The sequence below is a fragment of the Rhyacophila brunnea genome, unplaced genomic scaffold (genome assembly GCF_057557595.1).
Source record: "Rhyacophila brunnea isolate RB1 unplaced genomic scaffold, BYU_Rbru_1.0 scaffold_17, whole genome shotgun sequence".
Classification (NCBI taxonomy): domain Eukaryota; kingdom Metazoa; phylum Arthropoda; class Insecta; order Trichoptera; family Rhyacophilidae; genus Rhyacophila; species Rhyacophila brunnea.
Genome location: NW_028232827.1, coordinates 25264327 through 25406257, shown reverse-complemented (window position 1 = coordinate 25406257; position 141931 = coordinate 25264327). Strand labels below are relative to the sequence as shown.

The window sequence follows — 141931 nt, the reverse complement described above, 5'->3', positions numbered from 1 at the left end:
GTTTTAATTAAAATGTGAACGCGCCTTCTGTCACCAACGCGACATACCTACCTACAAGGTGTTCATAGATGAATCTAATAATTAATAATATTATCTTCAATTAAATTTAGAACTAGACTATTCGGAAATTCTGTGGAAATAATGAGGTTCATCAGAACATAATAATTAAGTATAACAATATAATATTTTCTTACAAGAAGCTAATAAGAATCTTATTGTCAATATACTCGACAAAATATTATAATATTTCCTATTGATTGCTTTAAACTTGTTATGTTCTTAACAATTAGTACATATTATTACTTTATTGGTATTATTACGACATTTTTTGTTATTGTGCCTACGTATTTGACTGAGTTTCAGACAAAGTGCAATAGTAAAACCTTTTTCTAATAAAATTTCTATTTCGTCTCATTTTGAATTTGCGCGGGATTTTTCTTAGTAGATTTGTCGGTGTAGGGCAGTTTTTATTGTTTATTGAAGTTTGATTGTAGATAATGTTGTTGAGAAGAAAATAATACTATTCGTAACATTAATAAGCAATAATAATAAAAATAAACATTATATTTTAGTTTTAATGCCAAGTAATCAAACAAGACAAAGCAGATTAAAATATTATTCATCATTGAAAATATCGATCTCACTGACAAAATCTATATTTTTGAACAAAGAACATTATAAAATATAAAACATTAAAATCCCCCGTGGGCAGGCAGGTCGTGTGTTGCTTAGCGGCGGCAAAATATAAAGAGCGACAATGAAGGGACTATGATCATTACAACTTTTGGAACCAATGGCGGTTTCCACGAAGCAGGCGATGTGTTCACTTCGTTAGAAAGTACTGACATCTTAGTTTTACGAAGTCAAAAGGGGGCCTCCATAGTTGTCAACACCTCAGATCTCTACGTACCTAAAACCACAGCTGTTTGGGAGTCGGTTTCGTGGAAATGCTCTAATCCTCAGTAGATTAGGTAGTATATTATTGTGTACGTCATTTTTTCCAGATTTTGTTGCATTATTTATTTTTAGTTTTAGAAGATAACATAAGTAGGTATACACCTGACAATTTTGCAAACATTTTGAAATTAAAAATAAAAAGTCGACGTCGCTGTTCCCATAATAACAATTTATGTATAACTAACAGATTTTTTGTGTTAGGTTTCTGTTGAGCTATTTATTGCTCTGAGATGGAAGGAACTTATATTTTGACGCTTTTGTTAAAAAATGAATTTAATCATTATTGATGTTCTTTTAGTTTTGAAACTTAAGTAATATAACACCAATACCTACACGTTTCTCCCACGTTCACACGTAATGAGGCTTAATAATTCCACTTTCATTAATACAGTAGTGAGTAGATTTTCGTTTTCCATTTTAACTTTCACTCAGCATCCATTTTTTAGATACTTACCTAGCTGGTAATCCAACACTAGATTTATGGCGTCAATTTTGTTAGACTATATTTATTATCAGCAATTCTGACAATCGACTTAAGACAGGATTCTAGGACAATACTTATTACCCCCAGTTTCAAAAATACCCTCTATAAAAATTAAATTTCATTGACACAACAAAAGAAATAGAGATACAAAAATTTATTTGACAAAATTAATGTTTTAATGATTTTAACACAGAAACAGTACATTTTAAAGATAAAGAAGAAAATTAATTACTTACTAAAATATTAAAATTTTCAACAGAAAATATTCTTTTAAAAACAAACATCTTGTCCAAAATTTTCTCATTTAATTTAATAATTCTAAAAGAAGGGTTATTGTCCGGGTAGGAGGGGGATTGTCTGTCACCGAAGTATTGATACCAAAATATCTCAGAAATAGGTTTTTAGTAAAACTGGCTCTTCAATCCATTGTTGGTGCTAGAAGAGATTAGGAAACGGATTTTTTGGTCTGGGCCAGTGGTCGGCAAACTCATTAGTCAACAGAGCCAAATATCAACAGTACAACGATTGAGATTTCTTTTGAGAGCAAAATTTCTTAAACTTAAACTATATATATATATGTAGATACACTGTTTATTAACTTAATAAACTTTAATCAAAGTTTTAAATCTTACTTAAACTATACTGAATAAAACTTGATATTATACTTAATAATGATCTTATTTATTGACAAAAATTAAATTGTAAGTAAGGTATCCATACAATAAAATCCATCTAAATAATATCCATCTCCTTGAAAAGTTTTGGGAAGTCAGGTTTGTATGTTGTTGTTTTTAATTTTAGGCATGATTCTAGGTTCTCAATATAAGAGCACTTCTCAATTTACTCTTGATAAGGATCATGCTTGAAAAAGATTGTTCGCATGAATATGTAGAACCAGAAAGAGAAAGTACAGCAAACGCTAGTTTTTTCAACTGATCATATGAGTTAGGAATACTATTCCAGATGTTAAAAATCATCTTGTCTTCCTTCTCCAGGTCTTTCAAAGCAGCCTACATGTGCTCTGAATCATGTTCATATTTGTTTTTCTCCAATATCTCCATATCAGCACAGAGACGTTCAAATTTAGAGCTCCATAATTCTTTATTTTTAAATCCAGCAATTGCATTTCAAAGTTGCCTATGTCAACATTAAGGGGAGAAAAAATTAATTCTGTTACAGCAGCATTAAGAGGTTTTTTTTAACAAAGACTAACGTCGCTTTGCTGTTGCTGAATTCCTGAAACCTGTTGAGAAAAGCTTCCCTCCTATTTAAAATTGTTGTTTTGAAATAGCAGATGTCAATATCAGAATGATTTTCTTGGCGATGTTTCAGCAGGCATAGTTAGCAATTTCGAAATCTTGAGCAAAAAGGGATAAATTGTTTTCGAATGATATAACGTCTTTTAAAAGGGTCTGGATCAACTGATCTGATCTTCTGGATCAACTGATCATTCCGTTATTTCTAAATAGTGAACACCCTTCTCAAGAAGAAATGCTTTAATTTCTCTTAATAAGGAAGCGACACATTTTAAAACATTTCCTCTTGATAACCAACGTACCTTGTTAAACAGCAGAAGATCTGTGTACTCACTCTCCATTTCAACTAAGAAATCTTTAAATTGGCGATGATTAAGTGCTTTAGCTATAATGAAGCTGATAATCTTAATCACTAATTTCATAACTTTACAAATTTCTTCTGGAAATGTCTGCGCACAAAGCGCTTCTTGGCGAATGATGCAATGGTAAGCAAGTATATTGCGATTCATTTTTGCTTTCAAAACAGTAACAAACCTTTTACTTATGCCGGTCATACTTTTCGCCCTGTCTGAAATTGACGTTCTATCTCTCACTATTTTAGTCTGTACGTGGTCATTTGTGATAGAGCCACACTCAAGGGGCCAAAGAGCCACATGCGGCTCACGAGCCGCAGTTTTCCGACCACTGGTCTGGGCAAAACAATCATTGAAAGAACATGTGAATTTGCTGTAAGTCGGGATTCGAACCCAAAGATCCACAATTTCATAAGTTGGCACATTCTTCCACTGGTCTTTCATCCGGGCGCTCCGGATTCGTCTCAGTGAGGTCACAATATATTTATCAGATTTTCTTAAAGCCTGGGTGTTTTCTGCCTAAATCTTGTATCCCTTCTAAATTACCTACGTCACATATTTTGAACCAATTTGTTAAAAATTAAATTCGTTTTAACAATTATTATTAATTTCAGTGTAATGTAAGTTGTCACTGAATGTTTTATTCTTAGTAGAAAATGAGCTTATGTTTTTTTAATTTTCTGATGTCATATTTTCGATAACTCCTCCAAAATTGTCACATTATAATAAGACTCCTTCCACCCTATTATAGTGGAACAATATAACCTTGAAATTGGGCAGACATCGTTTTCTGCTAGTGCGCCTGATTTACACAGGTCGAAATTTACTATTGTTACCGATACTATTAATTCCGATTGCTCTAATATGAAGCATATCGCTTCGTTTTCTCTCGCTATATCGAACTTCACGCGTATGTGTTTATAGGACGTGACGTTATTTATCTTCTTCTTCTTTCACCATATTCATTCCTCAGTTAGAGCGTATGAATACCACACGGCGCCTCTAAGAATTACTGTCTTTATATCTTTCTAGGTTATGCCAGCATCCCGTATACACTTTGTGGATGGTATTTAACAGCCTTCCAGGATGAAAAAATCCCAGTCAGCTTGAAATACCGAAGCTAACCGTACGGTTACTCTGAGTCTTCGTAAAGTGCCATTTCTCGCTACTGCAAAGTAGCATCGCAAAGCATTTGTAGTATGAAGTTAAAGAGGATGATGAAAAGAAATGGAGCAAGGATAGTCCTGTCTGACTCCGGTCCTGATACCAAACCATTCCGCGACAGGACCACCAATTCTGACACAGCATTTGCTATTTTCATGCAGGGTTTGATTATGGTGACTATCTTAGGACAGATCCTGTATGCTCCCAGTATCCTTCAAAGGTAGGGGCGGTGTCGCATTGTAGTAGTATGTAGCATTGTCGAAAGCCTTCGCGTATGGATATACCAATGATCCTTAGTTAGACAATAATTCTGGCTATGACGCTGAAAGATAAAAGATAAAAGATTTTGGGGGATATTTTAGTTTGACATGAGTTGTAATTCTGAAGGAATGAAAGACATTTGGTTTAAGAATCGTATGTTTTATTTTAACATTTCATAGACAAAGCTATTTTTTACCCTCAATTTTTGTGATACAATGCATTCTTAAAAACATATTTTATATTATTTTATCATATTCGTTTATTTGGAATCGGTTTCAATATTAATAAAGTATCTGTTTGCGTCGATAATACAATTGCTATTACTAATCGACATTTCGTATAAGGTACATACACGCACAGTCAATGTTGGCAATTTCAATTCAATAGGCATCAAAATATTAATAATTATAACAAAAAAAGACAGCACATATACTTTCACCCTTAAACCAAAGACAAATAAATAACAAGTTTTGTAATGATTAAATCTTACAGCTAACATAATGTTAAATATAGGTAGAAAAAAGTAGCAAAATCAAACTTTGTCTTCAAAAACACAGAGGCGTTCCTTCTGATATTAATTATGAATACACTGACAAATTTCTACAATATCAGAAATAAACAAATAGTCCATACCCGAGAAGATTCACATTATTTATTTTATTAGATTCAATACTATTTTTTATCAACCGACACAAAAAGCACGGAGATAGTAAAATTATACAGGTAACCCCTACATCGTTCATTGCGGTGAATGATAATTCATAAATATTACAATCGATTTTTCATAATAGTTTTGTTTTGACATGTGCCACGCATAACTCGGAATATACCACGGAATATTCATAACGAGTAGAATCACTTATCCTTGCATATAATAAAGTTATGAGCGTAAGTGATAATAAGCAATAAAGTTTTTCCATATTTATGTTTTTTAATCGGGAGATAAGTTTGAACATGATCACGATGATCAACGGGGTAGGGGGCTATATTGTGAAATTCTGAAAATACTCTTTATTCTTTTATCGACAGAAGGTATTCACGAACTGCTTTCTTTTGTCAATCAATTATTATATTAATACTCGAGACAATATGGTGAAATGGTGGATCCCAGGTGACTAAGCCTACATGTGCAGTGAAATGCAAATCATGAAGCTTCAGGAGACCTTACTTGAAAACTAGACTTTCAAAAATGAACGATCCGTGCGGGAAAACGATTTATGCGAGAACAGTAGATGGGGTTCCACTGGATAAACAAAAAAAGGTAGTTCTTCTTAAGGTAGTAAATATGTCATGTCTTAAAAATTATATTCAGATGTCTCTCATAATAGCTGTCACTTTTGATTCTGCTACTTTTTGCTATTTTATAGAGATGATTTTGCAGTGTCAATAATATACAGATTACAATAATTGGAAATCAGCACATTTTTTTTGTGTTCAATTTAAAACTACCAATAACACAACTATTAATTGGAATTATAAATAAATAAGATTTTTTTTTTATGTAAAGCATATTGAGACTTGAATATTGGACGGAAACCTATGCACAACTCTCAGAAATAAAAATATTGGTGGCAAAGTGTGTAATGTAGGCAGGTTAGTTAATTATTTTTGAGAAATTTTTGTACTGCTTTTTAAAAACCAGCTTAAAATTAATAACATGTACCACAAATACAGCATGACAAAATTTAGATTGATATTTTAATAGTTAGAATCTTCCATATTATTTTAAAATTTAAATAACATTCTTATTAACAAAAATTCTCATTTTTGATTACCTACTATTATGTTTACTAAAACTATTGCATGTCATTTGCATGCATAAATAAATTCATAATCGTTTTTCGGACGAGTGTCATTTTGATTTACATCGTCTCAATTATTCACGCCTTTTAAACAAAAAACAACTTACAATAGATAAGAAAAAAGAAATACCTTATTACTGGGGCGTGAGTAAAATACAAGTTCTCACAATTTGTCAGTGTGTCTACCTAAACTAAACAATATTATTAGGTTCACTCTCTTCCATTGATCAAGTTTATTTTGAAAACTCCATAATATAACATGGTGTGAAATGATAATCTTCTACTTTTCCAAGAATATTTATCAGACGACTGATTACAGAACAACATTATAGCGTATTTGTTTAAATGTTAATATTAACTGTGATGCTCTCGATACGTACATATTTATTAGAATTTATTATTAATTGCATTGCTAACCTACAATTGTCTTCAAAAATAACTATCTATATTTACAAAATTTGTTTGTATGAAATATCATTATACGGTTATATTGTTAATAACCACTATGATTGTACTAAACTTAAATAGGTTTTTTTTATTATTTATATTCATAGGTTTAGAATGTTTAGATTCTCATTACGAATTCTAGTTAAGATAGGAAAATGCACATATTACTGGTCTCTTTAGTTACGACATTATTAATTTATCGATCCGTCTAACAAGTTTTACTTCAATTTGAGTATGTATTGATCTGAAGTTTATTTTAAATAAAAATATACATGAATGAACAGACTTAAAATCACTGTAAAAAAATTTACATATAAATAAATTACCACTGTAAAAATATGTATGAACCAAACAAAATTCTTAAAATGATTTAATTGACAATAAAAATTATGTTTATCAAACAGTATTGGATATAATAGACTTGATAATATACATTCTACAGCCTTTTAATTATAAAAAAAAAAGTTAATAGACAAAAAAATGAGCAATGCAATATAAAACGTTCCATTTTTGAATAAATATTTTCTGTTAAAAGACATTACTCTATGTGTGAACAGGGAAAATGCACTCAATAGAAGATTATTGTTTAAAAAGACATTGTAAACCAAATAGAATAAATACATAACTACATACCTGACTTATTAAAAATTTTGTAGGTACACTAAAATAATTACACACTACGTACAAAATACAATGAAATCTCAGCGGAATACTAAAAAAATCGTCAATCGATTTTTCATAAATACTACGAATTCGTATACGAAATATTAATTAACACGGCTTGCATATCACCCCGAAAATTGCATAAAAACTTAATGTAGCTATAAAATATTTACTCGTTAGGTTACAATTAACTAGTACACATATCCCACCCCCGTCCCACGAGTTTATTAATTGAACCGGTATTAATTTAGTAGATGATGATTCTGAAGTAAGTTTTCCTTAATTCTATAATATTTTCAAAATGTAAAATTATTGTATGATTAACAAAAACTTTATTGCACTACCATTACAAGTTTATGAATATTTGAGACAATAATTTGAATTGGCAGTTTGGTTTTTTCTCTTCATAAGCTCACGACGATTGATCCGATTGTCATCAATAAATTTGGGTCTGCGAATCTGGTGGTGTAATTTGGCCACGAGACAGACAGGCACCCAAGCCGCAGTGGTTTTCAAACTTCTTTGTTTCGTGGTGCCCGTATTGTATAAAGATTCTTTCACAGTACCTTAAAGATGTATTAATCTGGAGCAGCCAATTTAATATTTTCCTTTTAGAAGCACATTTGACAGCATTTTTAAGTCTTTACGTCAATTACATTTTACGATTCATGCTGACTAATTTTTGTGATGATCGCTTGACGAAAATAGTCACTGAAGCATACAAATCTACTATTCGTATCATTGTGATCGAGCATCACCGCTAAGACTGTCTGGAATATGTATTTTTTTTTTTTGAAAAGCCTCTAGGAATTTCCCACAGCACCGTGCCACACACTTGGAATACCACTGACTTAAGCGGTTCCTTGATAATAGTGGCAGAGTGTGAAGAAAGTGTGGTTAGACAGTGGAAGGAGCTCACAACACACAAAATTGATATAATATAACACCGGGTTCCGATCATAGAAACACAAAAGTAGAGAATGGCTACATTGTATATTTTCTTTATGAGACATGTGAAGTCAGATATTAATACAGTGAGACATGCAGTGGTAACATTATATCTTATAGTAACATGCAAAGTGAACAGATGTTTGATGCCAATACAATATATTGAGAAAAGTAGTGACTTATTAACCACAATCACTACTGCCGAATAGCTTCACAGCTAAATGCGACAATTACTATTCTGTTGTTTTAACGATGATGACTTGACACAAGTGTCACCTCTACCACACCCGTATGGTTCGGCCCTAAGCTGTGTGAATACAGGCTTTAAAGTAGCATATATGAGAAGTTGATGTCCGCACTGATTCTATTGATGAAAAGGCTAAATCAGAAAATTGAAAAATATTCTTTTTTCCAGTATAGAATGGTATTTGTTAAATTATACATACATATGAATAACCGCCTCTAGAATGATTATGAATATCTAGCAACTCATTCCATTTGAATTCTGTCTATATTATCGTAAAATAACTTTTTCCAGTGCATATCTTGCGCACTCATTTGACATTGTTTGACATGTCAAATTTACAAATGGTAGAACACTAATAAAATTCTTTAAATGTCAATGAATTTACCATCATCAACTGGTTCAATTTTACAATGAATGTGATCAATTAGTTTACTTGTAGATACTGGACAATGGATGTATTTATAAAAATAAAAAGGTTAAATTTATAACAATGTATTACAGTAAAGTTATGAAACAAATATGTATCAAGGAACACTGGTAATTGAACAGGTTTATGCATGTATAGGTTCAAGTAACGTATCTAGAGAACTGCTTGTATAGCATTTATAAATAATATAGAAGATCTACATTTCTTTTTTGAAGAGTTCTGAATTAAGTGACATCACACCGATATTTAAAAAAAAAAGACAAAACATGAAGTCAATAAAATTATCTTAGTTTAATTATTCCAGTTTTGGAATTAGTTTGAGGTACTGTCTACGTGGTCAACAACAAAGCAATTCCAGGAAATAATGAAGTTTAGCAAAATGGTCACTTGGTCTACACATACATGCATAAAAATGTTGCAGGCAAACGAACATTTCAATAAATTAATACAAAAATTATTGAATTTTCGCAAACATTTTCGATAGTACCTACAAGAATTCAACGGAACTAGTTGTATTCTAGAATCGTTAGTAATAATACAATGAGACTTAAATAATAAGCTTAAAAAAGATTTGCTAATAAAAATTAAAATTCATATTTATAAAAAAGCTAAAAATTAAAGTGTATTAACAATATGAAAGTTTATGTATCATTAGGTGACTTTTCCAACAAGCTCTGAAGAACTTTGGCTTTAATACATAGGTACAGTAAATGTTAAACATATCATTTATTAGCATAGTCATCTGCTCGTCCCTATTGTAGCATATCTGTCATATTAGACCACAACAATTTTCAACAAAGCCACTTGTCACCGAGGCCTGAGTTCATGGCCCCCACAAGGGGGAGGCTGACAGGGCTCTGGTCTGGGGGCCCGGCATGATGGGTCGACCAGATAAGTGAGATAAACGCACATTAAAAATTTGCTCTAATCGTGAAAAAGTCGCCTGCGGCGCTATTTTACTATTTTTAAAATACAAATGTGGTTATGCGATACAATTGTTGATTATTGTGTGTCAATACTCGACAACTCCATAATTCAAGTACTACTTTTAGACTTAGAAAAAACAAAAATCGCTTTAAAAATTTGGAAAATGCTTGTATAGTGTCACATTGCCTTTAACCTCAGCGATAGGTAGGGGGGCCCACCAAAGATTATAGCTAGGGGCCCGTTTCAGTTGTGGGGGCCATGGCTGAGTTCACTTTCATATTGATAAAATCACTGTCCTGACAGCGCCATTATTAATTATCACATGTATCAAAAATGCATCGAGCTAAATATATAATAGGTGCAAATCATAAAAATTCTACAGCCCTTCATTTGAAATTAAAAAAAATACACATAGACATACTGTTGTGCGAAGTGTGCATTGAACATTTGTCAGTGTTCCATTTATGAACATTCTTCTTCTTTTACAAGACAGTGTTTGTGTGAACATTCACTCAATACAATATTCACTTTCAGCTGAAACACAGTTTTGAGACATCGAGATGTGTAACAAATTAAGTTGCCGACATGCTTGCTCTCTGATTGGGCTAATTCAGTATTTTATACCATTTAGTGAGATTGAACTGTGCAAGAAATATATTTTTCTGAATCAATCAGCATATTTAACCCTGAAACTGCTTTTCTGCTGACAGTGACATTTTGAAAAAATACAATTTTAATTCAAAATATCGTCGCTGCACATTTAATTTGCCACGTGTGAGGTTTTTGGCGAAATTGAGTTATAAAATAATGTTTGATGCGTAAATTTTGTTGTTGACCATCTACGGTAATAAGTCTTATTTAAAAATGATGAACAAATATAAATTTATGGCAAAATTCAATGTGAACTAATGAAGTACAGGTATGACAATGAAATGGAGCGAAGAATATGGGGTATTTCAAAAAAATAGTACCTCAATCTTAGGTCCATAATTATTACGGAGCAATCATAATTAGTGGGATATTTTATCAAATTTGAAAACCGTAGAATCAGGGTTTCACTGCAGTTAAAAATTAATAAATCGAAAAAATGATAAAACCACGGCACATGGATGTACTGAAATATGACTGTATATTCTAAACCATTAGATCGAGAGGTTTAAAAGAATACTATTTTATGTAATAAAAATACTTTATGCAGTAACATAAATATAAAAAAAAAATAAGGCGTCAAAATTATATAAAAATAGATTTTCTACAAAGTTTATGGAATGTCCAGAGGCTTATGCTCTGAAAATACCATAAAATCTCTATTTTTCTTCTAAGTGGCACATGGGCCCCTCAATATAATTGATTGTTGTGGTTTGGTGAGGTTAGAATGCTAAATCACTGCAGGTTATTGTTTTACTCTAGATTGGATACATTATTTATTTGAATATACTTATGACTTAATAATCATATTTTTTCTATATTTTCAGAATGGACAGTCGTGGAAGAGAAATATTAAAGCTTTTAAATCTAAATAATGCAATCACTGCAGACCACCAACCGTCAACGTCCAAAAATTCACCAAGAGAAATTTGTAGTGGAATATTTAAAAACACTCAAACGTCTGCTTCCCATAACTCACCTGAACATGTTTATTTTGTGCAAGATATAACACGAGTCTGAGGAGTAATTACCGGATGGTGATAATAGTACATTTCTTTGAGAAATTAGTGGTGAACCCAATCATAGTAATGACGCAATCAGTGGTGACTACATACTCTCTGAAAGTACTGGAGAGTTGGACCATATGGATAGTGTGAATACACATTTGAGGATGATATTTCTGTTACCCAACAAATAAAAACAAAGGGATCTTTGGGAAAACATACACAGGTTAAAGCAATGGCAAATACGTACAAATGAACCAAAACCGGCAAAAGGTTTGAGAATTCGGTGTGATCACGGTTCTTGTCAGTTTAAGCAAATAAATTTTGAAAATAGCCAATATACTGGATTATTCGTTAGGTTAGGATCTAATAAAATTGGAACATTATTTTCGGCAATGCTCCAGGAACAATGCGTATGTTTTTCATCTTGGTGCCATAGAGATGACCGTATTATACAGTCATCTCTTTCCGATAAGAAAGCTCACAGCGAACTGTGCTACGGTGAAATGTAATACGTACAATTTACATGTAACCAGAAAAGGTATTATTGCTTTAAAATGGTATGATTCTAATAAAATTATGACTAAGAAACTAACTCAATATTGAATATGTCCCTTGTACAATTTCAATGCATAGAATATATTATCTTACGTCCACAAAATAAGGAAAAATATTTTATACTACTTAGAATCATAAGTATTAATAAAAGTTATATTATTAGTAAAATCATAAATAAATTCACCAAATAAAATAAATACTTCGAAAATTTCTACCTATTTCGTTACTTTTTGATTATCTCGGAAAGTACTTTTAACCACATAGGACATATTAATTGTGCAGCGATGATAGGTCACCTGAGAGTCACCAGCTCAATGCAAAATATTTATAATTATTTTCTAATAGCCATAAATTAAAATTAATTATAAATATCGGGTGCAAGTCACGAAAATCTTTCATGCGGTGCCACAAATTTCACACGGGTTTTATCACGTACAATATAAGAGCTGCATAGATGAGGGGCATAAATAACCTACTATTGTTTTGAGAAAAACAATTTTTAAACATTTTAATTAATACAAACAAATCATATTTGTGGGCTTGCTATACATCCAGATTGGCCAGACTTCAGCAAAACACCCTAATTTAACTTAGGCCCTTCCTCTATCCATCTCCTCAATTATTCTGTATTTTTGTTCACTTCTCTCGGCAGTAATACAAATAATTATCATTTATTAAGTCCCCAGCCTGTCACTTTATTTCTTCACTATATCCGTAGCACGCCAACAGAAAAGATCCCATTGACAATTTCACATTCTATATTTAATTAGATCCATACTTTCTTCTGTAAGATGTCACATTAAAAACCATAAATAATAACATAAAGTCGCACATCACCAGTGCCACCATCGAATCGCCACGTAATAGTAGCAAACAAACGTTACAACACTCGTTAATATTAGAAATGAGTCGGATGGGTAAAAAAAATGTGTGGCTAACTAATATCACTGTTTAATGTTGTGGGCAATATCACTGCTCCGTTTGACCTCCTTCGTAATTTGTCAACGATGAAAAAATATTTAGGAATTACAATATATATTGGTTATCAGTTTGTTTTGGTTCAGTAATTCATTATTGTTGTAATTTAACACTATTTCGATGATATACCAAACGCTGAATTCAGTAGGCGGACTACGTTCTTCATTTCGTGCGGTTCGTTTTCTGAAAAAGAAAACAAGTAGATTAATTAAACACTACAAATGACCGTTTTCACTCTAAGACTGACCATTTTGGAATAGCTGCATCTAGAAGGCCAACAGTTTGGTGAATTAAAATGTTCAGCGCATCTATTCTATCCACAAGGCAGCTATCGGTTGCTATCGAGGGTAGTTTATCATATTTATGTATTGAGGTGGTTAATTGTTACAATAAGTTAACCGTCTGAACTGTCAAAAAGTGCTATGTTTTAACAGCACCTCTCTTGGCTGTGTTAACTTTTGGAGTGAGATAGACAGTTTTCAACTCAGCTCAACTCATCGTACCGCATAAATGCTTTGGATTGGAAAAGGTAAAACAAAAACACCATGTCGCTGCAGGACTTGAACCTATGACCGTCAGATAAAACTATTTTAAAGTCAGATCACAATTTTGATTGAGTTTTGTTAAAACAGGCATAAAGCATTATCTGCCCTCATGAGTAGATAATACGTAATAAATCTTAAAAACCCTGTTATTCAGATTTTAGAATCCGAAGATCTAATATGTCGTAATACACTGGTAATATTTCGACACTGGCATGCCTCAATTTATAATAATTGTTAGTACATAATATGTAGTTTAAAATGGGACGTCCTTACCATCGGTATTTGTTATCTCTCTTTCAAGACTAAGTTTCTCCTGTGCAACTTGGTAAATTCCCTCCTCTATTGTCCCGCCGCTTATAAAACGATATATGGTCACCGGGCGCGTTTGTCCCATACGATGACATCTGAAATACAAAAAGATATAAATGTTGCTGTTCAATTAACTTAATACGTGCTGTGTAAAGGTATCTTTAAGAGGTAAGTCTGAACAATCTGACAACTTCAAAGTCGGTATTCTCCATTTTTACTTTTTTAATATTTTTCTTGATTCTGATTCTGCCAAGTTGTTTGCCATCGTAGAGATTCATAAAATATCAAATCCAGCTACATTTGTTAGTTAAATAGAATTGAACTGGGGGATTTCAACGTTGTTTATATTCATAGGTCGTCATTTTTTATATATTTACGACTAATATTAAACATGATTTTTATTAATTGTAATGAGATTAAGAACATTTTATTTCACTAATCGCTTTTTCTAATTATTGTTCACCAAAATGTGCTTAATGATTTTTTGCGATTATCTAAAAATGGCGGAATATAGAGGTTACTTTAAAACTAACAACCTCAAAATTAATGTAAGAACAACAAGTGATTTTGGTTGAGAACAAAACAACCGCTGCCAATTTCTGAAGAGTTGGAAGTCGATAATAAAATAAGTCTCACCTATCCTCGGCCTGCTTATCATTGTAAGGATTGAAGTCCATATCGTGGATAATAACCGTGTCGGCAGCCGTCAAATTGATTCCTAGACCGCCGGCTTTTGTGGACAGCAGAAATATAAATATATTCGATTCCGTATTAAACTTATCTATGAGATCTTGCCTGAAAAATAAAAGAATATACACTCATAAATACACTCTTTTACGCTATTATTTGATTACAAGATACCAATAAAATTTAATATAATATGGTTATCAATTTATTATTTCAGTACAATGGATAAAAAATAGTTTCTTGGTGAAATTCAGACATTCAAGAAAACATTTTCCAGAAGACGGAGCCTAAATAATATTATATGAAAGTGAACCTGACAAAAGGACTAATATAGTGGTACAATCTAACCATGAACATGCGCAGATACGATTTTTTCTAGTGTGCACTAATTAGGGAAGAAAAAATGTGTTTATTAGCACAGTTGCTATTGGGGACTGTACTCGCATCAACAATAATGTATCATTTTCTGTCGTTCAGCGCCTTACCGACTACATAATATTAAGTCTAGTTTTCTGTCAAAACTAACTCACACTAATGTAATAGCGTATGTAATGTAATAGTTTGTTTATAGAAGTAATGGTTAAATTAGCTGCCATTTCACAATGCAGAATCATTTGTTGTAAACTTCACATTAACCCGGCCGGCGCCGATGTCACACACCTTGTACAAATCGGCCAAATTCGCAATGCGCATGTGTATAAATCGATGCCACCGCGTCCATATTTATCATACGGGACTGATTTTTTCACGTAAATTCGGCCTGATTTGTCCTTCTCCTGCCACCTATGACATATTTTAAAAGCATTGGTTCTAAATATAAAATAATCACCAAAGTTTCGAACCAATTCGTACGGCCAAGTTTTGCCGGTCGACAGAAATCAGTTTGAACTGCGCGCCGCGTCTGCGCAGTATACGACAGACTTTCAACCGAGCGGGCCATTGCGCGGGATTGTATTTATCGCATACAAGTTGAATATTTACCGCAATCGTTGATAAATACTTTTTTTGCTGTCTGGTGTACTTATCACATTAAAACTGGCATGATTAACTATTGAACGTATGATTTTATTTTATCGCGATTTTTAAAATACTTTTTGTACTGTCTACCGTGTCCCATTTTAGTGAATGTGAAAATTAATACTGATATCAATAACTATGGTGTGTGAGTTTAATGGTTTCTGTGATTTGGCGTTTCTTAATACTGTAGTTAAACATTTTAAAAACATTTCATAGTTTTATAGTGCGTAAATATGGAGGAAGAAAATGTGCGTACTAATGAGGAATTGGACTCAGATTATGACATGTCGGAAGAGGAATTGGAACAACATGAGACTGATCATGATGTTGACGATACGGACTCTGACGAGCCAATTGAATTTTTGCGGTCATGGAGAACTGGTCCGTATATTCCAATAGTTCACGAATTCAATGATTGTCGATCTGGCGTGACATCGAACGACTTGGACGAATCCTCTCCCGAATGTCTTTTCTTTGAACATTTTTTGAATAAAAATATAATGTCGGAAATAGTGAACCAAACGAATACATTTTTTAACCATTCGTACAGTGCGGGAGACCTCGGACCGAAATCGCGGTCACACAATTGGACAGACACGTCAGTGCCGGAGTTGTATACATTTTTTGCCGTATCAATGCTGATGACTCGAAATAAGCACACGTCGATAGAGGAACATTGGAGTACCGATCCTTACCTGCATGCAGACATTTTTGGGAAAATAATGGCTAGAAATCGATACCAGCTTATTTTACAAATGCTTCATTTTTCTGATCCTAGTGTGACCGCCTCAAATGATAGACTAGCTAAAATTAGATTACTGTTAGAACACACAAGAACAATTTTTAGGGAAACGATGATACCGTATCAGAATCTTTGCATAGATGAGAGCATAATCGTGTTTAAGGGTAGATTAATTTTTAAACAATTCATTCCTTCCAAAAGACATCGATTTGGAATAAAAATGTTTGTGATGTGTGACGTAATGACAGGATATATTATTGACTTTATAATTTATTGTGGGGAAGGGACTGACATACAAGACAATGAAAATCTCGGTATTTCCGGTGCGGTAGTGACAACGCTAATGAAAGACTATATCGGGAAAGGTCACACCTTATGGTGTGATAACTGGTATTCGAGTCCGGCGCTCTTTAAATACCTTCACTCTCACAAAACGAATGCTTGCGGTACAGTGAGAAAAAATCGTAAAGATATGCCAGAGTTCAGCAAACTGAAAAAGGGAGATACCGAGGCTAAGTACAATAGTCCACTTTTGGCTCTGAAATGGCACGATAGGAGGGATGTTCACATGCTATCCACCCTCCACGATGCATCATTTGGACCAACGGGAAAAGTGAACTATAGAACTGGCGAAAACATTGAAAAACCAAAATGTGTTATAGATTATAACAAAAATATGGGTACGGTAGATAAGTCCGACATGATGCTTAGCAACTTGTCGTGTATGAGAAAATCGATCAAGTGGTATAAAAAGGTCGCATTCCACATGATCGACTTATATTTATTAAATGCTTTTTATTTATATAAATTTATTAAATCTGACAAAAAAACATTGGGCGATTTTCAACTCTGTGTAATAAAACAACTAGTGGACAAATATTGTGTGAGAATTTCAAATGCACCCCTGCCTAAGCCGACAGCGTCAACTAGCGATAATCCCGTACGATTATTGCCCAAAAGTGCAACGGGACATTTGCCAGAATACATTTTACCGACACAAAATACCGATAAGCCTAGAAGAAGATGTTTCGTATGCGGGAATTCTAAAAAAAATCCGAAAAAAACAAAACTCTCTCGCTATATGTGCCCAACGTGTGATGTTGCGTTATGTCTGTCACCTTGCTTTAAAATATATCACACATCTAAAGAATTTTAAAATAGGTTTATTATTGTATTTGTTTTTTTTTTTAAATATGTGAGTTCGTGTTAATTTATCAATAATATTCAATAAGTGAAGTGTTTGTGTAGTTTAAATATATTAAAAGGGTCCCCTTTATATTTGTTTACGACTCAACCCGAAGACATTAATATGTGATTTATCGATATGCACTTGAAAATTAGTAACGCTCGATTCGTGGGAACGTATGCACAAGTGTCGAAATATTACACACCGCGCAGAGCTCTAACTAGTTGCTACAAAATGGCGACTTGCGGTAAGTTCTTTCAAATTTGGATAGCATTCGTTTGTTCGAGTGTTTCTGATATTATAACTGATTTATTACGGTTTTTTAGTGTGTCGAAATTATCTTAATGGCTTTGGGTTCTCGACTGGAGCTGTGACATATTTTTTATTGCTTTTTTTAGTATAGAACAAAGACGATAATGAAATTCATGCGTAGTTATGGTGCGTCATACGATTTTTGAGGCAGGTGCCGGGTTAATACTGTCAGCATTTGCAAAAACTGTACGCACTTACAACACAATTTTAGATTCACTCATTAATTCTATAAATTATTTCATGTGCAAGATACTGCTAAGATGAACCCTGAGACTTGCATTTGTTACGAATGGATGTCATTGTTTTATTAATCACTGCATGCGTGCCAATTTCAAAATGACAATAATAGGTCCATTCCATCACATCTGCAAACGTGTGAACACCTGAATCTGATAATAAAATTACCTTGTTGTAACCAAAGTACTCCCGTCCAATCGTAAATATTCATGTCCACGCAGTTTGAGGTAGGGTTCTATGATGTCCAGCATCATGGTGAACTGACTGAAGATGAGTACGCGGTGCTTCTCCGCCTTCATCTTCGGCAGCATCTCGTCCAACTTGGCAAACTTGCCCGACAGCAGGATAAGATCGTTAGGAACTTTCATACCGACGATACTCTGAAATTAAATAAATTATCTTCAGAGCAATAGTACTAAAGAGAAAGGATATTGTCCACCTATATGAAACCGATTTCTTTGCGTATGATGCACAGCAGGACCTCAATTTAATTATTACATATTAACTTATCTATGAAACATTATACTATCGTCTTGCTTCTCAGTACGGCTACCAAATTTAAACACAAGACAGTTAACCGTCTTTTCTTAAAAATATTGACCAGAAACTTTATATTTCGCATAAAAAAACTATATGTTTCAGTAAGACGTACTAACCAGATTTGGAGGTTTCACAAATGGTTCACCAAAAGAAATGTGTAGCAAAACTTATTTACAATTGGATACCTATTCCTAAGAAAAAGGGGAATCAAACCAAAAGAAGCCAAAACTGGCTGTCAAAACTGAAATGTCCCATTGCCAACATACAGTAGTAGGAATGGGAGAAGTGGGTATCAAACAATTATACAATACACACACTTTGCAATATGTACGTTTACTTTTGCACCAAAATAACAAATTGTATTTGAAATAAATATCAAATTTTTGCATTAAACAACAAAAGTTTACTCAATTGTTTGTTTTTTAAATAAGCGAATGTGTAAAGACACTTTTAGTCTGTTTGGCCTGCATGTATATCTTCTACATTTGGATGTATTTATTACAACATTCAGTAAGCATGTCATCTGTGAACGATTCTTGTACAACATTATTGACAAATAAATGTTTCGCACTTTTTCATCTTTAAGATAACATTTTAGGCTGGTAGAACCTCGGCTTAGTTCTCAATCACACAGTGAATGTGTTAAACGGTGCGCTTAATCCCGCGTACGTCGCGCAACGTATATTATACTTGTTTACCTTGTAGAGAAAGGTCATCTGGTGTATTTGAAAGTCGGACATGCAGAGCATGTCCTCGTAGATATACTGCGGATTCTTCTCTTTGTAGAAGGTGTCGGCGGCTAGCCATTTGGCCATTTTGCGCAGCTTAGGCTCATCATAATAGAACCTCATCAACAGCGGGTGGTTGGCCAGCTTTCGCATGTCCATCATCATTGACATTCCGGTTTGTTCGTTGTTTGCATGGATCTACACAAGAAAGTATACATATTGGTCATCGTAAATGATAGTGCATTGTTCAAATTATATATATCATGGTTTTAGGCAGATACCCCACCAAAGACGGTGTGGAATTTGCTTGACTCCGCTGGGGAAGAAAAAGAAAATATCCACTGCACTACCCAGTTTAACAACGATGTCGTCATGCATGTTTTGAAGAAATATTTTCCTTTAATTACCTCATAAATCTGATCGACGGCATAAATTAAAAATAAATGGGTATATTTTATCTGTTGAAGAAACTCGCTATGTATTCGTGAAAATTAAAAACAATTTACCAAAGTCGATTGAAGTCAAGTATACATATGTTCAATACCATACCATAAGGAAAGTAAATTTAAGTTAACTTTGTTTTTATAAAAGGTTCTATAATATTAAAATTGCAAAAAATACAGTTGAGCTCGGTTATTACGATCACGATATAGCGAGATCTCGGATGTAACGAGGAAACATTCGTTAACATTTTAGTTTATGATTTTCTCCATATATTTATTCACTTCTATAACGAGCTAAATAGGGTCAAAAATTTTCTTAAAACTATCAACAGTTACAACTATCAATTGTTTAACGACCCTAAGCAATAAAATCCGACCCGACAGGATGCCCCCGGAATCGGATTACGTTTATGACACTAGTTAAGTATCTAAGTACCTACCTAATTGGTGTTTTCGCCGACAATATTGAAAAAGTATACCCGCATAAGGTTGAAATTGCATGTAAAAAATCCAAGGTTTGTGAAGTCACTAGGTACCGACCAGTGTTCATTACAATAAACAACTTCTTTTTTTAGTTTATGAATGCCATGGTTGTTTCGGGGGAAAATTCTAATTGTGTATTTTTTTTTGAATTGCGACTTTTTGTGTTATGTGACCGCTCATTTAAAAATACCTATTTTCTGATATAACGAGTAAAGCTTACAACGAGGAAATTCAGTCGGTTCCATGTTCCTCGTAATAACCAAGTTCGACTGTATTTTTAGGATATATCGCAATTACTTCATTGGCCAGCCGCCCATATTCAAATAGTTATATGGACAGATTGTAAATGAAATCTAAGGACAAGCAGACAACTCACAATGCCATCGGAAGAAAGCGAATAAATCAAGTCCTTGTACTGCTGGTTCTGCGTGGAAGACATTGGGCAATTAATTTTGTGGTCAGTCTTGGTGGGCAAGTCTTTGAGTACATCCCGCTTCAATCTGCGCAGGAGGAACGGCTTCATGATGCGCTTTGCCTGCGAGATCTGTGTCTGCTCAAACGGAGGGACATCATCCACCTCCGATTTAGTGTCGGCTTTTTGGCGTGACGTTGTAGTTTTCTGGAAATTAATGCAATTGTGTAACTGGCAATACAACAAAATGTAAATAAAAGTGGAGGGTGTTTCAAGAGACTTTTTCAGAGGAAATGGAACCCGTCGGGTCCTTGATCAGGATCAAACACGCATTGAAAAAACCAGAATGTGAATTATGCCAGAGCAGAGGCGGGATTCTACCCAACGACCAACGTAGCGTCAAATATGGAGACTCTACCATTGCATAATCATGAGTGTTAAGAAACAGTAGAACTCATTACAATTTTATGCAAAAAAAAATGTTTATTCTGCAGTTACAACAGGTTTTAACCTTTTGGGCTGCGACTCAAGAAAAAATTAATAAAAAATTAATATGTATACTTATTACAGATAACAATTAAATAAATTTAATTTTAATAATACTAAATTCAGTATGTACTGTCCGACAACAAGAAATCGACGATAACAGGAAGTAACTGTAGTCGCATATAGAAGACTTCTCAGTGACGTACCTGTCATGGCAGCAGCGCGTGTTAGAAGCGTACTAAAATAATGTATCGGCACTACTTTTAGATATGACTCCTTTTCTTCTTTGTAATAAACAAAAAGGTTACTAATAATAATTTTAACATCACTCCTGAGCATTTTAGACATATTTTTTATTATAAAAAGCTTCAAAATACGTAAATTGATAGTTCTGTACACCACGGGAGCGTAAAATGGAATAATAAATTTGGGGGCGTTCCTCATTTGAAAACGAAAGTGCGATTAGCTACACTGGAGGGGATTGTTAGTTCACAGTTTTAACACATGGACAAGAAGTTCTTGTTTGACTATACATACTTGAGTCTAGAATACTAACCTTTTGTGATCATAGATAATTTTCTATTTAATAGTGCCAAGTGATTTTAAATGCATTAATCTATATAAAAATAATTTCCAAAGATCACTATGTATTGGCCGAATTCTGTTCTGGTACAAAGGCCTTTCTGAGCGATCAGGAATGAGACATGTCATTATTTAGTTAATTACTCTTTCGTACCCAGACTTTCACAGAATATCAGTTATGACTCCAGTCTATATTGGGCCACAACATTAGTACTCACGATATTACTGTCAATCTTGTTTTTCGAGCAGTTTTAAAAGCTCTAAGTGTTATTTAATGATAAGCTGCACCTTAGGTCATCTTCAGGCTACAATCTAATTCAAAATTTGGTTTTTGTTATAGTTTAAGTTTAGAACCCTGAACCCTAAAAAATGTAAGTGTCTTGTCACTTTGTTTTGCTCTTGTAAGTTATTAATATAGACAAAATCATGACGCACGCCAATTACTTCACAATTACACATTTAATGCTTATTATTCCTTTAAAAAATATTTAGATTAACGAATATTTTTACCTACCGCTCAAGTATTACTATGAAAACTCATAAATATCGTGGCTGAAGCTAACATTGTCAGGTGAGATTAAAATACTTACAGAATTTTTTTGAAATAAACTTTTAAGATCGTCGGTGTTATCAGCGAAAAGATGAGGCATTACGAAACACAGGAGAGACATCAACTCTAAAAGATTATTCTGCAATGGGGTGCCCGTTAATAAGATACGATGAGATGCCTGAAATCAAAAACAATATTTAATTGCTTTATAACGTCTAACAACACATTAATATATTATTATATTATAATCAATTTGTTTCTACTGGTATTTTTTAAATCTAGCTTACAAGATAAGCATGTACATCATAGAGTGGGAAATAAGACTAGAGACAATGGCTATATGTGAACGTTTTCTATGCATATTATGTAATATGATTAAAAATAATAAGAATTTGTTTAAAGGTGCATTTAGACTAAACGAACAAGAACGTAGAGCGAGAGCCAGAGCATTCTGTTCGTGTTCAGCTTGTGTAAACGCCCATCGAACGATATCCACAAAACAAGTTTAAACTAAAAGAGCTTGAATATAGAACATAATTTATTTAGTAATTATATAGGTATATTCGGCAGCGAGCGAAGAACACTTTGATAAAACCGCTCCACCAGCGGGCGCGACCGAACACGAAAGAATGCTTTAAGCGACTGTGCTTTCGCTTTAGCATGTATTTAGATCAAACGAGCGAGCATTCTTAAAGCATCCTAGCTAAATGAAGCGAATCTCCGTAGAATCCAAAAGAATGCTCGCTTGACAAAAAGCTGTTTCGTCAAGAGAATTTCGCTGGAGTGGGGGAAGGACGAACATTCGCATAATCAATAATCTGACTAATTCTGGTCTGCATACTACAGGATCTAATGCATTGAAGCATTTTCTCAGGGTGGTTACTAATTTTCCATACGGCACAGCTAATCATGTTTATATAATACATCACAATTATTTTAAATTTGGGCAAAAGATTATCGATCACCCAAACACCGATAATGTGGTTATATATGCAGTTAAACTTAGGCTTACGCTCACAGTTTATTTCATCTCACTCTAACTAATATCTTCATGACTGAGCGCTTCTGAAAACTTTCTCTGTCGCACTCACATGCCGGTTTTGTTCAGGCTATGATTGTTATTTTCGTCTACTACGACATGAATGTAAAATACACCAAGCAATCAGAATATTAAATAATTAAAATTCTCCATTAGTGTATATATATTTTAGGATACCTACTAGTAAGATTACATACCTTTATCCTAATGAGATTCTCGTATCTCTGTGTCGCCATATTTTTAAGCATATGTGCCTCATCGAACACAACATAGTGCATTTGGGTAACTCTAAACATCTTTCGCTCCTCTGGACTGCTGCTTACTAAATTATACCTTAAAACAAAAATCAATAAGAAGGTTAATCGTCTGACGGATGACGTAACCCATCTGCATAATTTGACATTACATAATATCTGTCTTTAACAAAGATGGATAGAAGGAATCTTATACGTATTCCGTATTAGGAATTTTGAAGGCAGTTCGATTTTCGGATCTAGCAATTGAGGCTACTATTTGCAAACACGGCTCATTCCCAAAGACATAATTTGCAGCAAAATGCCATAAACTGTTTTACAGACTAATAAAAGACTAATTTGTTTGATTTCTTAGTTCATTTGTAGTGTAGTACATTTAAAATAGAAAACAAAGGGAAACTTATTCAATTCAATATCAATAAAGAATCTATTTACATTTTAATGTTTATACGAGGGTGGGTCAATAATTCCTTAGAAAAAAGCATTAAAACAGTTTTTATTTTTGTATTTTTTTTTTATTTCTCAACATAATTTCCTTGGAGCTCAATACACTTGATTAGACGTTTCTCAATTTTTTTTTAACCGTCAGAAAAATAAGTTTTCGGAAGGTCCTCAAAATAAGCATTTGTCCGATCGATGACTTCTTCATTTGAAAAAAAACGTTGTCCACTTAGCCATTTTTTTAAGTTTGGGAAAAGGAAAAAGTCACTGGGGGCTAAATCTGGCGAATACGGTGGGTGGTCGACCAATTCGAACTTTAATTCTTCAATTTTAGCCATTGATCGTAAACATGTGTGAACACGGGCATTGTCCTGATGAAAGAGGATTTTTTTCCTGTTTAAATGAGGCCGTTTTTCTTCAATTTTGTTTTTTAGCTGGTCCAATAAAGATGCATAATAATCCCCTGTTATTGTTGTTCCTTTTTCCAAATAGTCAACGAAAATAATTTCACGTGCATCCCAAAATACAGTAGCCATAACCTTACCAGCTGATTTTACGGTTTTCGCCTTCTTTGGACATGGTTTGCCTTCGCAATCCACTGCTTTGACTGTTCTTTCGTCTCGGGAGTATAGTGGTGTATCCATGTTTCATCTACAGTCACAAAGCGACGAAAAAATTCATCCGGATTGCGTTGCATGAGCGACAACAGGGCTTTAGAGGCCACCACCCTATTGCGTTTATTGTCGACTGTGAGCAAACGCGGCACCCATCTTGCAGAAATATTTTTCATGCCCAATTTGTCATGTAAAATAGAAATGACGCTACCTTTTGAGATCCCTGTAACCTCAATTATCTCACTCAACTTTAATCTTCGGTCACTTAACACCATATCGTGGATTTTATTGATCATTTCTGGTGTAGTCACCTCTACAGGACGTCCTGAGCGTGGTTCATCCTTTGTTGATGTACGAACACGTTTAAATTCATTTAACCAGTTATAAATAGTTGCAAGTGAAGGAGCAGATATGCCGTGAACTAAATCCAACTCATTTTTTATTTCCTTTGATGTTAACCCTTTTATATTAAAATGTTTAATAATAACTCTAAACTCAATTTTCTCCATTTTCCATTTTTCCATTTTCCACAAGCAAATTTTTTTTTTAAATGTACGAGAAACACACAACAACCCGACCAATCTGATTGAAACTTCGCAGCATACTGAATCGGTAGTGCCGCTGCATGAAAACAAACCGCTTGCAGTACTAGTCGCGCCACCTGTCGGCTTTTCTAAGGACTTATTGACCCACCCTCGTATCATACCGGGTTTCAAAGCGAAAGTTGTATTGAGCAGTTTCTGCAACTTAACAATTTGAATTAACTCCTATTGGCCAACTAAAATTTCGTGTTATTTTGATTTGATATTTTGTACCTATGTAATAAAGCCAGGTTTGAGGCTAATATCTAAAAATTCATCTAAAGTGTCTTTTTCTTTACAAAATGTCATTCAAGGTAAACTTTTCAACAATATTGGAATATGCCGAGAATGCAAATAGTAACCCGCCCCAATGGTACAAATGGTTATTATAGTTCAATATCTTCTTCTATTAACAGAGCCGAAAACAAAATGGCGGCAAGCATTCTAACTTGAAATCTGTTGCTTTGTTTATGTAACCTATGTATGTATGCATTTATGTGATAATCCATTTAAAATACAATAATCAAATTTGACCGCCTACATAACATTGATGTGGGAGTATCTTTCCACAGGTATGTGGAATTAAATTTTATATTATTTAAATGTCTGTTTTAATACGGCAATATAGTGCAGTTTAGGCAGGGTTTTATTGAATTTTAAAAACTAACCCACACCATCTGTAATTTGTATTCTTAGTTTAATAAAAATGACTGACATAGTTAAGTGTGCACTATTTATGTCAGATTTCCAGTCTACCTCCACCATTCGCCACTGCTCAATATACTAGACTATCCGCCTGGCACTGACCTCAATGACTGAAATTCCATAGTAAAAAAAAAATATGAACATAAAAATCTACAGTATAGAAGAGCAAAACATTAGCGTAAAAGTAAGTAAGTCTACAATGTGTGTTTTTTGTGTACACCAAGTAACGAAACTAACCAAATTTATAAACCGATAAAAAGTAACAAGAATATTAGGTAAAAATGTGTTATTTGCTCACGTTGTAAGGACAACATCGATTTTACTAAGTCCTCCCCTAGCCCAATCAATCCTGAGCGATCTTCTTTCTTCCTGATTTCCATAATACACTCCAACTCTAATGGAAGGACACCATCTCTTGAATTCTTGGTTCCAATTCTCTGTGAAAAGAAAATGTAAAATTTACCTTTAAAAGCTAGATGAATTATAAAATTTCTCATTTAATAGATGAGATAATATGTTCGCATACCTAATGTAGAGGCTGGCACGACAATCAAATGCGTTCCAGCGGCTTGCTTGGTTTCCTTGAGGTAGGCCAAAAAGGCGATGACCTGCACCGTCTTTCCCAGGCCCATCTCGTCGGCCAGGATACCGTTCACCTTCTGATGGTGCATCACCGTCAGCCAATTTAATCCAACTAATTGGTATGGCGCCAGTCTTAAACTGTGGAAAAAATAACAAATTACCTTGCTGCAGTTGTAAGAAGCAAGCAGATATTGAAGGGGAGCATATATATCAGGACTTCGAACAGTTTTTTTTTCTTTTCAGTTTTCGTTTCAGTAATATATTGGTCTGGTTTTGGTTTTCGTTCCGAAATGAGGAGTGAAGTGAGGATGTCTTAGTGATTAATTTTTAAATGTTTTTATTTATATTAAAAATTTATTTTCTACCATAATTTAGAACATTTTATGGTACTTGTATGACAGCCCGGCGCCATGCTCCAAAACCAATGGTTATGCTGCACCACACGGCCGTAGCCATAATTTTTTAAAATAATATATTATAAATTATGAGAATAATTATGTCGAGATGCATCACATGATCTTGAATGATTTCTTTGCGCCTAGGATAATTGAAGTGGGGAGTAAGATCATGTTAACACGCGTGTGTGAACATGTACAGAACCGAAAAAACCTATATTTTTTTTCGATTCGTTTCCTGTTTTCATTCTGATAAAAATAATGGTTTTTCCGGTTTTGGGTTCAGCTCCGGTTCGAAGCCCTGGTATACATAGCAAGAAAGATATTATATAGACGGAATTATAAAACATTCAATGAAACACGATTTACTAAAATATTAACTTTGACACAACATAACTTCACTATATAAAACAAAGATTCAAATACAAAATAAGAAAAATTTCAGTATAGCATCAGATGGTGTACCGTTGATAATAAAATTTAGATGAGTTAGAATTATTGCTATATATAGGGGTGTTAAGCCACATAAGTCATAATTAATTATTTGCCTGCAGAATAATTCTGCCGGGCTTTCCACATAGTTATCCCACTCTTCAAAATGCATATTCCAAAAAGTTTACACAAATCCTCATTCAAAAAAATAATGCCTTCACGGAAGACATCATCACTTCATGCACCATTAATACTCAAGAAAAAGGAAATCTAATAGAGTTGATGCCACTCTGGTATCCAGATATAAAAATTAATACAAACAGGTATTATTTTTAAAGGTAATTTTTCAGTTAATTATATTTAATCAGACGTCTCGCAATTCCATCAATAGACTTGTTTAATATCTATCACACTCCTGACTAGGGAATCCAATCCCGAGCCAAAATTCTGATCCCGGGATTTCGGGATTACAATTTGACAATCCCGGGATCCCGGGACTGGTCCCGGGATTGGCCTTTTTTTCCATTGTTAATATAATTTTTTTATATTTACAAATAACATTGATAAAATCGGTCAAAAATAAATCTAGTATAATTTATTCTATTTAAGACATTTATATTGTATACGTTCAATCTTGGAAATACACAAGTTTAATGGAGTAAATAATATTGTAATATAAATAATAATGTGAATTTAATATGAGATTGCTGTTTCTGATAGTAAAGACATAATGAATGGATTAGCGAGATTTAAAATAGTAAAACAAATAATCATGGCGTACTTATGGCCTTTCCGCTTCATAAATCTAATTTGTCAGCCAAATATGAAAATGCCGTAAAACGTATGATATCATGGTGGAATTACTTTGTTAAAAGTGCGAAGCATTGTTTTTTTGAAACCTTTCTCATTTTTAATAATCTATGTGAAAAAATAAAATGAATCGGCTACCTACACATGGGTATAAATCAAACTTCATTCAAACTCAGTTTATTTCTAATGTAGTTATTTTTTATTAAAAGTATTTTTTCTGTTATATTTTCGCTTTTATTTTATTTTCCATAAAAATTGATAAAAAAATCAATCCCGAAATCCCGGGATTACGTTTATCAATCCCGGGATTCATAGGTATCGAAAATAGCTCGGGATCCCTACTCCTGACAGGCTATAATTCTATTGTTTAATTATCTATGACATACACAGGATCCAGAATGGACGGTTGAGATTTAACACCAGTGGCGGCAGCCACAGCTGATTCCATCTGCATGGCCAAGTTGGTGCACTTCTTCATCAGCTTCTCCACATTGTTTCTCGTGTGCAACAACTCTTGAGTAGAATTCAACAGGTCCGTGTTCACGTGCTTATTACTTTGGAACTTCTCGACCTAAAATTACAAATTCAATATTTATTATGGAATCATAAAAGTTTATACAAAGTCAAAGTTTTAAATCCAGTTTTTTCGAAACGAACATTTTGTGGCATACCAGTTGGGATAAATTTTAGATTGTCCAAATTTTGACGCTTCAAATGTGCACGAGTCTTCTGCGCACTATGAATTTTAAAAACGTTATTTTGAAATCACAGATGAACAAAACTACCATTGCTGCCATTTGAATTATGCACTAAAATTAAATTATATGTGAAATTGTATTCTGTGGTAGTTGCTTAAAATAATGGGGAAAATTTAACAAAGTATGAAAAAAAATTATTGGAAGGTTTTGGAAGACATTCTGATGACTTCATTAAAATTCTTTGATAATTATCTTAGGAATCAAAAGCATTTACTGTTTGTTTTCCCAAGGTGCAAAACTAACCTGCCATTAGTAATGCCAATTGGGAGGGCAATAACCATGTTTAATGAAATCGCTTCGGATATTGATATATTCCACTTACGTGAGGGTGAATTTAGGTGGAAGTTGTTTTATAAGTTTTTAAGATAGGGTCTATCAATAGTTCACTCTGTGTGCTTCCATCTACTTTTATTTTTGTTATTTTATTTCTTTTTTTATTAAGTACTAATTGTATTATTAACCTGATAGCTGCCCGTAACGTAACGTTTACATCATGCACGGCGGCGACTCAGGCGCCCGTACCGTACGATATACGCCGAGCCGTTCTACGCGCTTGTATGAGTCAAATATTTATTTATTTAATTTTAAAACGTGTAACTACATTTCTACATCAGACCTTGCAAGCAAAAAACATTTGTACGGCGCATACATCGCGAGAATAAGGGAATTTCCAGAGAGGCCAAATCAGGGTTAGCTCAAAATTCCCCTGCACACTGGGATATCTTGTACAATAGGCAGTTGGTATGATTCGATAGTGATGAGTCAGTTGTCGCCGGAATATCATTTAGTCGGGATGCTAATTCGGAATGCTTTCTTATTCAGATTTGCGTTATAATTGGAATGTTTTCAATGTTTTTACATTGAAATTTAATTTCTATTGAGTGACCAAGTGTTTTTATTTATATTTCATATACAATTTGCGTATAAAAAAGTGTTATATTTACGAGTTTTGTTTTAGATTTTACCTACTAAACTTGAATGAAAAGAAAGATTTTTGATGTTTTTAGATAGAAATTGACAAAGGACTAAGTGTTGTGACTATTTTTTATTTGTATTTCGGATTCGATTTGCGTATACAAAGTGTTTTATTTACGAGTTTAGTTTTACAAATTTTATTATTCAAAATGGATGAGATCGACGAAGTTGGTGAAATCGATAACCTTATCGAAACAGTTGAATCTGAAGACGATGGAAGTGATGATTCGGATGTCGAACTTGAGGAAACTTTGGAAGTCGATGAAAGTGAAATTATCACACCGGAATCCACTGAAAGACCGACATTTGAGTGGAAATCGGATATGTTTGAGCCACGCGCATTTTCCTTCGATGCTAACGTTTCGGGATGCAAAGCTGATAATTTGACTTCGGATGCACTCGAAATGGACTATTTCAAATGTTTCATCGATATTTCTTTTGTTGAAATGTTAGTCCGAGAGACCAACAGACAATTTGTATTTGCCACAAAAAATATCACAGTTTTGAGTGATCGTCTACGGCGATGGGTAGACTGCACAATTGATGATATGTACACATTTTTGGGGCTGTGTATGCTAATGTCAAGGAATTCACGGAATAAAATATCTGAACACTGGTCTATCCACAGATTGTTATTTTCACCATGTTATTCCGAAACCATGTCCAGGAATCGTTTCGAACTGATGCATCGAATGTTGCATTTTTGTGACAATGAAACGCAGGTTCCCGGAGATCGACTATATAAAATTAGACAGGTCCTGAAGGAACTGAAAATTTCTTTCAAGCAATACATGTGTCCATATCAGAACATATGTATTGATGAGAGTCTTCTCCTTTTCAAAGGCAGACTTTTATTCCGCCAATTCATCAGGACGAAGGCTAGTCGTTTCGGAATAAAAAATTTTGTAATGGCTGATTGCAAAACTGGTTTTGTCTTAGATGTAATCATTTATACCGGAAAACAAACTGAAATTGAGAAAAATAATTACATCGGTATATCGGGCAACGTGGTGGTAACGATGCTTGGACCATACTTGGAACTAGGGCATACATTGTACATTGACAACTGGTACAGCAGCCCAACGTTATTCAAGTATCTTTATGATCACCGGACGAATGCCTGTGGAACCGTAAGGAGAAACAGAATTGGGATGCCCAAATTTACTAAGAAATTGAAAAAAGGGGAAACCGATACATTCCATACTGACGAAATTATGGCTTTGGCGTGGAAGGATAAAAAGGATGTTACAATGTTGTCCACAATTCACAACAATACTTTCAAACCTACTGGAAAAGTAGACTATAAGACTAAAATTCCGATTTCCAAGCCGGAATGCATTGTTGATTACAATAAAAACATGGGTGCTGTGGATCGTAGTGATATGATAATTTCTTCTGTAAATTCGACAAGAAAAACTGTCAAATGGTACAAAAAACTTTTTTTCCATTTGATAGATTTATCTCTGCTGAATGCCCATGTATTGTTCCAACAAAAAACTGGAAAAAAACAACCGCTGGGTGAATTTCAATTGAAAGTCATCGGACAACTGATCGAAAAACATAAGTTAGAACCAAAAACTCTTTTGAAGCGAAAAGCACCCTTACCCTCTAGGCTAACAGAAAGACATTTTTTGGGTAAAATACCACCTACTAACAATAAAATTAATGCGGCAAGAAGATGTTATGTATGTGCCAATACAAAAAATCAGAAAAGACGGAAAGAAACTAGGTATTTGTGCAAGCAGTGCGACATTGCTCTGTTTTGAACCATGCTTCGAAATTTTCCATACACAAGAAAGTTTTTAGTGATTTTAATGTGTTTAGTATACTTCTTAGTGCTATAAGTATTTATGGTGACATTTTACAAAAATACTATAAAATTTATTTTTCAAAATACTTATATTAAAAAAAAAAAAAAAAATTCAACTAATTCTTGTAAGTGCAGTGTTGTGACAACCCTACCATACCTGAAAATTTTCAGACATTTTCACGAAATTGTGTATGAAAAACTTTTTCGCCGAACTTCAATTGAGGTCTCATATATGTAAGTGCATTATATTGGACTTTTCACTATTCTTTTAATTTTTTTATAATATAATTAATTCCTGGGCCCTGGGGAGTATACCTAGTACTTTCAGCTGGGCTGTTAAAAGGTTAACCCACATCGCTCTGTATTTTTATTTGAAAAATTGTTAACACTTATTTTATGTCATGTCGTGAACGCTTTAAATTTATAATTTGTTATGTTGTATTGAAGTATAGAACGACTATCTAAATGACACTATGCCCATGCGCATGTACCCTTGAGACCGAAATGAATATAATCATAATAATAAATTATGTATTACATCGGCGCGCGCAACTTCGTCACACGCTAAAACTACACTCTGATCTGTTTTCTCAAACACGCCAAAAGAAGTATAACTTCAAAAACTAGTTTTTCATATTTATTATACAAATATTTGGAAAGTGGAAATTTGGAAATAATGTGTATTATCTTTGCTCCGCCACATTGTATATCCCTCTCATTCCCAATGGGAGAATTTCTCCCACACTAGACTGCCTCGTATAATACAGACTTTAAACAGTACCCCATGAAAGTTTAACCTCTTTCATAATAGCCCTGCTTCACTTGGTATAGCCTAATTCACGTTATCCCTGTAGGCACACTGGCCATCCTTGATTTTGGTAATGCGTGTATTTTTGACCGCCACTAACGTATTAGGGTTAATAATTTAGCGTACCTACCTATTAGGCTGCCTTTAATTTTATAGAGTAAGCCGTTTAAATTTTTGATCCTGAGGTAAATTTTTATTTTCCTACAAATTCTGCAGAAAAAAATGTATTAAAAATACGATAAGCTACGGACTCTTTTTATAATATAGCATTGAATTTTAATGGAACTCTCACTCATGCAAATAGACATTCTTGTTAAATGTATTAAATTCATTGAACATACATAATTTTGGAAAAACTTCTGAGAAAATATATTATAACCTATGTGCATGGGCGCGATATGCAATAACCGAGAGATGCAGGTTCGATTCCTGCAGGGTGGGGTTGTCTTACTTTATTATATTAATTAATTATATGTAAAATAAATAAATTTGAAAAAAATTAAATAAATAAATTTGAATTGTAATTTGTGGAAATATTAAATTAACTCATTAACTGCTGACCATTAAGTGGTTTATTTTACCACATTTAATTATAATGTTAATTGCTACGCGCCAGGTGCGGTTAACAGAGGCGAATGGAATTCTGTAAAATGCTCAATTAATACATCACATCCTTACCATGTCGATCCAACCTTTGAATGGCCTGAGAGACATGATGACTTCGGCTTTCTTCAACGAGCATCCCTGTAGTTGCTGCAACTCGCTGATTTTACCGTTATTGAGGAATTCAAACACCTTTTTCTTGTATCCGTACAGATCGTTGTTGATTTCTACATCTGAATCGTCATCACTACAACAAAACAATTGAAAAAGTTAATAAAAGCCATGTATGGGAGGATGCGCAGGGGAGCAAGGGAGGCGGTACAGACGTCGCAAGAGAGTCTCAACCTTACCTACCGTTTCCGCAAGTCAAATAGATTCCGGAGATACAGAATGCTGGTGTGACCTGAGAAAACGCAAGAAGACTGGCGAGTAATAGGGATTCTTGGAGGTAGTGTTCACACACTAAGCAGTGGACGTTGACAAAGAGAAAGAATGAAGGTTAATGTTGAACACTTCTTGTGAAGTATTCGTTCGCTTTGACTATAGCACATGAAATTTTCAGCGTCAAAATACAATTTGATTAATTGTCCTATTTATAAGATTTTAGAGATGCCTTAGCGACGTAGTGTTGAAAGAAGAAAAACAATGATTTGGAAAGCCTCATTGTCAGCAGAAATATTGATGGTCGAAATCGAAGAGGGAGGTCTAAATGATGGTCCGAACAAGTGAAGGGCACTACGGGCCTCTTAATACATTCAGTTACGTTGACGGTGGAATGCAGAGGTCACTGGAGAAACATAACTAGGACAGAGTGAAGAACACAATAACAAATAGTTACAATAAAAAATAAAAATTTTAAATTTTACCTATCGAAAACTTTTTCATTTTTGGCTCTCCTAGAATCGAAGTCGCTGTCTTCATCCGAGCCATTATCATTTCTCCTGCGGCCAGTTTTCTTCTTAGCCGTGTTGGAGTATATGGCCTGCTGAAACGTCCTCCCGTTTCCATTGGCAATACCCAACGCCCGCTCGTTGGCATTACCAAACACCCGCTCACCGTTCTGCACCTTCTGCACGCTGTTGTTGATCTCCTCCTGCTCGGGATCGAACTTCAAGAGTTCGTCGCGAGATCTCTCCTCGTTCCACTCATGTTTCATCAGAACTGTTTTCACAATCTAAAAACAAATAACAAATCTGATATCCTAGCACAAAAATTAATGGATTATCTGCTTAACCTGACACGGACGAGTTAACTCGCCAAAGCATGTATGTTGCATATAATGTTTGAGGCTTTCACGGTTGTTTTTTATCGTAGTAGATTTTTGGGTTTCCACTTCTGTCCTGTTCTGTTCTCGACAGACTTGCAACCTTTGGACTCGGCAGGTGTATACCAGTTAAGCTGTCGCGGATGCCCAAAAAAGTATATAGGCCAAACTTCTAGAACAGTAAAGAAGCGTGTGAGTGAACACGAGAGGGCATACCGACTTAAACATTACACGATGTCGGCAATTGCCGAGCACTCGATGAATACAGGACACAAATTTGACTTTGAAACCAAGATATTGGGTCGGAGTAAAGGATATTTCGCACGATTGGTAAAGGAGACCATTGACATCCATAGAAACCTTGAAAATATTAATAGGGATGATGGATTACGGTTAAAAACGTCATGGCTTCCGGCACTATCAGCAAAATCCAATATTCGAGCCGGTATCCCTGGTCGTAATGATTGACAGATTACTCTGAGCAACGTTTGCTCTTAGCTAATCGGATCCCTTTTGACATTCTTAGGGCAACGTTTACATTCACATACCTACACTACATTTTCATCATAAAACATATCATCTCTTGATAGTGGCCTCTGCAACGAGTCCGAAACGTCGAGTAAAGAAGGACACACTGTGGAAACCCAAAAATCTACTACTATGTATGTTGCGTCAGGCCACGGACGAGGTAACTCGCGGGTTCTTGTAAACGTCATAACTTCTGAATAAACATTCTGTGTATATTTTCTAAACAATATTTATCATTTTAGTGTGAAAATATTCACGATAAACATGTTGTGTTGGTAAGTTTTCACAAATATTTATCATTCTGTTCCTTTTCGATGTTTTTTAAGGGATTAATTAATTAATTTAATAGGGATATTCCGAAAATAGCTGGCCTACATATTGTGTCCACCTAGTAAAAATTGGCTGGCAGTGATAAGTGATAATGGCTTAACTACGCGAGCCATCTTACGAGTCCATATTATTGAATGTTATCTATGAGGCTTTCGAAGTCAATGCAGCACATTGTTTCTCCGAAACAATACTGAAACCACAAGATCGGTATCAGATTATTTCAATTAGCAACAAAATTTCCATGTTATATTTTTTTGTATTTGCAAAAAGACTGTTTACCTGTTATAATACATGATTTAAAAACTCTAATAAACAAAAAAAATTATATTAATTTGTTAGAGGTCTGCAATATATTTCTTCTATTTTCACTGTTCCACAGGTATAAAAATGTTGGGAAACACTGGTGCAGTTCATGCACAATACAGTACGTAACTAATGCAGCAAGAGGTTCCACAGCAGACCATTTATATTTTATTTATTAACAATATATTTAGCGCTGCCATCACAGAATGTATAAACTTTTCTATAGTTGAGACTCACGCCCCTTTAGTGGCCTAGTTGATAGAGTGGCTGTCTCTGAGGCGGATGAGTATCCACTACGAAGGAACAATAAGTTGGGACTATTTAATAGCAAATAGTAATACAATGACATCAATATACTATCATCTTATAAGTGCAAACTCTTTGGTGGGTGTGTGACAATACTTACGAGTGTGCTAATTTCTGGAAACATTTCAACCATGTTATTGAGACGCCGCTCTTTCATGCTAGCGTCCACAACGATGGGAATTTTCTTGGGTGGCGGCGATAATTCATTCTCCGACTCCGAGTCCATGAGACGTATCCGCTTGTACACTTGCTGTGGCTGCTGGACGGCTGACGAAGATGCTGAAGGGAATTCAAATACAAACTATTCATTAATGATTATTTCTACCAAATGATGTACTGTATTTCCTCAATAATTATAAGATGCATGTTTTATTCCGAGTCTTTTTGGTGTCTCTGAATTCGGGGTATGTCTAACAATCGCAGTAAAATTCTGCAGTTGTGATGAATCATCACTGATTAGTAGTAGTGGGGGGGTCAGATGGTCCGGCACGGTGGAGTTGGCAGTCGAGTTACAGTAGCCACTCTAAACACATTTGAGTTTGAACAAGAAATTGAAATGTTCAGACTCTGATATAAATAATATGCCTATTTTTAAATCCTTTTCATTGTGATTGTATGACTTTGTCTGTTATATTAAGGTTTACATGATGTTTTTATTATTGGAATATAAAAATAAAGATGCGTTTTATAATCGACGATATAGTTTCAAATCTGTCCATCAAAAACCCTACACAAAAGAGGGCAAACTATATTTCAATTTAGTCTCAGGTATAGCGGATGAGAAGTGAAATTCACAAGTCCGCATGAGAAACTACATTTTAAAAATAACACTTTTTCATGTGAACATCTTATTTGTCACCAATGTTCCCTCTAAGGCGTGCGCGTGTGCGAGCGCACACCTACCAAAATATGTCCGCACACATGTTTTCATCCCCGGCACAGTTCTCACACAAAAATATTTTAAAAGAAAGTTTCAAGAAGGGATCACCATATCCGTCCCGTTCTATAGCATGCCAAAGTATACGAAAAAAGATACGTATTTTAGTGTTTAGCAATGACCACTTATGTGCCGGATCCTGTACATTTCTTAGTCTTTGACATGTTTCAAGTTGCAAGAAACATTGTCAGTACAGTCTCATAGTAGTCCTTATTGTGAAAACACCACAGTTCTTACAATATTTTTTAAGTGGTAAAAGTGTTTGTGCTACAAAGCAGTGTTTTTTACTTAAAATATTTATAAATACAAAACTAATAATCAATTTTTGTAATAAATAACTACAGTGGGTCTATTCTATACTTATCGAACACTAAAGTGATAAATAGTATCAAACTTAGGGTAGGTTTGTATCAAAATATTAGCACTTATTGTAACAATTACACGAAGTTGGTTTTTATTGTTGCAATAAGTGCGATATTTAAACAGCAGCAAGATACGTGCTGTTAAAATATAGCACTTATTGCAACAATAAAAACTAACTTCGTGTAATTGTTAAAATAAGTGCTAATATTTTGATACAAACCTACCCTAAGTTTGATAATATTTATCACTGTATCACTTTAGCGGTCGATAAGTATAGAATAGAACCACAGGTGTGTTTAGTGTACGTAACAAAGAATTCAAGTGAATAATCAAATTTAAAATCAAATCAAATTTATTTATTTTACATATAATGAACATAACAAATTATAAATTCAAAGCGTTCACGACATGACATAAAATAAGTGTTAATAATAAAAAAAAAATAAAAATACAGAGAAAAAGTAATAAAATAAGAAAATAAATTAAATAAGTAACAAAATAAAAGTAGATGGAAGCACACAGAGTGAACTTTGATAAACCCTATCTTAAAAACTTATAAAACAACGTCCACCTAAATTCACCCTCACGTAAGTGGAATATATCAATATCCGAAGCGATTTCATTAAGCATGGTTACTGCCCTCCCAATTGGCATTACTAATGGCAGGTTAGTTCTGCACCGTGGGAGAACAAACAACGCATGCCCTCGATTCCTAAGGTAATTATCAGAGACACACAAGCCAATACCACCAAGAATGGCAGAGTTCACATTTACGCCGCGTATAAGTCTGAAAAAATATGTAGCTAAATAAAGATCCCTTCTAAATTTTAAGCTACAGTATGTAAGCATCCCTAAGAGAAAATCAGTCGGATAGAGCCACGGATAATATCCATACAACCGAAAGTAAAGGAGTCGTAAAAATTTCTTTTGGACTCTCCACCATAAGGCCGTACTTCAACTGATGCGGGGCCCAAACGATAGACCCACTCTCAAGTCTGCTTCTAACTAAGGAGTTATAGAGAATTTTTAATACCGTAACATCCGAAAAGACCCGGGAAGTACGCAAGACAAAGCCCAACATCTTTAGCGCCTTTTTACAAATGGTATCTATATGACCACTAAACGTCAGTTTACCGTCAAATGTAATTCCAAGATCTCTTACAGATGCTATTCGCGAGAGAACTCTGCCATGCATCGAGTACTGGAAAAACAATACTCGTGAGGCTTTAGTAAACGATAAAACATTGCATTTATCAATATTGAAGTCCAGTTTGTTACGCCTGCCCCAATCTAATATATTATCTATATCAAGTTGAAGTTGACGACAATCGTCCAAGGTGACAACTTCCATGAAGAGTTTCAAGTCGTCAGCAAACAACAAAAACATAGCACTTTTAATTACCAATGCTATGTCATTTATAAAAATCGTGAACAGCAATGGCCCTAAGTTTGAGCCCTGGGGGACACCAGAAAATGTGTAAAAGGTCTGTGACTGATAAAGGCCGTACGAAACGTATTGTTGACGGTTCCTAAAATAACTCCCGAATAGCTTTAGAAATCGATCCGACAATCCAATAAGTTGGAGTTTTTCCATTAGAATATCGTGATCGACTCTGTCAAATGCCTTCGAGAAATCATTGTAAGAACAGTCAACCTGGCTGCCTCTATCTAGTACTGACGACACATAATCAGTGAATACCATCAGGTTGGTTTCCGTTGATCGGCCTGCTCTAAATCCATGCTGTTCATTCATTATAAATGACTCAATTTTTGGAGAAATCATGCTGTGCATGATCATCTCCAGAACTTTTGCTGGTGTAGAGAGAACAGCTACCGGCCTGTAGTTTTCTACTGACGACTCTGTACCACTCTTATGAATTGGAGTCACCTTCGACATCTTCCATAATTCCGGAAAGATACCTGTCTCCATTGTAAGATTATATATATATGCAAGTGGGCCTTTGACAAAATCAACACACCCTTTTAAAAAAAATGTAGGGACGTTATCCGGTCCCAAAGAGCGCGTATTCTTAAGTTTTTTAATAAATCGAAACACGTCACCTTCATCAATTGGGAAGATGTCAACGGATTGGGCACCGCACGATCGTTTTCTTGACGTTGAGGCGACATCCAGATTCGGAATACTACTTGCGTAGACGGACCTGAAATGACCAGCAAATGCTTCTGCCATTCCATGTCCAGTCACCTCTTCGCCCTTCCAAGTCATCGAATTGGCAAATCCACCATCCTTTCTTAATGATTTTATATAATCCCAAAACGATTTAGGATTTTCGCGAATGCAATCCCTTACCGATTCCATATATGTTCGATAGGCCAGCCGAACAGCTTGTCTCACTCTCATACGATAAAGGCCAAACATTTCATAGTCATGCTGACCATGCTTAGCCTTCCAAGCTGTATGATAGTAGTGTTTGACTCTAATGTCTCTAATAATTTCCCGTGAAAACCACTTCGGATATCGTCTTCCACCTCGACATAGTGACTTCCTTGAAAAACATTTATTAAACACATTATATACAACATTATAAAAGTATTGTACCGCCTCATTCACATCAAAAATCTCACGCAACTCACTCCAATCTACTTCACTCATTAAAGAGTAAAGCAGCTTGAAATTTCCACCATCAAACTTCCATCCCCCACACCAGTTAGCTCCGTGTGAGGGAATTTCCGTTCGCAGCGGGCGAATCGTATGAAATACGTGTAAAAAAACCAATGTAGGGTGGTACACATCCTCTCGTATCAAAGGTAATGTACATCTCGAAATTGATAAAATAGCGTTACTGAAAATCCTATCCAGAAGTCCACCTTTAGAGTTAAGAATATCATTGTACTGGGAAAATCCAAAAACAGCACAAAGAAATTCCAGTTCACTCTTGACCCTTTCACCGCTGCGCGCTGAGTTTAGGTTAAAATCTCCCATCACAATAACCCTCTTATCCCCAAATACGACGTTACTAGATAACATTTTTTCAACAAAAAGTTTATACGCCTCCACTTCACTTGCTGGAGGAAAATACACGACACAAACGTAGACAGTTTCTCCGTTACAGGTTAGTTTAACCCAAAGGTCCTCGTTAGAAGTCTCCAAAATACGAAAACGTTCGGCCTGCAACCCTTCCATATTTCTAACTCCCAGGAGGCAGCCTCCTCCCTGCCTGAGGCCTGTTCCGGAGTCTCGATCCCTTCTAAAGACAGCATAATCACTACCAAAATATTCACGACTGAAAACACTGCCATTAAACCACGTTTCAGTTAACGCTATGACGTCATAGTCGTCAGCTAACACGCCGTTCAAAAAATCCACAGATTTTGTCTTCAAGCCGCGAACATTCTGATAGTAAAAAAACAGTTTATCTGAACGGTGACTGTTCCGAAGTCAGCTAACCGGCAACCGTGGAGTTTCCACTCTCGACACCCATTCTTTTATGAATGAATGACGTGGCCAGTTATCCGCCTTCAAAACAGTGTCCGTGACATCAGAAGGGATACCTACCTTGAAGGATGCATAGTCCCCCCTTGATTTGATTTTCACGACTGTGAAATCAGCGGTACATAACTTATTTAAATAGGTTAAAACATCAGCCGTTGTTGTATCTCTGTGAAGCGGGCAGATGTGATACTGCTTCACAACAGTTTTTGTTCGTCCAGCGAGGTTTCCCCGAACCGCAACACGCCGCTTCCGTGCGACGGTGGCCCATCCATCAACAATCCTAGGCGTAGGTAAATCTTCAGCTGGTTTCGGTTGTGAGGCCTCAGGTGACGATGAGGAGTCCTCTTCTGGGGCGACTGCTGGGATAACCCCGAGTGCAGGATAATTTTCTTTTCCAGGACGCAATTGTTCTAACGCGGCATTTTTTGAATTTGCATCGATTTGTTGTTTCGTCGATGCTCGGCGCTTACTTTGCGCTCGCGTTTCAACAGTCGTTTTCGAACTTGCTGTACTAATTGGTTTCACCGTATTATCACTAATTACGGCGGACGTAATTGCTGGCGAAGTACACACTGTATTTACTCTATTTGAGTCACTGGGAGTTGATTTATTTAATTTAAATGAATTTATTTTGAGGAATTCCTCAATTCCCTCCACTTTATTCATAAGTTTTTCTATGAGGGCACTTTGTTTGATTATAATATTCGTTAATTCAGTAATTTCAGCCATTTTGTTTCAAAGAAATAATAAAACAAAACAAAAATTTTGTGAGACAACACTATGTATGTGTTAACTGCGCGGCGAGTAGATGAGGAACGATTGCTTACAACAGTTACATAATATAGAGTACAATTATTAGGTATACTTATTAATTATAGAAAAATTATCCCCTAAAATTGATATTTGAAATGCGATCATTAAGAAATCCTGCGAAAAATTTAAATTGGGATGGCTCTCTGAAATCGTCAAAACAGAAATACCATCTTCAATGCATTCGCAAAAAGTAAAAAATTGGTGATATATTTGTTTATTCAGAAACAGATGATTGTGTGGAACGCATCATATGCTCCGCAGCAAATATGTAAGCAGAATTCATGTCTGGAAAGAAATGGATTAAATGAAGGTTGTATATTAAACTTAAAGGCATTTAAGTCAAAAAGTCCACCGGGATGCTGTTACGAAATTGAAAAATTTGAAAAGAGGTGGAATTTTGAAAATAATGACGGAAACACCCGAAGAACGAAAGAATCGGATTAAGATCGCTGAGCGCAAAAAATCTGATTGCGATTTAGTGTTAATCGATAATGTACTATTGGCTATAAAAATAAAAGGTTCTACGCTTTCTGTACAAGATATTCATAATCATGTATCTAACTAAATACACAGATATTCCCGAATATTATGCGTTTGAATTCGTCGGACTTTGACTTAAATTTTAAACTTTGACATTAAAAAAAAAATTGTATGTGTTTGTTTGTGGGGGGGGGGGGGGGTGTAAATTAACCACACCTGATGAGACCAACTCCGCACAGATGCGTTGATGATTCGCACACACAATAGAAAAATTAGAGGGAACGTTGTTTGTCACCCCCAAGAATGAATTCACACTGTGTATGTATTAATCTCTGTCAAAATCAAAAATGTGACGATAAAAGGAAAATAGTGGCGGGCCGCGGATTTCTAAAAATTCGTCAAAACATTATCATAAAATCGTTTGATTTTATGTAATGTCATTTTGAATCTCTAAAATTTCTTCTTCAATTTTTGGTGTCTTCTTGGAGAATTTCCGCTATGGAATTAGCAATTATAGTAATATCCTAAGTATGTCTGTATTGAAAGGATTTAAATCAGTTGGATAATGAAAAATTGGTGGAATCTATTTTCAAATTGCTCTAAAAGCATCTCAAGATGAGTAATAAATAATTTTACGTCAAAAATATTTTCACCAATCACTTTTTTAATAAATTTTCATAAATTTCATGAAAAAATATTTATCCAAAAATGTATTTCAGCTTTGAAGGCATTTATAGAACTAATCATTTCTGCTATATCTTTATTTTTCCCTTAAGTTCAAGATTTAAATTGTTTAATTTTTCACAAAATGTCAGTAAAAAAATGGTTATGGTCATCTAATTTTTCGAATGTTTGACGTTTTGAAATGAACAATTAATCTCGAATCTTGAAAAAATGATTATTTTGTTGCGATTTCAATATATATATATTTTTTTGTTATTTAATACTTTGCCGGGGGCGCATGAAAATGGCTCTGCGGGCGCACATGCGTCCGAGGGCACGCGGTTAAGAACCCTTGTTGTATACAGTAACCCCAGTGCACGTAAACTAGGTTGCTGAGGGTACAGGTGACTTTCTCCATGGAGTGATCGCGTGGAAACAGGGTAAAATTCACAGACATGCATATGCTCAGGTAAAGGCGGTAAAAGATAAAGTTTGTTTGAGTAACTGTGGCAGCCATATGCTTCAGAAAATTAGTGGATATAGATTTTTTTCTTACTTTCAGAATAGAAATGGTAAATATTTTATGTTTGTAATTGTAATCGTAATCTGTACCTCCCCTCCTACCTCGCCCTGCCGTGCGAAAATAATAATCTTTTAAACTATTGTCCTAAAATCTCTTGAAAAACAAACAAAAAATGGGTTGACACCACTATTCTTAATTATTTAAGAATTTCACTTTGATGTATAAGTACACACACGAGATATCGACAGGTTGAATCGAGCTCATTACCAAGAAATTTGTTACATTAAAAGATACTGAATGTTAAAAATTGATTTTAATTGAATGAATTTAATAGATTCTGACATTTTATACAGCCCATCAAAATTACATTCAGGCGACATAAGACCCTTTCATAAGATAATATTTTTGTTGGGCTACTTTTTCTAGACATTCATTATACGGTTATCGACGAGAAAATATTGTATTATTTGGCTTGCCAACAACCTTTAAGAAAACACTGGTGCAAGATCATGGTTCATGTTTCATGCCGGATTGTTTGAATGAGGATTCTTCATGGTAAATTAAATTTAACAATTATACTGTCGCAATTTTTGCATGTGCAATTACCATTTAGGCTTCCTATGTTAAGCATATTCCCCCCTGTCAGATTTATACTGAGAAATAGTTGTAAGCAATTTGACTAATCCATTGGGTTCTTGCGCCGAAGAAAAAACACAATGTATAAATTATGGTAATTATGCCGCAGATGCCCGCATCAGCTTTTATATTTTTTTTTTACAAAAACAGTTTATTCCATATAGACAAATATTTTAAATACCTTTTTCTGTCAGCGCAGATGATTTTCGATCCAATAATTGTTAATTTAACCCTTTGGCTGCTACGATGTTGTGCAAAATCCGGTCGAAGATTGCTACCAATAATTGTCGATAAATTAAAGTATTGTATTATTTTTAGACACCTTACCACTCTAATTGATTTTACGAAATCGGAATATTTTGAAAACACGTTTTGTAATTAGTTTATCATTTTGAATAGATAATGAGGCTATTAGATATCCCCCGCTTCGTCTGCCTTTAAAATTAATTGATATTCTCTTTCTCGCTCTATCATACTGACGACCACGTGTGCGAGCGAAACGAACTATCGAGTTTTTATTTTTAGCAGCTATTGCAAACACTCGGTTACTTCAAAATATTATTTTAATTCCATTCGATTGCGTTAGCTAACGACACATACTCCCCATAACATCTTATTGAGAAAATAATTCTTCATTTGGATTATAATTTGAATTCCTGCAAAATGATTACGGACAGCGAAAGTGATAGCGAAATAATGGCAGCTTTTCGAGGGACTAGAAGAATTAGCAGCTCTACCGATTCTGATAGTGAATTTGTGGATAATAATCAACTCATGGATGATAGTGACAACACTTTATATGACTCTGATAGTGAACCTGAAATCGAAGAAGCATTTTCTCAAGTGTTTTTAGATGAAGATTTTGCCTATAATACTCATATACCATTATTTGAAGAAATTTCGGGCCCAAAACATCCACCACCGACTGATGCGTTGCCAATATCATACTTTGAGTTATTTTTTACGGAAGAGTTGTAGGAACTTATTGTCTTGGAAACTAATCGATATGCTCAACAATATATAACTTCTACATCCGTATCTACTCATTCAAGAGTAAAAAAATGGCGTCCGACAACAGTAGTATGAAGGCTTTTGTGGCTATTATCATGGAGATGGAGTTAACAATACGACCAAATATTTTAGCATACTGGTCCACAAACTTCAGGTGCATTCCGAGGTTTAGGAAAATGATGGCTAGAGATAGGTTTTTACTGTTATTAAAATTTCTGCATCTCACAAATAATGATATCTTATATCCTCGAAATCTGTTTGTTTTGTGTAAAAAAATTTGTTTATATTGTAAACTAATTGTATTTGAAATTAATGCTTTTATTATAAAAATGCTGATGCGATGAAAAAAAATACAATAGTTATAAGTTCTAACCCTACCCAGTCACAAAACATATGTAAATCAAGTTATATTACACAACAATAAAACTAAATATATCAAAAATGTTTCATACCGCTGAAGCAGTAGTATGTTCCAAAATTAACTTAACATTTCAGGCATCAAATGCAAAAGGACGATTGTTGTGGCCAATATCAAAAACAACGATATATCGTTGCGTAGCATTCTAAGGGTTAAAATTTGAAATTTTCATACACATCGATGCATCATTATCACACACTAAGATTATAATATTAAGTTATATTAGGTTGAGGTAGGTTAGGTTAGGTTGGGTTTGGTCTAAAAAGAAAGTTATAAAAACTCATGAGGGCATCTGCGGCACATTTACCATAATTTTTACAGCAATCCAATCTAAATGTACAAAAAATAAAGCCATCCTCGCAAACGACAAATAAACAAAAAACTCATGTCATCATCAGTCGCAAAGCAAAAACCATTCTACCATTTTAAAGATCTACTGCAGAAATTGATCAGGCACCCCATTTATTCTATTATTATATGAAAGTCCACTATGTGGTTAGGACACCAATTGTCTAGCAAGACAGCTGGCTCCGCTAATTTGTATAAATAATAGGTAGTTAAAATACTAAAAATATTCACATGCCATTTTTAAAATTGGGACAAGTATGTGAAGCACGCACCTTTTTTTAGTTGGCAATATAAAAATCCTTTAAAAGGTATTATTATGAATATCAAAAAATAATGAAAGCATTTTAAATTTATGACAGTCAAGATTTAAGAAAAAAAAAATGTTTTGGTGACAGTTAATATCAGCTGATATCAAGTAGATAGTGATCCATGAGGTTAGAGTGATGACTATTTAAAAAAATCATTAAATTTAAATATTACAAAAAACACACACATCTCGATGTTAACCAACACAATAAACAAATAACTACTAATTAAAAATAATAGTCTCAGGGTTTTACTCAATAGAAAGTATGGTAACCCATGTAAAATTGTTATAGAAGTCCAAAGTATAGTATATTTCAATGCATCAGTATGTCGTCCCTACAGTATTTAATCTTTCCATTGGCCTAATCTTAAAACAATTACTACCAAATTGGCAAAAGCTAATAATAGCTATTCAGTGCAGTGACGTCCCTAGACAAAATACCGCCCCTAGGCAGCGCCAAAATGGCGCCAAATTTTTTATACAGTATTTTTTCATGTCTCCAATTTCTAAGAAATGTATGGGTACATTATTAACAAAATATATACCTATTACTAAAAATTAAGTTTATAAATATTTGTCCTCTTCTTTCATTTCATTTTTTCTATACATTAATTTGCTATTTCTGGAGGAATTAAGGGCGATCCGTGTCGCTTTTCTTCAAACGGAAAGATATTTTCGTTATTACTAAGTTTAGATATATTTAGGTAGTAGCTATTTCTATCAGTGGCGAAGGGTGGAGGTAGGCTGTTAAGATCCACCATAAATAGTGCACATTAAACTTTGTTAGTCATACGTATTTGTTTTTATTGAACTAAGACTACAATTTATAGATGGTGTTAGTTAGTTTTTAAAAATAAAGTAAGCCCTGCCTAAACCAAATCACAATAGTTTTGGTATACTTTCGGCGATACGACAAAATTGTGCACACTTTTTCAGGCATACATATTAATTTTCGTTGGATTAAAAATACTTATTACAGATATTGTCGGCTTATTTTTTAAAAATTCATCAAGCCATGCCTATACCAAACCGTAATCGATAAAAAATATTCTTTAATCTATAAAATATCCAAAGTTATGTATGATTTAATTGCATAATTATAGATATTTTATAGAAATACGAGTATTTTTTGACTATTATCTATTATGGCTTGGTTTTAGCAAGGTTTCATTGAATATTAAAATTTAACCAACACCATCTGTAAACTGTAGTCTTATTTAAATGAAAACAAATACGTATGACTGATAAAGTTTAGTGTGCACTATTTATGGCGGATCTTAACAGCCTACCTCCACCCTTCGCCACTGATTTCTATATACATATACCTAATGATTCTCCTCGATTTGCCGCCCTTCGAGTAACTGCCGCCCCCAAGCGACGCTCAATCTGCCTACCCCCACAGGACGTCACTGATTCAGTGAAAAACTGAGCTATCAATTATTGATATGACGTGGTAAACAATATGGGCCTATTTCCAAAACTTGGCTTCATGTCATTATATTATATTATATCCGCTCTATTATTTTATGTGTCGCTGTGGTCTCAGCATTGAATATTAATAAAACAAAAAAAATGCATAACTATAATACGATTCTGTAATTTTGTAGCTCACCTTTTGTGTATAGAGTTTTATGCAACTGTCAAAACATACCTACATAACCTAAAAAATAATTTTGTAGGTCACTGGGATTTCCGTAAAATTGGGTTACGAAAAAATATTTGAAATAGGAACATTCATTTTACATCACAGCCATATCAAAGCCATCAAACAATATATTATATTTTACACGTAACAATTCCAATACCAATTGTATAGTTAAATCTTTAAAGTTATCAAATGAATGATCATTTTCATGATAAGTAGGTATTTGTCGGTATAATTATTGTCAGTATGTAACGATAATAATTATAATCGAAAGCAAAGAGAAAATTCTCATAGAAACTATAAATCCTTGAAAGCTCAAAAAACTCGAATCTCGAGACAAGTTCATTTGCAATTTAGAACAAAATTAATTATTGAGAAATTGTGACGCAAGACAAATATGATTTTGTTACGAAATCTTATAAAATTGTGTGAATCCCATGTCCAATGCGATGGCTACGGTCAAAATGCTTACATGTTACAGTTAGTTAGGCACTGTATATCGAAGGAATTTATAAAGTCTATTAATCGATATTTCGTTATTAAACCTCTGCAACTTGAATACACGAGTACTTTTCCGGTAAATAAGTTTGTGACATTTACATAGTTGCGTATGCAAAAAGACGGAAGGAGTGTGCACGTCAGTCAATCAGCTGGGAAAACCGACCGTATCCACAAAAATGGAATATTATTCAGCGGGTGATTTCTAACGTCAAAGGCACATGTGATACAGTAGAGTGGACGTTAAAAGGAAAGAAGTACTCACCATTGTTTGTGTGAGAAAATCCGTTATCCTGTAAATCACCATTACTGGCCGATGTCGCGCTGGGCCTCTTTTGAAAGCGATACTGCCTAAGATTGTTTAGTAAACTCGGGCTAGACTGCGACGAATTTGTAGACATTTTCGCTAATGCGGCTAATTTAAGTATTGAATGGTTATATTTACGATATTACTATCTATCACGATTCTACTTCAAAAAGAGAAAACCACGAGATCTCTCAATAACTGACACAAAGCTAAAAAACACGATGAGAAAATTAATCTGCCATGACAGTTGACTGGAGTAATAAGTACACCAACACCATAGCTAATATACTTTGCCAACACCAACACACGCACAGCCCAGCAATCAGCATGGCCATCAGTGTTGCCATATTTTTCTATGCTGATTATAGTACAAAAAGGTAAAAATTATAGTATTTCTGATAAAAATATAGTACAGGAACATTTTTCGTCTTGAATCCCTTAAAATTATAGTATTTTGGCATATTTGGCGTAAAATTATAGTATTTTACATTTTTAGCCGAATCTTTATTATTATAGTATTGTACTATAATTATAGTACGATTGGCAACACTGATGGCCATGTATTCGTGAATAGGGACGTCAACAAAATATTGAATATTGATGCTCTGAAGTATCGAAACTTTTTGACCAATACTTCAATAGTTTGTGTGTATTTACTGTTGCCGGTATCAATACTTTTATTCAACAGCAAAATTGCGATTGTTTTTCACGTAGAAGTATTAAATAAAAAGAGGGGTGAAAAATTGGCTTTTTTATACAACTGAATGAAGCATACCAACAATAGCCGACAACTTACGAGAAATAGCGATCCGATAAAAAAAAATGCACGGCATCACGGAAGATTTACTTTGGTCATTATAACGTACCCATATAATATAATGTTAACGTGGAAATTTTGCTCCAACTTGATTACCAGTTCGCCTCATCATACTTCCATATAACCTGCCGTCCTTATGTTTTTCATAAATAAATCCCCCGTGGACAAAGCATCATTATTTTTGATATCGATACTTGAGATACTGTACTTAGTATTATTAAAATTAAATAAATTTTTGTCAATACGTGTTATTTTATTTATTTTATCTTGGGTCGCGAACCAAAATTATTACCCTAAATTGGGTCGCATATAATAAAGGTTTTTCTTGTATTTTTGAATTGTTAATAACCATGTCCTTGCTTTTTCGTACAAGGTGGTTGTTAGTAATTTTGAACAATCACAAACATCCAGGCTTTGATAAAAACACATACTTAAATATTATGTCCCGACCGGGAATCGAACCCTGAACTCTCGGGTGGAAGGCAAGCGCCTTACGCACTGCACCACGAGAGCCGCCCTTGAGATCATAAAGGTTAAGAAACGTTGGTTTAGCTTTATATGAATGATGAAATGAAACTGCATCAAAATCTCAGCATTGAAAATTTTAATTATATTCTTCAGTATCGAAAATGGCCACTAAAGCTTTTGTACATATATGTAGGATTTGATTGAAACACTGGACACCAAAAAACATGTTATGTGTTATTCCAATTTGAATGAATCATTAGCCTAATAACATGATATGAATTATTCCAATTTAAACTTGGTAAGTTATTATTACATGTGACAATTTTAATCAACATCTGAATTATAATAACAATCAACAATTTTATAACAATACTACAATCTATAACAAACATTATAGGTACTATAAATTATTTAAGTAAAACTGGTAAATGGAATCCCATGGCGAACAAAATCAAAATTTAAAACATTTGGATTCAGTGGTAGGTATCATCTGTAGCGTCCGATTTCCTTTTCAGGGAACTTGTGCCAGAAGAACCTTGCGTACTCTGTTGAGAGTTGAAATAGTTTTTTTAATGGTTTTTTCAAGTTCTTTCAAATTGTCTTCAGCATGTGACAGAGATTCTTCGACGGCTCTGCAAATAAGGAAAAAAATACTAAAGCCTCAATTACATTGAGCTTCTTTACGAGCTGTTTATTGGCGAATTTAAAAGCGGGCGATTCAGCTACTGCGATTTGATGATTAAGCCTCAATTACATTGAGCTTCTTTACGAGCTGTGTGTTGGCGAATTTATATTCTGCCTGTAAAGTCGCCCAGTGTAATCATCGAACAAGCTAACATGTTAGATGATTACATTTGAAGTAAATTCTACAAGTAAAATATTTTTAGACATTTTATAATTTAAAAAAAACCATCCATTCTATCCATTCAAGTAGGTATTTAATTCAGCGTTCTCTTCCAGACTCGCCATGCCGTACACCAATAGAAATAGGCGAAAGCTAGGAACCAGACCCTATAGAAATTATACAACAGAATTATTACATCATGCCGTTGATATGGTGCGGAAAAAGGAAATAACATCGTACGAGGCGGAAAAAAAATTTACAATTCCATGACGAACAATCGAAAAAAAATCAAAGGATGCACTCAGACAAACCGGGACCCCAATACAGATTCACCGCCGAAGAAGAAAGTAAATTTGTAAATGCAGCGCTCGGAATGGACAGGAACGCACCGGAGCGCCATTGTGGTTCGTGGAATTCCAAAATATACCGTTCCGGCTCGTGGATTCATTTAAAATTGCGTTGCGGTTCGTTAGATTGAGATAATTATATTTGAATGTATCTTTTAAAGTTTTTCTCAAAATTAAAAATTAACGAAGTTATGTTATGCCGGGCGTGCAAGGGTTAAAAATAAAAATTATGACATCCCTAAATTTCTTTCAACCTTCTTATTTTGTGTCGATATGTCCATGCCTAAATGCATTGTCTAAATAACAAGAAACAACCAGCTGCAAGCGTAAATTACTTTATTACCCAAAAAAATGTGCCTTGCTGACACTATTTGAAAACTCTTAAAAAATAAAGTATACATTGTTTAATAATTTCTAAAGGATGAAACATTTCAAATCTCAATACAATCTTGCCTTTGACTTACGCATTGTTAATTTACTTACCTACTAATTTATTATATTATTTTATTCGGAGTGACAAAAATTATTACTTCGCCATTTATTTTCGGGTGAATGAATTGTGTTTTAAAAGTTTTGTGTTTCTAAGTGGATAATCACCCTTACAATTATCGTTTTTAATAAGTACTTTCCTGTGGGATACAAATTCGCCATTTTTACATAATTATATTATTACATATATACCTATATAGTATATACTATTGTCGCTGGTATCCAAACTGATTTAAGATAATTCTGGCCACACGCACAATTTGATAATTTTGTGGATATTTATAAAAATAATGAAGGCTTAATTACGTAGTAGGTACTTCATGTAAATCTGCTAAAACATTAGGAATTCTTTCCGGTGGACAATACAGTGGCAACATCTGTTCTGTGATTCAATAATTATTATCATCTCAACAACTTGACTTGTGTTAAAAAAATATTTATGATAAGTCGTAAACCCCAATTTTCACAATGAATAATGAATGATTTTTTCTACAAAAATGTGTTTGGGCCATTGATGGTTTGGGCAGAAAATATTGAATAGCCTTCTGCAGAGTTTATTTATTTGGGACGTTCCTATTGTATTACAATTATTATTACATGCATTGTAGCTTGTGACTTTAAAAATAATAGAAATAATACATAGGTAGTGTGGAGAGAACTTTTACTTAATTTTTGTTTGTAAATTTGTTTAAAAAAAATATAGGAATATCCTTTAATAAAAATGTACGACTATCATAATATCTGTATTGTATGTAGGTACCTATTATCATTTCCATGGCAATAATAATGTGAGTAGGAAAGGACAAACAACATAGATTGAATCGTTTAGAATAAGTAGGTACTAACAAATTAGGTACCTATGTGTCCAGTGCGGACATCTAATTATCTTAGGTGGTGTTAGTCATAGATTATTAAATAAATACGGTGGTAGATGTATATTACAATAATGGTAACCAAAGCATCACCATTGTAACATAACATGCATACAATACAATATTAGTCCTTATAATGTTGAATATAGTAGGTACTAATTAATGATAATTTTATATTATTCTATAAGAATCGTGCTTAGCAACCTGAGTTTCACCTTCCGTCATGTTTTATCTTATATAAATGAAAATGACACACCATTGGTAATTTAATTACAAATAATGCTATGTTTACGTTGTTTGGATGACTTGAAACTTTTATTAGATGTAGGTACGGCCTTATGCCCCTTATAGTGGAGAAGGTTCAAAATAAATCTTTGAGAATCCTTTAAAGCTGTGTGGATAGTGGATACTATCCATGGTTTTATCCGATTGATTTCTCAAGACGCATGCTTACATACTGTATTCTGAAAGTTAAAAAGAGAGCTAGGTATTTAGGCTACGTACTTTTTCCAACTTATATCTACCCAGTACAAATGAGAACTCTGCCATTATTGGTACTTAGTATTGATTTTATTATATATTATTTTATAACTTTCTTGATAATCTAAGTTGTTTGTTCTGCCAAGGTGCAATAATTGCTAATGATAATTGGGCAGGAAATAACTATGTTCAACCAAATCGCTTTGGATAATCGTATATTCCACCTGCGTGAGAACGAGTTTATGTGAACGCTATTTTATAAATTCTTGGTATAGGTAGGCACTTACTGTTTTTTCTAATACTATTTCTTTATTTTTTAAACACTATTTTAATACTATTTCTTGATGTTTGATATTCTGTGCTCGTATTTAAATGGAATTTGTAAAATTTTCTATAAGTACGTAAATATTTTTTTAATTTGAATCTATAAGGTACTTATGTGGATATGTTGTGTGTTATGACTAATTAATTACAAACTTATCTATCCCAAATGAGACAGTAAGTTACAATCAGTGACGAGTGGTGGTAGAGGTATCATGCACTGGTTATAGTGGTAGATAAAGTAAAAATAAAGAATAATACAATTTTTGACGGTATACTTTGTTAAAACAAGATTATTTCGCCTGCGGCGCTGACAATCCTTACCAACCTGCCCAATATAGATCCGCGTAAGAAGTTTAAAGTTTATTGTTGCATTTTTATATCAAAAGTACGTACGTACGTAAAGAAAGGATAAGCATAAGTACTTAGTTTCGGAAAATTATACAGCGTTCCTGTTCGTGAAATTTTCCATTTCGAGCACTGTGTAAATGTAATAATCGCTGCAGCTAATTTCGGATTTCCATGGACTCAATTGGATGTTCGCCTTGTAGTATTTGATTACCTAAAGAAAAACAACAAAACGGCAATCTTTAACGAAAAACCTCCCGGGGATTGGTGGTTGAAAAACTTTTTAGAAAGGCTCAAGCAAGAATTGTCCGTTAGATCGACGCAAAATATAAAGAAGGCCAAAGCCGAAAAAACTGAAAAAGAATTTCAGGAATATTTTCAAAATTTGGAAATTTCTTTGGAGGGCATTCCTACTAGTCACATCATTAACTATAATGAGACTAATCTGGGCGATGACCCCGGATCTTCAAAATGCATATTCAAAAGAGGTGTGAAATATCCGGAAAGACTGGCCAATTATTCTAATCAAGATGAAGAGACTCTTAGTGATGATAAACGCAGTTTTTGTGTAAGAAATGACTCCAATCAAATACACAATAATGATCATTTTGATGAGGATAAAGGAATAACTGAAGACAAATTATTATCAGTCGGAAAAATCATTTTGTCTATGTTTGAGAGTACAAAAATCACAAAAAAATATTTTGTTGGAAAAATTATCGAGTCTAATTTTGATGAGGTCACCGCTCAATATATAAGGTCTAATAGGAGAGGACATTTCCACTGGCCACGCGTCGAGGACATAAGTGTCACTTTTATAAATGATATTGTGCAAATTCTTCCAAATCCCGTCAGTAATCGGCGTGGTGGTATTTTAACTTTTGACGTTAAATTCACTTGCAAAGTTGAATAAGAGGAATGCTGTTACTAAGTATAGGTCTTTCGTTCTACAGGGACTCTGTTGTACGCTAAAAACGATTTGCAGTTGTGTTGGTGCTCTTTGGTAGTATTGACACAGGGTGTGCATGAAGAATTACGGAAAAATAAGCATATTTTTATGACTTATTGTTTTAATGAAATATGGAATAAAAATGCGTACATTAGAACGTAGGTACCTGTATATTATTTACTTATACTGATAGTTACGATTCAATGAGCAATGAATACACATCTTGTATTATTATTTATTTAGTTGGGAATGTTGGGATTGGGAATATACAATGTTTTGGAATTTATGAATTAGCCTTAACGATAGCATTATCGTTATTTAACAGATTAGTTATAAATTTATAGAGAACTAAACAATTAAAGACAATTATAATACAGTAAATACATAATTTTGTTGGCAATGTCATTTAATTATACATATAATCATTAGGACTTCTGAGAACAATATTATAAATGGCATTTTCAACTATAATTATAATGCTGTCAAAGTAAAATAAATAATAGGAAGAACATAATTTCATACATTGGACACTAAAGACGCGCCCAACTATATAGATAACCAGATAACAGTCACTATATGAACACACTGTAGACGACTCCAAATAATGAGTTTATGACCTGTTTATGACCAGCGACTCTCAATAATAATAGAAACTCCGCCCTTTACGCCCCTGCACTGTACGTCTAACCAATTGGTGAAGTAATAATTGCAGGCGGTTCTAAGTAGGGTTTTATTACAGGCCTTAATGCATACACACAAATAATACCAATCCAGATGCGAAGCAATTTTGGCGTACAACGGTGACTCTGTAAAGTGCGTGGACTATACCTAGGTACGTAATAACACGCTCCATTACATATATTTTTTTATTTCTACAATGCACGAAACTGAAAACACGGTCCAACATCCCAATCAAGAAGGGTGTTAGTAAACCATTAAAGAATTACCTTTTCGTCCTTCAATAGATTTTTTTTAAATAGGTATGTTTAATCGGGTTATACTTTTTTGTAATTAATGCTAATTCTTTTCACATTTAAAATAGGATAACGTGTAGAGCTTCTGGAATTTTGATTTTTTTGTAAGATTTATTAAAGGGGAAGATTTTTTTCATCTTAATTTGTTATCCATAATTTTCGTTTTCGAAAGTGTATAATAAACTGTCTAATAATTCATATCTATTTGTTTGGTTTTACATTTCACATCCTCATTCCTTTTGTACATTTCAATAAATTCAGCACATAGTAGTAAACTCTAAAAACAAAACTATCACAATAAGAAGAATTTTGTTTTCCATTTATAGTAAGTACCTACTTACAAATTTTATTTGCTTTGTGTCAACCCTAACATTTGTATGAACAAGTAATGAATAGTCAAGGCAACTTTACCTAGGACGCGTTAGTACGTCGTGTTGGTGAGATAGGTTGCCATTATTTTTTTGTGGTAATGTTGAATGTACACGACGCCAAATTTACCTGAATTATGAATATCCCTCCGTTTTCTTCCAATTCAGCTTGATAGGTAAAGTTGCCAAAATCTTGGCAACTTTACTCATTTTTATTTTCAGTTATATTTATTTTTTCCGTTTAGTATTAATCCTTATATATTATAGTCATTATTTGAATCTAAAATATATTTTTCATACACGTAAATAAAAAAAAAATCGACTTATGTCGTCAGTTTTTGACATATTAACATTTTTACAAAAAATATGGTAAAGTTGCCATAGTTTACGGTATTCAACACGGTGCATACTATAGAATTAATCCTATGTGATAAAAACTTGGAAAAGGCTACGATATTTCTGTTAAATATTCGATACATTATAAAAAGATAATATGATTATACAATTTTAATTTATGATTATGATCTAGGTACTTACAAAAATGTTATGTTGTGATGATATAGGTATGATTTATTATATCATTTACGATTATTTTTTAAACCGTTTTTTTTCGATTATCTCAAAATATGACTCAAACCACATAGGTAGAAGGTATTTAATATACAGTGACCTTGTGCATATGTTACGCCGAATGTGCGAAATTGAATATTACATGAAATGTTGCCATAGTTTACGGTATTCAACACGGTGCATACTATAGAATTAATCCTATGTGATAAAAACATGGAAAAGGCTACGATATTTCTGTTAAATATTCGATACATTAAAAAAAATATGATTATACAATTTTAATTTATGATTATGATCTAGGTACTTACAAAAATGTTATGTTGTGATGATATAGGTATGATTTATTATATCATTTACGATTATTTTTTAAACCGTTTTTTTCGATTATCTCAAAATATGACTCAAACCACATAGGTAGAAGGTATTTAATATACAGTGACCTTGTGCATATGTTACGCCGAATGTGCGAAATTGAATATTACATGAAATGGGCAAAATTTTGCCTAAATCATGAAGAATGCAAGCCCGTTGCCTTATTCATGAATTATACAAAATATCTGGAGAGTGCGTGAAATCGGCAGTAATTTTTCTGCCTACTTCATGTCTTGGACAAATTAGATAGTAGCGCTACGGTGGTATTTTTTGCAACTTAACTAAATGTATCAAATGCTCATGGATTGGTCAAAATGTACATTTATATTATCTATGGTCAAAATAGATGATCGCGCTCCGTGGTGTTTTTTGCAACTAAACAAAATAACAAATGTGTCAAATGTCATTGATTTGAATGACGTGCATATCCATTTACTATGCGCAAAAAAATCTAGAACTATAATATGATAACGGAAGAATTTTATTGAAAAGTATTTTCGCGATTTGATTCGTGCTTGGGTATCAATTGTGCAATTGTGCAATGGTCTGTGATAGTTTGTTGACACTTGATAGCTAACCTCAAAATGGACATTCAGTTGAATAATTTAATTCAGAATTACAAAACCTAACCTAACCTAACCTAATAATAATAATATTATATTATGTCCAATTATAACTAATAAAACCATCCGTATTAAATTTACTTTTTCTTCTGTCATGTTGACAGTTCTCAGCAGAAAAATTACCTAATTCATGAATAAGGCAACAAGCTTGACTATTACATGAATTAGCCAAAATTTTGCCCATTTCATGTAATAGTCAATTTCGCACATTCGGTGTAACACATACATATTCAATATTTGTGATTGTTCGTCAGTCTGCATGTTCTTAAAATATTTTATTTTGACAGCATCCAAAAATGTTCTGGGTTATCCATGAATAATCACGATTCATTCCATGCCAGCCTGAATCGTTCCAAATCACAAATAGCAAAGTCAACTCGGTCGAAGATAACCCATAACCGCCTGCCGCTTATCATATTATAATGCCCTGTTTGAACCAATTCCATTGTAACTACCTCCTAATGCTGCGCTGACATCTTCACCTGTAATTTGTGGACAGTGCTGTCCGCATACTTTTTGAAACACTCAGAGACTGCTGCAGCCTGCAGCTGCGTCATGTTCATCCTCCAAATAATTATTTTGTTCCATCGGCGTGGCTATTGTAGATTCGTTTTCCATTAGTTCTTGTTTTTTAGTATTTAATTTTTCTCTGCGAACATTACATCCGTATAATAATAGGTATGTAATTAAAACACATAGCTAATACGACACAGTAAAAAGTCAAAGGAGCGCATTTGGCAACACCGCGCCTAAAGCGTAAGGCCTACCGCGCATGGACGATTACATTACCGGCCGGTAGCATTCGGACAATCGTTGGTTTGCTCGCGCATGATCCAAATTATTACCGGCCAGCATGTTTGAGCGCGCATGGCGTGATATAGATCGGAGGCAATGCGCGCGCACTGAAGATATGCTTCCGCACCGAAAAATGGTGGACGCAATATAAGAAACGTCAAAATGGATTTTGTAGAGCTTATATTATATAATATATAGAGGTTTTGTATAGATTATCAAACTGTTTTAAAATGTGGGTGTATATATTATTAATTTATGAAGAAAGAATCTGAAAAAATGGGACTGGTACGCGCATGCAAAGCCAATAGGTACGCATCGATGAACTGTCAAGTCAAATGTGGCGGTTCGATGTATGCGTGCGCTACATACCACCGCGTCACTTGTGCGTGCATGTATGAGTGCACTCTCGGCCGGCCATGACTTGTCATGTGCGGGCTCTCATTTAAAAACATTGCCAATGGGACCCCGGCCGGTTCGAATCGGTGTAAGGCCTACCGCGCATGAACGATTTCCTATCGTACGGTCAACAATCGAGGAGTTGTAATCATCGTATTGCAATGCAACCCCGCGCATGGACGATCGAGCGAACGGCCGAATTGAAAATCTGTGTTCAGACACAAAATTTTACACCGATTCGAACCGGCTGGGGTCCCATTGGCGATGCTTTTAAATGAGAGCCCGCACAGTCGTGTTCAGCATCAAATCAGGGATAGGAAACCATAAACACAGAAAAGTTTTTGCTGGAAAACTCCTATTTGAAATGGCAAAACTTTGCAGCAAAATATGGGGACAATGAAATCAATATGGAAAGCACTTTAACAGAAGAATTTTATAACTTATACAAGAAACTGCGGGAACAACCAGACAAGTTTTTCGAAAAAGAGTAACATGAGAAAATATTTGTTAGGTATATTCTAAGTGATCTAAGTTTTTTTCTATTCTTTTTGAGTCATTTTTTTCGATCCGACTATCGCCTTTTGGCATCTTCAAACACCACCAATGGTGAATACACACTGTCATCTGATACAGTTAATTCCTGTTTATTTGGTAAATTTATATTTATGAATTTAAATTCAAATTCAATCAAGTACCCTTGGTCGATTTTATAATTTGATTATATATTGGATAATATGTAAGTTTAAAAAAGATTTTTCGGTTCATTGGGTCTATTCTATACTTATTGAACACTAAATTAATAAATAGTATCAAACTTAGGGTAGGTTTGTATCAAAATATTAGCACTTATTGTAACAATTACACGAAGCTGGTTTTTATTGTTGCAATAAGTGCGATATTTTAACAGCACATATCTTGCTGCTGTTAAAATATCGCACTTATTGCAACAATAAAAACCAGCTTCGTGTAATTGTTGCAATAAGTGCTAATATTTTGATACAAACCTACCCTAAGTTTGATAATATTTATCACTTTATCACTTTAGCGGTCGATAAGCATAGAATAGACCCACATATGGTGTGAATGTAGGTGTAGAATGTACGGTTTATATCTTTGCACCCCGGCTCTAGGATGGAAATGATGTACCTACTTAATATATTTTATTTTTATTATGTTTATATTTTTTTATTAAGGAAAACAAACAGTTACATAGACTACAAATATGTATAAAATAGACTAGAAAAAGATATTGCAACAAGCAAAGTTTCCATATAAATTATAGGGTGGGAAATAATCGCACAATGCAATAATCAAAATTCACAAAAAAATATAACTTTAACATTTGGAAAGTAGTTTTCACATATATTGAATGATTTCACAAATAAATAGATAAAATCATTTAAAATAGTTTGTTTCACAAAACAAAAATCATAAATCACTCATTGTAAATATAAATTCACTCAATTTTGACAACTGCACACATTTGTAAAATTGTTTTCACCGACAAATAATATATCGCACAAAGAAAAGGTAGAAATTCACAAATGTCAAACTAATAATTGTAGCAGCAATACAATTTATTAGAAGGCAATCGCAAAAATGATGCTTAGGTGTCAATATAATTAATGTTTAACGCAGTAATATAAATATGTGTATATTCGTGTTGCTTTCGTTCATATAATATTTGATGTAAATCTACAACCAAATAACACCACCTAGGTATATCTTTTTCGGTTCATCGATATAAATTTTGGTAAATGTGGCGCAGATGCCGTCATGAGATTGTATAAGTATAATTTTTGAACCAAACCTAACCTAACCTATTCTAACGTAATCTAACCTAATATAACTTAACCTAACCTAACCCAACTTAACCTAACTTAACCTAACCTGACCTGACCTAACCTAACCTAACCTAACCTGACCTAACCTAACCCAACCTAACCTAACCTAACCTACCCCAACCTAATATTCTTCTTCTTCTTCTTTCACCCTGTCACGTCCCAACATTGGGGCATAGGGCAAGCACAAGTTGGCACCACTTCCCTCGGTCCATCGCCAACTCCTGTGCCTCCCGCCATGTCAGACATGCAGCACGTAGGTCACTTTTGTAGCATCGCTGCAGGGTGAGGGAGGGCCGGCCACGGCGACGGAACCCTTGATGCTGTGCCACAAGGGTACGGAGTGCCGCACCCTTTGGCGGCATCCGGAATACATGTCCCAGCCACGTAAATCGCCTCTTCGTGATAACTTCAATCACCGAAGGCTGTTGTGTCTGCTCACGAACTCGGGTGTTTGTAACGCGGTCGTACCAATGTACCCCTAAGATTCTGCGGAGACATCGATTCTCAAAGCTCAAAAGCCGAGACTCTTGAAGCTTAGTAAGATGCCATGTCTCACAGCCATACAGGAGCACAGGTAGCACGCACGCGTTAAACAAACGACATTTGGTCCTCACAGAATACAGCCTTGACCTCCATGCGACTCCAAGTCGGTTGAACGCAGGCCCGCCACACCCATGCGGATTCCAAGCTCACTATAAATACCACCATCATCGGCAACCGTGGCACCCAAGTATTTGAATCTGGACACCAGCTCGACGGGCAGACCAGAAACCCGCAGAGGAGTGTCGGCGTCGATGCAAGCAGCACTGCACATGAATTTGGTCTTAGCGGCATTCAGATGAAGACCCACACGCATCGAGTTCGCGGCTAGCCTGTTCACGGTCACCTCCAACCTTTCGATCGTCGAGTCAAACACGACTGCGTCGTCTGCATACTCCAAGTCGCACAGTCTTTCTTCGTATAGATCGCTTGTGTCATCATGATGTAGGTGTATCCCACTGTCGGGGCAAACCGTCTTACGCATTATGAAATCCATCATGATGATAAAAAGAAAGGGCGCAAGTACACAACCTTGCTTGACTCCTGACGTGATTTCAAAGAGGTCAGAGGATGTTCCGGCTGCTCTCACGCGACACTCTGTATTGGTGTAGAGAGCACTTATCACGGCGACCAGTTTTCGTGGGACACCATAGCCTAGCAGAATTTGCCACAGAGATTCACGATGAGGACTGTCAAATGCCTTTTCATAGTCCACGAAGCAGCAGGCGACAGGTATATTCATCTCTTGGTACTGTTGCAGGAGGCATCGGAGAGTTGAAATATGCTCTGAGCAGGACTTCCCCGGGACAAATCCACTCTGCTGCGCACGCAAAACGTCCAGCATGGGACTTCTAATCCTGTAGAGGAGAATCTGCGCCAACACCTTCCCGGGAACGCTGAGGAGAGTGATTCCTCTGTAATTATTACAGTCTTGTGGGTTACCCTTTTTGTGCAGAGTAACAACGGTACCATCCCTCCAGGCTTTGGGGCACTGCTCCCTTTCCCACATCTCGTGCAGAAGGTCACACAAGGACGGCAATACAGCGCTCAGTCCGCAGAGCAGAAATTCTGCAAGGATGCCATCATCTCCAGGAGCTTTCCTGCACTTCAGTCTTTTGACAGCCTCTTTAACTTCAGCAGTTGTCGGAGGATCTTCGCAGAATCCCGATGCAGTAGTGTTTCCGAGGGTGGTGATCTCCGACGGAATATCGAAGGGATGCAATGGAGGTGGGCGATTCAGGACATCACTGAAATGTTGGCTCCATAGCTCCTGTACCTTTGCAGGTTCAGTGACTGTCACTCCGTCAGAGTTGCGTAATGCAGTGACCACTGGACGTTTCCTACCGCAAATTGCTCTGGTGATGCGTAATATTAGGTACCTAATAATATAATCTTAAATTGTGATAATGAAGTATCAAAATCTTTGAGCATTTCAAATTTTAAATTAACAATTATTGGATCGAAAAACCTATGTGCCGACAGAAAAAGGTACCTATTTATTATAATTGTCTACTGGAATAAACTGTTTTCGTAAAAAAAAATCATAAAAGCTCATGACGGCATCTGCGGCACAATTACCTAAGTTTTAATTAACGTCACTTTCTAAATAGGTATTTATAGTATTATTTGAATCAAAAAGTAGGTACCTACCTAATAAATACTTATGTTTTGCCAAAATATTGTTTAAAATCATTAAACCTAATTTTCATAGTGTTTGTATTCTTTTACGATTAATTGGTTACAATAGTATATTGATACGTGAAGACTACTTTTTCCTTAGTGCAAATCGATCATTTGAGTGTTGTAGTTGATTTGTGAATATCATCCATTTCCGATGTGATGAACATCTTTTTAAATGTTGTCAGCGCTTTGTGAATATTGAATAATTATAGACAAAAAAAACATTTTTTTATGTACCTACCTTTATAAATATAAGTAAGATAAGTATACAATATTAAAATTTAAAGATATTATTTTTACATAATATATATTTATTTAGTACTACATATTATATTAATACAAGTGAATATCATTTGATATAATTTTATGCGACGTAAAGCCGCGTTGACACGGTCCAAGAACCATCCAAGTACACTTGGATCGAGTGCCATCCAAGTGACAGCTTCATACTATTTATTCCTATCCAAGTGCACTCGTATGAGACATCTTTATACTTATTATTCCTATCCAAGCTACTTGGACCACGTCCTACTCATCCAAGTTAACTTGGATAGGAATAAATAGTATGGAGCTGTCACTTGGATGAGATATCTTCATACTAATTATTCCTATCCAAGTCTACTTGGATCGTACTTGGACCGTGTCAACGCGGCTTAATAAGGCAAAGAGGCGTATCAGTGTAGTAAAAAGTGAAAAGTTATAAAATGTATACCTACTTTACATCACTTCGCACTATCTATGCTTTGTGAAAATAATACCACAAATACACCAGACGCGCGCGGTAAGCTCATGATGGTTTGAGATACCCGCTACTTGTTCGTTTCCCACGTCGGCGCCCGTCCATTCAGTGCGGACACCTCTATGCGCGCAGTATGGGAAGAGCCCGCCGCAGACCCTATTTTAAGGATTTATAAAACAACATCCACCTAAACTCATTCTCACGTAGGTGGAATATATCAACACCCGAAGCAATTTCATTGAACATAGTTATCGCTCTCCCAATTGGCATTGCCGGTGGCAGGTTGGTTCTGCACCTTGGGAGAATAAACAACTGATGGTCTCTATTTCTAAGATAGTTATCAGGGACACACAGGTCAACACTGCCCAGCATGGCAGAGTTCTCATTTATACCCCGTATAAGTCGAAAAAAATACGTAGCTAAATAAAGATTTCTTCTAAGTTGCAGACTGCAGTATGTAAGCATGCCTAAGAGAAAGTCAGTTGGATAAAGCCACGGATAGTATCCATACAACCTCAAGTAAAGGAGTCTCAAGAATTTCGACTGTACCATCTCCACCATAAGGCCATACTTCAACTGATGCGGTGCCCAAACAATAGACCCATTCTCAAGTCTGCTTCAAAGTGATGAATGCTGAAGCGGGTGGAAACCGCTCGCCAGGTTACTCCACCTACTATTTTCGTGTTTTGGGGAACTATTACCGGCAATACAATTAATTGCCGTAAACAGTAAAGTTGCTCGTTTACGGCCCCCTAGAACTAGATAGTGCCACATGACATTTCATGACACCGTGCGCAATGACGACCGAAAATAGCATGAAAGATCACACCTTACTGCTCTAATTTTGTCCACGATCCTATTTCGATTGCTGGCAACATTAGAATTGACAGATCACCGATCAGCGAACTTTTAAAATCTGTAAGCATGGCTGATGAGGTGTCCGCGACAGATTGTATTGACGATGGTCAACCAAAAACCGCGAAACAATTGGAAAAGGAGGCAAAGAAAGCTGCCAAACTCGAGAAACTAAAACAAAAACTCGATAAAAAGGTTACCGCCCCTGTAGCTACCAAAGAAAAAAGCGAAGTGAGTACTAACCTATCTTATAGCCAACAATAGTGAAAGGGATTATTATACTATATCGTACAAATTGTGCAATAATACTCTAATTATATACTGAATTGTTTTAACATTTAATGCAATCTCTTCTAGATTATTATGTATCTGTTAATACAATTAAATAATATCTCATCGCAAGCATATTGCTTAGTCAAGACCATTAGATCGAAAATGAGTAAGTACTCTTTTAAAGTTTTAAACTATAAAGACTGGTGATGACAACTTTTGTTTTATTTGTAACCATCATAATATAAGATGTAGATGCAAACAGATGAAAAATATAGAAGTAGGTATGACGCAAAACTAGATCGTTTTGCGTCATACTTTAAATATTATAAATTTTAACATAATTATGTAAGTAAGTACTTAGGTACCTACCTAATTATAAAGAAAAATTAATTTTACGGATGTAACTTTATATGGGCCTTTTTACTGGTTCTCCGCCACCGCTCGCTGTCATCTGTCAGTGAGCGCAGTGTTGCCAACCGAACTATAATTATAGTACATTTTCGTCTGCGTACTATTTAAAAAGTATAGTACATCAAAAATACCACAATTTTGAAAAATGGAATTAATTGAATTCGTCGGTTGTGCGAATATTCCTCATTGCGTTTAAAAGTTGTCTATATTGTCGATGTTTGAAGTACCGTAAAATGTTCGTACTTCAATCACAGCAAATCGTAATAACGTGAAGCGAGGGACGTAGTAAGTATAATCTATATAATATAAATAATATAAGATCTCAGTGTGCGATATTAGTCTATGGACGTAGTCTTGCGTTGTGTACTCTAAAAAACTAACGTGACATTTAATGACGGCGGCCGGTGTTAGCATTTTTCGGTCATGAGAGGTGTTTTAATAAAGCAGGGCATCAGAATTTCTCGAATTCTCCGTTATGTTTATGTGACAAACAAAAAACTTACATTTTCAACACATCCTATAATTTTTGCCGAAATACTATAATGTCTTAGACCGCGTACTATAATTCGATGACAGAAAGATAGCTGAATTCCAAAATGGCGACTGACAGATAAAGACGACGAAGAACCAGTAAAAAGCACCCTTTATATATTTCTGTAAGTAGCACTAATCAGTACTGTTAGTGTGCATTAATATAATAAAAACTGTAAAAAAATGCCATTGTGTATTGTGTGTGAAAATATGTAAAAACAAAATCAAAAACCATTGAGAGTAGTTATCACGGATAAGTGCACAGGAAACAATATTAATTATTCTATACTTATGTTTTTTAATTGAATATAGATCACCCTTTCAATGGTATTACATTAGTGACGTCATTATTTGCTGGTGTCAGTTGCCTTTGCCTTGTATGTTTGTATAGAGAAAAAAGACACCGATACAGTATAGAAATTGGCTCATCTAATAGAAATTATAAACCCAGAGGGTAGGAGTGAGACAGAATTAACTTTTATAGCGCGCGGCTTAGGAATACTTTCTCGCTCGCACATCCCAAGCGCACCAGCGTTATCACCTGGACGGCGAGGAAGGGGCCGCCTAGTTCACTATATAAGGCGATGCTCGGCCTTGAACAATCGGTTAGCATTGGGCCGGACTTGGCCCTGACTCAGCTTAGCATAGTAGTCTTGCTTGCTCTGACAACGGTATACACGGTTAGCCGTGACCCTATCAGAGTACAGTGAGCTATTCCTGCTCACCCAGCTCAGCACATTAGTCTTGCTTGCCCTGACAACGGTATACACGGTTAGCCGTGACCCTATCAGAGTAGAGTGAGCTATTGTAGTGAGCAAGGCACAAGCTCAGGTTTCGCCATAGTTCCACTTTCAAAATCATATCGAACCTATTTTACATTTATTAAGAAAGTCCACGAAAGTACCCTTATGCTTAATAAATTTATTGCTTTTTATTTTTCAACAAGGCCCAATTACAGCAGTGTAGTGGTAGCAGTGAAACAATCACAAAAACACCCAGGTTTTCAGAAAATCACATAAATTTATTCAGATCTCACCGTCAATCAAATCCCTCAGATTAGAAGCCAGTACCTTATGCATTAAACTACAAGGGTAGCATGTATTCTGGAATCGCAGCATTTTTATCCCATATACATTATGATATGCATAATTGAGACACACACATTATTACCACAATTTTTTTATTTTTTAGAAAAAAGTAAAGGAAGTCAAGGAGAGCGCTGTTTATGATGCTAATACTGCGGCCGGTGAAAAGAAAGATGTCTCCAATCAGATGCCTGATGCTTACAGCCCTCAGTACGTCGAGGCGGCCTGGTACTCCTGGTGGGAAAAACAAGGATTTTTCAAACCTGAATATAATGTGAGCTTCTAAAATAATCGTTATTATTTTCATTCAACACTTGAGTGTGAATTTTAACATTTTTTAACATTTGTTAAGCGAATGGCTAATGAAAGAAGACTTTCATATCGTCGGTCCCTATTAAAAAAGTTGGATCTGCAAAATGCTATTTTTCAGTACGAGCAATCAAAGATGTTTCACCAAATATCCTTTGTGACCTATTGCTTGCCATAATGAATAAAAATACGGGTTATAGAAACTTTTCTAAACGTTTATAAAAACATCCGTCTGTCCGGTGAACATAGCAGCAACTGTCAGATCCGACGCATCTTGCTCACCCACGCCCAGCAACAATGTCGGTTGGTAAGAACCGACATTGTTATTCGGACGCTCTCGGTAGATCCGTCATTTTTAACTTGAATATCTCGAAATTTTTCAAACAAACAAAACTGTGATTGTGGTATAAATGTTTAAAGTGTTTAAATAACTTTTACGTAATAATCCGAAAATGACAAAATTTCAGATCCGACTTTTTTAATAGGGACCGACGATATCTTCCACCTGAGGCTAATATGCTCCTTCGAAGCGCCCGCAGTGGACTTGTAGACTCAATTCTCGTCTCTAAATTCATTTGAGCAAATTCTTCAATTATATCAAAGTACATACTATAGTAGTACTAACACAAGTATTCAAATCAATCTATAGTACAGCTATGGTGAACCTATGGCACACGACGCGGTAATTTTGCTGGAACGTAAAAGAATCTTTGATGACATCAATTTTATACAATGAATTTGCAATTTTTACAAGAGAATATTGACTATTCTTCATCACACTTCAACTCAAGGGCTTGTGCTGACTACCAGCTAATCTTTGCAAAAAGTAGAGCTCCATACGCTTCCATCCTCAAATGCAAATGAGAATTTAATTGCGTTATTTAAATATAACCATAAATATTTAATGTAATATTGCAGCGTAAGTCCGTTTTGGAAAAAAACCCCAAAGGCTCGTTCATGATGGTGATCCCTCCGCCGAATGTGACGGGGAACCTTCACTTGGGCCACGCCCTCACCAATGCGGTGGAGGACTGCTTCACTCGCTGGCACCGCATGAACGGCAAGACCACGCTCTGGAACCCAGGCTGCGACCATGCTGGTATCGCGACGCAGGTGGTCGTTGAGAAAAGGTTGTGGAGGGAGGAGAAAAAGACGAGGCACGATATCGGCAGGGAGGACTTTGTAAAGCGTGTTTGGGACTGGAAAAATGAGTAAGATAAACGAAAAAATTTTGACACACTTGTGCGTGGAAAATGATGCCCATAAAACTAGTATTAATTAATATGTCTTACTATAAACATACCACTTAAGCGTGGAGTTCGATAGTCTTGACGGAAAGTATAACTTAGCGACGCCAATTGAACGAAAATGATGCAATAGGCTTCATGTAAGAGCAGTCCGTAAATAATAAGAGTGACAATAATTAAAATTACCCTATGTAATTCGTGTGCAGTAGAAGAAATCGTAATTTGCGCAATTTCAATGTTAAATTGTTCCAATCTACAAACTTATCTGAAGAATGGGATGGGGTAGCCACTGTCGAAAACTACCCAATCAAGACTCGTAACTGGACAAAATCTGACATTCGAATTAAATTTTCAAAATGGCGTCCTATGGTAGTTCGTAGTTCCATTTTTGGCCATTCTACAGATAAGTTTGTAGGTCTGTAGATATCAAATATTTTCACAACATTTTAAAACATAAACAAAAGAGCCATTTTCAAATCTACTATTTTTATTGCTATAGTAATAAAAAAAATGGATCCAGTATGAATATTAAGTATACTGGATCCGCAATGCATTAATTCATTCAGTTATCCACTGATAAAATGACAATAAAATTATTTAAAGTTTATATTAACTATTAATTTGTAATTATTCAATTTATATTATGCGATTTGCGTACTTATACCATTCTTGACAATTTTTTTTTAAAAATAGTATTGGGTAATCAAAATGATGGTGATGACGATAGGCGATACTAGTTTAATAACTGTCATTGTATTTTGGTTTATTCCTATGTAGTGTTGAAGTTATTTTGATTTCCCATAGCTTGACATTCTATGTTTCTAGGGCTTGATGTTTATTTTCAGTTGAATTTTTAAAAGTAATATACATTAACACTTTCTGAGGGCTGTCCACTGTTGTGAAATGGTTTGTAATACTTCACTGTCACAAATGCATGGATTTAGGCGGAATAAGCATAGTTACTAAATTATGTGGAAGAAGTATTATAATATAATATTGTGTATTCATTTTAATTAATTTATGTTATTATTTATATTACAGTAAGGGCGAGAGAATATATGAACAGTTGCGTTCGCTCGGCTCGTCATATGACTGGAGTCGCGCCAGGTTTACGATGGACCCCTCCATGTGTCGCGCCGTCACCGAGGCATTTGTCCGCCTCCATGAGAGCGGAGATATCTACCGAGCCAATAGACTTGTCAACTGGTCCTGTACCTTGAAGTCAGCTATTTCTGATATTGAAGTCGATAAAATGGAACTCACCGGTAGAACCATGTTGTCTATACCAGGATACACCAATAAGGTTGACATTATAAGCCTTTTTTTGACTTGAGCCCTTCTCTACGCCCTATTTGATTGTTCGACATCACTGCTGGTTTATGGTTTTACAAACCTTTTGATTTGATTTGACCTAACGAACAGTTTCCTAATCTTCATTGATTGAACTATGCCAAAGTACAGCCTGTAGAACTCGGCATTGCATTGCCTGAAATTGTCCCTGCCAATAATTGCCCGTAGATACAGTAGAGAATTTTTCCTTCAAAAATGTTTAGTGTTCATTCACTTCACAGAATTACAACCCAGGTTTCCGAGGTATACGTGACCGCAGCCTTTATAAGTGTCTTGTAACTCAAGTTTTTCAGAAGAGTGGACGTGTCATAAAATGGTTTATTATGTAGTAAGTAGTGACGTAGTACTCGTCTGCTGACATGATTCTGATATTAATTTTCTCTGCGACATCATTCTATCGGTTCCCTAGAGCAGTGGTCCCCGACCCCCGGTCCGTGGATCAAATGGTACCGGGCCGCCCAAGGAACATTAAATTATTTCCATAGTTTTGGATATCAGTGGAAGATGAATATCCATATTTAAGCTGTAAAGCTATAAATTTATTAATGTAATTTTCAGCAACCTATTCATGCAAAAAAGCATTTTTGTCCATGTCGTCAATAAAATCGAAACAAAGGAATAGACTGGACGTGTATGCAGCACTTCGTCTGTCAAAGACAGCACTGCAGCCAAGAATATCCAATATATTAGCAAAGATGCAACAGCAGGCTTCGCATTATTTTGTTGAAAAAAACCATTGTTTTTGTTAAATTTTAATTGTATCAGACTGTTATACGTATATTTGTTAGTTATAGTTATGTCTATCTGTCACAATATAAGATTAAAAAAATATTACATAAAAAACCACTTTTATTTCAGTATTAGTGGTCTGTGAAAAAATTTTCCTTTTTTTACTGGTCGCAGGTGTAAAAAGGTTGGGGAACTAGAGAACCAAGGTAGATGAAACCAACGGTTGTACTGTTAAGTGCGGTTTCTCGTGGTGTGATGAAGACTTTGTATATTTTCTACTTCTGACTGAAATAATATGTAGGCCCGGAGACGACTGATTAAGGATTACAATCTCGTTTTGTATTTCACTTTTTATAAGGATTGTGGTTGAATTAAAGCCATGTGTGCTTTTTTCTGCAGGTTGAATTTGGGGTCCTCGTATCGTTTGCATACAAAGTGGAAGGAACAAATGAAGAAATAGTGGTGGCCACGACTCGCGTGGAGACCATGCTGGGAGACACGGCCGTCGCCGTCCACCCCAAAGACCAACGGTACAAGCATCTGCACGGGAAGTTTGTCACGCATCCGTTCTGCAAGAGAAAGTTGCCCATTGTCTGTGACGATTTTGTTGAAATGGGATTCGGAACAGGTAATTTACTTTCTGTAGTTGAACTGTCAATAATATTAATTCTCTACCTCTTCAGGTAAACAAAATCGAATCAGGCAATAGTCATCTAACCTATCCAACTGTTTTTTTTAAATATTGGATGTGTTGTATGTGTGTGCTCAGTTCATATAAGCGAACACTACTCAGTATGCATGGCTATGTTTAACACGCAAGCATAGTTCCTACTATCTGTATTAATTACATAGTATGTATTATTTTAGGTTAAATGTAAAATATGCTGAATAAGAAATATATTTAAAAAAGTCTATCCATAACAAAGAGTTTGGACTATAAGTGTTTTTGATAGATGCAAAAAAAAAACTGTTTTGATATACAGTAAAACCTTGATTTTGCGGACCCCAATTTGACAGTCTTCAGATTTAAAAATAAAATTTCCAGCCTGTATTCCGTTCAGAAACTATGTTCGGCGCATGATTAGCGATTGATCACACAGTATTGCGTGCAGTAATCGGTTCTGTTATGTTTCATGACTTTCTGCAACAGCTTTAATGCGTGCCGACTGATATTATGACGTTATAATGTGGTTTTATTTTTATTTTTGTAAAAATTTAACATACAATTTATTGTAAATAGGTCAACTGACTAATTTGTCAATCTTTTAACTCACACATTCGGAAGATTTTCTTAATTAAATAACGAACTTTTAGTTTTAACAGACATCCCCTCACCCCAATTACCCGGTTTTACTGTATTTTCAACATTGGAATAAAATTTTGCGCCTGTAAAAATACATGTAATATATTAATATAAAAATTGAGCATATGAGGCGTCTAATTACAAAAAGCGACAAGTCCACAATTCGATATTTGCGGGAAACAACGTTTTTATGTTTCAAGCTTCAATTATTTGTTTTAACGTAAGATTATTTTTTCCGTTGTATTCTATGTCGAAATCAGAACCAAATGGCAATTTGTTTCAGCCGATAAACTCTTTAATGTAATAAATATAGGCAAAATAAAATTGACGTAGCGCTATCCTGTACATCACTTTATAATTTATTCTGCATAAGGCACATATTTCCGTGGCACTGTCATGAGTTTACCAGATGCTACAGCATGGGAGACGCCATTTACAATATTGAACGTTCCCTCATTGGTTGACTTAAATACGCGCAAAATCAACCAAGTTTTAAATAATATGAAACACGGACTTGGCGCTTTTTGTAATAAATCGAGACTTAAATTATTTTTTTTCGTAGGGTTTTGTCGCAAAGAATACGTGCGTATTTTTTTCTCGATTTTGACCAAATGTGGACTTATCGCTTTTTGGAATTAGACGCCTCATATAAACGATAATAATTGTTCCATTTGTACCAATTATTGGTACAATGGAAATGTTCATACGTTATATTAAATATTAATGGAAACACTGCATCATAAAATTCGACGAATGACTCATATTAAAGACAACTTAGTTGATGGCTGTTAACTTTGAAGGAGAACAGCTTCAAATTGATCCCAATGAAAAATACATTTATTTTTGTAATCAGAATGTGCTTTTGAATAAATAAAATGTTTCAAAATAACAACTTTCCACATATAATAATTCCACATATAAACAACATTAGTGTTTTTAAGTTCATCTTGACAATGTTTACTTCGATATCTTTGGTAGAGAAGGATATATTATATTATATTAAAACCGTTTATTTATTATCTTTATGTTCCAGGAGCCGTCAAAATAACCCCAGCTCACGATCCAAACGATTATGAAGTTGGCAAAAGGCATAACCTTCCATTTATCACCATCTTTGATGACGATGGCACTGTCATTGGGGACTGCGCTCAATTTACCGTAAGTTTTACTTTAAGTAATTTAGACTTGGTAAATTGTTAACCAGCACATTTGCATTGATAATAATATGTAACATCCTTTTACTAATAATATAGGTACGTATATAAATCACGTAATGATTGAAAATTAATAATTTGAGGTATCTTTGGGACCTAAGTCTGAACAATCTGTCGAGCTAGTGGAAAACATGTATCATCATCATCAGCCTGAATCTATCCACTGCTGGATGAAGGCCTCTTCAAGCTGCTTCCACTTCTCTCGGTCCTGTGCATTGCGTTGCCACGTACTTCCGCAGAACTTTTATCATTTCATCGATCCAGCGGCCTCTAGGTCTACCTTGCGGACGTTTTGTGCTTCTTGGATACCACTGGATTACTAGATTTGTCCAATGATTGTCTCTTCTTCGAGCTATGTGCTCGCCCATCCATTTAAGGCTTTTAATAAACTCTATTACATCGCAAACCCTTGTCTGCTTCCTTATTCACTCATTCCTCTTTTTTTCCTTTCGCGTTATGCCCAGCATGCACCTTTCCATACCACTTTGTGCTACTCTAAGTTTCTGGATCTCTCTTTTACTTGTTTCACACGCATATGTGATCACGGGAAGCACACACTGGTTGAACACTTTGCGCTTTAGACACAGTGGAAGGTCACTTTTGAAGACATTATTCAGGCGCCCAAAAGCACTCCAGCCTAGCTTTACTCTGCGAACAGTTTCATCAAATATACATTTGTTGTCCCAGATAGATGTAGCTTTTCACCTGTTTGAGCTGAGTGCCATTGATGAGGATCTCTTTTTGGCCCGCAAAGCAGTTGAACATGACTTTCGTCTTTGTTACATTTATTTTCAAACCTACTTTGTTGCTTACTTCAGCGAGTTCCTGCATTCTGCTTTGGAGGTCTTGCGAGAAAATTACTATGTCATCGGCAAAGCGCAGATGACTCAGGTATTCTCCATTTATGGGGATCCCTTTGTCATTCCAGTCAAGTTGCCTGAATAAGTCTTCAAGGGTAGCTGTAAATAGTTTGGGTGAGATTGTATCACCTTGTCGAACTCCTTTGCTGATAGGAAATCTGCGTGATGGTTTATGGAGATTGACAGATGCTGTTGCGCTACTGTATATATTATTGAAAATATTTATCTAGCGCTCAGGGATTCCTTGTTGTCTGAGTGCGTCGAGTATTGAACATTTCTTTATCGAAACGAACGTATAAAACCCATGCATAGTGGCAGTTTGTATTCCTGGCACCGCACTATGATTTCTCTGACGACTTGGATATTTGGATATTTATTGGAAACATGTATATTATATCATTATTATGCCCTATTTTTTCTCATCCTATGTGGATATCAAGATTTCAGTATATTATCATAAATTACACTTGAAATTGAGAATCAAGGTATATATTAGCACATCAGGTGATGCTGGTTATGGCACTTTTTTTAATTATTCATTTGTCAATGCCATTATATAGTAATATGTATTTATATAATTGGTAGACTTTCTATTGAAGTTTGCAATTGATTGTCAATCGATGAAAATTATGTTCCATTATCAAACCATATTTGACAATATAAAATGATGTTTAAATTCAAGAATAGACCTTAAAATCACATCATAAAATACATATTATATCATGGCAAATAATGCATAAATCATAAGAGAGTCAATTCCAAAATTTAATGGAAAGTTTACAAAATATTTGACTATAATATTACTTATGTTTTTTTTTTTATTGCAACACTAATATTAACTTTAAGTTGGTTTTTTAAAGATTTAATGTTTTGTATATTTAATAGGGGATGAAACGTTTTGACTGCCGGAAAGAGCTGTTGAAAACCCTGCAAACCCTCGGTGCTTACAAAGAGACCAAAGACAATCCCATGGTCGTTCCTCTCTGCAGCAGATCCAAAGATGTTGTCGAACCTCTCATGAAACCACAGTGGTATGACTATTTTGCTTTGTCCGTTTGTTCATTAAATTTTCTTAAACTTGTTAATTTGTGAGAGTATTCCAGTATATTTGGATGCAAACATATTCTTTAAACATCAATTAAATCATATTAGAGACTTTCCCTGTATTAGTTACACAATAACTATTTTTTTTATTTAACTAATAACTTTTTGAGAATGTAACATACTTTATTGAACCTACATAATTTGAAACATCAGAAAAAATAAGCGTGCCTTGAACTCGCATTCTATCGGATTTACATTGATGTTATTTACCAATTGAGCCACCTGTGTCCTACTTAATTACGATGGAATTAGCTAATATTATATTATGATCAATGAAATGCTGAAATAGCCTACAGATGTTCTGATTTGGTTGGGTGGTCGAGCTGATGGGATCAGATGGTTAATATGAAAATGTAAACAAAACTCCCGATGTATTTTACAAACCTAATATTAATAAAATATGTAGTTACTTACCTATATTACAAATTACTTTAATAAGAATTTAAATACAAAATAACATTTCCTACGATAATATTTAAAAGCCAAAAAACAATAAATAACAGAGCCTTACAACGTCACATTATGACATTCAATCTTTGGGTTGTCTGTGGCAATGTCGGATGATTTCCCTTAGTCAGGCTCAAAAATCAGTGTATATATGAATATAATATGTATTAGATAAAACATATTCATTTTTTTACTGGTTTTAGTTACATTATTTTAGTTTCTGTCATTTACAGTAAAGTGAAATATACAAAATGAAAAAACAAAGTCAAACAATAGCCTTGAAAAATTAGGATCGACCTCAATTTTTCATATTATTTGATAAATTGTATAATAATTATTAGTTTGCCATTAAAAATATATATTACTGTGTATTTGAAGGTATATCAAATGCGATGAAATGGCTGCCAATGCTGTGAAAGCAGTAAAATCCGGAGAGCTGAAAATAATTCCTGACACCCATGAAAAGACTTGGTACCACTGGATGGACGGCATCCGAGACTGGTGTGTGTCCAGGCAACTGTGGTGGGGACACCGCATCCCTGCATATAAGGTCACCATCCTTGGAGGAGGAGACAATGTTGCTGTAAGTTCTAAATAGAACGTCCTATGAAAACAAAGCAACGCGACTAATCGGTCGGTCAGGCGAGATTGAGCACCGACCGATCTGTGCAAACAAAGCATAATAAAAAGTATCATAAACAATTCTATGAAAGCGAAATGAAAAATATTATAATATTTGTGACGGGACCATAATATATAGACGATAGATCGAGGAAAACAATAAATCGGGGAATGGTTAATGCGGGATTATTTAACATTGTTCTTATGGGTGTTTGGCGGGACTTTCAAAAATGAACGATCCGTGCGGGAAAACGATTTATGCGAGAACAGTAGATCGGGGTTCTGTTGTATTACGTTTGGTGTTTGTTTATATAATCGTTTTTAAAAAATTTTTAGGTGTATAAAAAGTCAAGATTTTGCTATGTTTACTCTCTGACTAGTCAGATTCAGTATTCAGTCTCATTTATTGCCATTTGAAAAGTATTGACTTCGGTGCCTCAATGGCAATGATATGATATGTACGGACATATGTAGAACGTAAGCCGTCATCATTCTCATGGGTTTGTTTTCAGTAGAATGTTTTACTACTGTCCAACAACAAAAAATCGGCGATAACAGGAAGTCGCTGTAGTCGCATATAAAAGACTTCTCAGTGACACACCTATCATGGCGGTGACGCGTGCTAGATGTAATAAACCAAAAGTTTACTAATAATAATTCTAACATCACACTTGATAGTTTTGGACATATTTTTATTATAAAAAGCTTCAAATTACGTAAATTGATGAATCCGTATACCACGGGAGCGTAAAATGAAATGATAAATTTGGGGGCGTTCCTCATCTGAAAACGGATGTGCGATTAGCTACACTGGAGGGGATTGTTAGTTCACAGTTTAACACGTGGACAAGAAATTCTTATTCGACAATGCAAGTACACAATATGTTATTGATTAAATTCTGTCTCAACACGAACCTAGTTTGGTAAAATTTACATATCGTTTAGAATATTATCTGTTATTTTAACTCTGTGGCACTTTTTTGAGATTTTGACCAGTGCAAGATAATATGATATTGAATATTGTACTCTTTCACACGACTAAAACTGATATATTATTATCTTCTTGGATGGTTCTACAGAGTATAATGTATTTAACTACTTCGGTAAACATTTCAAAGCGCTCTCCGAAAAGTCAGATTTTGCCAAAGATCCACGAAACGATTTTCAATCTTCTAATAATCATGTGACAAATTATGAATATTATATTGAACATAAAATAATACCATTCGTAAAAGAGCTATGTTTAATTAAATTAGAAAAACATTATCACATTATTTTTGTTTTTAATATAATATGTAATGAATTGGGTGTTTTATTGACTTTTAGTTTGTGGTACTACTAAAGTCAATTAAGTACGCTTGTAAACTTTTATGATTCTTAAAAAACCGGCTGTCATATTAAAGATTCAAAGTGAGTAACTGTAAATTTTCAATTCCCTTACCATGTCACCAAAAATAATTTTGAACTGATGACAATATTTTTGTCACTGATGTTCAAAATTTAAAAATACTGATATGCTTTTTATACACTTAATTTAAAAAAAAAATTTGTAATATGATGGAGAAATAAATTCTTAACAACTGACTGTAGTAGAAAGTAGACTTTGCAACTAATGTGTCTTCTCATTTATCACTTTTGGCTGCTAAAAAAGGACACACACAATACTCCAACAAATGAAGAAGAAAATGAAACGTTTGCCACCAAAAGTAAACGTAGCAGACGAAGACGACATCGCAAAGAGAAAGAGGCTACTAAGAAATCACCTACAGTGCAGAAAGTTATCAAAAAATCTGTTAAAACAGTATGTTTGACCGCAAATCGACTGTGTTATGCCTTATAGATCAAGTAACGTGTTCACAAAACTAATTAACTTTGCTAATTAAAGCTTAATCATTTAAAAAAATGTGTGCAATCTAATTTGCACATTGTCACTTGATTCAAAACTAAAAATAATATCGATTGATATCTTTGCCAGTTTTTTTTTCTTATTTAAGTTGAAGGCGTCCAGAACCATGTAATTTTTTTAGATATGTTCCTTGATCTGTAGAAGCAAGACACGGTTCAAGTAATACCACTTTTGATGCACCCAATGTTGAGGTTTGCATGCTTTCCTTACAGCTTAATAGCGTTATGTATGTTCTTTTGTGAAAATTTGACAAACACATTGCGCTTAAAAATTGTATACGTCCACCAATGTTCCACCGAATCTTAACACGTTGATCGCCATGGGGGTCACCGGTAACCGGCATTGGATTACGTTCAGGGGGCCATGGGGGTCACCGGTGACCGGCAAAGAAGACCTGCCTTAGAGTTGTTCTACAGCGCCGGCGGGCACGCGCGCAGTGCATTTTTCGATACGCGGTGACTGGCATGGCCCTTCTGTATATTACTGCCACTTGGCCTGAAAATATGTCTTCCCAGTCACAAAATATAGGCTCACTAATGTAAAGAATGTACATAATGAAAAAAAAAGTTTTCCTTTAAATTGTAAATGTGTTTTTGTTGATATAAAAATAAAAATTAAATAGATTATAAAAATGTAAGTTATAAAAAATATGTAAATAATAAAAAAAATAGAATAAAAAAAATGATTATAAGGTATGTATACGTATATTTATATTTTATATTTCCAGTTTATGTGTATCCAGATATTATGCTACCCAATTTGAAAACTTTTATTCCGTATTTGTGCCTTTTCTGTTTATTATACTATCTAAATCTAAATATAATTCGACCGCGAAATGGCACCATGCTCTCGTCAACACATATGGACAGGTGACCGGCGAAGTGGCCGGCCCGGCGCAATAGAATAAATTAACTTGTTGGCGCCGCGACGGACACATGTGGCCGGCACGTCATAAAAACCAATATTTACGTAAAAAAATCATCAAAATGAAAAAAAACATTATATTCTTTCATTACCTATCAAATAATACCTTAGAGACAAATAATCATTTTTTAACTATTTTATGTAAAACTAGTTGGCGATCTATGTGTTAAGCTATGCTGCTTATGCCGGGTCCACACTGGTAACATGTCGCCGGCAACCTCGTTAAATTTTATGATAATTATCATAATTGCTTAAGGTGACGCATCAGTGAAACGCCAAATAATGTTCAACTGTACGCGCGACGAAAATTTGTACTTGCTTCGCATTCATTGAGAGAACGTGGAGTCGGGCGCACGTCACTTTGCTGCGTGATGGCGACGGGCCAATTAATTCTAAAATCGTGTAAAGATGACTAAAAACTTTACCCATTTACTTTAAAAAGAAAACATGTCAATGAATATATTATTATTGATACTAATAGAATAATAAACAGAACATAAAATGGACGTATGTTGGATTTCTATGAGAAATAATATTTCATTTGACAGGCGTCATTTTCACCCGCGACCCGCAATCCGCACATCGCCTAGCAACGATCTTTTTAGACCGTGCCTCAACTAATGCATGGCCTTAAGAGCCCGATGAACAGGAACAAGGTCATTCATAGTTCATTCAGAGAATGATCTCAGAGTTGAAAGGACGTCATTTTAATTCAGTCTAACCTCAAAAACCTCTAACCATCGGGGATTTATTTTAAGAAACGCAATAATTATTAATTACAATTCTCGGGCGAATGAATATTATTATTATTATTCCCTTCAAACATAACATGTATGCGACGTAACCTGAAGCCAGCCGAACGAATACAGGGCTGTCAAAATAATATCAATCTAATTTTACGTTTTAAAAAGTTACAAATTTAAAGTTAAAAATAGCTTACTGAACAGATGGAATAATTACATAATTCCAAGCGTCAAACGGCATACAACATTTATCTAAAATAATTATGAAAAGACTGGCTGATTATGTTATGTTATTTTTGTATTGTTCTTATTTTTTTGCTTATCAAAATATTTCACATATTATCTGATGATGTGTATTTTGGATATATCGTAATATGTATCTTGTCTCATTAAAATTGATATTAAGTTGATATAGCATAGGAAAATCTGTAAATCATTAAAATGTTAATTTTGTTATAGTTTTTAATTAAACCTGTACAATTACATATTAGATTTAAACACTGTTGTACTATGTAACTTTTATAATATCAGATATCCTTACGTGAGATGGGCAAGATAAAAAATAAAACTGTAGGATGTCTGCAAAAGATTAAACAAAACCCATCTCATTGGATACCCGAATGGTAAGCAACTGTATCTATATATTATATTTTTCCGCCAAATTGCACACAATTAAAAACACATCATAAAAATAAGTAATTAGTCTTCGACAGCCCTGGTCGATAACTTTGCTATCTTCTCAGCGACGCTAGCTTTGAATAAAAAAATGTGTGGGTGTCTCTACGTTAATAATATTTTTTTATATAAATTATTTCTTGCAGTGGCTTTACTTACCAACAATATATATTGTACCTACCTATTTTTATAAAAGTAAAATTGCGTTACTTGTTTGTAAAAGTGTCAGACTAAATTAATTAAACTAATCGGGTAAGTAATAAAAAGTCATTAATTGAGTTAGCAGTAGTAACCAAGTAAATGGTAGAATTCCATTTTAAAAGAAATGAAAATATAATTAATTATATTTTCATTTCTTTTAATAAAAAGTCACTTTCTTTTTATAATAAACAGACATCACTATATTACACTTTTTTTTTAAATATGCATTAGAATTAAACAATGTGTACCTATTTTTTTAATAATTATGTAATAGGTCTTACACATTCAAAATAAATACTATTCAATAATAATGTTTTTTGGATAGCACATGAAATAAAAATGTAGGTAGATATGTATTTCAACATCCTTCGTATGTTTAGCTCTCGGACAATTTCTGGTTAAAACGTTATTAATATATTATTAAGTTTATATCGTGGCTATCCATCATATTGGTTACAATATTTCCCACCAAACAGATGATTAACAAATTGAATTTAGTAACATTTACGTATATTAGAAGATATCATTTTTTGGTCACCCCATATTTTATTCACGTTGACAGTGTTATGTTATGAGAGATCATTATTTACTTTAGACCAAAGCATTGTCGGCGACCTTTGAATATTACCAGTAGAGCAACAATTCCGGACCACATGTAAAAAAACCATATTTTCAATTCTCAAGGGCAATTCTGTAGAGCGTCCCCTTAAGAAATTTTACTATAATTATCATACTTATCGTAAAATTTAACGAGGTTGCCGGCGACATGTTGCCAGTGTGGACCCGGCATTAGACACGCAGAGTATAAGTGACAACTTCATAAAACATTTGCTAAAATTTATTTTACAATACATTGTTTTAATGGGTTTGTGCACCAAAAAGAGCTTTTTTTAATTACTGTTGTCAGTGATTTAACGGGCAAATTCAACTGAGTTGCTATTTTTATGGTGTTGTAAACTCCAGCTTGTACCTATGCGCAAACAATTCTGAATATGCACTGTAAAAATTCTCATGTGGTTAATATATTATGCAGATGAGAAAACTTGAAAGTCGAGATGCCATTGATACAAAAAAAAATTTTACAAATAAGGTTTTATACTGAAAAAAATGTCAGATTACGGTTATGTCCCGTGTAACCTTCTAAATAATTCAAACACAGTTCAAACAGCGATGTCCCATATAGAAGATGATTTTTGTGGTAAAAACTTTTTTGTGGTTTCTTTGTCAAAATCGCTGAAGCAAGTTCTAGTTTGTCATAAGTGCAATTTTTCTATATAACAACCTTCCAAATTCCTTAAACACCTTGGTTTTTGTGAAAATTAGTAGACCCAGGTAATTTTTTTTGCATATTTCATACGTTTAGGCTTCATCTCTATAGATGAGCATGAACCAATCTCTGTTTGTGTCTAACTGTCTGGTCAGCGAACAGAACAAACAGAACCAAACTACTGTGAAGATAGGCATCAATAAAAATGTATATTGCCTGTGATAAATATTAAGGTAATACATCAGTGAAACGGCAAATAATTTTTAACTATAGGCGCGTCGAAATTTTGGACTCGCTCGCATTCTAAAAGAGAACGTCGAGCTGGAAACACGTCACTTGACTTTACTAATAGAACAATAAACAGAACATAAAATGGACATATGTTGGATTTATATAACAAATTATATTTCGTTTGGCATGCGTCATTTGCACCCGCGACCCGCAATCCGTGCATCGCCTAGCCACGATCTTTTTAGACCGTGCCTCAACTGATGTACAGCCTTAACAAACTGTCCATTATGCTAGCTTAATAAATCTAATAATATTGCATATAATTTATTTATATTCCTAATTTTTTTTAAATAATTGTAATGTCTTTATCTTTTTTTATGCTTAATATAATAATTAAATAATAATTCATGCGTTTGTCAGTCAAGACCACCTCCTTCCTCATGGTTCTAACAAACACAATTGGTTTGGCTTATGCAAAGGCCAGAACTAGACATTATAAAAATGATGAAATGTATTTGTAATGAACACACATAATTTTAAAAGACCCCAATAAATACTTACTAGAAAATAACATGACGCCGGGCAGTATGTTATTTACTGGGGACTAATAAAGAATATTATATTCTCAAATCTTATGCATTATTTGTTCAAAATTAAAAATAGTGTATTAGCATCTTTTAATGTTCTGAAGTCAAAAACTCTGACCGACTATTCCATTCTATAATTTTGACAATCGTAATAGTAATATTATTGTGTGTAAATTTACAATAGAAAAATACTCCTTAGAAAACAGGAAGACCAAATATATACATTATATTGATTTTTTTACTCTGAAAAAGTTCCAATTGAGTTCTCAGAACATTGAAAAAAGGACTCACAATTAATTCGTAGTTCATTCGCAAAAAAAAAAGAATACAATAATATGTCCATTATTTTTTCAAAAGAATTATGGTCACTGTTAACATATTATGTTCTTATTTTTCGAGGGGCCCAGATTTAAGGTGATACCTAGAGACCCAAATTTTTTAAGCTGTGCTAAAAATTAATCGAAAACCAATTATGTATGTACTCAGATGTGCATAATCTTTGTTTGTGCATGCTATATTTTTCTTTGTGTATATAATAATTATATATTTTGTAATACTGTAAAGTTGACTGATTTATTTTGTATTGTGTTTTTTATTCTGTATTATAGAAAATAATATACACATTTTATAGAATTTAGTGATATGTGTGAATGATCTTTGATTCAATTTTATGGTTGATAGTTTTATAAAGGTAATATAATAAGAAGTATGTAGAATTCCATTTATCTCTTAGTGCCCATACGCACTTGCGGCAAGCCGCCTCGCGGCCTGCCGCCTATTGTTTTTTGTATGCCGGCTAACCGCAGCGGCCTGCCGCATATCGCACTTTGCATACAAAAAACGATAGGCGGCCTGCCGCAAGTGCGTATGGGCACTAATATTGTATTACATTAGAATAATTGAATTGTGTTAAACTTTCAGGTGTCCGAAGAAGAATGTTGGGTATGCGCTAGGACTGAGGAGGAAGCTCTCAAGAAGGCTTCTGCTCAGTTGAAAGTAGACACAAGCAAAATTAGCCTCCAGCAAGATCATGACGTCTTAGATACCTGGTTCTCTTCCGGTCTTTTCACCTTTTCAATATTCGGCTGGCCCGATAAAACTGATGACTTGGAGGTTAGTCGCCGATTACTTAATTTCATTTCATAGGTTATTTATTTATCTATAGCGAAGCTGGTATGTATAGAGAATCACTGGAGTCAATCAACATATATACAGTCATTATATAGCAGCATTTATTTTCCGAATGACCCACCCATTTGATAGCCACTATCAAATTTACAAAACACACCGGAATATTTAAAACAATACTCAGGGATGGTCCATCTGGGCTCTTTCATATCCAGTGCCATGACAACACAAGACAACCATAAGTTATTTTCATCAGGAACATAGATTTTTTTCCAGTGAAACTTACATAACATAGACAGAACTACATAATATGTATATATTTAACAAATCAAGTTGTCCAGTTTTGACCAAAAATGAACTGAATATCCAATTTTATTCCTTATTCAAAGTGGCACACACATGTTCTATGAACATTTCCAAAACTAGTCATGCAGTCAGTATGACGGTTGAAAAATATCCAATTTCAAAATGCATCTTGTCCGTCTGGTGGCAATTTTCAAATATCATCTTTTCCATTGTTACAGAAAGACTATTTTGAAACTTTCTCTCAATACGGGAAAGTATTTATCATGTTCCGCAAAACTTTCAAGTGTTTGATTAGAAAACCTCTGTAGTTAAAATATTAAAAGCACCCGCCCTATGGCCCAAGATTAAAATGGTTATTTTTCTATGTAGAGGTTCCACACTCGTTTTTTGTGAATATCTCAAAACAGAACAAAATGGACAAGGAGAATTTTGGAAATAGGCGACTCAGTTATATTAATATTATTTCTTAAAAATATTAAATGCACAAATGAGTCCGTGGGTGCATGCAAAAGTGCTCGCGGGCACAAGATTGGGTATCAGCATTGGAATTGGGATGTAGATAATGCATGCACAAAGCCATATTATATTTGAAACAATTAAATTATAAAGACAATGTGTTTGAATTCAGAGTTAGTAATGAATTACAATAGAAACTCATATATATTTTGGTAGTATGTATCATTAAGCGATGATATTTTATTAAAGATTATTTTTATTATTTCAGGCTTTCTATCCCGGTACTCTCCTAGAAACAGGTCATGATATTTTATTCTTCTGGGTTGCAAGAATGGTCTTTATGGGACAAAAATTACTAGGAAAACTACCTTTCAAGTGAGTATATTTTAATACATACGAGGTTGATATCAATTCATAATTTACATAAAATATCACATCCTTTCTACTGTAGAGAGTTAGATATATCTTCAAATATCACTCACAACACCGCTGCGATGGTAACACCGGTTGTATGCCTGCCCATCGAGCATTAAAAACTTTTTATTTGGTGTCTTTGTCCGGCACAGTCTCATCCTGACTCAATTCATCTGGTCATTACTTGATAGAAGTTTAGTACCTTGATTCTTCTTCTTGCAAATTAAATAATCAAACTTCTTTCTAAAAAGTGTAAAGTAGGTACTGAAATAAATTGATTTTCTTAATCGATTTAACCCGATCCTAATATATACTACTAATGCACCAAAATATGTGTTGGGCTACACCGAAACTAACACAATGATCAGAGAATCAACTGACACATTTTTGATATAGTGTAATGATGCAATTTCTTCCCATGAACAGAGAGTAGGCAGGGCTTAATGTATTATATTATTTATATTTAAAAAAAAATATCAGGTGACAGTGCCACCTGTCAACATTCTCAGTCATCTGTCAAACTATTATGAGAGTATCCTATCATTGTTTTCTTTCATGACCCGATTAAAATAAACAGTTCCTTTATTTGCATGTCAGTTTATTTTTCAAATTTAGGATTTGCGTTTACGTGTATGTTTTCTCTCACCTTACCCCTTTTAATATGTATTCTCCCTGTCTCGCGCTCTCCTACATGTTTATATGAGTTTTCTCTCAAGCGTTGCAGATAAATCAAGACAAATATATTGTGATGGTTATTATCGTCGATTTTGTTTAGATCGCGTCTGTTGTATTGCATTATCTTGCTCAGTACCCCGCCTACTCTTCCTTACTTCCTATCCAAACTATTCAACACGGATCGTTTATGATTTAAATTCTTTCGATCATAAGATTTATTGTATTGATCCAATGAACAAAAGTTTCCCTTGCCAACTTTTTTAGACACTACACTACAAAATAAATAGTGAATCAATGCTCAACATTTTTGTTAGTCTTTTTTTTCATGTTTTAATTTAATTTGTATGTAAAACAGAGAGGTATATCTCCATCCAATGGTGAGGGATGCTCACGGAAGAAAGATGTCAAAGTCTCTGGGCAACGTCATCGACCCCATGGACGTGATCCGAGGAGTGACACTGGAAGGGCTACACTCGCAGCTGACCGATTCCAACCTAGATCCCAAAGAAGTAGAGAAAGCAAAGCAAGGCCAGAAGCAGGACTATCCTAACGGAATACCAGAATGCGGAACAGACGCTTTGAGGTATTTAATGGCAGTATTCTAAACCAATAAGACGCTGATCGTCGGCGCTGACGACAATGCGTAGCTATTTGGCACTGACTGTCAGTCCAGACTTGTTCTAGTCTCGTGTGGATCGCCCCGAAGTACATTCGGTGAAATGCTTGTCAAAATTGTTGCCGTGTATTACTAATGGAGAAAAACAACAACGACTCATTTTGATTGTACCCATTGTAACGTACGCTCAGCGTGACACTGCAATGCTCATTGGGAGAGAAGGCGCGCACGGTCGGCGCCGATGCTATCAGCCATCAGCTTTATTAGGAAACGCTACATTGTGATAATACATATTCGCTGATCAGCGCCAACAGTCAGCGTAACTGGAAAATCAGCCTAACCTATCCAACTGATGCATATTAAATATCAATGGTCCAATTCTTCACCGTTCGAATTGATTTTTTAACATACTTACTATTTATTAATAATAATTATTAGTTCTTGTAAAAATAAATATTTCGTGAGCCTGCTCACTTATATTGAAAAGCAGTTAAAATCCCGCCTGGCTAAGCAGTCAATCTTCCAACTATCTGGTAATATTTAAAAAAAAAAAAGAAATACATTCAGGAAATACATAATACTTATATCTTTTTTCTTCAGGTTTGCTTTGTGTGCTATGACTCAAGGGCGAGACTTAAACTTGGATATCCTGCGTGTTCAAGGCTACAGATTCTTCTGCAACAAATTGTGGAACGCTACCAAATTTGCTCTCATGTACATCCAGAGTGATGGACAATTATTTGATGTAAGCTATTTTGCAAAACATAATATACGCAAAGCACTAACCGGTATGTTGTCCATGCAGCAATTTTTACATTTAAAGACAATATTTTATTACGACGGGTAGAGAAGAAATTATTTAAGAGTTGCTAATTCCATAAACCTTTAGCCGGCTCTCACATCAAAAACCCGTCTCGCCTACAACGTGTCGAATACATCGATGTGTCGTAATCGTTATTCTAAAACACACGTTGCCAAATGGAGCTCCGCAGATTGGTCGAATGCGACTTTTTAGTTTGAAAAAAAATATCTACTGTTGCAATCGACAAGTTGCATGCTTCTCGGGCTGTGAGTCCAAGACGCCAGGACGCATGCGAACACACACCTATGGTCATTCCTATACGTCCTGCGTTTCGAAGGTTACGTGCGACTGTCACTAGGTAGGTGTGCGCAGTTTTCATATGTAACACCGGATCGACGGTCTTGAAAGATTTGATTTATGGCTGTGCGGCAAACGAGGTGAGTTTAGATGTGAGAGCCGGCTTATACCTTCGTATTCAATGTTGCGTGCAATCTGTGTATGAGCTGTCTAATAAAAGCAAAAATCTTATTCTAAAATCACTAAAGGCATGTAAGGACAGATTCTTCTGGCATTGCGACCACAACGAAATCACTTAACGGTGTTAGTGTCATTGCAAGTCACGATACCAACACCTAAATGAGTCACCTGCACTGCCAGAAGAATCTGACACCATTCTACAATGTATTATATCTCTTTTTAAAACTATTTCATAGGTTCATAAACCAAATGAGACGAGTAAACTGTCACCAATGGACAAGTGGATTCTGTCGAAGCTGTCAAATACCGTCTCGCAGGTCAACAATGGATTCAAAACTTACGACTTACCAAGTGCAACCACCGCTTGCTACAACTTCTGGCTTTATGAATTGTGTGACGTCTATCTGGTAAATTGTCGAACATATTATTGTAATATTAACTAAATTCAATTAAACGACCTAAATATAACACACCGGATCTAAGTAAAAATACTGTACCTATGTGCCAACAGATTAAATATTCAGGAAATGCAAAAGCGTGAATGTTAAATATATGTCCATCTATCAGTGAGATACAGTTTTTTGCCACATACCATACTGGCTTTAACCTTTTCTATGCATCACGATATTACTAAGGCAGTATCTGACAGGCTGCAGATTTTTAACGACACGTTGAATGTAGAGCGAAGCTCTCACTAAAATCTCTGTGATTAATTTTTGGCTTAGTATTTCATAATTATTCAAACAGATGTCACTGTGTCTTTAATTTTTTAGATTGTGCAAATCAATCGACAGTGGCTAGTAATTTGAGCTTAAAGTTGGATGAGATAATTCGTGAAATTTGTATGTGCAGCCTGTCGTTTACGGCCTCATAGACCTAGAAAACTGGGTGAAGGCATAGAACCGGTGAAGCCAAGATAGAAGTTCAAATTTCAATTCAAATAGTTCGAGTACATTTAGTACAGTGAAAATAAAAAAAATGGCTTATACCTACGTACAGTATTTATATTTGAGTCAGCCGTAAAGCTCTTGTATAGAACTTTGATTAAATTATTTAAATTGGAATGGGACTACATTTGTTGTGTGAAGGTCAGTACATACAATTTTGTGTACAATTTTTTTAATCCGAAACGTACGCGTGAACCATTTGTGCGTGCAAGTTTGCTCAAGTCAGTACTGACCTTTATGTGTGGCAAAAAAATTCATTAAGTATTGTTTAAATCGATAAGTTTTTTTTCTGTAGCATGCAGTTATAAATAAATTCTTCATATAAAAAATAGGCATTTTAATTTAATTACAATGGTGCTGATGTATGTATGGCTAATAACCATTCCTTGTAAAATGTCTGTTAATCTTCTACTCTGTGGTGACCCATATGAGGAGAAAAAATTTATTATGATATATGTGTAATGCTTTTTAATTTTGTCTGCAGGAATATCTGAAACCAATTTTTGCAAGTGGAAACGAAACTGACATAAAAAATGCCCAAAAGACACTGTTCACCTGTTTGGAGTATGGTCTCCGATTACTGAGCCCCTTCATGCCGTTTATCACCGAAGAGCTATATCAACGTCTTCCAAGAAAAGACAGGAGTTGCCCTTCAATATGTGTAGCGTCATTCCCTCTGGTAACTTTATATTTAATGTTATTTTGAAAAAGATCGCCTCTAGAAACTTTATCCATCCTGGACGATCTGGTGCCTCCGTGTCTAATTGCACTGTCAAATCTGTCATAGCACAGGACAGCGATCTCAGCCGTCCAGTTGTTGTAAACTAAACAAAAATAAAAATCACTGTTTTTTTGCTTGGCAGGGCAGTACAGTAAAACCCTGTTAATATGAACACAGTTAATTCAAAATTCGCTGTTGATCGAAATACTTGCTTAAATCGCGGTATAAAATAGTGATTTCCACTAATTTTGATCTATATACGATAATAGTCATCACTGATAAATTAATCTGAAATTGTATCGAAAACAGAAATAATGTTTGAAAATTTTCGTAGTAAGTTATACTGTTTTTTGCCATATTTTTTTCGATTTTCAGTCCCGTAGATTTTGAATTAACGAGTTGGCAGCTCTGTTCTACAGGATGTGATGCCATTTTTTTCTTTCATCAATGTTTACTTCGTTGTCAGTGTAACAAATCGGGTCTTTACAGATGTTACGGTACTAAAAATTCTCTATAACTCATTGGTTAGAAGCAGACTTCAGAATGGGTCTATCGTTTGGGCCCCGCATCAGTTGAAGTTCGGCCTTATGGTGGAGAGTCCAAAAGAAATTTTTGAGATTCCTTTACTTTCGGCTGTATGGATATTATCCGTGGCTCTATCCGACTGATTTTCTCTTAGGGATGCTTACATACTGTAGCTTAACGCTTTCGCTGCTGAATAGATAATGAGATTTTAATTGCCCCCTTTAAAATGCACGTTAATTACATCGATCGGCCGCCTGGTCATTACGCACCGTATGCGTCTTCCGCGTCCAAAGTATTAAAATTTAGAAGGGATCTTTATTTAGCTACATATTTTTTCAGACTCATACGCGGCGTAAATGTGAACTCTGCCATTCTTGGTGGTGTTGGCTTGTGTGTCTCTGATAATTACCTTAGGAATCGAGGGCATCCGTTGTTTGTTCTCCCACGGTGCAGAACTAATCTGCCATTAGTAATGCCAATTGGGAGGGCAATAACCATGTTTAATGAAATCGCTTCGGATATTGATATATTCCACTTTCGTGAGGGTGAATTTAGGTGGACGTTGTTTTATATGTTTTTAAGGTAGGGTCTATCAAAGTTCACTTCTACTTTTACTTTGTTATTTTATTTTATTTCTTTCCTTATTTTATTTCTTATTTTATTACCTATTGTATTATTAACTGACACTTCTCGGTATTTTAATATTTTAAAATTAATAACACTTATTTTATGTCATGTCGTGAACGCTTTGAATTTATAATTTGTTATGTTCATTATATGTAAAATAAATAAATTTGATTTGATTTGATTTGATCTAAACCAAATCTAATTAAACCATATTGACAAGTAAACTTCAATAGAAACAGCTCATAATTTTTTGCATTGTAACTAAATATACAAAAAGACGACAGAAATACACAATGTTGTTGAATAAGTCTATTTAGTAGTTATGTAATGCACAGTAAGCATAATTTTGCTAATATTTTCCAATGACATTGCAGGATTCCGATTGTCCGTGGCGCTTAGAAACCCTCGAGAAGGACGTGGAAATAGTCCTCAAAATGGTGCACCTCGTCAGGTCTGCCCGCAACGACTACGCCCTGGCCAACAAGCAGAAGACGACGGCCTACCTGGTCTTCTCCAAAGGAGAATCGTCTCCGGCTACGATTGACTTGTTCAAAAGCCTGTCTCCGTTGGCGTACAGTGATGTTGGAACAGAGGCCACTCCGCCGCAAGGATGCGCCATCTTGACTGTGTCTGATAAGATTGAACTTCATCTGGTTCTAAAGGTAATTCTTGTGATAACTATTTCGAGGAAACCATTATGTAATAATTACAAGATAAAAAGAACTTTTTATATACCATGTTTTTAAATTTTCTGTTGAATCATATAAACTTGACAATTCTATGTATTAATAAAAACTTTTTATTGTACTTGATAGAAATACTGAATAAATATAGAATACTGAAATGTCATATTGATTACCATAGTAACGCACGTATATATTAATAATTTAGTTGCTAGGACCCCCTTAGCAACCAATACATATAATAACTTTCCATACAAAACAGAATTAACTGAAAATGAATTCAATTCTGCTTAAAAATGGCTAAAAGTATTAAAAGAACGCATTGTCGTCGTGTTCTGATTATATTCTAAAAGTTTCAAATGCCTAGCTAGTCGGGAAGTTAGTTAAAAATCTTCAATCGTCCAATACAAATCTTGGACAAACAAGAAAAAATTTATACTGGACACACAAGAAAAAATCTGTACCGGACAAAACAAGAATATGAGCTAATAAAAATGTGGTAAAAATAAAACTAATGAATCAATTAACACAAAATATTTATTATTATTAGTGTTCTATATCATATAATATAAGTGCTTGTATATAATATAAATGTTGATGCTATATGTGTAAAACTACAATTACAATTACTTAGGTAAATAATTTTATTTGAGACAAAATAGATATATAGCGCCGAGCATATACAATCGGGTACGCGGGGCGCTCGCGCATTTTTGCAATTTGGGCGGTGAATCACCAGGAATACAATAGAGCGTACACAGTGTATGACGAACATAACGCCTCGCGCACCTTATATTTCAACGCACACAGAGTTGAGTGCGGCGTCTTTTGACGTCTAGCACGACAATAAAACGAAAATACATTGGATGTGACCAGCGAATGGGGCGCGACGGTCTCTAATTTACTCGGCTGTTGGGAGCGTTGTCGTACAGGCGCGCGCTTATTCCGCATATTATAATTTATTCTACACCGTGTGCTTACATCGCTTATTGCAAATATTAAGTTACTCCGCTAGCACAATGACATAATTGTGAAAATGAATTTAGAGCCGACCAATTGATTAATAAATTTTATTGCTTTGCAAAGAAACACGAGGCGAAATGTGATCGGCGCCGCTTTTTACATAGGTGAGAGGTAATGCGCGGCAAGAGGTGTGTGATTATGGTTATGTATTTACGCTTCTTGTGCCGACTGCGCCACGATCGCCGCACTCCGCTCCGTTCAATGGGCGTTATCGCTAAGATTTAAGAATGCAAGATTCTTGGTAATTTGTGTTAATATGCAATCCCATATTTTTACGTATGCCGCAAACAACTAACAGTAAAATAGAACGTATTTTGACAATGTGTTAGAGTATAACATTCTTAAATCTTGTGTGTATTACGCAAAGCCCGCATGGAAGCGGTACACGTATTTTGGATGGCACATCCAGTTAGGCTTTGTACACAACGCGCGTATTCCAGGTACATGTGACCTCATTGAGCTGTCTACTCGCGCCGTGATGACTGTCGCACGCGTTCGAGGTACAGTTGACCTCATTGAGGTGTCCACATGCACCTGCGGCGAGACACGCGCCATGTGGGCAAGGCTTAGCTGTGTATCTTAAATGTATTAGTCATCAGCTAATGTTGTCGCTTTTGTAACAGGGCCTCATCGATCCCGTGAAGGAGATCGCAAAACTGGAGAAGAAACGCGAGCAACTCTGCCAGACAGTGTCGAAACTTCAGCAAGCAATATCTGCGGCGGATTACCTCACCAAAGTTCCTCTCGACGTGCAAAATTCCAACTCGGAAAAGTTACAGCAGTCCAATGGGGAATTGGATCGGTTAGCGGCCGCTATGAGCTCACTTAACACCATGTAAACAATATAGCAAAGAACATCCCTTTTATTAAAATTAACAGTGATAAGAATTATGAAAAAACAACTTAATAGAATTAATATTTATTATATTGGGATTTAAGTTGTCGGTTGATCAAGTTGCGGAAAGACATGAGCCTTACTGCATAATGTAAAATTTTCAAACACAAAACAAACTTAGCGATTACACGCTATTTATTTTAGTGCTTTGATTACAGTTGAGCAATAATTGATGTTAGATTTTCTGTTTGGTTCATGTCTACATGACGTTTTAGAATATTTGTGTACACAACCAAGTATCTACATAATAAGTTTCTACCTACATGATTTATTTTATAATATTTATTTCATTATAAATGAGTGATAATAATATTATGTATTTTATTTCAATAAATGTTTTGATACATTGCTCACGTGGTCTTTTATTTTTAAATGAGTGAGGTGGCTCGCAAATACAAACTCGACAGGACAATGTTGACCTTGTTGATGTGATTTTGTTGGTTGGAAAAAATATCTGTTGGCGCACGCGACTTAGTTGGAAGCTCTCAGCATAAATGTCACTGAAGTATGTATTTCAAAAAATCATTGTCACCACAGACAGAATCCATACTATTTATAGCGTACGCACAAGTCAATTGTCAAGATTTAATTGTATTTTATGTATCTATCTGTACAACTTTGATTAGCTGTAAAATACATTTACCTGAATGTTCTGCCAGTAAGTCATTCCCGAGAAGGTCACACTGGCGCTCGACACCAAAAGGTGCCGACAATTAGATAGCATCATGACTTGCTGTTAGCTGAGAATTGTGGCAAGTAACGGCAGTTTATTGAATAATAATCGTACGCTGTCCGTTTTGATCTGTAAAAGTAAAATGCAAATCATTATCCACTCAAGTGCTTGTTTGTTTGACTTGCCACCTTAACGTGATCCAATATTTCTGTTGTTTTTGAATTTTCTTAAGTGCCAATACAAAATCACTTTCTTTGTCTGATGTAGAATGACTGTTTATTCAGGTTCATGGGTTCAATCACATCTGAGTACGGAGAGCAAACGCAATGTATTTGGCAGTTCTGATTTGGGATCATGTTGATATCAAGTCGAATCTCAATGTGCATTGCATCTAAGTAAATGTCCCGATAATGAGATGGGTTGATTTTTTTTGTGTAATAATTTATTTCAAGAAGACAATAAAATTGTTAAAAATCAGTAAAAAGTATTGTAATTATGCACTGGAAAATTTTTTATTTATATTACCATTTCTATTGGCATTCCCCAGTGGTTAAGTTACAACATACGGCCGTAGCACATAAATTGACAAACGAAGTAGGGGGGTAAGATCATGTTAACGCGCGTTTATACGTATATTACGTAATATTTTTTTAAAAACGGTACATGTTCAAACACGCGCGTTACCATGATCTTACTCCCTACTTCATTTACCGTTTGTATAGAATACAATTTTATGTAATAAAAATACTTTATGCAATCATCAAATGTTTAAAATAAATATAAAGGATAATAAGGCTTCAAAATTATATAAATAGATTATCTACAACGCTTAACGAATGTCCTGGATCTTGCTTTGAAATTAGCATAAAATCTCCATTTTGACCTACGCGGCGCACGTCCCTCCTTAAGTGATTGACTCAATAGTATCTTATCTATGGACTCAATAGATACAGACTCATTCATAAACTATCATCATTCATACACCCTCACATATAATCCATAAAACTATGTCACAAAGTGCGGGAGTGTACGAACCGGGTGACCCAAAACAACTATACCGCGCGAGCGAAAGTTGAAACAAGACCACGGAGCCATCATACACAGTGACGTCCCGTGGGGGTAGGCAGATTGAGCGTCGCTTGGGGGCGGCAGATACTCGAAGGGCGGCAAATCGAGGAGAATCATTTGGTATTATATAGAAATAGCTACCTAAACTTAGTTATATTATAACCAGAGCTTTGGAGATGTTTTGTTCCGGATGCTTTTTTTTATTATTATCCAGTCGGTACTCGCAGCGATTTTAGTATGATGTCACCACGCTCAGCTAGAGATTTTTTTATTTTATTTTTGACTGCTCGGTTTCGTATACAAATGCTAATAAACTTGGCGCCTATACACATTATGAATATTTTTATAAATGTAAAACATCACAAACGAATAATAAATCAGTCATAATAATATAATGTCATTTAATCAGATTAAAGAGTTCCTTTCATAACAGTGGTAGGTATACTGCGCAAAAACCAATAATTATGTCGCGCCATAGTTATTAAAAGAAAATAATATTATATATTATATCAACGTTGGTAACGAAACAAGGAGAATTTATGGTAGAGATTTATAGGTAGGTAGGTACATACCGTATTTTTTAATTTATCCAAATATTTTTGCCAGTCATTCGCGAGATTTAAAAGTTGCCGGATGTACTATTGCAAATAGATACCTATTCATAATGATTATTAATCCTTATTGACATTTGACATAATCAATTAGTATTCGTGCATATAATAGGTATTTACGTTAAGTACCATCTAATTGTAATAAAAATGTACCATATTTATCGTGCTGTGAATACAATACTGTGCAATACCTTCTTTTAAGTCGTTTTTTTTGTAAACATATTTTTTGCTGATAATAGTGTGGATTTGTAGTTTATTTCAATCATCAACGGTTGAATGTTGAGACCATTAATTAATAGTGTATTTATGATTAAATTTAGGTTTATATTAAAAAAATAATGAGGAAAATTATTTTGTTTACATGTTGTAGGGTACAATAATAGCATAGAAAAAATGGTGTGAAAATAATACATCTGCGTAGGTATTACTAAATGATACAAACCAAATGTGTCAGACATAGGTACTCGTATTAACCAAATGGCATCTCAGACTCTGGTGATTTGGGTAAGTGTCTAACTAATATTATATTTATTCGCTTATTTATTTATTGATATCTAAATTTAATTTTGTATGTTTCAGCTTAGTGGTAGGTGTATATTTTATTAGTAATGTATCCAAACCATGGCCCCCACAAGGGGGGGGCTGACAGGGCTCTAACCTGGGGCTCGGGCTCGATAAGTGAGATAAACACTTATCACAAATTTGCTCTAATAGCAAAAAATTCGCCTGCGGCGCTATTTTCCTTCAATAATAATATTATTTAAAATTATATGGTTACACAATACAATTTATAATTGTGTAGCGATACTCAAAAACTCCACAATTCAAGTGTATGTATTAAAATATACAAAAAAACACTAAATATACACATAAATTTTAACGCGTACACCATTTGGAAAACATTACTGTAGAGCGTCACACTGCTTTTATCCTTAGCGATAGGTAGGGGGGGGGGGCAAAGATCCTAACATGGGGCCCGCTTCAGGATGAGGGGGCCATGCTTCATACAACACATTTCTTAGATATTGGAGTAATGAAAGGATGATAAAAAAATGGGGCGGCATTTTGACGCTGCCTAGGGGCGGCATTTTGTCTAGGGACGTCACTGATCATACATCATCACAAAGATCAGTGTTTGCCACTCTGTTCCATCGCCCCCACCTCTAGATCCGACCTCCTCATCAAATAATTACAGTCCACTTAAAAGCTCAACCATATTATGTTCAATAAAGAATGGTAGGTACAATAATTATTGTTTTTTTCAGCTATATTGTACTCGTACAATTTCCAGGAATCGTGGCATAAAACCCTTGCTTAGTAGGTACCATCTTTGTACGCCCTCGTGCCAACTTTAGATAGGTGTGAGTATTACGTCGCATGAATGATAGACAAATATTTCTACATCACTACTCTTATTACATACCGGGATGATAAAATAATAATACCTACCTGTGAATATTTTAATTTAATTCTCTATTAATCCTGAATAGATAAATCAACAAATTCAGAAAGACTGTCGTTGGAAGTAGACCCAGGAGAACCCCAGCACGGTGGTCTGAGCAAATGAAGACTGCCACGAGCGAAACATCAGTTATTGCTAGGGATTGCAAAACCGGTATCCCAGTATCTTTCGATACCGAAATACCGGTTTTAAAAATCAGACAATACCGATATATTATTCGGCATTGATAGTGGACACAACATGTATTAATTAACTTAAAAGGCTTAACAGGAGTGATTACTAGTGGAAACAAAATGTATTAATTAACATAAAAGGCTTAACAGGAGTGTAATTTTTTTTTTGTTAGGTTACGCGATGTCTGGTTTACTTCCGTGGCCATCCTTCGTCCTTGGTGACCAGCAATGACACAAGGCTATATAATATTAATATTTTAAAGAGATTTTTATATAATAATATATTATATTTATTGGTAAATACTTCTATTTTTTCACTTATTCTAAGAATACCGGTATCGGTATTTTCATTCAGTATTGCAATCCCTAGTCATTGCAGAGTACGGGTAATTTTTAGAAGTAGAAAATATATTTTAGTAGAAGGAAGAAATAATATCTTCAGAGATAGAAAATAAGATAAGTGCAATTTGGACTTAATAGAGTCATAGGAGTCCAAAATATTTTTTTCCAAAACTGAAAATTGCAACTTGCGAGACATTAGAAATAATGTCTTATAGAAAATACCTACTTAAATCGGTATCTACTATGTTGTTTCCTTATTCACTAATACATATTGTGTGCGCTGGCGTATTTGATTACGTTGTATTTTCGATGATTCACATAGAAAATGCGCGAGCGCCCCGCAAGCCTGCTTTAGTGGACTTTATGCCTAGGGGCGGCAGATTATATGAAAGTATGGTGAAGCAGGCAAGTATGGTGAGAAAGTATGGCGAGGCAGGCTGGTAATCAATTTGCGACAAAATTTGGGTACGTTATAATGACCAAAGTAAATCTTCCGTGATGCCTTGCATTTTTTTTATCGCGTCGCGATTTTTCGTAAGTTGTCGGCTATTGTTGGCCTGCTTCATTCAGTTGTATGAGAAAGCCGATTCCTTGCCCCTCTTTTTATTTAATACCTCTATGGTGTACACCGACAAGAACCGTGTTTTATTTAGTTAGACTATACGACCAAAAGAGGTTGGACGGTCTTTAATATACGGCCATATATTTCCGATAAAACATTTTACTGTGAAGTGTGATACGGCGAACTACATACGTACAAGTATCCGGACACGCCAAAATATAGATACCTACATATTTCTAATTTATAATCTCTTATATTAATATTTATTTCATCCACTGGACCATCAACTATCCCAGAACTCCAACGAATGAATAGGAATTCGCGATATTGAAAATTTCCACAGGAATGCATGGACAGGGGTGGGGTGGGACTCCAGGAATTGAATTGGTAGGTCATGCCATACGACGTATTATCGTGGGCGCTTTATTGCATTCCTACAGACGCTCCAATGGAGAATGTTCACGTCTCTATTAAAATATAAAATATGTACCTATTCCTTCATTAGAGACGCAAGAAATTTTATTCTTTCTATAATAAATAGATGGGTTCATATTTGCACAACACATCGTGGAAAATAAGCGACTTATAGGCGGAATATCATCAGTGGAGTGGGAGAAGGGAAATTTAGAGTAGGTATACGTTTTACAACTTTACACTTTTTACTACAATATACACTATACTATAATAATGGTATCCGAGAGGTACAAAATGTCCGCAAGGTAGACCTAGAGGTCGATAGATCGATGCAAGTTCTGCGGAAGTACGTGGCAATGCATCGTACAGGACCGAGAGTAGTGGAATCAGCTTGGAGAGGCCTTCATCCAGCAGTGGATAGATGCAGGCTGATGATGATGATATGGCTCTGATTACCTCGCACAATATTACCATAGACTAAATTTGTCGCCTTGACAGCATGACAGTATGCGACGTCTCAATATTATAATCACAACTTAAATCTCTTTCGTTTGTACGCGTCAGTGAAATATAATAATATCGACAAATTTTAATGAAATTGCAATGTTCTTTTTAGTAAATAGACCGACATAGTTCGATTTTATTTCGAATAACAAGCAATAAAATCTTGTGATACCAACATTATAATTATTATTATGGATTGGCTTACACAATTAGTGTGACCATCGTAAACTATAATAACAATTTGGTACTGTTCGGTTAAAGCGGATACAGCGGAAAACGCATTTTGAAAATAGCCGATAAACTGGATTATTTGTTAGGTTAACCTAACCAAACCTAACCTAACCTAACCTAACCCAACCTAACCTAACCTAAACTAACCCAAACTAACAAATAATCCAGTTTCTCGGCTATTTTCAAAATGCGTTTTCCCCTGTATCCGCTTTAACCGAACAGTACCAACAATTTTAATAAATGTGCGTATCACAATACCTATAAAGGGGGTATTTTTTCTACTTCTCCACAAAAGTAGAATAATGTAAATACATTTTGTTCCAGCTAGAAATTAGATAGGTACACATCCACGCACAAAACAACGTTTTTGTAGAATGGGTGAATGGACAACGACCAAGACTCGCAGGTGACGCAATCGATTCGTCAGAATATTTAAAATGAGGCCTCGTAACAGTTCAAACTAGTCGTACAGCTAATATGGTAATATACAATACACTTAAAAAGACAATATTACCCAGGCATAACCAAATTCCTCCAACTGACATTATTATGTCCTATTGGAGTCAATATGATAACCTCTCAAGCTTGTACGTAGGTACTTGCATTTTTTTTAAATACCCTCTCATATATATCATCACTGTCATTATTAATAATTATTTTTAGTTACAGGTGTGATTCTAGGAAGGAGATATATATATTCTACTAGATACGTTGGTAGTGTTCATGCTTTTTCTTTATTTTTTTATCGCGAGGGGCCTCAAAATCAGTCAGTGCCTCGGGCCTCCAAGTCCCTAAACCCGCCATTGATAAAATGAAACACTTCTTAATATTGAAGAAACAACTCTATAAAATATTGGTATTTTATGAGGCATATCGAAATTGAAATGTTTTTTGATTGAAATCTAATGTTAAAACTATAATTTAGAGAGATCCTGACGCCGCTTAAGGCGAAGTCTTCACTGAGCCTTTTTTAAAGAGGCACCTAGCGGAAAAATACGAAGCTTGCAATTTGAGACATTATTTTGATAATTTACAATTTCAACTGTATTAATGAATAAATATGTATCTGAAAACATTAAAAATAAAAATATTTTTTATTTTAAGTCAAAGACAAACTTACAATTGTAAAAAATGTAATAAAATGTGAATTTGTTCTATCGGTCCGCACCCTATTGTTACATATATTTTATGGTCATATTTATTATTAAAATTTAGTTTATTAAGTTTTCTAAGCATCACCTAAGCGATTTTTGACAAATTCATAGTTTTAATATTTTTTATATCTATTTTAAAAAACATCGATTTTTATAAAAAATATAAATGTGTATAACTTGAAATCCTTTTTATTTATATCAAATCAATTATTTTTATAAATATAAATAAAATATTTATATTAATATAAATAAAAAGGATTTCAAGTTATACATATTTATATTTTTTATAAAAATCGATGTTTTTTAAAATATATATAAAAAATATTAAAACTATGAATTTGTCAAAAATCGCTTAGGTGATGCTTAGAAAACTTAATAAACTAAATTTTAATAATAAATATGACTATAAAATATATGTAATAATAGGGTGCGGACCGATAGAACAAATTCACATTTTATTACATTTTTTACAATTGTAAGTTTGTCTTTGACTTAAAATAAAAAATATTTTTATTTTTAATGTTTTCAGATACATATTTATTCATTAATACAGTTGAAATTGTAAATTATCAAAAAAATGTCTCAAATTGCAAGCTTCGTATTTTTCCGCTAGGTGCCTCTTTAAAAAAGGCTCAGTGAAGACTTCGCCTTAAGAATCAAGATAAAGTATTTTTGCATTTTCAATTCTAAACCACCCTAAATGCCAAACCATAAAATGTGCAGGAAAGCGAAATTTAGAAATTACGAAGCTATACTTAACTCGATTTTAGTTGGTTGTAATATCGAAATATTAAAAAACATTTTTGGTGTTTCAAATAACAATTAGTTTCAAATACTAAAACTTAAAAAACTTAATAAAAATAATTTAATGAAACAGATAATTATAAATATGAAATTATATAGGTACCTACATAGTTTAAAACACCTCAGATATATTATACCTACAACTACTGTATAATTAATATATCTCAGATGTTTTAAATTTATGTATGTTCAATAAAGAATATTATTTTCTAAAATCTTGTGAATTATGATTCGTTGAATAAATGAAATAGTTTATATTACATAAGTATGTAATTATGTTTTTTAGTAACGTCGTATGTAAAAAAATCATCGGATTTCTTCAATCAATTCTTTATATTTCGGAATGTATGCAGATATTCCTATTCTGAAACAGTCCTTTTGATTCGCATCAGTGAGTCGCGATCTGTATTTCGATTTTATTATGCTCTTTGTTAAAAGTAATGGAAACATATGACGAGTCTATGGGCGCACGCAAAAGTGCCCGAGAGCTCAGTGGCGACCGCGGGTAGAGGATTGGGAATCACTGAATTTACGTGATACGTGCAGGTATATAAACTAAGGAGCTCTGAAAATTGTTCCCCAGTCTTTCATTTTCCCGCCGCGGGTTCGCCATGAAGTTAGCAGCGCTCAAAGAAACCCGGAAATAAGTTTAAAATAAATTCAAATTATAATTTGTCACAATATTAAAACTTAGTGTTTATGGTATCTAGGAAAGGCATGAATATGTGGTTTGGCTTGATATTTTTAACCGTGGCGACGGCATTTGTGATGTACGATGTTTCTCCGAAAAATCCATTTAAACGTAATCCTTCATCTTTAGATGCAGGTACTGTACATACATACCGCTATAAGGTCCACTGTAGTCTGGATGTGACACGAAACTTTAAACTTCGATGGTAGTGCTAGTTATTGCTCACACTTCGAGTGCAATATAGTAAACTGTTTGTTGCATATTAAAATAAATGGCAATAATTTGAACGAAATAATATGCAAGTGATAATCTTAATTATTGTTGTGAAAAAAATACCGCATTGCGTTGGAAAATAATAAATAACTAGCACTACCATCGTAATTCACAATTCAATGCCATGGCCTAAATACGGTCGGCCTTGGTACCGCTAATTTAAATTATTATAAAAACATTGACACGCCCTTAAGAATAGAGCGCCTTCGAACGACCTTTGGTTGGTATTCAGTAGAAACAGTGGTGCGTTTAATGACATCGAGGCCCGACTGATTTTGAGGCCCTCTATGTTTAAAAAAATAACAATATAATTTAATTTTCCAGATTTTTTTATTTTGTATTAGATGAAAAAGATTGCTTTGTACAATCGACAACGTTTTGGTGTTGAAGGAGGGTTCAAAAATCCGGTTGCCTCAGGCTTCGCGTATTCTATAAAATGCCCTCGGTATGTGATTATGTCTCCAAAAAGCTAGTGTGATGTGGTTCTATGTGATATCACAGATTCGTATCCCGTTGTTTGGTAAAATGTGAATGCTGTCTTAAGGAGACGTGTATATATTTGGTTAGCCAATGTCTTGAATAATTCAAGTGTGTCTGATGACTGTCTATAAATTCGTAACGGTGTAGGACATGGGTGTATACTATCAGAATCCTTACATATGGATCGACGAGAGAGTATTGTAGTTAATGAATATTATTATACGGTATAGCGATGGCACATTTCTGATTGCTTATAGCATAAAGGGTTTACATCAAATGGTTGAAAGGGTTAATGAGCTCAGCAATTCTTATAGTTTAAAAATGAACCTCAAGAAAACAAAATTATAGACAGTATCAAAAATATCACCAATGCAAGTTTTGTTAGTGGCCCACTATAAATACAAGTATTAAGGAACATGAGAATGAGAAATGGGACCAGTCTCAGGAAATAATTAGAATTGAGATCGCAAGGAGTGCCTTTCTCAAAATGAGACGCCTCATCAGCAATCAAGACCTTAACCTAAGCCTGAGACTGCGTATGTTCTCTCAATCTTTTTCCATTATGGTGAGACATTGACGCTAAACCAGGAAATGTCACTGAGAAAGGGCCGAGAAGTTCTGCATAGTAACAAAACTAGAAAGCTACAGTACCTCGGCCACATTATGAGAGAACTTGTCATTCAGAGAAAGATCAACGGAAAGCGTGGAAGAGGACGACGCCGCATTTCGTGGCTTAAGAACTTCCGTGATTGGTACAAGTGTAGCTGTTCCGGTTAGGAGATGATAAAGTAAAGATTGCCCTGATGGTGGCCGACCTCCTTTCTCCTTTAGGGGATGGCAAGATAAGAAGAAGAATGTCAATAACGGTGATGAGTTGATGACACAATAATATTGTTGCAAGTACCTACGTATCTGTTTGAGTGTTTATATATTATTATAGGTCCCTTTGATGTTATGGATTTCGATATGCTATAATTTAATAATTTAATAATTATACTTATGATTTGCTTTAAATCTTCTGAAGAATCGATTACATTATTTGCGTCAAAGAAAATCGCGTGAATAGCTAATAACCAATCCTAGGAAGTCCGTATTATCCTTCATCTTACTAACTCTTGTGATTTTATTGAGGGTTTCTTTTAGCTTTGTCAGGATACGGACTATTCAACGTCACACTGGAACAGAACGGCCAGATCAGATTATCCTGGAGAGTGAACTACGACACCGAGAAGGTGTGGTTTCAAATTTCCTTCACGGAGACTGCTCCTCGTTTTGACTGGTTCACCTTCGGATGGTCAGATTATGGAAAGCTAGAAAATGCTGATTTTTGTCTGCTCTGGTTTAACTGGGATCGGAAACCATACTTAGAGGTAGGTACTAATGTACAATGTTTTTAAATTGACGTGATATTCCACTTCAGTCACAGTGTAATATATATTAACCAGGACTCGAACTGCACCAGAGCGCCGTTCCGGTTCATGAAATCCCCTAAATTATTACTCCGTCTCGTAGAAAAATTATTTTGACAGTTTGAGCGAGATAGAACATATTATAACAAAATAATTTTTATATACAACGTTTTTAACACGTTGATCGCCATGGGGGTCACCGGTGACCGGCAAAGAAGACCTGCGTAGAGTTGTTCTACAGCGCCGGCGGGCACGCGCGCAGTGCATTTTTCGATACGCGGTGACCGGCATGGCCCTTCTGTATATTACTGCCATTTGGCCTGAAAATATGTCTTCCCAGTCACAAAATATAGGCTCACTAATGTAAAGAATGTACATAATGAAAAAAAAAGTTTTCCTTTTAAATTTTAAATGTGTTTTTGTTGATATAAAAATAAAAATTAAATAGATTATAAAAATGTAAGTTATAAAAAATATGTAAATAATAAAAAAAATAGAATAAAAAAAATGATTATAAGGTATGTATACGTATATTTCCAGTTTATGTGTATCCAGGTATTATACTACCCAATTTGAAAACTTTTATTCCGTATTTGTGCCTTTTCTGTTTAAAATGGCACCATGCTCTCGTCAACACATATGGACAGGTGACCGGCGAAGTGGCCGGCCCGGCGCAATAGAATAAATTAACTTGTTGGCGCCGCGACGGACACATGTGGCCGGCACATCATAAAAACCAATATTTACGTAAAAAAATCATCAAAATGAAAAAAAACATTATATTCTTTCATTACCTATCAAATAATACCTTAGAGACAAATAATCATTTTTTAACTATTTTATGTAAAACTAGTTGGCGATCAATGTGTTAAATTTTCTGTTGAATCAGATAAACTTGACTTAACGATAAAAAAAATTGTACTTAATAGAAATAATACTGAAATGTCAATTTGACATTTCATATTGATTTCCATAGTAACGCACGTATATATCAATAATTTAGTTGCTAGGACCACCCACTTAGCAACCAATAATAGTGGATTGGATTACGGATTTCTTCCGAAATAAATTTTCATACAAAACAGAATTAACTGAAAATGAATTCAATTCTACTCAAAGATGGCTAAAAGTATTAAAAGAATGCATTGGCATCGTGTTCTGAAAGTTTCAAATGTCTTGCTAGTCGGGAACTTGGTTAAAAATCGATTGAAAGATTTGTACTGCATAAACAACCACCGGACAAATAAGAATACGACATAATACAAACGTTGTAAAAATCGAACACACTTATTTTTATAAAATATACCTGTAATTAGATAACAATAATAAAATTTCCATATCAATAATTATCAAGTTATCAATTAAGTATTATATAATTATCAAGCCTAACATTTTACATTTCGAGCACTGATATTAACATTATTTTTTGTTGCGTAAATTCATAGTGTAATAATAATTCGTCATGACATGACCAACGAACGTAACAACGAATAAGTAACTTGTTATAATCAATAGAGGTAGTTCAGGTAGTGGTCCGGCTAAATTAAGATTATTGTTCATATTATAATATAAGCAGGGGCAGATTGGAGAGGTGAGACCGATCCAAGAAATTTTCTAGTTAATCGACTTCAAATATTATATTACAGAAATTTGAAACTATTAATTATTAATATGGCAATGTCCGATCCTAATAAAATCAAATGGGCTTCCGTTCTCTACAGAGTGGATTGTATTAACAGATTTTTAGCCACTTGCTCAACCTATTAGGTCCATACTCTGACTCAAACACACAAATTAAAACAATATGTGTATTTGTCAGATGATTCGAACCTGGGACCCTCGGCATTATAAGCCAACGCGTAAGCTACTCGGAAATGTATCTACACACTCCTAGCAAATTTTTTCGCGTTGTGATTGGTTCCGGCACAAGAAATTTTCTAGTTAATCGATCCAAATTATGATCTTTTTATTGCAATCAATTATTTTATTGCAATCATTATTCAATTCATACCTATATAAATTTTATTATAATATAGTAAACCCTAGCAAGTAATAGCATAAAATAGAAAGAAATTAGAAAAATAGAAAAAGAATACTAATTAATTACAAAAGAAAAGGTAACATTTTTATACTTAACAATATTGATGTGATAGGTGAACAGTGATAGGTATTATTGAAATGTAACCAGAGTGAATAAATAAGCGTAACAACATTAATTCTAATTAATTATAATGTTGCACTATTGTGTATATCGGGTCCAGCGATTCAGATTTCACCTTCCGACATCTTCAGAGTCTGTAAATATTTTGTAGCAGTGCCGACTGGGTAGGTCATGCACTGCTTAGTGGCGGCAGATGTAGAAAGACAAGAGAGTAATATAACTTTTGAGAGTACATTTTTATAGAAACGAGAGGCATGTATAGACGGCCTCCAAGCGGAGCATCATTATTTTTATAATATGACGTCTAGAACATACGTTCGTTAATTTGAGATTTCAATATTTTTGTATTAAGTATATATGTGTTTTTAAATAGTAAAGAATCGGAATATGCACTTTATTTAATCAATGTTACCAGGATACCTTCACAGATGCCAGTGGAAATTTAATGAAAGACATCCATAATGATTGTAAGGAATTTGAATGGGACGAGATATCTCGGGCGTTTTCCTTTTACCGAGATTTCGACACATGCGACGATGAAGACTACATCATAGAGGTAAAATAAAATATTATATTATTTTTGATAATGTTATGATTTTTTGTACTGGCAACCAGCAGGCAATATTTTGGGTTCACTATTAAAAAATTTGAATTATTCACAATTTGAGTAAGTACCATGGAACAGACCTGTGGGCCATGGGTATTTGCGAGGCTTTTCGCTCCGACATATTGTAACAATTTTCCGAATAAAGGGTGAGCAACATGATAATGAAAACAATATTAAAATGCATTGTGCCCATTTGACCAGGGCCGTGAGGGATGTAGCCGCCCGTGTGCGAAATAAAATTTCGCTGTAAATTAAGACATAGTCACAATGGCACATACATAACAGTTATTAATTTATTACCGGAAAATATTGCCATCAGTCATCACGTTTCTTCTAAATAAAAATTGTTTCTCGCATAAATCACTAGTGTCGGATAATAATTTAATAATTATTATAATGTTTTTTGGTACTGTTCGGTTATACGGAATACAGCGGAAAACACATTTTGAAAATACCCGATATAATGGATTATTTGTTAGTTTGGGTTAGTTTAGGTTAGGTTAGGTTGGGTTAGGTTATGTTAGGTTAGGTTAGGTTAGGTTTGGTTAGGTTAACCTAACAAATAATCCAGTTTATCGGCTATTTTCAAAATGTGTTTTCCGCTGTATTCCGTATAACCGAACAGTACCTGTTTTTTTAATTCAGACTGACGTACATATTATGTACTTATATTATTTATATAACATCAATAGTATCGTTTCATAAAATCAAATTCACTGAAAAAATAACAATAACATCTTCTGTATCTCTAAGATAATCTGGTATATACAATAATGACTGTTATATAACATACAAGTACTGGTACGCCTTTATATAATGACGCATTAATTAAAGGGTACGTAATTATCATACATTTTTGGTGGACTCAGAGTGTTATTCCTCATACTTTCCTCGACTTTTCGTTTGTATTTATGTTACGCCGAATGTGCGAAATTGAATATTACATGAAATGGGCAAAATTTTGCCTAAATCATGAAAAATGCAAGCCCGTTGCCTTATTCATGAATTAGACAAAATATCTGGAGAGTGCGTGAAATCGGCAGTAATTTTTCTGCCTACTTCATGTCTTGGACAAATTAGATAGTAGCGCTACGGTGGTATTTTTTGTAACTAAACTAAATGTATCAAATGCTCATGGATTGGTCAAAATGTACATTTATATTATCTACGGTCAAAATAGATGATCGCGCTCCGTTTACTATGCGCAAAAAAATTCTAGAACTATAATATGATAACGGAAGAATTTTATTGAAAAATATTTTCGCGATTTGATTCGTGCTTGGGTATCAATTGTGCAATGGTCGATTGAATGATTGTGATAGTTTGTTGACACTTGATAGCTAACCTCAAAATGGACATTCAGTTGAATAATTTAATTCAGAATTACAAAACCTAACCTAACCTAACCTAATAATAATAATATTATATTATGTCCAATTATAACTAATAAAACCATCCGTATTAAATTTACTTTTTCTTCTGTCATGTTGACAGTTCAAGAATTCCATACCGTGGCGAATTCATGTACTCAGCAGAAAAATTACCTAATTCATGAATAAGGCAACAGGCTTGACTATTACATGAATTAGCCAAAATTTTGCCCATTTCATGTAATTTATAGGTATTTCATGGTATTTTTTGTAACTAAACTAAATGTATCAAATGCTCATGGATTGGTCAAAATGTACATTTATATTATCTACGGTCAAAATAGATGATCGCGCTCCGTTTACTATGCGCAAAAAAATTCTAGAACTATAATATGATAACGGAAGAATTTTATTGAAAAATATTTTCGCGATTTGATTCGTGCTTGGGTATCAATTGTGCAATGGTCGATTGAATGATTGTGATAGTTTGTTGACACTTGATAGCTAACCTCAAAATGGACATTCAGTTGAATAATTTAATTCAGAATTACAAAACCTAACCTAACCTAACCTAACCTAATAATAATAATATTATATTATGTCCAATTATAACTAATAAAACCATCCGTATTAAATTTACTTTTTCTTCTGTCATGTTGACAGTTCAAGAATTCCATACCGTGGTGAATTCATGTACTCAGCAGAAAAATTACCTAATTCATGAATAAGGCAACAGGCTTGACTATTACATGAATTAGCCAAAATTTTGCCCATTTCATGTAATAGTCAATTTCGCACATTCGGTGTAACATTTACATAATGTCTGAATAATTAAATAGCATTAGGTATAAGACTTTTGTATGTACCTACTCATACTTGTAGATAATAAAATATGTGCGTTTTCAATGAATAACTCGTAAAGAATCAAGGGAGTGCGGTGCAGACAGATAAATTTCAAATGAGTTCTGCGGCCGCCCGTGTGTTCCTCACACATTACGTATAAGAATCAGCGTCGACAAAAACACATTACGTTGAGTTTTTTTCTCCCTATGTGTCCCCCGCTGATGTGTATGGTAGGGTCAAAGGCGATGGCTAGACGTTGTAATGGGCGGATGCCATAATATGAATGCAGTGATGTCCCTTGGGGGTACGCAGGCAATGCACTGCACAAAACGGCATATTATTCTATATACAATACATATCGCGACCCGAGAACTACAAGGTTCTAAGTGTCGATTTTTGGCCAAACTAAAGTAATAATGAGGCAGTCTTCCAAGTCACATTATCTACATACTATATCAATATGAGGTCGATATTTCTTATATTTTTTCATTAAACCCCAATACTACTGAGTTCTATGTGCACTTTACAGAATATCTGTGGTACTACAGAGTTCTACCATAATCTAAAAAGATCCGTCGTTCTACAAAGTTCTATGTGCTTTGACATTTCGTGGTTGTGAATACATTTAAAGTTGTTAAAATGGTTTTAATTGCAATACGAAGAGTAAAATCTTGTTGTTTTGTATTTTAAATTTATTATTAGGACTTCATGCAGTATACTTAACTAGAAACCACGAGTATTTACATAAACTACTATAACTTCGTGATACATAACCTCAAAAAAATGTCTCGTGATATTTGATATCAACAGTAAATTGTGAACTCACTAATAGATGAATAATAAATAATATTACGAAACGTAAGTAAGGTTTAATTATATTATCGTTATTTTTTAAAATTTCGTTATAAACGACGTTACAGTTACATATTCACAAACTGTTAATTTCAATACCTACATAATTGATTATAATAATGTGAATGTCACACTATAGAGATTTAGTTTATTCATTATACAATATCATTATGATGTTATGATGGATCTGAAAGATATGCCTCTTGCTGGCTTGAAGTTTATTCTTAAACTGAGGCGAATAATTTAATAGAAGAATTTTTACACAACATTCCCTCAGCCATTAGTAACAACAATCTTGTATACACAATTACAATAAATGTATCTGATTTGAAGACAATAGGTCAGTTGAAATTCAACAATAAACATTGGGCTTGTTGCATCAACAATAGTTTTGTATTTTTATTAAATTATATTTTCAATATAATTTTCATTTCAAAATGGTAGTAAACAAAAATTACAAAAAAATATTTATGTTTTTCCAAATTTCCTATTTTCCCAACAATGTCCATACATTTTCCCCGGAAAAAAATGTTATATTAGATAACTTTCAATAATTTTATTTATTTTAACATGAAAAGTGAAACTATGTGTCCTGAATCACCAGGATTTCCATACAAATTTCAGTTAGAACCTTGTAGTAAAGGCGATTTGTTTGAGTTTCAGGTGGACAAAGTTCTAACTGAATTAATGATATTTAAAATTAACGATTAAAAACTAGTTTTAACTTAGTTTTATTGATAGTTGCAACATAGCAGTACCATCATTGATATATTCAATCAAAAAAATAATTGAAAACATTCACAATTAACAAAATACAAGCGTTCAAAACTTCAACAGCCCATAACTTTTTTGCTGCAGTTGTTCACTTAGAACTCTGTAGTTCTCGGGTCGCGATATAAGTAAATAATGGTCTATTTTTGATTAATCAGGAAGGCACCACGCATTTGGTATGGGCGCGAGGTTCAGGTTCATTGGAAATTCCAGCCCCAAGCAGTGTGCCACCAACAGATCAAGGAATGACGCGAGTTCAGCTTCTGAAGAGTCCTCACCCGCCTCCGACCCTTGATGCCGATGCAAGGATCTTCCAAGTGCTGGCTAATGAAGTGCACGTGCCGTCTGATGACACCACTTACTGGTGCCAAGTGCACAAACTTCCCACATGGCTAACGGCTAACTCTCATCATATTATCCAGGTCAGGTGGATTTTAGCTTTAATATAAGTGTTATTACACATACAAATATATACCTATACGGTTACTTATTAGAGAGTCGGTTATCTTCGTATATTTTTACTTCGAAATATTAAAAAATAACACTTAACAGATGAAAGACTGCTGGATGAAATCACTTTGCGACAGTGTTATATATCCACCAGTATAAGTTGCCTGCTGAGTGAGGGATTTAAGACATTTGACATAATATCATTCAATATGTTTTATACTAAGATGACCATAGTTCTAAATCCGAACACCTGACGATCTATTTATAGCAGTGGTCTTCAAACTATGTCGACTCACGGAACCCTTAGAATTATAAGTTTTTTTCGGGGAACCCCATCCCATCCTTAGAAAAATATATCTTAAAATAATTACATTTTTTACACAATTTGTCGAAGTCTTGGTCTATTTGTCGATTTTTTTTGACTCGCGGAACAAAGTTTGAAGACCACTGATCTACAGTAGATATCATTTGAAAGTAACGATACCAATACCTGCATGAGTTGCATGCATTGACATAAGAGTTTGACACAATTCTACATTTACATGTAAATAATAATTTAATGTAGTCCTGGGGCCTTATGTTCTAACTTGTGACATTAAGTCACCCGACGACATGACGTAATTGTGACGTAAGCCAATACACGGTCGAGGCAAGCCGCCCAACGCACACGGCTCAAACATGCTGAAACACCTATTTGTGTATGGGGACAATGGATAACGCCAGTGTTTGAGCAGCGTTAATTTCTCGAATGCTATTATCACTCCGGTAGTACGTCACAATGATGTCATATTATGACGTCATGTCGACAGGGCGACTGGGACTCGCAAGTTCTAACATAAGGCCCCAGCGCGTCTATTATATACGCACGACTGCTTTTCGGCCTCTGCGGCAGCTATCTATGATAGGTTTGTATTGAAATATTGGCGCTTATTGTAACAATTACAATAAATTAGTTGTAATTGTTACAATAAGTGCTATGTTTTAACAGCACATCTCTTGGCCGCGTTAACTTTAGAGCGAGATAGACAGTTTTGACAGTTTAGACGGCTAACTTATTGTAACTTAAATATGATAACGTGATAACTGATAATTATCACTTTATCACTTAAAGCGGTCGATAAGTATAGAATAGACCCACTGACCAACATAATATATATCCGCATAAACAAATAAACATTATAATAAAACGATTTTAAAACATTTGTAGTCATATGTTCTTTTATACAAATTACTACATGTTTCACATTCTACCGCGGTTGGTAAACGTGTGTAAATGCACTAACTAACAATCAAGTTTTTGAGCTATTTTACCTTTTTATAGGAAATCACGTTGCGTGGTCTCGTTAAATTTTGTGTTGAGTGGTTCTGACTCTCTGAACCAGTAACCTTGCTACATCACCGTAAGAGTGCGCTAAGATTTCTTTCTAAGACAGTTGAACATGGGGTCCCAAATCTCAAGTTGATTTGTTAATTTTCTTTTGTATGTGTACCGTTCATATAAAAAATAAAGCTTACAAATAAATCGCACATAAATCAGAAAAAAGATTCGGACAACATTGATTGTAACATTGCTACTGTAACATAATATTCTTGCGCCTACTGTTTACGCTGCAAATAGAACTCGCTCCTCCATACATCGGAGCACCCACCAAATCTCGACTTCTTCCTCCACAACATCATGACCCCCACAGTGGTGAATCCGACGTTCCACGGAACCTTCTACCGGCAAGTTCATCAACGTGCAAAGGAGATACGAGACCTTATCACAGTGGTGAACCCACATAACTATAAATCATAACTAATCGCTACACATTATAATCTGAAAAAGAAAAAATATATACTTATTATGTTCCAGTTTGAGCCAAATATCACTCCTGGAAACGAAGGTCTCGTCCATCACATGGAGGTGTTCTACTGCGACAATTCACCGAATGCCACCATCGACAGTTACGCAGGATCATGCTTCGCAGAAGATCGACCCAATAGCACGCAGGTCTGCACGAAGGTAAAGGCTGCTTGGGCGATGGGAGCGGCAGCGTTTGTCTATCCAGAAGACGCCGGACTCCTTATTGGAGGACCAAACGAAAATCCCCATGTGATGCTGGAGGTGCACTATAATAATCCTCAAATGCTTGGAGGTAATTATTTTCGTGTCAGGAAAATTGTACATATTATACTAAAGACTAAACTATATGGACGTGAAAAATTATTTAAATAATATATGACAGAATAGCAGTGAGAGAGGATGACACGTTTTTTGTGCAGCATGTCATCGAGTGGACATTTGTACGCATTTTAGAAACATATGATATACAATAATATCGTACCTACCTATATATTTTATAAAGTTCTGCATTATGTCAGTGGCGAATACTGCTTGTCGGGCAGCAGTGACGTCCCTAGACAAAATGCCGAACATGAGAATGAGGAATGGGACCAGTCTCAGGAAATAATTAGAATTGCGATCGCAAGGTGTGCCTTTCTCAAAATGAGACGCCTCATCAGCAATCAAGACCTTAACCTAAGCCTGAGACTGCCTATGTTCTCTCAATCTTTTTCCATTATGTGGAGGCATTGACCAGTGACGTCCCTAGACAAAATGCCGCCCCTGGGCAGCGCCATAATGCCGCTGCATTTTTTATACAATATTTTTTATCATCCGTACTCGTGTTGTTTCTGGTCACCAATGACGTCTAAGGGTAACGGAAGTAAACTAAACATCGCGAACCCAACAAAAAATTAAAGTCATGTTAAACCTTTTATGCTAATTAATACATTTTGTTTCCAACCAGTGAGCTGAGTTTTTGAAAGGAAATATATTTTCGTTATTAAGTACACAGCTTAGGTAGTTATTTCTATATATACCAATATTCTACTCGATTTGCCGCCCTTCGAGTAACTGCCGCCCCCAAACGATGCTCAATCTGCCTACCCCCACGGGACGTCACTGTCGGGCAGAGGTAAACGTTTAATAAACAAAAATAATAATACTGGAAACTTGTAGTGAGATATTATAGTAAGTATAATAACAGTGATTTCCAACCGGGGTATGGTACCTTGGTACCGGTACGTGTAGGTACTGTGACACCCCCGTATGGTCCCCATTTGGGGATGTCTTTGTGTATCTGAAGAGGTCCGAATCGGTATCGAAGCCAACAAATAATAAAGCGCTGATTACGAAAATTAAATAATAATAACAGAGCCGAGCCGGCAATGCCTTAGAGTAGATTATAATATGTTGAATGGCAACAATGTCATAATATAACCGTTGACGATTTGCAACGTCACCTTCTTTCGCCAACGACTTTCGTTGAAAAAAATCACAAGATGGCGCTCAGAACGCTGCAAGCAGCAAAATCGCGAACGCGTACATTTCGCCCTCCGTAGAATTAAATTATTAAAAATGTAACGATTATAATATTAACGTTAAATAAACTCGCCGCTTCCATCACAATTCCGGTGTCATAATTATCCACCTTCATCCCAAATACAGACGATAAATAAGAAAACAAAACACAAAGTGACAGTTGAGAAATTACATACCAAAAAATGGAGGGAAGTGATAGTACGTATATATAGGTATATGTATCGGTGCATGTAGGTACGTACATACCTACTAATAAAAGGTTATATTTTCGTTTTTTTTTTTCATTTTTTAAACTGATAAAGTTAAATAATAGTTAATTATAAATAGTTGTTTAATATTGGGTCTTTGCCACTGTACTATGAAGTATCTACCAATTTACAGCAGCCAATATTTCATTTACTATCAGGGGCGGATATAACCGTTCGGGTACTTCCATCGAAGAAAAATATATACATATTATGTATATATATATTTTAAATGTACATTATTTCTTAAATCTACGCAATCAATAACCTCTGAGTACGTATTAATTTATTTTTATTGCTCTAATTTGTATTCGCCTTACCTTACACATAAAATGGTATGAAATATTGATTATTTTCTCGTCTCCGATGTGTCACAGATCATGGATGACCGCAATGCTTCCGCGAGTGAATTTAAAATTGCAATTTAATCCATTTTACTGATCATTTTCATTTTACAACACTAAAAAGATTATTTTTAAATAAAAAAAATATTTTGCAAAAACAATTTATATGAAAAGCCGATTTTTATCATTGTATGGATATTTTTTTATCATAAAATAAAATTGTAGTTTGTTGTTAGTACAATACAATGTCATTTGGAAGGCAAGCACAAAATAATTTTTGAAAAATTCAGTTTCATTTTTTTTTTAAATTATAAAACACATAATCATTCATCATTTACGGCACTTCAACCCTTGGTGGGTCTTGGCCCTTCTTCTAAAACTTTCTCCATCCTGGACGATCCAGCGCCAGCACTCTCCAATTGTTTTGACCGAGCATTTTTAAATCACCCTTGGCACAGTCCAGCCATCTCAAGTTCAGCCGTCCAGGTCTTCTCTTGCCATCGGGGGTTGCGTACATAGCCCGTCTCGCCGGTATATCCTCCGGCATTCTATGCACGTGGCCGATCCAGCGCAGTCTCTGCATTCTCATAATTATGCCACGTGATCTTTTCGCCCCCATAAAGTGTGTATAACTCCTCATTATACCTTGAACTCCAAATGTCACCTTCTTGAACAGCCCCAAAGATTCTTTTCAAACTCTCCTCCCAAAGATATGCATACTTCTCTCATCCTGCTTGTGCCCAGCATTCTGATCCATATGTTAATACCGGGCGCATGAGAGTTTTATATAATTTACTAGAAAATGTAAATGTGTATAACTTAAAATCGTTTTCATTTATATCGATTCTATTTTTGATGTTGTGACCGCAACAAACCTCGTTTCGATTTGTCGTTTGTTTTTTTTTTAATTAAAAGTTTTGTTGGGAATAGTGTATTGTTTTGAGGATCGTAAATAAGCAACGTAGTTTTAATACACGATTAACTTTATTTATATTCAACTGCATGAATATTATTATACAGAATTATTATAACAGATTACATTTTTAATGCGCGCGTTACAATTAACCGAAGAGAACTAATTAGTATCACGCCGCACACAGGTGCGGCGTAAGAGGGGGTATCTAGCATAGGGGCAGCGAGTGCTAGGTCTCGACACGTACTTTTTTATTCTTATATTATTAATTATAGTATTTAATTATATTGTTATATTATTCTATTAGACGGCTATCTCTCAACAAGTTTATTTTCTTTTTGGATGTGTCTTCTTGTTATCGTGCCATCCCCTAGCATAGGTCGGCAACCATCAGCGCGATCGTACCATTATCATCTGTTACCCGGTTCATCTGTTAACAGTTCAGTGGAGCTGTACTCGTACCAATCACGGATGTTCTTAAGCCACGAAATGCGGCGTCGTCCTCTGCGCTATGCTTAGTGTGGGTCTTTCCTTGGTTGACGAGGTAGTTGAGGAATGCTGTACTTTGGTCCTCTGTGGCCGAGGTATTGTAGTTGCCTGGTTTTGATACTACGCAGAACTTCTCGGTCCTTTCTCATTCGATTGAGAACTTCAACATTTGTCACCCGATCAGTCCAAGGAATTTTAAGGATACGTCTATACAAACACATCTCGAAAACTTCAACTCTCCGTTTGATCCTTGGTTTAGCATCCATGCGTCCATACTTCCATATCGCAGAAAATAATTATTGAGAGAACATAAGATACGAAATGCGGCGTCGTCGTCATCCATGCTTTCCGTTGATCTTTCTCTGAAATATGACAAGTTCTCTCATAATGTCGCCGAGGTACTGTAGCTTTCTGGTTTTGATACTATGCAGAATTTTTGGTATTTTCTTAGTGACATCTCCTGGGGTACCGGCAATGCCTCCACACAATGGAAAAAGATTAAGCGAACATTACAACGTACCATACGCAGTCTCAGACCTAGATTAAGGTCTCAATTTATGTAAGGAGGTATCTCATTTTGAAAAAGGCACTCCTTGCGACATCAATAATAATTATAGTTTGATGTCTATCTATTATTTAAAATGAAAGTTATCAGTAAAATGTTTTTTGCTAGAAACGTTACACTCACCCCGAAGACCTTCTTCCTTCTATAGAGCAGGGTTCGCGAACCTTTTTACGTATGCGTGCCAAATTTCCCAAAATATTTTTTATGCGAGCAGTTTTTTATGGAAAAAAATGAAAAAATATTTTTTAAAAAAGCTATTAAAAAGTTTTAAAATTACAATTGAGTTCTTGAGATTCTCTTTTTCGTCGTGTTTCTAGCCAAATACATAATTTTATTATTTGAATACTTTTTTCCTTGTTTTCAAAATTTACAAAAAGTTCGTGGAAGCATTTTGAGTCGCGGCGCGGTTTCCCGTCACCCGATGAGGTCAGTGCGATAATATTATACGTCACATAAAGCTTAAGGAACGACAGATGCAATTTTATATTAATTTACATTATACTTAAATAATGCTTATTCTTGAAGAGTATTCGCCTGCTATTTGTCATTTATGCATGAATTTCGTCGTTTCCATTTGCGCATCGATTGGTAAAGATAATATTAAAAACCGATTATGTGTAGGTACATTCAAATAAGTATTTGTATTTTTTTTTTAATTATTCTAGTTATATTTTTTTCTCTTCAAAATAAAATATTCGCGTGACATGCAAAATCATCTCCAAGTGGCACGCGTGCCATAGATTCGCCATCACTGCTATATAGCGTTGAAAAACAACGAATAAAGCAAGAGACAGGTATTATTTAAAAATAATAACGATTTATCTAATTTAGCACGTTATAATGAGTATTATTCATACATGGCCCCGATAATAAAATTAGTGCATGGCCTCTTTAATTAAGAGTGAAAATCACTTCCACGGTTAATCCTTTTTCGGCCATTCGATGGATCTGTCGTCATGGGCGCTGCCAGGATTTTGTGTAAGGTGGTGCGTGCATGTAAGACAATTCATATTCCACCAAATGTTGGACAGGTATTTCGCGTAGGCGTCGCAGTTTATAATTCGCAGCCACCCCATAGTTCCCTGCATGACTCCTACATCCTGAAGCGGGCCCCCAGGCCAAGATATATGACGCCCTCTTACCTATCGCTAAGGGCGGTGTGCTTTATACAGTAATGTTCCCCAAATGATTTCCGCGAAACTTATTGTGAAGGATATTACATGTAATTTTAGTGATTTTTAAATAAATCCAGTTGGTTTGTTTATTGAATAATTGTCAGCACTCACCATCATAATATAATGAAGCACTAATATAAGTCATATTGGATAAATAGCCATTTTATTTTAAGTAAACACATTATGGATAAGTACTTACCTAATTTTAAAATAAAATTTTACGCGTGAATTATCATTTAATTATATCAATCGTCATAATCACATATTTTTAAATGTTAATAATTATGGAGGAAAATAGCGCCTTTATAACCTTTAGAAAAGAAAATAGAACTTTTTTTATTATTGGAGCACATTTGTCGTGTGTTTTTCTCACTTAATTGGTCAATCCACCACGCCTGTCCCCCCCCCCCCCCTCGTGGGGGCAGTGACGCCCCTAGACAAAATGCCGCCCCATTGTTCATGCAATATTTTTTATCATCTGTGCTCGTGTCGTTTCTGGTCACGAATGACATCATAAAGCAATGGAAGTAAGCTAGACACCGCGAACCCGACAAAAAGTCAGTCCTGTTAAACCTTTTATGTTAATTAATACATTTTGTTTCCAACCAGTGAGCGGAATTTTTAAAGAAAAGATATTTTCGTTATTAAGTACTCAGTTTAGGTAGCTATTTCCATATATACCAAATGATTCTTCTCGATTTGCCGCCCTTCGAGTAACTGCCGACCCCAAGCGACGCTCAATCTGCCTACCCCCACGGGACGTCACTGGTTGCGTGCGCTGCCAGCACGTGGTATCATAGATGTAAGTTATTGTCCATCCGGAAAACTCTTCTCAGCGGTCAACGCATAAGACGACTTCTACCGACGCGTTGCCTGTCCTTGCCGGAGTGCTTCCGTTAGACCTGCACATTCAAGTCCGTGGTGCCACGACCGCCTTGCCGGGGTCTGGGGTGGGAGGTTGGCGGTATCTTTATATCACCGCCTTTAGGTCTTGGATCCGTGAGCCTGTGCGCTCGAAAAGTTATTGTACGCGACCTGGCGTATGACACGGCGCTGCGGCGGGGCGATGGACCACTTCTTCCAAGGGCAGACAAACGCATTTGTTTTTTTTCCTAATATTAAGTGGCGCATGGAGATAACCAGATTGACTCCAGACCATTAGACTTCTCAGTTCTTAACCGGACACGGTGGTTTTGCCTCCAAGCTTGGCCTAATAGAATCTCCGACTTGCTTATGTGGCGAATTGCAGGATGCCGATCACATCCTCTGGGAGTGTCCCCATATGTCGGTTGAAAGGGAAGAGCTTCTCAAGTCGGTCCGACCCTCAGTTGGACCGGTCGGCCATTGCGACATGGTATCTACGAGGGAAAATTTCTCAGCTTTTAAAAAGTTTGCGGCATTATACGGCGAGCGAGAAGGTCTTTTCTCATCGAGAATTGACCGTAATACATTATATGGAATTAGGGATCACGCACACTCTAGTGCACGCCAACCAAGGTCTTGGGAAGTTGCTCCTGGGACACTTTCGGCACAAATTTGAACAGGGCCTATCGTTCGCTACGCCACGGTATGCGCCTGCATAACGGGTGTGGAGACGTGGCGGGTGGTGGAGGGAAAAGCAAGTCTGTCTCGCTAGGTCTTGCAGATGGCTTGGCGGTGTTGGATTTTAATATAATTGTGAAGTATGTATAGAGTTTTCCCTTCGGAATTGATTTTCATTCACCTCAAGACAGTTTGACATTTTGCTGATTTGTCAGTTTTACGATTTTCAAGTCGTCACTGTCAATATAAATTTGGGGTATATGCGTAGTCTATTCTGGAGTCTGGCCTTCACAATATCGTCCGACATCACCTCAGGCTAATAGGCCAAGTAGAACAGCTTGCAATCGCCGATTGCGACCACTGACATTTTAATAGAATAAAATATGTGTAGTTATATAAATGTTTCGTTAAAACACGTGCATTTAACAATGATAAATAATTATACATCTCATAAATTAGAATATAAAGCAATGTATGTGATTATTATAAATGGCGATCCAATATAACATGAATATTAATCTGCCACGGGAAATAATAAATGCTTGCAGCCGTTGAATAATATTTAAAAAATCAAATTTTAAATTAAAATTTAACCTTAAATAACATAGTCTTCCGGTGCGGGACATTCATATCGAAACAAAATAATTTATTTTAGGTAGGGTTTGGGTATTATAAATAGGTATGTATAGAAAATCACAAATTAAAAAAAATATAGCAATTTATATGACCAAGTAGAGTAGAATTAGGTTGGGATAACCTTCATCCAGCAGTGGATTGATCCTGGTTGATGATGATAATGACGATATTATGAATGGGTAAATATAATATCAACAATTTTGATAAATATAGCAATCGTTTAACCGCTAGTAGTAGAATCAGGTTGCGGAACCCTTCATCCAGCAGTGGATTGATCCTGGTTGATGATGATGATGATGATGATGACTATATAAATATGTAGATAAATAATATTTATTATTATAATATCACAGATTTTGATAAATACAGCAATTCAAATGGCAGAAAGGAGTAGAATCAGGCTAGGGAGGCCTTTATCCAGCAGTGGATTGGTTCAGGTCGATGATGATGAGGATGATAGAAATAGGTATCACAAATTTGTTTAACGGCTAATAGTAGAATCAGGTTGTGGAACCCTTCATCCAGCAGTGGATTGATCCTGGTTGATGATGATGACTAAATGAATATGTAAAGATATATAATATCACAGATTTTGATAAATACAGCAATTCAAATGACAGAAAGGAATAGAATCAAGCTAGGGAGGCCTTTATCCAGCAGTGGAATTGTTCAGGTGGACGATGATGAGGATAATAGAAATAGGTATAATATCACAAATTTGTTTAACCGCTAGTAGTAGAATCAGGTTGTGGAACCCTTCATCCAGCAGTGGATTGATCCTGGTTGATGATGATGACTATATAAATATGTAGATAAATATTATAATATCACAGATTTTGATAAATACAGCAATTCAAATGGCAGAAAGGAATAGAATCAGGCTAGGGAGGTCTTTGTCCAGCAGCGGATTGGTTCAGGTCGATAATGATAATGATGATAGAAATAGGTATAATATCACAAATTCATTCAACCGATAGTAGTAGAATCACGTTGCGGAACCCTTCATCCAGCAGTGGATTGATAATGATGACGATATGAATATGTAGATAAATAACATTAGCATTTTTAATAAATATAGAAATTTAATACTGTCAAGAATACAATCAACGTAGAGAGGCCTTCATCCAGCAGTGGATTTATTGAGGCTCGTGATAATAATGGCATTATATATAGATAGGTAGATAATAATATAATATCACTGATTTTGATAAATATAACAATTCATGTGTAAGTAAGGAGTAGAATAAGGCTGAGGAGACCTTCATCCAGCAGTGGATAGGTCAAGATTGATGATGATAGGGACGATAAAAATAGGTAGATATTATACAATATCACACATTTTGATGACTATAACAATTCGTATTAATTTCTTTCATTGTTTGCAATGGCAACTTTGTTAGTTTAATTTGACTATATTCTGATCTATGGAAATTAGTAGCCTAGGTAAGTATTCAATAATAAAAGAGTGAGTGAACAGCCACAAAGAAGTATTTAAAAAAATCAAATTTGGAATATCACGTTATCTATGAAATGGCGGACAGTGGCGGACGCTGCTGTCAGAAGATATTATACGTAGTGAATTGTACCAAGATTATCGTTTTTTCACCGGAAAAAAGTGCGCCAATGCCTACATTACGATATTTGAATAAAAATAATCGATTTCGTTTGTCAATAAAGGATTAGAAGGTCTTAAGTGACGAAGACGTCATTCCGTTAGGCGTGAACAGTAAATATGGCGATCGTATACGGTGTGTAAGAAAATATCGGATATAAACGTCACGTACATGTAAAATCATGGAAAATTTCTGAAATGTGTTCAATTCAATCGGTAGATGAATCGGTAGCGGTAGCGGTAGCTTCATTTCGAAGTGAAGGTGTAAAAATAACAATAAAATGTCGCTTAAGTGAGCTGTCGGTGCATTTTCCAAAATCTCTTAGGATAATAATATATAGGAGATTATACCTACAATAATTGTCAAAGAAACAAATTGAACCACAGGTAGTGCACTTGCGCTGTTGGCGCCCATGTCTGTCGTTACCTTTGAAAATTTCCTTAATTTCCTTGCATTGGTAATCAAATTGTTTGATTTACAGGTTTTGTCGACAGTTCTGGCATCAACATCTACGTCACTTCAAAGTTGCGACAATATGACGCTGCTATTATGGAGCTTGGGCTGGAATATACGGACAAAATGGCAATTCCACCTCATCAAGACAGATTTAGATTATCTGGATATTGCATAACCGATTGTACAAACATCGTAAGAAGTGACACATTTTAATAATATAGTTAATAAGTCGTTGATTTCTCCTGCTTCACTTCCTGGGTGTACATACAGAAGAATATGGTACAGTCGAGCTTGGTTATTAGTGTTATTACGATCACGGATATAGCGAGATCTTGCATGTAATGAGCAACCATTCGTTGACATTTTAGTTTAAGATTTTCTCCATACATTTATTCACTTTTATAACGAGCTACTTCTCGGGTATACCGAGCAAACTGTTAATGTGTCGATCGTTTAAAAACAACATTTTCGACCCTAAGCAATAAAATCCGACTTTAGACCGATGCCACCGGGATCGCATTACGTTTATGATACTAGTTAAGTGTCTAAGTACCTAATTGGTGTTTTTGCCGACAACATTGAAAAAGTATACACGCATTTGGTTGAAATTGCATGTAAAAACTCCAAGCTGTGTGAAGTCAGTAGGTACCTACCAGCGTCGGCCTCTTTTGTAGTTTATGAATGCCATGATTGTTTCGGGGATTTTTACGATGGTTTTCAGATTTTTTATGTTCTATGCTTAAATAGAACGTAGCGCGAAAAATGTTATATAACGAGTAATGCTTATAGCGAGCAATTTCAGTCGGTCCCATCTTCCTCGTAATAAACAGGTTCGACTGTACCTACCTAGTGGCAAATGTTGTTATGTGTGTTTTGCCCAGATCCAGGAGAGTTATAAATAGGGTCTGATGTCAAAAAAGTACTGAAAGGTACTTTGGTATCGATACATCCCTAAATTTAATGTAATTACTTAGAAAAACCTCAGAAAAAAATTTGGATCGAGTGGCATCCCAACTCACATTTTTTGCTGTCCAGTTGAGTTCTCTTATCCTTTTAGTTATCATTCCACCTCTGACGTATTCAAGCTAATTCGCTAATTATAATATCTACGCTATCAGAGATATTTCAAATTTCGCAAAAAGAAAGGCAACCACGTTTGTGATTAAAATCAAGGTACTAAATCAAGGTACCAAATCAATACTACTAATATGATTTATAGATGGCGTCAAGTGTGAATCAGATTTATTTATTACGTCTTGCATTTGCGAATAATTATTAAACTATTACATTATGTATTTTCAATAGTAAAAATGTAACATTCTGAAACCTTGTGTATATTCAGTACATAAAAAAGAATATAATTTTTATAAAAACATATAATTTAGCGTCTACACTCTAACCTCATGGCAATCACACAAAATGCTACCGAACCGGAACTGACCCATAGACGTTCATAATTATTTTTAACGTTATTTATCATTATTTTGAACTTTCTGTGCTTTCAGGGTCTCCCAGACAAGGGTATTATAATATTTGGGTCCCAGCTGCACACTCATTTGACAGGCGTGCGAGTAATCACAAGACATTTCAGAATGGGCATTGAGCTACCGCCTATTAACCAGGATGACCATTACAGCACACACTTCCAAGAGATAAGACTTCTGAAGGAACCAGTCCATATTATGCCGGTAAGACAAACTATGCAACAATGAAATATATTATGTTATTAATATTCTCTTATGTAGCCGAATGTGACAATCTTTGCACATAGCGAGGAAGCTACAACGATGAATTGTATCTCATCTCATACGCAAAAGTGGAGTGACTCCGTTAGGTACACTATGTCTCAAGTATGGAAGAAGAGCCCTCCCACAGCCCATGAAATGTTTCCGAGTACCACACATAATTCTTTTGAGTCATTTTGACAAAAATAAATAAACATTAGGTACTTACAACAGTTTTCCCCAAGTATATGGCATCCATGTGTTTGGGACTTCACTTCAAAATATTTATGTGTGGTACCTACCTAATAAGGCATAGGTTTATTTTATTGGTATGCTGAAAACCACTCCTAAAATGTTCAGTTCATGGCTTTAATTATTGAAAAAAATATATATAATAATTGAGGTGTTAAAGATTGAAGTAAGTATTACAAACCAAGCGACCAAGTTAAGTAAATCAACCTCAAAGTCAAATATATATGCAATTATAAATGCTACATAACTGTGGTCAATGTTCTGTAAGTGAGGTCTTGTTCTCAAATGATCCTTATTATTATTGGTGTATGTTTATGTACATATTTAGTATTGGAAGGAGAACAAGTCTAGCAAAACATTAAAATTCAAATAGTTGTTATGAAAATAATAACTTTATTATACACCATGTCCATGAAATGCACTCCAATAAAAATGGTTATATCTTGACATAAAAAGTAATTACGTCATATTGTATGAATGTTGTTTTAAGTACAAATAAGTATGCGGTGATATGAAAACTGCTCCTAATTAGTTTTTTTTTATTATTTGTCACTTGCACTATTTTAACTCATTTAGTGCTAACACCGCGACTGCCGCGAGTCGTTGGTCATTAGATATAATTAACGTGTTATTTAAATGTGGTAATTAAAAGGTTAGCAGTGATTGTGTTAATCTTCAGCACCTCAATTGTGAAATATGGACCTCCATTTAGCTCCACCACTAATCTCTTTCCATTAACAATAATTATTGACAGTAAACACCGTTAAAGTGACGTTTCATTAGAATATTGGCCACTCGCATATACTTAAGATACTTATATATAAGTGTCGCATACGTCTAATTAGAACTTGCCACAGCAAAATCACATCACAAGGAAATCTCTATCTGGAAGAAGATTCAACAACTTCAAATAATCCAATTCTTTTCTAGGGCGATTCACTTATAACTTCATGCGATTACAGAACACTAAATCGTGAAAACTTGACATTCGGAGGACATGCCATAACGGATGAGATGTGTGTCAACTACGTCCATTACTATCCAGCATCCAATTTGGAAGTCTGCAAGAGTTCCGTTGGTACCGATGCACTGGATAATTATTTCGCATTCGAAAACGAGTAAATAATAAACTTATACACTATTTTTTTTCAAAAGTTAATACAGTGAAACCCGGATTTTACATTGAAGGGACTCAAAAAAACTTTAAATAAAGGAAAAACATACATTGGGGCTATTAAAAAAAATCATACAAATCAGTTTGGAACATAATATTATGTCGATGTGTCCTTTCACCTTTTCGAGAATGTTCTTTTTCTCTTCATTATTTGAATGGGTGTAAACGATGTGTAACTTTGGTCTTGGGCATTGCAGACATGTCTATAAATAGACATGCATTTGGAATTCATATCAATGAATGTATTGAATTGAATATTTTGGACGTAGACTGCGGGAAAGAAACGAGTCTGCACGCAAATGGCGAGAAACATGAATTCCGGGCATGTAAAATCAGGGTTCCACTGTATTTCAAGTCCCGTGTTGAAGGAATTGATTTGAAGGTTTGTATTCTTAACGGATTAAGCTGCAGGAGCCATTGACCTACTAATTGATGCAGCATTCAAAGAATAAAAGTGGTCTCGCAAACGTCCATGCTAATAGACATATGGGTCTGTTCAAACAAATCCATCACAAACAATCGGCCACATCAAAGCAACGGTAAACATTATGTGATATCTGATTAAAATCGGCACAGCATGTAATTGAAGTACTGTTATATATTATGAGGTCACATCATATTAAATTGTTTGTACATATTTTTTCTCTTCTTAAATTTATTGTTCTAATTAAGTGGAATGGTGTCCCAGTAAAGTGTTGTAAATTACTGTTAGTCCCCCTTCATTAAGGTTTGCCCCAAATAAGCAGCTGTCCCAATTAGCGGAATCGTCTGTATTTATTGCACACATTTTTTTTTAAATTTTTATATAGAACATAATAATCTCAGATTAATAAAAAAATAAGTATTTTAACCCTGTCTATAGTGTTCAATTCTATTTTTTTTTTCTATTTATAGGTCTGAGAATATGCCGATAATATTCAACGACACAATGCGAAACAAATACAACAGCATATATCCATGGAATCCGATAAGAGCAGATGTATTACACACGTTGTATGCAGAATCGCCGATAAGTATGCAATGCAACGCTTCGAATGGCGACCGATTTCCAGGATCGTGGGACAATGTCCTTCAGGATGACATTAAAAAGTTTCTGCTGAAACCAAAAAGAAACTGTCCTTTTAACCCAAATAAGGAAAAAATTTACCTGACGCAATTGCCCTCTGACTAAATTTGCGGTTATGATCATTCCATATTACTTAGAAGATGATTGATGAATGTAAGTGAAACATTAGGCACCTCGCACATGGACATTCAACGTGATCCTGACTTAATTTGTACTCGGAAAAGCCGATAAAGCCGATCGGACACAATGACATGTCATGTCATGTATCAAAGAGAAACAGAATGTCAAACAGAACCATAAAACTGGCTATTTTTTTTTCCACAAAGATATGTCAACAGATTTAAGCTTATGTTAACATACTATCGAAGATTGGCGACCAAATTGCAATACATCTCCGTATCAGCGGCGGCTCCTCTAATACCATCCAAGTGCTACACACTGCCTTATAACAATGTTGGCGAGTTAATTTTTAATAATTTCACATTTAAGATTTAATGAATCGCCAAACTTTTACGAAAATATAAACTAACGCATTTATTTCTAAACCACTCACATACATTCAATATAATAAAAAAAAAACACTATATGAGTCGTAGGTCGTAGCTGAATAATAAATAAGAACGATAATATAAGAGAAACATACTTTTAATGACATATAAATACATCAGAAATAAATATGAGTTCGAAGGAACGCTGATTTACAATATAAATATTACCCACGCAATGTTAGTTTATTTATGAGATTTAAAAACTAAACATACTGCTGTGCACTATTAACAAAGTGACCCAGCGTACGTCATCCGTTTTACGACGGTTCATATTTGGCTGACGCATACATTTTTCGGAGCGTAAAGCGATAAACCGTGACATTTATTTTACTTTATTGATATTAAATCATTCTGTTCGTTCACTGTTCAAAAACTTTTTTAAGAAATAGAATAAATAAACAAACTGAGACACCCCTGTTACAGGCGGGCTTCTCCCGGTGTAAAATAATCATTTAGTAGCTATAAGTCGAAACGTAACCCTGACCTCTAGAAACGGCTTCATAAAACATCTAATCTGATTCCTTGCTCAACCACGTAAGTATTTTTTAATCATAAGTAAAGGCCTTCGTCCGGTGTGTGAAAATCGCATATTGGGCGGAGGTGTAATTAAGATAAATTTAATTTAATTTAAAAAGTATAAATGATGATGGATGAAAGCGATAATTTTAAGACTAAAGTATTCAAATATAATAAATTTTGCCGCACTTGCCGGCTACGTCGAAATATCTGCGCGCCTGCGCCGAGGTGGTCCTCGTGATTCGTCAAATTAAAAATCATGCGATAAAATTTGGCCAATCACGAGAGTCCTTTTTTGTGGAATGGCGTGGGTGCGCGAAGTTTAAAAAAGAAAAAAAAAAGTTAGTAAGCGTCCCCTTTCCGACATACACGGACCTGCGTAACTGATTGTAAAAAAAAACCTAAACATGTAAAGAAAGTGTAAAATATAAGCAACGTGGGGCGCCATTGAGGTACCCGGGGTTCCAGCGGCTAGCTCAGGTGTCCATCGAACCCCGGATTCACAAAAAAAAAGTACGATATATTTGGGGGTGGAATTAAATAAAACCACGTCTGTCTCGTGTAACTTGGTATTAGCTTATATTTTACACTTTCTTTACATGTTTAGGTTTTTACAATTAGTTACGCAGGTCCGTATATGTCGGAAAGGGGACGCTTACTAACATCTTTTTTCTTTCTTTTTAAATTCCTCGTACCTACGCCGTCCAGCAAAAAGGACTCTCGCGATTGGCCAAATCTGATCGCATGATCTTTGATTCGGCGAATCACGAGCCTGACCCTGGCGCCGGCGCGCGAGGATTTCACGCACAATGCGCGGCAAAATTTATTATATTTGAATACTTATATTTAGTCTTAAAATTATCGCTTTCATCCATCATCATTTATACTTTTTAAATTAAATTAAATTTATCTTAATTACACCTCCGCCCAATATGCGATTTTCACACACCGGACGAAGGCCTTTACTTATGATTAAAAAATACTTACGTGGTTGAGCAAGGAATCAGATTAGATGTTTTATGAAGCCGTTTCTAGAGGTCAGGGTTACGTTTCGACTTATAGCTACTAAATGATTATTTTACACCGGGAGAAGCCCACCTGTAACAGGGGTGTATCAAAACACATATTTAATTTACCTTCTGATAAGTTCGACGTTTCAGTCATTTTACACTAAGATATTATCTTAGCTTATTGACACGGCAGCCTTCGGTGATTAAGGTAATCATGGAGAGACGCTTTACGACCTTTACGTGGCTAGGACAAGTGTTCCTGATGCCGCCAAAGAGTGTGACAACACTTCGTACCCTTATGGCACAGCCTCAAGGGTTCTGTTGCCATGGCCGGCCCTCCCTCACCCTGCAGCGGTGCTACAAAAGCGACCTACGTACTGCAGGTCTGACATGGCGGGAGGCGCAAGAGTTGGCGTTGGACCGAGGGAAGTGGCGTGAACTTGTGCTTGCCCTATGCTGGGTATAGAAGGTAAACCATTGCTCACTACCAGAAAATGCTATTCTGAAGACCACCGGCCGCCACTGCTCCGTATGCCTATCTTAGAAACATGTCAATGAGTATTAAATTTCTATTGATAGAAGGATCCCAATCTCTTCTATGAAATTTGTGTTAACTACACTCGCCACTTTTTTTTTCAATCAAACAACAGTTTTAGCATGCTGTAAAATTTGGACATGAATTATAGCCAAAATGGACAATCCTGTTGAGTGCCTTCTAATTTAGTTGCAATTGACTATTGGTGTTTGTCCAACCAAAAATGTTGAATTAAATCTGTATGCGTTGTCGTATTAAGTTAGATGTTTTTTTATGAATACTATCAACTAAATTGAATTCATAAAGATGATGAGTTGCAGTCGCCTCGAGTTTGTATGTGCGAGGGGCCTTACATGTCCACAAATATATAGACCAAACGATTATAAAATATATAGAAAACATATTGGTGTTAGTTAGATAGATACCGTGTGTCCCTATATCTTGAGGGAGAATTGGAATTTGACATGACACTTTTGTGGACAGATAATCATTGTTATTTTCATGTTTCGTATCTCAAAATTACTAACAAGAACAAAGTATCTATGCTTATATTCATCGATTTGTTGTTTTGTAAATAAGATTGAGATTATATTATGTAATAATAAAATGTTTGAATTAATACTAATACCTAATTTATTATTAACGATTATGATATTAAACCTAAGCAATACTGCATTTTGGTTTACTTTAATGTCTCTAACTGATGAGTTTAAATAAAATAAAGACCATCATTTATTAGGCTGAGATTACATAGAATATTATGTACGAATGTATAGATTCATATAGAGTGGAATGGTTTTAGGTTATGTGAATTACTCACATGCAAAAACACACAAAATACAGCAAGCGTTGACCGGACAAGAAAAATTATTAATCATTACAAAAATGTTGCATTCGGGTTATTAAAATTGGTTTTAATTAGTAAGAGGGAAATAATAAAATACACCAAGGTTCAAATATATGAAAAAATAAATAAAAAGAATTACATAAGTATATGAAAATACAATATTTATAATATTACAATAATGTTGAAATTACTGTTAGTGCTATGTTATGGATAAAAATATTACTAATTCTATTTTTGTTATTACATCTTTCCTGTTTTAAAATATTTAATAAACATCCAAAATATGCAAATTATACTATTTGATTCAATAAACAAAATGAGAATTTAACAGTTTTTTATTGGTTTTATAACTACCTGCACCTCGGATTGATTGATAGATGAAATAAATAAAACCCCTCATTGACCCACAAATTGAGTGTTTCCAGGATTTAGGCATGGGAATGAAAAGATTAAGTGGGACCAAAGGAAAATATACACTAGAAAAAAAACCTTAACACTTGTACAAACAATTTATTTAATTAATTATAATCAATATTTGGTTTGCTAAAACAGTTTCTTACACGCCTAATAAAATTTTATATCTGTAAAAAATTGAGCAGATTTTTATAATATAACTCAGAAATAAAAACAAAATATCTATGGTACCTACCCAAATATTTGTATTTCAAACATGTCTTTTCAAGTATAATATAGGTAACAAAATGGTATCGAAACAGGTATAATATCGCAATACATGCATCAATAAAAATACAGACCTATAATAAATGATATTCTAAGTCTCAATTATTAAGTAAAAAAAGAAATACATTACAAAAAGGAAATTCTGTCACTTCTCGTCTATGGCCAAAGCAATGATTATTATTATATTTTTAAGTTTTCTTTGAACTCTCAAGTAGTAGGTAATATTCAATTCAAAGGGTATAAAAATATAATTGAAGTAGAATAAATAATAATAGGTAATAACAAGGTCATAAGACAGATCGGCCTCTGCACTAAATTAATGGTATATTTTGGTGATACTTGTGCCTATCTTTTTGATAAAAATACGTTGACCTGTTCAAAATAAAACTGAAGCGGTTTAAGTACAAATGATAATAATAGGGTGATAACAAATTGTACATACAAGTTTGTTATATTAGGCAAGAGGGATTCTAAATTGAATCAATTAAAATAGCATCGGTTTCAGTTAACACGTATGTGTAATTAATTTTATTTATTTCCCCATCCCAAAAATTAAGTGACAGGAATTATTATCAGTGTTGAATCAGTAAATTAATAGGCATGCTCTATGGCAAAAATCCTTTTTAGTCATTTCATACATGCATTGTATTAATATTTAATAGCCATATATTAATCTTTTTTTCAAACTTTCCACTTCCACAATAGAAAAATAGCACATTATGTATTTCGAAATTGAAAACTAACACAATTAAATAAAAATTAAATGAAAGTCAAATTATGGTTATTTTCACCACTTTATTATTCAAAATAAATCATGACAATATTATTATTTAATAATTATATACGTTGCCTTTGAACTTTCTTTCTCTTCCGTAACATCTACAAAATCAATAACTGAAAAAATAATTTCAATGTAATCATAATAAACGATGTTGTTATTTAAATAAATAATATTGTGTTGTTTTATTAAAATAATAAAGCGGTTCAACATGTCAACAAAATTTATAACAAATTTTCCAGGTGGTTCAATTGAAAAATATATTCAATATAAAATCTGTGGCTGCGGGGTAAAAGTGCCTAAGTTGAGCTGACGAAATTGAGATTTGAATATCACTGTGATTAAAGGTTCCAAGTGTCCAAGGTTTTGTCAGATGTTGGCAAAAAAAGATATTTTAACTCGGAGATTGAGCTAAAATCATTTTTAATTTTGGTAAAATTGCATATTCAAACATACAGCCATAACTAATGTAAAAGAATAAAAAATTAAATGTCTATTAATTTCTAAGCGTATTTTGAAATGTGATTATCTCAGCCGCAACCAAACTGACTTATGCACTTTTACCCAGAAAACACATAAATATAAAATACCAAAGGTCCTAATGAACTTAGTGGGTCCATTAATTTTCTTTAATACAACTGAATACTGAAATAAGCTGCCAGTTCCAGATAAAGCTAATATCAAGTCAGAAACCATTAGTTTCAATATTGAAAATGAGTATAACCTATAGATGGAAACAGTCTGAAATCATTAATTTTGACATTTTAAATGAAAAATTAAGCAACGTTAGGTTAGAGTAGACTATTGATTTATTATAGGATAGGCATTTAGCTAAATTTACATAGATTTTATACATACACATTTTCTGGCAGTTCGAAAAGCATTCGGAGTGCAGTAATCGGTATGCAGCCAATGAGTGATTAGTATGGAGTGGTTTTCAGCCAACGCAATGTTATATCGGGTTTGCCCAAACTGATGGTGGGCAATGTACGATTCTCATTTGTAAGAATGTCACCGCAGTGAAAAAATCAAACCCCATTCGGGGTAGACTTATAATTTTTTTTTAAATTCATACAGAATTAAAGTTATATTTTAACAACATGGGACCCACAAAGTTCAAGAGTGCCAACAATTAGATAAAAATTTCATGTTTTTTATAAAAACAATAATATGGCACATTTGACGCAAATTGTAATTTTGAAAAAAAAAATGATTTCCATCATTTCGTTAAACCTAACCTAGATTCGTTTTTCCCATTGGTCGTCCAACGTGTAAAGCATTATTTAATTTGCACATAAAAGATTCTCGTCTCAAGCCTTCTTACTCATCCAGCTCCAGATCTAGTTCAACGTCCAAAATAGAAACCTCTTTGAGAGTGTTGATCACAACGAATCTTGAAAATAAAAGGTACAAATGCCGGAACCAAAGCATCTGCGATTGGTGTTGCTTCATGGCTTTCACCACAACTCTACTGTCTTGCCGCGAAAGAACAAATCTGGAAAAAAAAGTTACAAGAAAATTTAACTGGGGATATCACCACGTTATGACTGAGGGAATGACCTGGGTATAAAAAAAACCCTAGATTGAATAATATGATACCCAATAACATGTTTTATATACATCTTCCACAGATTTTATTGTATATCAATACTGTTTAGACTAGGTTGGGATTGCAATTCTGGACAGATCTTAGGATTTCGAGAATAGCAGTTTTTAAATCCCAGAAGTTGAAGAAACAAAATATGGAAATTATTTATTATTCGTAGAAATAATAGATATTGATTATCAAATTGTAGTACAACGATTGTTAAAAAGAATTAATTCATATATTTCTATAAAATAAATAAATAAGTGAACTTGAATGTTTCAAAGTACTCAATACTATGTATTTATAACATGGAAATCTGGCATTTGGACACAGACTCAATAGGGAGAAAAAAAACCATATTGATGCAAATTAGTATACAAATTAACGCAATTTGGAAATTGACCTTTATTACAATGCAGGTAAAGTTAATTTTTCTGCCACTTACAGCTGTATTTATCTGTGTATTATGAGTATTATTTTTTGATAAATAAATGTGCGTTCCTGAATCTATCTAATGAATGTTTATGACGTTCTCCCTTTCTTCTGGTCTTGTCAGCCATCATAATTAAAAAATCTCCTGTCAAAAATATTCTATTATTGCTTGCACGCCAGGTAGATAAAGACGTGCTTTCAATTTTAACAGTCAATGAGCAGTACCACCTTATTCCAGAAGAGGTTCACGATCTCGCTTCTATACATGTACTATGTGATAACTTCTAATAACGAAGCTGGATTTCAAACTCATTGGATACAATAAAAATATACGCATATCAAGGATTCTTACCTATGCGAGGATAAAAGATAGCTTAATGGTAGATCGAGATATCCCCAATATTTCCTAATAATATTGACAGAGTCTAGAGTAAACACTCTACAGCCTGAAAAAAGAAGATACTAAATTAAAAGTGGAAAGAAACAATACAATCTCTATCAGCGTTAAGTGCTGGACAACCCTACATAAAACACCCCTACAAATAAAAAAAATATATTGACAAATTTAAATTGAACTGTGATAAAAAAGATCTCTTCACATAGTTTGTTTGTCCGTATTGTTTTAGCTTTGTTTTTTATTATTTTATATATATTTATATCTTATATATCATTAAATTCATTTATTTTTGTCAAGTCTCCATGCCTTTCACTCCCATGGCACTTTTTATTAAATTACACCTTTCATTAAACTCGGTCAAAGTCCACTTGAGAGCGTGTGACCTCAGTCTTGGGTATCTGCTCCTGAGACATTCCCAGATATAAAAAACTGCTGATGCTTCACATCAAATGTAGGGACTCGTGATACACTCGATTAAGACTGAGTGTGGTGCTGGGCGGGTTGGTTTGGATGGTCCATGTTTGTGTTGTGATAAAAATGTTAAATTTTTCTGTGTGTTGTATTAATTGTTGGCATTTATCATTGTGGCACAGATTGTTACTATCGTATTAAAAGTTAAAAAGTCACTAACTTTTTTGTTCTATGCAAGCAGTGTTGCAACTTACACGACAATATTGCTAGAAACATATTACCATCACGTTACGTGAGCTCACGGTAGATTCGAAATAAATTCTCCTATCCTGTAGCACATTTTGAGCCGAAAACTAATAGTGTCAGCGACATCTGCACAAAATATATCAGAACCACACTTTGGTCACTAACAGTTTAAATTGGTACCATGTAATGTTTTTTTAGCACACTTTTTGCCCGCGATGCGAGCTTTTTGTGAGCTCACATAACGTGAAGGTAACAAATAGGTAACTAAATTTCGACAATGTTTACTGTTATTAAATACTGTTAATCTTTCATATTTGTGTATAATGTATATAATCGATACACAAAATAATTAACACTTGTAACAATAGGAGCATTCATGGCCTTTTGTGAAATGGTATCATATAATTTAATGTGTGTATGTGGTATGTGACATCAGTTTGACGATTATCGACATGAAACGTAACTTGAACTCCATTGACACAACATAGGCATTTGTTGTCAATTTTGCAATACATTTCTGTTAAAATATGTTGTTTTTAAATGCATAGACATTTTTTCGATCTTTGCACTTTTTTCGATACCCGAAAGGTACTGATTTCCTGATAAATAGCTTGTTTTCGTACCCCGTCTGGCATGTTTTTGTCAACTACAGTTGGCAACACTGGTCTCAATAGTGTTCCTTGCGCAGGTCACTAAACGCATGTGTACAGTCCGTACAGTGTACAGTGAACGGTCAAAAATGGAACTACCAACTACCATATGGACGCCATTTTGATAACATCATTCAAATGTCAGTTTCTGTCCAGTAGCGAGTCTTGATTGGGTAGTTTTTGATTGTGGCTCCCCCATCAATTCTTTAGATAAGTTTGTAAGTCTACATTGTTCTTATAGCACTATCTGTTAATCAAGTGATCAACAATTAAATAACATGTAGCCTTCCGTGACAATCTATGCATCTCGTCCTGAACGATTAATATAAATTTCAAACTTAGTTATCGTAATATACATAGTATATTTAAATAGGCACCTTTAGGAAACCTTCTCTCCAGTGTAAGTAGGGCAACAGCATAAAATATTGACGAATGATTAGGATGCCGCGAGACACCCTCCTTATCAAAGGTGACAAGTGTGTCCATTTTATTAGCTTCTAAATGCGTGGAGATGATGTCCGCGACATGCTCGGTAGGCCACCGGATGCCCGGGTCATCAGGCATGTACGCATCTATGTACAGAGTGATGCGGCATTCCTTGATTCCTAAGGCGGCGCATGCTTTCCACAGCTCCGGTTGTCTGACAACACCCTGTTTTTCATAGTTTCCTGGAACATAATATATGAACAAGTTATTATAAGTATTAATTAATCTTTAATAAACCATTTCTTTTATTCAACGAATAATTCACAAGATTTTGAGAATGTAACATTCCATATATTGAACATTATATAACTTGAAAACAACTCAGATATCCCAGACACCCACAAGAAAAAATCATATTTGAAGAAAATACGATGCTCGACGGGATTTGAACCCGTATAACCACTGGTATCGCGCCAACTGTGCATTAACCAATTATGCTACAAGCCTCCTATCTAATTACAACATTTTAAATTCGTAGGTCATACATGAAATGCTTATCAAATTGTATTATTATTGACTATCGGTTTTTGTGTATTAAATCAAGAAATATTAATTAAATGTCGAGCTAGACTAGATAACGTATCAGTGGCGGCTCCTCTAATACCATGCAAGTGCAGCGCACTACCTGCATTTTTTAAGACATCGCTCAACTTGTCATTGTTATTCATCTATCACTCACTTCGCGAAGTAGAACATGTAGCATTATTATGAACCGTATGTCTTTGATATGTCATACGTGCGCAGAGCGATTCTGATCCAAATACGATTTTCAGTTTGCATAGGATTATACTAAGGTCATTAAAAAACCACTTTGTTGGTCTATGTGCTGTAGTGGCGTTTTGTGTAGTATTTTTACACAGTTTAGTAAGGAGCTAGCAATTAAAAAATACGTCGCCATTAATTGATTGAGGGCTCTAGAAACAAAATACCAGTTCTTATTTTCGAACGATGTTGGCAAGTCAATAAAAATGTCTTATTTCTCTTTTATATGTATAATTCTAAAAAGTATATTATTAGTATATAAACAATAATTAATTATTAAGTAACCTTTTTTTCAATACGATACCAATTTCTCAATATCGGATCATTCCATACTTTATTCCCAGTTGGAATATTAAAATACTGATCGGCGATTACCGTACATTAGAACAGAGATGACGAACCTATGACACTTAAGTATTAATTACACCGGTAGGCTCGCAGACCTGACCAGATTCAACAATCGTCGACTTTAAATACCAATTACACAGAACGATTCATTTACCGACTCGATCGTGTTGGCTTTTGATTTGATTGGTTCATAACATAACAATTGTTATACGTAAAGTAACAACTGAAATTTAGACAAGTAACGAGTAGTTGATTGTATTTACTAGGGTATTATTTTTATTTTGTATTATTGTCGTTTGCTAAAATAATGAATAAAGTCCAGCCTTCATTATGTAAACATCAAATTTGTATTGTTATATCAAACAGAAGACAGGACACATTACGTGCGGTCACACTTGGAAGCTCGAGGTTAATTCGGATATTTTAATTATAATCTTCAACACGATTGTGCCCAAAGAATAGGAGTTGTTCCAATTCAGGCACAACTCTAGGGAACCTCTCAAAAATGACTTTTCACGATCAGGGGCGATCGTAGAAGACAGTTGACCCGAGAACCTGCCAATGTAATTTAAGCTTGAGTGACAAGTGGACCGTTTTGATGTGACACCCGGATAAAGTCTGAATTTTGTAAACAAAAATTTTATAGTTTTTTTATACTTAATTTATCTCCATCAACTTACTTTTGAATTATGGTTATTTGTCAGGTTTTGGGTTCCATATGATTACCACCACAAAAACCAAAGAAGTTAATTCTTCCTATAAGACGTTTTAAGCTTTTTTTAACGTGTTGATAAAATAATACAAAAAGATACCTACAAAAATTATGAAAACAATAGTTGACGGCATAGTAACTTACCTACCGAAAGGCATAAAATGTGAACCTCAATTCCTTGACGAATAAAATTTAATATTGAAGGTCCAAAGAACATACATTCATCATCAGGATGTGCAATAACAAATAGTGCTCTTTTTGCACCTTTTATAATTTTGTTTGAACCTACTTTGTATCGTATCGATAGAATGTATATTAAAGCGCATATTAAGTAATAAGACACTATCCACAAAATAATATTCTCAGCCACACTGTGAAAATATGTCAGCAAAGACTTGCATGTGGTGCCGTAAGCCTTCCATAAGTAATCCTGGATAATATCATATTGAAAGTAATCATTCAATAACATTTCCTCAAGATTTCTCAATTGACATGTCGTAATAAATGAGTATTTTATGACTTATAGATAAACACTAAAGATTTTGTAAATTTTGATTCACTATTCATGTCGAAAATTAATGTAAATCGCGATCACTTGTTTAAATTTATTTTTATTTTGGTAACCTCAAAATAAACGACAGCCGAATTAGTCTATGGTTGGACTTTTTTTTTCATAAAGTTTTATGGCTGCAAAATTGAAGACAGTGTTGGTAATTTTCGTTCCAAATGTAAAACAAAATCAAAAATTGTTTGGTGTTTGCCTTGCCAGACAAGTCTCCAAGGAACAAGTCGCTGGATTTGTTCAATCTCTTCGGTTTTTTAAATATTGGTGTTTCTGATTTTGCAATATTTATAAATAAGCAGTATAAAAAAAGACTAATGCTTCCTAAACTCATGGGTCGCAGTCAACTGGGGGACCAAGTAATGTTTCAGTAGAACAAATATTTTATAGGTACAGTTAATAAACAAAAATTTTATATTGTGCGAAAAAATGATCTTTTTTTCGAGTCGATTGTAGAATGTAGCTGGTGTCTAAGATGTCCTGTACAAGTGCGCTTGGATGGCGCTCGGTCCAAGTGTCCTGGATCGTACTTGGACCGTGTCAGCGCGGCTTAACCCACTGACCAAATTTTTTTCCAAAGCTGATTTTTTACCCACTCTCAAAAGGTTACCGATCACTGATGTAGTTTTTGTTATGCCAGCGCTCCATTGGCGAGCCAAAAGTCCGACGACAATAAGTCTTCAGATTTTTCTACGTTCTGCTACTGGCCAACAGACGTTCAACGAAACGAGTATATAATTAATTTGACGAGTAAAACAGTCGACTTTGACAGCATAGATAATATACGTAATCGTGATGGCGTTAAATGATACCGACGTTTTATGTTTTTTGGGTTATTGGGTGGCAGATAATGTAATAACGAAGCAAAGGGTACACAAATACTGGGTGAAACATTGGATAAGGAAACGAACGACATTATCCCACACAAATTTAATACGAGAATTGCGTTTGCAACCGAGCGATTTCCGCAATTATTTGCGAATGTCGGAGGATGTATACACAGAACTGTATAATTTGGTCTCCCCATTTATTAAAAAAAAAAATACTATGATGAGGGAAGCTATTTCTCCTCATGATAGATTATGTGCAACCCTGCGATTTTTGGCTGCCGGCGGAACATTCACTGACTTGCATTATAGAACTGCGATTGGAAGACAAACTCTGGGCAAGATAATTCCCGAAACTTGCCAAGTCATCATTGACGTTTTGAAAGGAGAATATTTCAAGGTGTGTATTATATTATACGTCATCTAATAAAGTTGGGCAAATTTACAAATATATCATTAACAAGTAGACATTGGTTGGTCTTATAAAGTGAACGTTTAGTGGATTGTTTTACCTATATAAATCATAGACGGCAACATCATAAGAATGGCAGACAAGATGCATTTGAGATAGGTATATATATAGTCACAAATAAGGCCATCGTTGACATGCTAAATATTCAATAGACCATTAGAATGCTGTACCTAGCCAGGACTCTCCATATAGGCTGTAAGCAAGCTGCTTAATTATTCCTGTTGAATGTATTGTAATACTAGTCATATTCTTCGAAAAGCAAGCATGGAATTTGATTTCTAAATGAGGCCACATAATAATATAGGTTTGCTAACATAGCTCAAATACTTACCATTTGTTGTATCGCTTAAGCTAAGGTTTATAGGCATAAAAACAAACAAAAAAACAAATATTTTTACAAGATATTTATTCATACAAAAAACATTAATTTATTATACCGGCTTTTGTACATTTTTGCTTAATATACGATAAACTGGTTGAGTATGAACAGTAGTTGCTGGCATTATTTTGTCACTTTGTCCCATAAAGGCAACTTCATGCATCAGCTTCTCGGCCAGCAATCTTTGTCCCTGTGACATCGATCGTAGTTTCATGGCCATCATTTTGCCAAAAACATCAAATTCATCTTCAGTCTTGCTTAGTTTGTCGGTGATTAATTCTAACACTTTGTTGGCGCTATCATTCGATTTTTTTCGTTTGAACGATGGGGGTTCTGGTGCTCTATTGAGATTCGACCTTGGAGTAGTCGACAACGTGGATGTTGAAGGCGAATATTCTATCTGTAAATAAAATGTTGATTATTTTTTGTTGCAGTTCCCTGATACGCACGAAGAAATGGAGACGATTGCAGAAGAATTTAATAGTAAATGGCAATTTCCAAATTGCCTGGGCGCAGTTGATGGGAAACACATTGCAATCGTGCCACCTGCAGGCGCCGGCTCCCACTTTTATAATTACAAACATTTCCACAGCATTGTTTTGATGGCGATTGCAAATGCTAATTATGAATTTATTTATGTTGATGTTGGAACAAATGGACGTATTTCTGATGGAGGCGTACTGAGAAAATCTGATTTTTTCATACGTTTAGACGAAGGCAGATTAAAAATACCTGCACCAAAAAAACCTACTGCTAATTCTGATGCACTGCCATTTGTTTATATTGGCGATGAAGCCTTTGCATTACGTAACGATTTCATAAAGCCGTATTCACAAAGGCAATTGAATCACAGTAAAAGAATATATAATTATCGGACATGCAGAGCCAGGCGAATTATAGAAAATGTTTTTGGCATTTTAGCTGCTAGATTCCGCATTTTTCAAGCTCCAATAAACATGAAAATTGAAAATATCAATACAGTTGTATTAACTTGCTGTGTGCTGCACAACTTTCTTCGTCGCAAATCAACACATACTTATACTCCTTCTCATGACCTTGATAGGGAAAATCCTGAGACAGGTTTAATAGAGCTCGGACTGAGGTCACAGGACACCTTAGCGCCTTTGGAAGCAACGACTAATCGGAACTCGACTGCCAATGCTAAGAAAGCGCGAGGAGATTTCGAAAAATATTTTAATACTACCGGGGCTGTCACATGGCAAGAAAGTATGATAAGCAATAGATAAATTAAACCAATGTAACAATTTAGTTAAAATGTTTTACCTCAATACAATCTTCGTTGTTTAACGAGTTGGAGTAACTCTCATCAGGAGACATGTTTTCCAAATCGTCCACCATGCTGGATATTGAGCTCGATTCTGTAAAACAAAATGTAAATTGTTAAAATACAACATAATACTCAAACTTGTTTTTTATTATCTCTCCCCTAAGTACCCATTCCTTCATACGGTTAATATTGATATTGGTATAATTGGTGTAATCCAGTATATCGGGTATTTTCAAAATGTGTTTTCCGCTGTATTCCTCATAACCAAACTGTACCATTAATTTTGATTGATGATTGACGATTTATTGATTGTCTCTGAAGGAACCTAACTCGAGCGATTTTTGATTTTATGATCATTTCTTTTCTTCTTCTTTCGACCATGTCCGATCATAATATGGACCTCCACGGAGTGGAGGTTTGTATTGACAGATTTTGTTTTTACGAGAAATGAATGTCAGCCACTTGCTCAACATATTAGGTCCATACTCTGACTCATACACAAATTGAAATTCAATGTGTACTTGTCAGACCCAGGATTTGAACCTGGGACCCGACCACGACTCAATAAGCCGCGCTTCCACCGCCATGATCGTACCTATATATTATTATTTCTTACCTACCTCAGCAAAGAATAAATAATTTTATTGTGACTAGAAATGATTCATAGCTGTATGTTTTAATTGCTTAATAGTAGCTAATCTAATGCGATGTCACTTTCAGAGCTAGGTACGACAATTTCATAATCTGCACGTGTATAATAAATAGCTTTAAAGCATTCCTACGTACCTTCCATTTGGTCGTTCAAGAACTCCAAATTTTTATAGTACCACAGTTTGGGTAGATAAACTGCGTCTGTGCCGGCTCCGCTTCGATATGATGTCCTTACTTTATTTCTCTCCTTTCTGTAACCCGACCTCAATGTCTGTATTTTCTTTTTAACATCGTCGACCCTTGCCTGCGGCTCCACCTTGATTAAAATCTCCAAAAGTTCCGCATACGCCAAGGACTTGGCATCACGATTCTTGTATAGTGGGCTGGTCGTCTTCCACAACGATGGGTTGTCTTTAAAACAACTAATAAAATCTTCCAAGAAACTTTTCGAATGCACTCGTAGATCTACCATTGTTGTTATCGATGTGAGATGTCCGAACACTTTGAATGACAGTAAAATAATGATGGCGCTGTCGTCCGTCGGCATAGATATAAATAATGTGACGGTAAAGCGTGGTGAACGTACGAATTTCAGCGGCTCGGCGAGTAAAATATCAAACATGTTTGAAATCCAACGAGCCTGGTCTGCGGATTAAAAAGTCCGCAGACCTGGGGTGCTCCACGCGAAAAAAAAGTCCGAAGACTCTAAATCGTCTGACTTGCGTGCCAATGGAGCGCCGGCATTACTTTTTAAGAGGCCAGGATGCACTATCAAACGCACATGCAATGTCCAGGAAAACTCCTAGGACGTATTTACGGCGAGAATTTTCAGCGATGGCAATCACGTTTCTTATGGCGTCTGTCGTTGAATTGCCTCTTCTGAATACAAATTGCTTATCAGAAAGCGGCGCATGCTCTTCCAGGTGGGCTTCAATCCTGTAGCACAGAAGTTTCTCCAGCACCTTACCGAGAGCCGGCAAGAGTGTTAGAGGACGGTAGGCTTTGGGGCTT

At 34.8% G+C, this 141931-nt stretch overlaps 5 protein-coding genes across 6 annotated transcripts; 2 read left to right on the top strand and 3 right to left on the bottom strand.

Annotated features, from left to right (window-relative positions):
- Positions 1–12783: 12783 nt before the first annotated feature.
- On the bottom strand, positions 12784–48625 carry Etl1 (SWI/SNF-related, matrix-associated actin-dependent regulator of chromatin, subfamily a, containing DEAD/H box 1). The gene is made up of 15 exons (XM_085944942.1): positions 48283–48625; positions 36022–36200; positions 34057–34364; positions 33266–33437; positions 28623–28807; positions 26544–26737; positions 26316–26454; positions 23620–23755; positions 22424–22561; positions 20730–20972; positions 19398–19625; positions 18328–18539; positions 14615–14773; positions 13943–14073; positions 12784–13307 (listed from the first exon to the last, which is right to left on the bottom strand). The coding sequence occupies exons 1-15, from the start codon at positions 48416–48418 to the stop codon at positions 13237–13239; spliced, it is 2631 nt and encodes an 876-aa protein (XP_085801068.1). The 5' UTR covers positions 48419–48625; the 3' UTR covers positions 12784–13236.
- Positions 48626–64056: 15431 nt separating this feature from the next.
- ValRS (Valyl-tRNA synthetase) lies at positions 64057–92679 on the top strand. The gene is made up of 16 exons (XM_085944941.1): positions 64057–64246; positions 66422–66589; positions 67543–67835; positions 68913–69174; positions 70350–70578; positions 72287–72411; positions 74213–74358; positions 75257–75461; positions 82955–83146; positions 84192–84298; positions 85368–85595; positions 86229–86373; positions 87144–87314; positions 88339–88533; positions 90102–90389; positions 92057–92679. The coding sequence occupies exons 1-16, from the start codon at positions 64085–64087 to the stop codon at positions 92270–92272; spliced, it is 3132 nt and encodes a 1043-aa protein (XP_085801067.1). The 5' UTR covers positions 64057–64084; the 3' UTR covers positions 92273–92679.
- An 8224-nt stretch (positions 92680–100903) lies between these two features.
- LOC147073863 (dopamine beta-hydroxylase-like) lies at positions 100904–128454 on the top strand. 2 transcript variants are annotated; one of them, XM_085944945.1, is made up of 10 exons: positions 100904–101152; positions 102914–103140; positions 105756–105896; positions 109942–110205; positions 112089–112371; positions 121604–121770; positions 123084–123266; positions 124485–124672; positions 125623–126657; positions 127966–128454. In XM_085944945.1, the coding sequence occupies exons 1-9, from the start codon at positions 101026–101028 to the stop codon at positions 125897–125899; spliced, it is 1857 nt and encodes a 618-aa protein (XP_085801071.1). In that variant the 5' UTR covers positions 100904–101025; the 3' UTR covers positions 125900–126657; positions 127966–128454. The 2 variants fall into 2 exon arrangements, with proteins under 2 accessions (XP_085801071.1, XP_085801072.1); XM_085944946.1 differs by lacking the exons at positions 125623–126657; positions 127966–128454 and having other exon boundaries at positions 100942–101152; positions 124517–124665.
- Positions 128455–130719: 2265 nt separating this feature from the next.
- On the bottom strand, positions 130720–137368 carry LOC147073862 (N-acetylglucosaminyl-phosphatidylinositol de-N-acetylase-like). The gene is made up of 4 exons (XM_085944952.1): positions 136886–137368; positions 134811–135101; positions 133082–133175; positions 130720–132204 (listed from the first exon to the last, which is right to left on the bottom strand). The coding sequence occupies exons 1-4, from the start codon at positions 137208–137210 to the stop codon at positions 132030–132032; spliced, it is 885 nt and encodes a 294-aa protein (XP_085801078.1). The 5' UTR covers positions 137211–137368; the 3' UTR covers positions 130720–132029.
- Positions 137369–138998: 1630 nt separating this feature from the next.
- On the bottom strand, positions 138999–141604 carry LOC147073861 (uncharacterized). The gene is made up of 3 exons (XM_085944951.1): positions 141056–141604; positions 140266–140360; positions 138999–139381 (listed from the first exon to the last, which is right to left on the bottom strand). Exons 1-3 carry the CDS (start codon positions 141540–141542, stop codon positions 139034–139036), a joined length of 930 nt encoding a protein of 309 aa, XP_085801077.1. The 5' UTR covers positions 141543–141604; the 3' UTR covers positions 138999–139033.
- Positions 141605–141931: the final 327 nt, after the last annotated feature.

What these genes read in the sequence shown, in the direction of transcription:
- Etl1 (XM_085944942.1), bottom strand. Translation starts at nt 48,418, where the DNA reads ATGTCTACAAATTCGTCGCAGTCTAGCCCGAGTTTACTAAACAATCTT. An exon ending in ATCGATGTTGTCCTTACAAC is followed by an intron (nt 23,756 to 26,315) that starts GTGAGCAAATAA and finishes TTTTGTTTTAAG; the next exon opens with GTATAATTTAGTAAGCAGCA. An exon ending in AGAGATAACAAATACCGATG is followed by an intron (nt 13,308 to 13,942) that starts GTAAGGACGTCC and finishes TTTCTTTTTCAG; the next exon opens with AAAACGAACCGCACGAAATG.
- ValRS (XM_085944941.1), top strand. Translation starts at nt 64,085, where the DNA reads ATGGCTGATGAGGTGTCCGCGACAGATTGTATTGACGATGGTCAACCA. An exon ending in TGCGGAACAGACGCTTTGAG is followed by an intron (nt 85,596 to 86,228) that starts GTATTTAATGGC and finishes TTTTTTCTTCAG; the next exon opens with GTTTGCTTTGTGTGCTATGA. An exon ending in GTGTAGCGTCATTCCCTCTG is followed by an intron (nt 88,534 to 90,101) that starts GTAACTTTATAT and finishes ATGACATTGCAG; the next exon opens with GATTCCGATTGTCCGTGGCG.
- LOC147073863 (XM_085944945.1), top strand. Translation starts at nt 101,026, where the DNA reads ATGGTATCTAGGAAAGGCATGAATATGTGGTTTGGCTTGATATTTTTA. An exon ending in ATGAAGACTACATCATAGAG is followed by an intron (nt 105,897 to 109,941) that starts GTAAAATAAAAT and finishes TTGATTAATCAG; the next exon opens with GAAGGCACCACGCATTTGGT. An exon ending in ACTCTCATCATATTATCCAG is followed by an intron (nt 110,206 to 112,088) that starts GTCAGGTGGATT and finishes ATTATGTTCCAG; the next exon opens with TTTGAGCCAAATATCACTCC.
- LOC147073862 (XM_085944952.1), bottom strand. Translation starts at nt 137,210, where the DNA reads ATGTTATTGAATGATTACTTTCAATATGATATTATCCAGGATTACTTA. An exon ending in GGAGAGAAGGTTTCCTAAAG is followed by an intron (nt 133,176 to 134,810) that starts GTGCCTATTTAA and finishes TTCTTTTTTCAG; the next exon opens with GCTGTAGAGTGTTTACTCTA. An exon ending in TATCTTTTATCCTCGCATAG is followed by an intron (nt 132,205 to 133,081) that starts GTAAGAATCCTT and finishes TTTTTTTTCCAG; the next exon opens with ATTTGTTCTTTCGCGGCAAG.
- LOC147073861 (XM_085944951.1), bottom strand. Translation starts at nt 141,542, where the DNA reads ATGTTTGATATTTTACTCGCCGAGCCGCTGAAATTCGTACGTTCACCA. An exon ending in CTTGAACGACCAAATGGAAG is followed by an intron (nt 140,361 to 141,055) that starts GTACGTAGGAAT and finishes TTTGTTTTACAG; the next exon opens with AATCGAGCTCAATATCCAGC. An exon ending in ACAACGAAGATTGTATTGAG is followed by an intron (nt 139,382 to 140,265) that starts GTAAAACATTTT and finishes TTTTATTTACAG; the next exon opens with ATAGAATATTCGCCTTCAAC.